At 38.8% G+C, this 144,179-nt stretch overlaps 1 protein-coding gene and 1 long non-coding RNA gene across 3 annotated transcripts; one reads left to right on the top strand and one right to left on the bottom strand.

Annotated features, from left to right (window-relative positions):
- The first annotated feature begins 46,756 nt into the window (after positions 1-46,756).
- LOC144364693 (endothelin-converting enzyme 1-like) lies at positions 46,757-141,337 on the top strand. Of its 2 annotated transcripts, XM_078037599.1 has the most exons (16): positions 46,763-47,054; positions 69,336-69,412; positions 79,241-79,445; positions 108,047-108,259; positions 116,555-116,676; positions 118,854-118,919; positions 119,870-120,061; positions 126,167-126,309; positions 127,754-127,868; positions 131,434-131,544; positions 133,201-133,299; positions 134,003-134,080; positions 135,831-135,934; positions 139,106-139,216; positions 139,846-140,110; positions 140,920-141,337. In XM_078037599.1, the coding sequence occupies exons 1-15, from the start codon at positions 47,018-47,020 to the stop codon at positions 139,988-139,990; spliced, it is 1,818 nt and encodes a 605-aa protein (XP_077893725.1). In that variant the 5' UTR covers positions 46,763-47,017; the 3' UTR covers positions 139,991-140,110; positions 140,920-141,337. The 2 variants fall into 2 exon arrangements, with proteins under 2 accessions (XP_077893726.1, XP_077893725.1); XM_078037600.1 differs by lacking the exon at positions 118,854-118,919 and having other exon boundaries at positions 46,757-47,054.
- Positions 120,021-120,538, bottom strand: LOC144374835 (uncharacterized). The gene is made up of 2 exons (XR_013434103.1): positions 120,234-120,538; positions 120,021-120,097 (listed from the first exon to the last, which is right to left on the bottom strand). It is a non-coding gene; the product is annotated as an uncharacterized LOC144374835 (long non-coding RNA).
- Positions 141,338-144,179: the final 2,842 nt, after the last annotated feature.

The raw sequence follows: 144,179 nt of genomic DNA, 5'->3' as shown, positions 1-144,179 counted from the left end.
GTTTTAAGGCTCACCCTTCTTAAAAGCTATCTTGCCACTGAAAAGCTGAATATCCAGGTGTCCTAGTGTAAATGCCAGCATGTTGCACTTTGTACCCCCAACCCCCAACAACCACAGCATGCCAAGATGGAGGATCCTACCTTGGTGATACCTCCAGTTCCAGGAGCAAAGCTTCTTCACTGTTTGTGCTTGAAGGGAAGAAGAAGCCCTCAATGCTGGCAGGTGGCTTCCAAGCTTGGATCAGGGAGGCCCAGCAATTGAGAAGTGAGATATTGCAGGAGCTGGAATAGTGTCTGGACCTTCTAAGAGTTCCTGCAGTGTAGGCCCTGTGTCAGTGGGAAGGCCTCCCTCCAATTTCACAAATTTCTCTGGGAGCTCGCTGTATGTCTGAAGCAAGTGAGGATAATTAGCACTGTGAATTGGACCTTCTCAAAGTCACAAGGAGAAGAAGAAAAAGGAAAGACCGATATCTAAGATCATTGTTCTTAAGCAACGGATGCATAGTGCTAGTCTGACTTACTCATATATTGAGGTTTGGGGTTGAAAGAACAGGAAGTTGTTCTGACCAAGAAAGTAGACGCTGTGTATGGATGGGGTCTTTGTATTTTCAACAAAGTAGAATTGTCTGGTGATTCGTCTTTGGCTAACACCATGCACTCCATTTTCCAGGAGAAGGCCTTATGATGATGACCCTGGTAGGTGATCATTCTGTGTGTGATTATTGCATATAGTGGCGTCAACTGTGCTGCTGGTAACATCGGCATTCTGCTCATGAGCCACTATCAATCTGTGCCTGTTTTGGTAGCTCTATTTGGAGATGTGGAAGTTCTTGCAGCACTGTTTGCTGGTCAACACATGATGTTATTTGTCCTGGTACATCAGTAGCTGATAGACCAGACTGTGTACTTGCATCTGTATTGGAGAACCAGCCTTTGACCACGGACTTGAGGTTATTTGAGGAAGAAAGCTTTGACATAGTGTATAATTGGACCAAAATCAAAGATGGCAAAATGGATATTGATATTGTACTCGTGATAAACATGTCAAAACCCAGCCATCTACCAACAGATGTGAAAACCATGACTGAAGTGAAGAAAGTGAGGAGTTCTGGGATTCCTCTGAGTGAGTGCCAGCAGCCCTCCAGTCACTGCACTCTGTACTGCCTTCTGGGGACTTATGAATGAACTCTCTTCATAGCCTCAGTTGATACATGTGCAATATACCTTTCCTCTGGCACTTAAATCATCTGATGTTTTTTAGGGCATAGACTTTTGTTTTTAATTTAAGTCCTTATTGAGAAAGAATTCTTAGAAGCTTCAGGGCATTTTTATTTATTCCAAAGTACATTTCATCCTGTAGCTACTGCTTTTCCCTCCTACATCTTTGTAACCAGTCAGGTGGCTCATCACTGTGTGATCTTCTTTCTATTTTCATGTGATCCCCTGTTTCTTCTTCATTTTTATCTCTAGCTTTTGCATAGAAGATAAAACATTCAACACTTTGCATTCTGTGTCTGGATTGTTTCACTAATCATGTCATTTCTTGTTCCGTTCATAACTTTGCTGGATATAGCAGTCTTGGATGGCAAGTGTATCCTTTCAAAGCTTGGAATATTTGATTCAAATCCCCCTTGATTTTGGAGTTTGAGGTGAGAAGTTTGAAGTGAGGCTTATAAATGTAAATATAATTAAATTTCTACAAAAAAATATAAATTTTATATAAATGTGCCCAATGGTTTTCTTGTATATCTTTTACTATTTTTTCTTATTTCCAGTGTTAGGTCCTTTGATTATAATATGTCTAGCAGAGCTGCTTTTTATCTTAATCTTTTTTCTTTGGGATTCTGTATGGATCGTGTATGTATATGTCTATCTTATTTTTAATGTTTAAATTTTTTCTAGTATTATTTTATCAAAAAGGTTAATGCCATTAACCTGAATCTCTATGTTCTTCTCCACATTTTGCCATGATTTTCTATTTGACCATAAGCCCAAAGCAGTGGTGTTTGCCAACCAAGTACTGAAAGTTTAGAAAATGTGAGCAAAAACAGACTTTCTTTCTTAAAATTGTTTTCTGGTATATTAGTCATATTAATTGATAATTATTAACAGGGAAGGAGATAATTTTTATTAAAAAAATGAGCTTTTGTTTTCTTTCAGTGTATTCTTTTCTAGTTTTTAAGGCTATTTTGAAGTGGAACTTAATGTATCTCAATTTTATATATTAAGATTTACATTTTCATTTATACCAGTTTTACTTCAATGTGAATTTATCTTCAAAGTCAAATTGTACAAAATTGATTGAGTCTATAATTTGATCCATTAGATCTTCCAGGAAATATTGTTATTTAATATGTATAAGCTTTTCTCAAATTATTTGGAGAGTTCTTCAGGCCTGGCTACTTGATTTGTAGAGAAGGAAAATTTAAATAAAAAGATTGAAGTTATAAAGGCATTTTGGAACCAACTCATATCCTCCTCAGCTATAATGGTGGTTATATGTTGTGACTTGTTAACTACCCATGGGAAATTTCACTGAGCTGTTCCAATTATTATCTTGCAACTATTGTTTTAATATTAAGTGATATTTTTCTCAAGACAAATCAAAAGTATGTTTTCCACTGATATTTTGAGAGCCGTAGTCATTACACAGTTTTTAAATAACAGATATTTTTACCTCTAAATCTATTTTCTGACAGGATGCAGTAAGTAAATGTTGCATGGATTTTTATGGAAAACTAAATAACTGTACCCAATGGAAAATATAAACATTTCATCATGTATCTGAATCACAAATATCAAGATACGTTTCTATTTAGATGTAATAAAATAAGATTTTGAATCACTCCTTCTTTATACTTATAAACCATTCTTTTAAAAATGATTGTAGTTGAGTGACATGATTTTAATGAAACTCTTAAAATTATATGAGTATCTCAATTATAGTTGAATGGCATTCCCTTGTCCACCATTAATACTTGACCATATGCCACAGAATGAGAATGCAGTAATGAACTTTCCTATGGGTGGAAGTATGATTGATATTGATGTAGAAACGGAAGATCTGTTCTTGAAACATAAATGCTCTTCAGCAGGGAGTAAAGGCTACTATAATTAGATACCTATAACTATAAGCTACCATAACTTCTATATTTTGATATGTAATTAATATTTTTATGTTGCCTTTATAAGGCATACGGGTAAGGTTACTTTTTTAGTTTTCTATTTTTGATTCTTATTCCTTTGTTATGCAGAAAGTTCTTCTTTAGCACCTACTTTGCATTTACCAGTATTTTGGAGCTAAAAAATATATAATAGCATTTATTTAGTATTTTATTTTTTACTTTCAAGATTGGAAAGGATGTCTATCCCTTTCTGTTTTAGGACATGAATGTATCTGTAAGGATTTCAAAATGGGGTTAAAATAAATAGAAGGACACAACCAAACAGCACTTAATTTAGAAAACCACAAGCCATTATATAAAGGGCATGAATCATCCTGTCTTAAATTAAGTGGGTCTGCGTTTGAAGCCAGGGGCTCATCCTGTTTATGAAGAGGTTGAATTCTTTTGTGAGTCTTGAGTGTTGTTATCTATCTATCTATATCTATTTATGCATATATTTAGTATAGTAATATACATATATGCAGAAATATTTATACATACATGTATATGTATTGAATATGGCTTCCAAGAGACAGAAGTACATAAAATGATTATAGATATTTGTAGATTTTTAAGCTGAGAAATAATCTGTTCAGACTGGCTTTTATTTTTCTTTCCACATTTTCAATTTTGTGCATTATAGTTGTACATAACAAGATTTTTTGTTACATATTTATACCTACATAAAATTTAACAATATAATTTGGCCAGTATTGCTTCCCAGAACTTCTCCTCTCCCTGCCTACCTCCCATCCCTTGTTTTTTTTTTATTATTTACCATTGATTTTCCTGAGATCATCCCCCCACCTTTCTTTTTCTTTTTCCTGTCTAGCTTGCACATAGGAGAGAAAGCATATGATCCCTGACCTTCTAAGTTTGACTTATTTTGTTTAATATTATGGTCTCCACCCATTTCCTGCAAAGGACATAATCTCATTCTTTTTATGGCTGAGTAATCTTCCATATTATCTCACCTCTTTTTGGATTCCTAGCATTAGGCACACAGGGAACCTAGAATTAGTCCATCATATTGATGATAGTAATAGCACAGTCCTCCTTTCTCATTTGCCTCCAATTTTAGTTTCCTCCTATGGGCTTGCTGTGATCCTTATGGGTGATCTTTCATCCTTGTTGTGGAATAGTATGTCTTTCCTTGAGCAGCATGAGTGTCAATTTTAAGCCAGAAAAATGTCTGCAGTTTGAGGATTACCTTCATCTTATAAAATTTTATTCTCATTGTCTGTATCACAGTATTTTTGACATGTGAACTATAATTCTATATGTAGTATAATTTTGATAAATTATTTGACTTTCTCCATTTCTTCTGGTTGGGAATGTGTTAGTGAAGTAATAAGTTTATTCATTAACGAAATAGGTTGATTGGATCAGGTGATTTCTAATACTGCTTTCATCTTTGATACACCTTTTAATCTTTTCCAGTTATTTGATATGTGTTTTTTCCCTGAGTTCCTAAAGCAGTTTTTATTCATTGTATTTAGTTGTACATGGCAGTGGAATATACTTTGACACATCAGACATAAATGGAGTGTAAATTCTCATTCTTCTGGTTGTACATGATGTAGACTCGTACTGGTAATGTAGTCATATATGCACATAGGGTAATTATGTCAGATCCATTCTGCTATTCTTCCTACCTCCATTCTTTTTCCCCTCTTTTCACTCCCCTCTGCCTGATCCACAGTACCTCTGTTCTTCCCTAGGAACCCCAACCCTTATTGTCAATTAGTATCTGAAAATCAGTGAAAACATTCGGCCTTTGTTTCTTTGGGATTAGCTAATTTTGTTAAGCATGGTATTCTCCAGCTCCTTCATTTACCACCAAATGCCATAATTTCATTCTTCTTTAAGGTTGAGTAATATCTGGTTGTGTATGTATACCACATTTTCTTCATTCATTCATCTGTTGAAAGGTACTTAGATAGGTTTCATAGTTTTGCTGTAACATTGATGTGGTTGCATCACTGTAGTATACTGACTTTAAATCCTTTGGGTATAAACTGAGAAGTCAATTCCAAGTTTTCTGAGTAATCTCCTTACTACTTTCTATAGTGATAATTTGAAAATTTGCCTCCCTACAAGCAAGGTATGAGTGTAACTTTTTTCTACATCCCCCCAACATTTATTGTTGTTTGTATTTTTGATAATTGCCATTCTAACTGGAGTGAGATGAAATTTCAATGTAGATTTGACTGCATTTTTGTAATTACTAGAGATGAACTTTTTTTCATATATTTATTGTCTTTTTTTTTTCTGTGCAGTGTCTGATCAGGTCAAGAAGTTGTTTTTAAATTTCTTATATTCCTTTCTCCCTTTATAACTAATACTAACAAGCCAATAGATGAGATCTATGATTGTTTTAACCCTTTTTCCCCATGAGGTTTTCTTTGTATTGCATATACACTCTGTATATTGAAGTATGGTATATGTAAACATTCTTACACTTGCATAGGTTTATTTGTTGTAGTATTATTTGTCATAGTCAAACAATGGAAGCAAAATAGATGTCTATCAAGCCGGCATGGGGGCATATGCTTGTAATCCCAGCAGGTCTGGAGGTTGAGACAGGAAGATGGTGTGTTCAAAGCCAGCCTCAGCAAAAGGGAGGCTCTAAGCAACTCCGTGAGACCCTGTCTCTAAATAAAATACAAAGTAGGGCTGGGTATATGACTCAGTGGCTGAGTGCCCCTGAATTCAATCCCTGGTAACCCCCACCCCCCCAAAAATGTCTATCAATAGGTTAATGGATAGATAAGTTAGTATACTAGAATATAGCAGTATTCAAGAAAGAATCAAGACTCGAAGTACTTCCATAAATTGAGTACAATATATATATATTAATAGTGAAAATAGAATGTTGCAGTACTCTGCACAAACAAAAGTAAATAGATAACATTGGTGTACACACATTTATTTCTGTGTGTTTAAATGACTCTAGAAGGACATATAAAGACATTTGGGAATGGCAAATTAAGACAGCAGTGAGAGATACCACTATATACCTATTAGAATTGCTGAAATCCAAAAAGCTGATACTATGAGTTTCCTGACAAGAATTTGAAGCAACAGAGAAGTCACATTCATTAATAGTGGAAATGTAAAATGATACTGCCACTTTGGAAGATAGTTTCAGAAGAAACTAAACAGTCTTTCTGAACATCCCAACAGTTGTACTCTTTAATGTGTTAACAATTGATTGTGAAATTATGTACATACACACAATATAAGATTATGTCCACACAAAGACTTGTGAATGTTTATAGCAGCTTCATTCATAATTGCTAATCAGTAGTGATCAAGATGTTCATCATTATTTAAATGGATAACAAAATGTAATGTGTCCATACAATTGAATATTGTTGAGCAATAAAAAGAAAATCACTTATTTAGTCATTAAAAGACATGGATAATTCTTAAAATACATATTGTTAAAATGAAAGATGCCAGTTTGTAAAGGCTACATACTGTTTGATTTCTTTTTTATGAATATCTGGAAAAAGTAAAAACTATAACAAAGATTCTTTAAAAAATTTAGTGGTGGCAAGGGGATGGGTTGAATGGGTAAAGTTTAAGTTTTATTTGAGGCAGGGTCTTGCCTAGGCAGGCCTCAAATTTGTGATTGCAGGGGAATATAGGATTATATCCTGCCTAGCTAGCATATGGGGTTTTTGAGGTGGTAGAACTCTCCATTGTGATACCATAATTATGAATACAGAACACTATGTATTTGTCAGAGCCTGTATAGCTTTATAATACAGTGAATGAATTTTGTTATCTGTAATATGTTGGACATGTATTTCCTTGTTCTGTTCATCTCAGGGCCTAGAAGCAAAGATACCTCAGTAGCAAAAGGCCAAACTTAGTGTTGCAGATTTTCATCTCTAATATCATTCTCTAGTAAAAGGAACCATGTATTTTTGTAGTATTGGTTAATTTTAGGATTGAGCTAGGAAATATACAAGGTGAGAGTCCAGCAACTTTTAGGTGCTTTAAGTATTCAAAGATTAAAAAACAAAATACCCGCCCCCCCACACACACAGTGATAGGGAAATATCAAATGGACACTCAACTGAAATGACCAAGCTTGAAAAAACTTTAAAAACAAAGTAAAATGGGGCTGGGGATGTGGCTCAAGTGGTAGCACGCTCACCTAGCATGCTTGAGGCACTGGGTTAGATTCTCAGCACTACATAAAAATAAAATAAAAGATATTGTGTCCACCTAAAACTAAAAAATAAAAAATAAATTAAAAAATTAAAATGATATGAGACTATATCCCAAAGTAGAAAGTAAATGTTGATGAGTCCATATTGATTTAAATGAGCAAATAAATAAATGATCAAATAAATGGGTGAAAACAGATATGGAAGAACATAAAATAATTTTACGTAAACTGACTTTCAAGGAACTACGGCTTAATTTCTTATCCCTTAACTGTGAACTATGTGTAGTAATTTTATTCCAAAGGGTATAGTAAGATAAAGGGAGGAAAAGTTACTTTATAGTGGAGAAACCTAACTAAGGCTACAGCAGACAACTGATTAACTTCAGCATCGACAATGATATGTCATGTTAATAATGTATGTTATTTAATGTTAAGTTAATGCATCCTTAATATGAGATGATAAAAATGATGCCTTACTTTTTCTGTCTTCTTCCCCCAAGGTCATAATCCTAGTCTAGTAATGATTAAAAATGCTTGACAAGTCCAAGTGAAGGATCTTTTGGAAAATACCTGATTGGTATTCCTTAGAATTGCTGAAGTCATCAAAAAACAAGAGAAGCTAAGAAACTTTCCCAGAAAAGAGAAGCTCGAGTAAAGACATGATGACTGAATATAATATGGTGTCTTGGATGGGCTTCTAGGGCAGAAAATGGTCATTAGACAAAAAATAAGAAAACCTGAATAAAGAGTTTACATTTTTATTAGCATATCAATATTGATTTATTATTTGTACCAGACATACTATACAAATACAAGTTGTTAATAATAGGGGTAACTAGATGTCAGATATATGATAATTTCCTGTGCTATTTTCATATTTTTTTTGTAAATCTAAAACTGACCTTGGAATAAAATTATTTAAACAATAATCAAATGACCTAATATGTATTCACCCACCCACAATATTGGTTTTAGGGCCATAAACTGTTAAGAGAAGTGAAGAGAGTACTACTGAGGTACACAGTAATAACCAAATACAGGGAGCAGGTACTGTAACCATGAATAGACGCCCTCCATCTTATCTTTTGTAGTATTCTTCCAGTGCCCTCTATTTTTAAAGCCTGATACTTCAGTAGATGGTATAAAAGTAATGTTTCCAGGGTCCAAATCCAGAATTACAAAACAAGACAAATAAGAGTGGATTTGGAGAAAAGGGACATTAGATAATTGGAAAATGGCTATAGTAAGAATGAATTAAGTTACTCAAAAGAAAATATTTTGATTGAGAAGAAAAGATGCATGGGAAAGACCTCTAGGTAACACTAACAGGTAAAAAATATGGTACAGGGAAGGAAAAGGTATCTGAAAGATAAGGAAGAAAATCATGTCGACTATTAAAGAGAGTTTTAAGAATCTCTATTGCATTTAGCAAAGTTGATGTCATTGATGTATTTGGTGAAGAACCAACCATGCAATTAATATAGATAGAAATGAATAGAATTTATAGAACTGGATGAAATGACCACAAACTGTTTTTCCAAATTACCCTTGACTCTAAAGTTGAGAAATAGATAGGGTGTAACTAGTATTAACTTAAGAAATAATTGGGGGAAGGGGATGGTATGTTAATTAAAAAAATGTAAACTTCATCAAGGCAAGAACATTTCTATTTTTTTTTATTATTGTATTCCCAGTACCTAAAATAGTTGCAAATATGTTCATTCTGTATTCATTGTATGACTAAGAAATATTTGAGTACTTCACAATAGGGAAGAGTTGAATAAATGGTATTTCCCAGAAGTATTTTATTGAACAAGATTTCTAAGGCAGAGGATGGCATAATGAAGGACATGTAAAGAGTAGGCATGGTTAAAATATTATTGTTTTATATCATATCTAATTAGTTTTTAAACTTTGTTTTCATACCTCATTATGTATAAACTTAGGTTTGATTGTTTACACTACATTTTTGTTGTTGAAAGCAATATGTAAAGCTTTTTTGTTAGAGAGATATCTTATTTTTCACTTTTTAAACCACCAGTGATTGACAGTATGTTTAATTTTCGTATTATAAAGTGAAAAGTAAGCCATCATTTAATGTCATTTTAAAAATCTTTTCATTTAGTCTACAAATAAGAAACCTCGAAAATCTCCAGGAGAGAAGAGCAGAATTGAAGCTGGAGTGAGAGGAACAGGCCGTGGAAGAGCTAATGGGCATCCTCAACAGAAGGTTGACAATCTGTGAATTATATGGATAATTTAAAAAGAGATAAAGTGATCTTTAGCCATTAAGCTTGAAAATTTTATTATTATACTTTAATAGAAACATTGGTAAGCTACAGAAATACTGATTTTTGAGATTAACTTTATTGCTTCTTACCTTTATGTAGAAACACAAGTAACAGAAAGATAAAGGGTTTTTATCTACAATTTTAATAATTTCATTTTAATATTTATTTTCATTTTTATGTGAAGCTTTATTGTACCAGATAGTTACATATTCTAATGATAATTTTAATACATATTCTATTTAAATTGAATGCTAACATTTTTATATGTACATAAAGCAGGGTTTATTTAAAAAGGGGTAACATCAACTTCTAATGTGAATAAAATTTTATCATCTGTATATGAAACAAAATACTGACCAATATAAATTATTTTTTCTTTTATCCACATGTTCTATTCTTCATCCTGATTACTTTTCCCTAAGAAAACTGTTTGATACTGTAATTCTTTTACTTAAAATTTTTGTGCCATATTTTCTGACAGATAAGAATTAATAATTAGGACTCTAGAGGATTCCTAATTTGGTTTTAACCTACTTTTTCAAGATTTTTTTATTCATCTTTTGAAGTCTTCTCTAAACCTTTTTAAAATTTTTTTGTGTGTTTTATTATTAATATTATATTTTTTCTTACTAGGTATATTCACATTAATCTAAAAACTTATATAATATAGTTTTTCACTTAATAATTTTCTAATAAACTTGTTGCTGAGCACAAAGGGAATGCACATTTAAAAAACATACAAGTGTGTTCCATTGACAGTGGCACAACAATTTCACAGTTTATTACATCCTGACAAGATAAAATGATATTTTAGTTAAATATTAAAAAGAGAAGACAAACAGATATCAGTGTATTCAGAAATAAAGCAAGTATTTCTGTGGTTTATATAGAAGAAAACTACAAAATGATGTTCAGGATTTTACTTAGAATAGAGAAGCACATTCTTACAGCCAATAATTTGGTACTTGTTTGTTAAAATTGCATTATAAAGAATAGTGGAATAGACTCCAACTTATTTTATGAAGCCGTAGCCTAATATTAGTTTCCATCCCTGAAAAGTAAGCTAAAGAAAGCCACTGATAACTAATGCGAAGGCTTATATATATGGTGACTATATTTCAAGTTGCCCTTGAGACTCTTTTTATACATATTGCCCATGCAGTTATTTATTTATTTAATTTTTTTTAATAGATGTAGATGGACAGAATGCCTTCATTTCACTTGTTAATTTTTTTCATGTGGTGCTGAGGATCAAACCTAGTGCCTCACACATGCTAGGTAAGCGCTTTACTACAAATATTAGAACTAGAGATAATTGCAGGGTTACTTTGTGTGATGTGATAGGAAATCACTCACCTGCAATATTTATAGCTTAACATTTACTTGCTGATATTAAGTTTATGACTTCAGATTAACTTGGATATATTGGATATTATTAATTCCCTTTATTATTTTCCTTAAATAATATTTCCTTAAATTATATTTTCTTAAATCATATTGTATAATTTAGATATTTTGGTCTTAGAAAACATTAAAGAGAACTATTCTATGCTTTTAAAGAGTTTTAACCCTTTATGACAGCATCTTATCCATTAATAGCAAGATAGGTATATTTTTACTACACTGGTCTTTCATTGTTTATGTTATCATGCCTACCCATATATCTTAGGTTTGTCTGCTGCAGTATCACTTTCTGGTCATGCAGAGCCAGCTGTTTCACAATGTTTTTCAATACTATATATAATAGTAAATTATTATTCACTTTTTAGATACTGATAGGATTTTTTAAAGTTGCTATTTTAAAATTCTTTTAGAATATAAAAATTATTAGAAATAATTTTTTTATTTTTTTATTTTTATTTTTTTTTAATAAGAGAGAGTGAGAGAGAGGGGGACAGAGAGAGAGAGAGAGAATTTTAACATTTATTTATTTTTTCTTAGTTCTCGGTGGACACAACATCTTTGTTGGTATGTGGTGCTGAGGATCGAACCCAGGCCGCACGCATGCCAGGCGAGCGCGCTACTGCTTGAGCCACATCCCCAGCCCCCAGAAATAATTCTTTTAGAATTATTTGATTTATAAAATATTTCTGGTATTTAAACTCTTTATAATTCCAGAAAGAGTTGTTCAATATTGTATTAACATGAAGGAGAAAGAAATAACTAGGATAAGTTAAATTTATCCAGCTTTTATGCAACTTGAGAAGAAATTGTAGATAGCCTTCTATTTGTCTTTGAAGCCAACTGCAATGCAAGGCAGTTGAGAGTACTGGCAGGAGTTTTAAAGGATGTACTATGGGATTTACTACATACTTTACCTGACTTAATTATTGATAGCACCCTTTTTTATCCTATAAAAGTGTCCTAGTTTGTATAATAAATTGTAATGACACCCACTAAGTAGGTAAGGAGATAAAACAAGATACAGAAAGACTTTACAGAACCAAAGTTCTTGAGGCTATAGATATAAAGTGTTATGGGATAAATGGACAGAGGCATGAGATTATACCAGGTAGTGTGGAAATTTATGATTTCAAAGATGTAATAGTTCCTAGATGTGTACCATGTAGATGTAAAAATTTTGATGATTTTTGGATCTACAAAAGTAAAAATGGTGGATCTATAGATACAGGATGTATCTGTAATAATACCAGAATGCCTCAGGTTGAAGGCTTGTGCCACCGTGCCCAATGATACCATTATATTTTATAATCAGTGAGGCCATATGAAGAAGCACAGCTATTGAGAATCGTTCAGCAAATTCTCAAGTACATGTAAAAATAAAATTCAATAATAAAATTCGTTTTACTTTTTGTTTATATTTACTATTATTGGCAACTGTTTACTCATCTTTCAAATTACTTTTTGAGAATGCTGGTTTGTGAAATATAAACATATTGGAATATTGAATATAAACATATTGGAATCACTAATTTATATAATCCAAACTTGAAGTCTGACATTACACCATTAGCAACTACCAGATGACCTTTTGTATTCTTTTTTCCATTGTCATCTCCCATTGGTAGGTCTCTGAAAAACAGGTGGTTAAAGTTAATTCTTATTTAAAAGCATCTAATCATTGTGATGCAAACTCCCTCTACTCTGCTTAAAATATGGTGATCCTGTCCCAGTCAAGTTAAATACATGAACATCCCATTCTAGTATGATATATGCACTTATTGTAGTTTATATCCTTCTTTTTCTCTCCCCTTTAAAATTTTTTAAAATGTTTTTGTTTCAGGAACTATGTCAAGTACTTTTTATGTCTACCACCTTTGACAGTAAAATACATATTATCAGAACTAAATGAATTTGCTAAGAACACATAACAAATAATTTCCTTGTGTGGATGTATAATTTAAAGAACAGTATTTATTGATTTTCAGTTTAGTCTCTAAATACTTTTCTCAACCCAGATAGAATTTTTATTCTTTTAAAAATGTTTTTATTAATGCATTATAGTTATGCTAATATTGGAATTTGTTTGGATATGAGCATACATGTATTGAATATTACTATCTCCATTTCAGTCCCCAGTACTTTCTCTTTATCACCCTCCCTCCCTCCCTTTCCTCACTCCCTTTCTTTACTCTACTGGTTTCCTTCTGTTCATTTACTGGTTTCTTAATTGGTGCTTTATTTATTCACACAACTATGAACTCAACTGTGTTATATTCATGTGTGTGTATAACATAATTTGGTCATTTTAATTCTGCATTTCCTCCCTATTCTCCTTCTTTAACCACTTCCCTTACTCCCCTGATCTCCCTTCTGTTTTCATGGGAACTCCCTCACCTCCTTTAAACTTATCTTCGTCTAACTTTTGCATATGAGAGAAAATATTCAGTCTTGATTTTCTGAGTCTAGCTTATGTCACTTATCATGATGTTCTCTAGTTCTGTCCATTTATCAAATGATATAATTTTATTTCTTTATGGTTGAGTAGAACTGTATTGTTTTATATATACAAATATACCACATTTTCTCCATACATTCATCTTTTGACAAGCACTTGAGCTTGTTCAATAACTTGGTTATTGTGGATTACACTGCTATAAACATCGATGAGCCTGTGTCACTATAGTATGATGATCTAGTTCTTTAGGATAAATACCAAGGAGTGGGATAGCTGGGTCATATGGTGGTTCTATTCCTAGTCTTTTGAGTAACTCCATACTGCTTTTCAGAGAGGTTGTACTAATTTACAGTCCCCACATCCCCACCAGCATTTATTTGTATTCTTGATAATTGCTATTCTAACTGGTATGATCATCAGTGTAGATTCGATTTGAATTTCTCTGATTGTTAGGGATATTGAAACTTTTGTGTATTTGTTGGCCATTTGTATTTCTTCTTTTGAGAAATGTCTTCTGCCCCTTTATAGAACCAGTTATTTCTTTTATTGATGTTAAGGTTTTGAGTTCTTTATATATTCTGGATGTTAATACCCTGTTGGAGGAGCAGCTGGCAGAGATCCTCTCCCATTCTGTATGCTCTTTCTTCACAGTCACAATTGTTTTCTTTGCTATGCCTAAGCTTTTAAGTTTACTGCTGTCCCACTTATTGGTTCTTGTTTTTTTGAGCCATAGGGTTCTTGTTAAGTAAGTTGGTGCCTGCACCAGTGTGTTATAGTGTTGAGGCTGTTCCCTCCAGTTTTATGTTTCTGGCTTAATTTCTGGGCTTTTGATCCACTTGAAGTTGACTTTTGTACAGGGTGAAAAACAGTAATCTAGTTTCATTCTTCTGTATATGGATATCCAGTTTTCCCATTACCATTTGTTTAAAAGACTATCTCTTCTTTTTTATCTTTTTTAAGATATCATCAGTTTAATTCTTACAAGTTAGATTTTTATATGGGAGAAATCTAAACACTTCTGAAATTTAGAATCACCAAACAGTAGTCCTCAGAGGCTTCAACTGGCTAAATGACATTTCACAAGGAAAGTGGTAGAAATGCTCGGAGGCCACATACCCTGTCCTCCCTGCCAGTGACCTTCCCTCCTGTCTGCACAGCCTTGAGTGAGGAAGCAAGTCCCACCCACACAGCCAAAGACACCTACAGTGACAGATCATCTCCCCAGTAACACCAGTTCTGGGCATGTGGGGAAAGACTTCTGGCTTTACTACTTTCCCCTTCCTTAGACACTAGGCACAGCTTCTAAGACACCTGGTTCTAAAACGTGAAGGGCAGTCAATCAATTACAGATGTGTTATCTACTGGACACAATTGAAAGGCTGGAACCAACCACTCAAAAGACCTCCTGGTATGTACAGGGACTGAAGATTGTGCCTCAGGTGTTTCTTATAACTGGCAGGGAATGCTATTGGGTGGGATGGTCCTCATCTGAATGTAGGCAGTAATTTTCTGACTGATTCCATGTGGGCCTCCTTAAATGAGTCACAGTCTGTGTACTCCCTGAAGTGAAATGGCAGAAAACTCCCGACACCCTTAGCACTAGGCAAGGTATGGAAAATAGGAGAATAAGCCTGCACTGTGATCACCACACCCTGATAACACAGCCTGTGTAGCCAGGAAACTGTCCTTGAATGGGGACAAATCACAAAAACAACACAAGAGTGGTAGGAAGTCAGGGTGTATGTTGAATGCACAGACCAGCCCCAGGAGCAGGAAAAACAAACTATCAAGTTCCCGAACTATGTTTCCATTTCCTACTTGAGTTTTTTTAACCAAAACTCCATTTTCATTTAGATATTAGGTTTTAATAGTTAAATTGCAAAGTAGAAAAATAAATGCACACACTGTCCTGGAAAGTGCTAGAAATCTTCCCTACTGGGTACATCAGTGGGTCTCCAGTCTCACCCACACCTGTGCATACTTCATGGCCCATTCACTAATATGCAACTGGAAAATCCCAAACAGAAGAACAAAATTAAGTTTTGTGTGAGCTTGTCAGTTGACAGTGACCTAAGGACTGTTCATTGGGCCCAGCACCAGGGGAAATACAATCCATGAAAACAGGTCGTGTCTTCACCTACAGTTGGCAGTACAGGATAGTTAATAAGATGCAAGAATCAGTGGTGGCTTTCACTTAGATCACCTGCATCAGAATTATACTCATAAAGTAGGAACTTTTTAATGGGATCTGGCAGAGGCAGCGAGGGAATCAAATGAAATCAGTGTTTTCCAAAAACTCTTCTTTCAGCCACATACAAACTCCTCCATGGGTGTTTGGGCTGCACCTTTGACCCCAACCCCAGTGATGGCCTGTTTGTCCTCCTGGAAACCCCAGCTAGAGAGTGCTCGGCTCCTATCTTTTCTTTAATGTATAATTTTGGCATCTTGTCAAGTATCCAGTGATTCTCTATGGATTTGTCTTTGTTTCTTCTATTCCATTAGTCTTCATGTCTCCCTTGATGCCAGTATCATGTTGTGTTTGTTACTATGGCTCTATAGTATAATAGTATAATTTGAGAAGCAAATATTATGATGCCTCCAACCTCATTCTTAGGATTGCTTTGGCTATTCTGGGTCTTTTACTCTTTCAAATGAATTTTAGTACTGTCTCCTTACATTTAAACAGTGTTATTGGAATTTTAATGTTATTGAATCTGTAGATTGCTTTTGAAAATATGGTCATTTTAATAGTATTAATCTTTCCTAGGAGAATTAATACATAATCGGTGATATTTATTTTACTTCTGATGTAGTAATTGCAGCATAGTTGTTTCCATCTTGTAAAGCCTTATTCATTTTCATTCTTTGGTGTTTTATAATTTTTATTGTTAGAGTTCTATCATCTCCTGAGTTAGATTTATTCTTGTTTATTTTTCAATTGAATGAAATGATTTTTTGATTTCTTTTTTGGCAGATTAATTATGGGGATATAGGAAAGCTACTGATTTTTTTGTGTTCATCATGTATGCTACTTCTTTTGAGTGTTTTTTTTTATCAGATCTACAAGACTTCTGCTGGAGATTTTTGCATCCTCTTTGTATAGAATCAGGTCATCAGTCAGCAGAGATAATTTGACTACTACTTTTCCTATTCTTCTTTAGTTTTCTAATGTTGCCTGGTTGCTCTGGCTGGTATTTCAACAACTGTAATGAATAGGAGTGATCAGAGTAAATAACCTTTCATTGTGTCTGATTTTAGAGGAAATGCTTTCAGTTTTTCTCTATTTAGTATGAGGTTGACTTTGGGTTTGTTGCATCTAGCCTTCATCCTGTTGAGGTATGTTTTTTCTATCCCTGATTTCTCCTGTGTTTCTAACATGAATGAGTGCTGAATATTTTCAGATCCTTTATTTTTTTGTATCTATTGAGAGAATGTATTCTTAATTCTATTTATGGTATGAATTATATTTTTTACTTGTGTATATTAAACCAACCTTGCATCCCTGAGATTAATCCAGCTATTCATATTGTCTACTCTTGTTAATGTGTTTTTAAATGTGGTTTGCCAACATTTTATTAAGGATTTTTGTGTATATGTTGATTTAGTATATTGGTCTGTACTTTTCTTTCCTTGATGTGTTTTTGTTGTTGTTGTTTTTTGGTCTTTGTATCAGAGTAACACTGGTTTCATAAATGAGTTACAGATTGAGTCCTACCTTTCTATTTCTCAGAATAATTTGAGAAGATTGGTGTTAATGGTTCTTTTTGGGGGGGGGCATATGCACTTCTTTGTAGTAAATTTTGAAGGAGGTGTTTGTGTTTTTTATTTTTTTTTTAGTTGTTAGTGGCCCTTTTTATTATTTTATTGATACATGCTAGGCAAGCTCTCTGCCACTGAGCCACAATTCCAGCCCTGGTGTTAATGCTTCTTAAAGGCCTGGTAAAACTGCCAAGAATCCATCTGGTCTTGGGGTTGTCTTCCTTGGAAGGCCCCCCTTTTTTTCTTTTTATTTGGTATTATGGATTAACTCAGGGGTACTCAACCACTAAGCCACATCCCCAGCCCTTTTTTGTATATATATTTTTTAGAGACAGAATCTTACTGAGTTGCTTAGTACCTTGCCATTGCTGAGGCTGACTTTGAACTCACAATTCTCCTGTCTCAGCCTCCCAGGTCGCTGGGATTATAGACGTGTGCCACTGCATCTGGCTTCTTAGAAAGCTTTTAATTAATGCTTCAGTCTCATTGCTTGTCATTGATCTGTTTAGATTTTCTATTTCCTCATGGTTTAATTTTGGCAGATGATATATCTAGAAATTCATTAATATCTTCTTGGTTTTCCTGTTTATTAGAATATGAATTTTCAAAATAGTCTAATGATCATATGGATATCAAAAGTGTCTCTGTTGATATCTCCTTTGCCATCTCTAATTTTGTTGATTTGGGTCTTCTCTCTTTTTGATAGTTTGACTAGGGGTTTCTCAATCTTGCTTATCTTTTGAAAGAATCTGCTTTTGGTTTCATTGATTTGTTGAATTTTTTTATTCTTAATTTCATTAATATTAGCTCTGATCTAAATTATTTTCTTCTACTGGCTTTAAAATTGTTAAAATGTTGGCAATGAATACTATAAGCTTCCTTCTTAATCCTGCCTTTATGGTATCCCAGAGATTTCGGTGTGTTGTATTGCTGTTCTAATTTGATTCTAGTATTTTTCTTTGTCTCATTTTTTCAATGATTCATTCTTTATTTAGGAGAGTATTGTTCAATCTCCATGTATTTATGTGGTATCTATATGTTTTCTGACTTCCATTTATTATGATATTATAAGTCATGAGATAAAATTGAATTTTTTTTGGTGGGGGGTATGTGCTAAGACTTGCTTTGTGCCCTTAAAATAAGATCTGTTTTGGGAAAGATTCCATAAGTTGTTAAGAAGAAATTGTAGTCAGCTGATGTTGGTTGAAATATTCTACAGATGATTATTAGTTCCATTTGGCTTATCAAATTATTTATGTCAGAAATGTATTTATTGATTATATGTCTGGAAAAATCTGTTTTTGGAGGGGTGGGTTGGAATCAGCAAGTATTAATCATACTCTGTAAATTCATGAAGTATTTATTTCATGTAGTAAGGTGTATTTACATTTGAGGTAGAAATATTTGTAATTGTTATATTTTCTTGTTGGATTTTTTCCTTTAACAGTATGTGCTTGATTTTTTTGTGATTAAGTTTTGCCTAAACTTTTTTTGTCAGATATAGCATCTCCCTTTTTTTTGAGAGAGAGAGAGAGAGGGAGAGAATTTTTAATATTTATTTATTTTTTAGTTTTTGGTGGATACAACATCTTTGTTTGTATATGGTGCTGAGGATCGAACCTGGGCCGCATGCATGCCAGGCAAGCGCGCTACCGCTTGAGCCACATCCCCAGCCACTTGTTTTGTTTTTTTAAAGCTCCATTTGTAGAGAATATTTTTTTCTGTCCTTTAGCTTGCAGTTGGTGTATATATTTGCCTATAATAACATGAGTGCCTTGGAAATTTCATATGTTTGATGTGAGTTTTTTTTGTTTGTTTGTTTTCATTTTTGTTGTATTCTCCTTGTAGTACTGGGGATGGAATCCAGGGCCTTGTGCATGCAAGGCAAGCACTCTACCACTGAGCCATGTCCCCAGCATTGAGTGTGATTTTTTTTATTATTATTCAATGAGTCAGCTTTTTAATTATAGAGTTTAGACTGTTTACATCAGAGTTACTATGGTAAGATATTTATTATTTCCAATTTTTATATTTTGTTTTATAGTTTTAATTCATTATTAAATTTAATTTGCTTAATTGCTCTTCTGGAGAACTATACATTTGAAAGTTCTGGGGCTTGTTTATGATTTCTCTTTGTGTAGTATTTCTTTAAATAATTTCTGTAGTGTATGTTTAATGGTCATGAATTTTTAAATTTTATCCTTATCATGAAAAGTTTTTATTTTATCTTTGATTTTAAATGATAGATAATCTAATAACCTTTGTTGGCAGTTGTTTTCTCAGTATTTCATTCCACACTATCTTGTTTTTTGGGATCTCAGTTGAGAAATCTGAAGCAACTCTTACTGTTCTACTTGTGTCATCTGATGTTTTTCTTTTTTGTGTTTTAATAGTCTTTTGTTATTATCTGTATTAGACATTTTTTGTGTTTTAATAGTCTTTTGTTATTATCTGTATTAGATATTTTGATTATGACATGGCTTTGAAAGATTAATTTTTTATCTTGGCTATTTAATGTTCTATATGCCACAATATGCGAATGTACATCTCATTTCTAAGGTTTGGAAAGTTTTGGGGTATTATTTCATTGCAAAGGTTCTTAATACCATTAAACCTGTTTATCTCTGCTCTTTCTATCCCAGTGACTTTATTATGACTGTGAAGTTTTGTTTCTTAAATCTTGTTCCCAAGTTGTTATATATTTTCATCACGTTACTTTCCTTACCTTAGATATGTGTCTTTTAAATGTTCCAGCTTAAACTCACTGTCAAGTCTCAAGGTTCTGTTTTCTCCATAGTCCAGTTTGTTGGTGATAATTTTCAAGTGATTTTTTTTAATTCAATTTCATTTTGTCTTTCATTTTCAGAAGTTCTGATTGGTGTGTCTTCAAACTCTATATTTCTTTAAGTGGTCATTCAATTCTTGTAATTGCTCTCTTAATTTTATTTCTTAATTAGTTTCCCACATCTTCTTTTACTCATTTATCACTTTAATAATCAATTTTTAAAAGTTTTTCTTTGGAATTTTATCCCCTTCTCTGGTTGTGTATCCTTTTTTGAACGGTAGTAAGTTTTGGGGGAAGACTTTTTTTCTGTTTACTCATGTTTGCAGAGGTCTTGTATTTGCACATCTATTGAGATGAATTCTTTTTCCTCTCCTGTGGATATCCTATGGAGTGTAGTTGTAGATTTTCTTGGTATCTCTAAGCTTCAACACATAAGCTCAGTGTAATTTTGAGTTTCATCTGCCATTATCTTCCAGTTTGGTGCTGTAGAAATGCTAAATTAATTCATTCTTGTAGAGCTGCTATAATACTATGGGCTTTTTACATCCTTCTTTTTGGAGTCCTTCTCTTATATGTTGTAGGGGTAGGGGCCTGATGCTCTCTTTATTTGTTGGTACCTGGGATTTAGTCTTTGATTTGACATATTTGTCTACCCTATTCTATGTGTTAAAATATTGTTGAAGTTTAATTTGGATTGGTTTATGTATGGAGGAAGATGTGCTGTCATGTTCCTGAATTGTGGGTGTATTTCAGTCGCAGAGTCTCTACTCTGTGAATCTGTAGTGTACTAGACATTTCCTAGCCCTTCTCAAAGGTAGGAGAAACAAGCAAAAGCAACAATCATAGTGATCAATATTCAAAATAAAGATAAGTGTACATTGTCTACTGTGGCATGTACACTTTTAATTATTGCAAAAAGAGGAAGGGCAAGGTTAGCATTTAATAACAGCAATAATAACCAATAACTATGAACCAAATCTTGCATCTCCCAGTATGAATAACTTGAGAACAATATGAATGATGAGGTAATAATTATGTAAATTATTGTTAAAGACAGTATAATTATAATTCATTAAGAAGAAAGAAAATAGGGACAATGTAAACAAAAGTTTAAAATACTCAAAATTCAAATAGGGGTACAATAGGAGAGAAGAGATATCAACTGATGGCTGTAAAGGAGGAGGAATAAAAGGGAACTGAAAGAAATAAATAACAAGAAAAAGAGAGAATAAGCAAACTTGGCTGTTAAAGAGGGAAGAAAGGAGAGAAGGAATAATAAGGACCAGAACTAAAAGTCAAACCAAAACACACAAACAAAAAACTTTACTCCTCTACCGTCATAAAAAGGTGGAAAAAACTATTTTGAGGGGGAAAAAAGTAGAAAAATTATAAAGGAAGAAGTGGAAAAGTGATAAAAATGAAGAGAAAAAAAATAGGAAAATGTGTATCTGTGTGTCCATGAGTCATTCAACACAACTAGAACATACACTCCCAGAAGAACATGTACTTTGACACTCATGCTCAATTCAAAAAGGAGAAAAAAAGGAAGAAAAAGAATTCTGTTTCTTCACTAATTTAGTCTTTCTTCTTGTGTTGCCCTTCCCCTCCACAGTAGGCCAATGCCATGTCTTTTTGGCTGCATTCCACATGTGTTCTTTCCTATCCTTTGTTTAGAACATCTGAATTTCTGTTTCTTTGATTCTAATATTAAGATTAGGTGAATTCCTTGTGTCACCCTCCTTGCTGGGAAGCAATGTTGTGCTGCTTGAATCCCCAGTCACAATATCTGGATATTACACCCTTCCTCTACTCTGTCATCTTTCACCTCTAATTAGTGATAGTGATTTTAAATGTCAATTTGATGTTAATATTACCTCCTCAGCCTTTTGGTAAGTTACCAAGTATTTATTGATTCACATTTTTTTAAGGTATAGTTGGACACAATGCCTTTATTTTATTTACTTATTTTTATATGGTGCTGAGGAACGAACCCAGGGCCTTGCACGTGTTAGGCAAGTATGCTCTATCTCTGAGCTATAACCCCACATGTTTTTAATAAACAGAATTTTATCTTAAATAAATAATGCATGTATATGATTTTTAAAAATAAAACAATATTTTGATCAACATCAACCCACTATCCTGCCCTCTTCACCTGCAGTCCTCCTGCTTAGAGGAATTCTTTTATTTCTTTAAACCATCCCCCAGTATTACATGATTATTTACTGCATTTTGGTGGGGGGCGGGTAGTGCTTGGAGCCCAGGACCTTATGTATGCTGGTACATACATACCCTAACTTACTCCTCCTTTTGACAACATCATGATAATATTTTTGGTGAACAAAAAGTATATCTAATTCTTTTGTAAGACATACGCAATATAGAGAGGGTAAGATTTTCCCCTACTTCAAAGTCAGTTGTTTGTGGCCATTGTTAGTAAATTACTGGATATTCAATGATTTGGAACATGTCCTAAAAATATGTGAAATTTTGTGGAATATAAAGACAATAAATATACATCTATGGAGTATTGTGGAGGACAGACTCAAGTGTGCCTCCTTCTGAGCATCATCTACTGATACTCATCTTTTTGTGTTGTCCTCTTGAGTAGGTTAAAGCCTGTTACTTGCTTTTAAACAACGAACATAATATAGAAAAGATGATAGGGCAATTCTGATTAATAATGTTGTGAAAAATTTTTCTGCTAACGTACTTTCTCTAGGAATTCTCCTTGCTGGCTTGATAATGTGAAAAAATTGGAGAAGTGTATATGACACAGAACCATGGATAATTTCTTGGCCCTTAGGGGCACTTCTTTAGCCATAAGTGGGCAGAATATCAGTGGCTTCGATTCTATAACAACTGAGAAATTAATTCTGCCTTTGACCTTAGCGAACTTATAAATTGATTCTTTTCCAGTTGAGCATCCAATTGAGAATGCAGAGAATGCAATGCAGCAAACAACTTTTTGTGTCTCCACCCATGTCTCTGTCTCTGCATCTTTCTCTCCCCCTCCATACTGTGAGGTTTTTTTTTTAACTCATTCTAGATTTAAAAAAAAACCTGTATTGAGTGATTTCTCCTAATTGGAGTAAAAGGCCTGTGATGAGATTTTTTTCAGACAATGTTTTCTTTATCTGTAAGAAAACCCATGAGGTTTAATACAAGCTGTTTCAAAAAATGGCAGGAATTCTTATACAATTGAAGCTCTCTTCTATGACTGTCCTCTAGAAATGGAAACCTAAAGTATAATATTATAAATCAAAGAATATGTTCCCTGAGTGTTTCTCCCACCTTCTCTTCAAACTTCGACCACCAACACCATTATTTCAAAGTTACACAATACAAGCCAGTCTCATCCATAGTCCTAGCTACTCTGCAGTTTGAAGTGGAAGGATCTGCTGGAGCTCAGGACTTCAGGGCCAGCCCCAGTAGCAGAGGGTGAACTTACCATTTTACCATAAGAGTTGTCGCATCCTGTGATGAGATTTTGAAGTTTCCCCAAGGATGTAGTATTACTTCTAATTTATTTTCTCGGTAGGGAAAGGAATTTTCATTATATGTCCTTTAGCTATTCTTTCCATAATGACCCTTTTCCCATGGATCAGTAAAGCTGATGTGGGGATTCTGACATTTTCAAGTATGTCTTTTGCAACTATATATTCAGATCTGAAGAAATAACCACAGAATGTGTCTATGGTTTGGGGTTCAAGTTCATTGGATTTGAATTACAATTCCATCAATCATCCAGCTACTATAAGTCCATAATTTAAGTAGTTGATCACAATGGCATTTTGAATCTCCAGAAACTGTCAATTCAGACAGTGTCTCTTAATACATGAAAGGTCCTAATGTTTGCTTTTTAACAATGCATAGTACCTCTAATTAATGGCTATAAATTCTTTGAGGGAAGGATTAGAGGAAGATATATGGCATGTAATTGCAGCTGTTTTGCTGGGGTCCTTCTTCAAAATGCCTGGTCTCAGTCATAGTAGAATCTGTGAATTGACCTAGATCTGAAAACTATGAGAGGTTGTAACTCTTCACTGTTGTCTCCTAAGTCATGATTCTAGCTTCTAGACCTAGAATTTCTCTTGTTATATAGTAGATACAGTACTCTAGATTGCTCGCCTATTTTGTTACTAGGGGCATTGTTAATTATCTATTGTTGAAGATCTTTGTATAATGATATAATAATTGTGTGTGTGTGTGTGTGTGTGTGTGTGTTGCCCTTTAGAGATTATATGTCCACTTTGTTTTTGATGGTTAAGTATGGCCAGTTGGAATGTTTTCCATTGGAATTCCATTATCTCCATTGAAATCTAGAAACTCTTCTTAATGACCACATCTCATGTAGTCATACCTGGCTGTAAAAAAAAAAGAAAAAAGAACAACCACAGAGCTTTATAAAGATGCATATGTATTTCCTTCCTTCACTAATAAGAGTTTTCATGGTTTTTGGTCCCTCTCATAGAGCATAGAGGGGAATAGGAGCATAAATATGCAGTTTGTACATGATACATCAAATCCAGCATTCCTAATTCTCTAAATCATTGATCTGTGTCACTGCAGGGAAGCTCTGGCACCTCAACTGTTACATCCACTTCCAGTGCACCAACTAGAAAATATAGCCTTTACCAGCTACACGAACTACTGCATTAAATCTGGAATTTTTAGTAAGCACATTAATATTAATGAATTTAGCATGATGTACTGTTATATTCTACCCTTTGTGGTCAGATAAGTTTAGAATCTACTCCCACATGTGTTCCTCAGTTATCTTCTGGGTTTGTAAAGTATTTATTTCTTCCTGGATTACCAATATATACTTTTCCTCTTAGAACATGCTGATTTGAACTCAATTATGGATCAAGTGTCAACAAGACCTGGATTACATCTGCTCATATAAACAGAATTTTCAAGCCAAGAAAGGCCCATCTTCTCAGACACTGGAAAGGAACTTTACTCCATTGGTGTGGGAGGCTAAAAATTACTTGGGAATGAGGGAGAGTTGTTTACAAAGATTAGTTTCATCTGAGATGAAACAAAATTCTTTGTTCCATGTTTCAGGATCCCATTCTTTGCCAATTCAGGTCATAATTTTCTAGATGGGAGAATTTAGTGAGACTGAATCAATTACTCAATAAAAATTTTAGGAGTTGGGGATTTAGCTCAGTGGCAGAGTCCTGAGTTTAGTCCTCAGCCCTAGGGGAAAATTTTTTTTTCCAGCTTGATTTTTCAGCAGTTTTAAACCCCATAACTATTAAGAGGAAAAGATTCTTCTAAGACAATCATGAAAGTTCTTTGGTTCTCAGATTGTGATTTAGGCTGAGATTTAAGGGACTTGAGCTTGTCATTTGCTCTCTGTAAATCCTGCAATGTACTTAGTGGGATCTATGTTATACTATTGCCCTAACACTCGTTATTACTGCCATAATATTCAGCTACACTAGCCACTAAGCTCCCAAGGTATGTGCTTGAGTGGACATTTCATTACAACCAACCACAGATGACAACTTGGTTAACCCTTTTTTGTGGTATGAGGGATTGAATTCAGGAGCACTGAACTACTGAGCCACATTCTCAGCCCTATTTTGTATTTTAGAGACAAGGTCTTACTGAATTGTTTAGCGCCTCACTTCTGCTGAGGAGATCCTCCTGTCTCATCCTCTGGAGCTACTGGGATTACAGGCATGCTCCATGGCACCTGGATTTGGTTAACTTTTGAAGTTACTATTTCTCTACTAGCATTCTGTTTTCCCTAGCAAGAAGCATAGTCTTGTCTTTAACCCCAAGGGTATGACTCAGCTCCTCAAATCTTATTTCTACTGTTTTATATCCTGGAAATAATTATCAGTTTGAATTTAGTAAGGAGCCAGTCATTTGAGTTAGTAAAACTTATTATAACTAATCACTAAGTTATAGAGGATTAACTTTATATATAAAAATAAAGATAATTCTAAAAGGCTTGAAGCACCTTTCTCAAGGAAAGTCAAACTTGAAAGGAGGAGCCTCAGCTCCTTCATGGTGAATTTCCAACTCTGTTGGGAAAAGATGAATTGCAGTTCCTTGGATGGTAGATTGCACTAGGTTGCCTTGGCAAAACTGGGTTGCATTTGCTGGGCAATAGGGAACAACACTTGTGGTAGTACACTTGTTAAAAATAGTGGATAGTTGTAGAGAGATGGGATACTTGCTGCCATCATGAGACCTGGAACATATCAGTGACCATGTTCATGGGATATCAAACAGATAATCATCAGGGCTGAAGTTATAGCTCAGTGGTAAAGCACTTGCATGCATGAGGCCCTGAGTTCAATCCTCAACACTATATAAAATAAAAAAATAAAAATAAAGATATAGTGTCCATCTACTAATCTATCTATTTGTTTACCTACACACATTTTTTTAAAAGGATAATCATCAGTCTCAGGCTAGGCAGAAGGTCAGTGAAGGACTGTATACTTATGGCACAAGACTGAGGTAGACCATTGTAGTATTTCCTTATATATATACTCCTCCTGGATAGACCATGCAGCAAGAGCAAAATAATAATAATAATAATAATAATAAAAACTCAGCATATCAGAACCAGGAAGAGAAGTTTCTTTCCTTTTCTACTATCCTCCCGAAATTATACTGATAAAATTTATATACTTCTTAATGTAAAGGGAAAATGTCCATTATAACACAACTGATACTGAAGGATAATTTTGGAACTGAAAAACACTAGATTGATAATAAATTCAGAGGCTTTCCTTATATGTCTAGCATTTCTTGGCTATTTGTTTAAAGGTATTGATTGCTGATTTGGTGATCCCTAAGAATAGTTTATAAACATTTTATCTGATTTATTTTTGGTCCTCAATGTTGTAAGGTTTTTACTTTTTCCTTGGAATTAATGAATTTTACCTGGGTATGTTTAGAGTGTATGATTTTCCAATTAATTCTGGCTGTAACTAGATGAATCTTGTATATGTTCAGATTCTTGTATATGTTCAGATTTAAATCTTTCATTGATCAGGGTATTCCTTTTAAAATGATTAATTTATTTTTCTTCCTTTGTTCTTTTTTTTCTAATTCTCAAATAGTTAGATCTGCTAAATGCATCTGCCAAATCTTTCACGCCTTTGTTCATGAATTCTTTGTATTTTTGTTTTATGTGTTGGCAATCCTCCACCCACTCACACAAGTTTCATGCCATTACATTTGTTCTTGGTGATTATTCTTTCATTTCAGGGCATATTTAAATTGGAAATTCTTTTTTTCTTAAACTTCTTTTTTTTTAAACTTCCAGCCATTGTTTCTTATGCTTTAATTTCCTCATCGGTTTCATATACAATTGATTTGCTTTTTCACTTCTTGATTACTGAGTCTTTTAGGCACATTAATTTGTTTTGATTCCTTAAGGAGTCATATTGTCAAATTACCAGGGCCTTTTAACTGACCCAAAAACATATGTAGTGAATATTGCTGTAGTCTCTATTCCTGTATCATTCTAATCAATTCTGTTAATTGGTGCTTTCCCACCTAGTCTTAGGAGTGAGAAGCAGCTAATTCATCCTGTGACCCTGTGGTTTCTTTTGGGCTAAGAATTTGCAGTAGGTTTTAGTACCACACATCTCAGTAATTCTGCTGTTCTAAAGAAGATTCAGCAATCTCTGAACATGCCACTTTTTAAAGAAATGTCAACAAGAAATTCTTGTCTTTCCCTGAACATTCTTGGCTGAGAAGAAATCTTCATTTTGTGCTGTTTCTCTTTTCTAGAGATCCTTGTAGAACCCATATCTTTGCTTGCATCCTCCTTGTTCATTGCAGTTACTTTGTTCTGAATGGGAATGTGATGAGAAGAGCATCAAAAATGGAAATTCAGGTTTTCATTTTGCCAAAATGCCTCTGATGAGACCTGTGAGATAAATATTGTAAATGTAAAGACAGCTTACAAACTCAAGAGAAACTATAAAACCTGACATCAATATTAAAATACCTTTCTCTGCCATTTTTATGTAAATGGGTATTAGACCACTTAGCTTTAATGTTACCATGTTAAATGAAAAAATAATTTGTTGATAATAGCTTGGTATTTCATAAAAATAATAGAAATTGGAAAAACTAAAATTAGTATCAAATGAAAGTGTGAAATATAGTGGTCATGGGGCATTATTTATTTTTCTGGAAATTGGTATGAGATGATATTATAAACTGATTGTAAGGTAAAATGAAAATACATCCTATCATATGAAGGACCACACTATTCATCTAAGCTTAAAAACTAAGTAGTAATATAAAAGGACAACAGTAAGATCACTTTGGTCAGAAACTTCAGTAGTACAAATGAAAAGAAATAGCATTCTGTATAAGAGCAAATATCAGAAGAGCTACATTAAAATATTAAAAATATATTTAAAATAAGTGTAAAATAGTAAAAACAGACAAACTCAGACTTGCTTGTGTTCCCCTGTCCCACCCTTTGTGGTGCTGGGGATTAAATCCAGGGACTCTAGCATGCGAGGCAAGATTGCTACCACTGAGTTGCATCCTAAACCCAAAACTCAGTCTTTGAAGAGCTATAAAAATAAAGAATGTTTTAGGGATATAGCTCAGTTGGTAGAGTGCTTGGCTCACATGCACAGAGCCATGGGTTCAATCCTCAGCACCACAAAAAAATAAATAAGTAAAATGAGAGTTATTTGTATGTTAAAAAAAGTTTTAACTTACACATCAAGATAAGCCTCAGGTAGTAATAAGATAAGTCTCATGAAGTAATAAAAAAATTCTCACTATGTAGAACTTATGCATTTACACACAAAAAAATGCTTGTGATTTGCAGGGGGAAAATTTCATACATTTATTATACAATGATTCTCAGTTTAGAAGAGAATGGGAATGTTTTCTCTGATACAAGGCTGATTCATAGTGGGATAGGGAGGGGATGCATGGGAGGGATGAACTCTAGATAGGGCAGAGGGGTGGGAAGGGAAGGGACGGGGCATAGGGTTAGAAATGATGGTGGAATGAGATTGACATCATTATCCAAAGTATACATATGAAGATACGAATGGTTTGAATATACTTTGTATACAATTAGAGATGTGAAAAATTGTGCTCTATGTGTGTAATATGCATTTTAATGCATTCCACTCTCATATATAACAAATTAGAATGTTTTAAAGAAAGGATTACTGTGGTTAGGTCTGCTTCCCCGCTTCCCGCGCACCTGCCTCGAAACATGGTCTATTTGTACCCCAGAGTGACTTCTGTCTCCTAGGCTCAGGCAGTCCTCGAGCCTCAGCCTCCAAGTAGTTTGGACCATAGGTGTATGCCATCATTCCTGGCCCAGATTAGAGTTTACATGTGACTGTATTTTCTTTGCCATCTGCTTGTCTTTCTACAAAGCAAATGAATCTATAATATAGGATACTAGTTCTCTGTGCCTTTGTGTGTTTAACCAACATTCTGTCAAATGCTACTGAAAAATATATTTACCTAACAGTTTAAGAATATCGACTTAGTACACTACATAGATAACCAAATTGAATTTATCTCTAAGCCTTATGGAGAGATTAAAGGCAAGATTTAAAATTCATTTTTAACATTGACTATTTTGTACCATATATGTAATTTTTCTTCCTTGCTTTAATTTTTGTTGTTGTTGTTGTTGTTGTCTTCTCTTTATTTTCTTTTTTAATTTAAAAATGTTATTTTTTGAACTGCCTCATATTCCTTATGGAGAAAAACAGAATATTAATTTCTGCACTGTTCTCTAGTATATAAGAATCATGATTATAACAAATGTCATGATATTTGTCATTTATAATCTGTAATTTTGAGTCTTCTAATGGTCTTCTTGTTGAATATCTGTGGCTGAGCTCTCAGAGATTTTCTTTGTAGTAAAGTTTTATAATAAAACTCTTTGTGTTGAATTGAGGATATGAAAACTATCAGTATCACAGCTTGAATTTTTCATACATTTTTCTATTCTGGAGGTATGTATGTGAATTTGCTTTAAAATTAGTATCATACATTTCTCTTTTCACTTAATGTCACAAATAACCTTCATTATCATTAATGCTAACTCTAGATTCAGCTCATTTGTATTACTATTTACATTTCATCCTAATGTATGAATATATTAGTTTTATGAAACATTCTTTTATAAATATTTAAATTGATTAGCTTTTTTTTTTTACTAAACAAAAATATCCATGCAGGAAGGAATAGTCTCTATGTGGTAGGAAGGCTGCCACAATTATTGGAAGTTGGACTGATTTTGGTAGAGATAACAAAAATATACCAAAATTTAATTTTTTTTCTTGGTAGTAGAGAATTTCTCCACTTCTCTAATATCCAAATATTTAATATGGCTACTGATGTTTTGTCAATGAAGTACACTTCAAATTTGAGTCACAAAAACTTACTATGAGATGCTTTTTTAAAAATGATTTTTATATTCTGTCAACTGGATATTGATACTGAAGGCTACTTACTTAGGATTATAGAACCTTTGTCATATTAAGGTCCTAGAGTAATTGTGTGTTTGTAATTTATGATTTAGGTATTCTAAAGTTATAGGATTCTCTTTGAAGATCTAGGACTATCGTATCCAAAATGTTTTTTGAAATTATCCTGGGTACCTTTCCTACTCCACAAATAAGGGCAACCCATATTGGAATATTATTTTTCTTAAGGTGAAACCCTAGACCATTGATTTAGATCTTTTTAAATAAATGTGGAATCTGTAAAATATAAGTGTGTATATGTAAGTATGTATGTAGTACTGGATTTGATTGAGCCTTGTATATGATAGACAAGCACTGTACCAGTGAGACACATTTCCAGTCAAATTATAAGTAACTATTTAAAGGTCTGATGTTTCATCTCCATAAGCACCACTTTAGCTGTATTTTGCAAACTTAGATGTTTTCATTATCTTTAGTTTAAAAAATTTTCTATTTACCAAACATTTGGGGATATTTTGTTATCTACTTCTGACTTGAATCTGTTATGGCCAGAGAATATGTTCTTTGTTATTTCAGGCCCTTAAGTACTTAAAAGATTTGATCCATAACCTGTTTTGGTGAATTCTATGTGTGTTAGAATGTATATTCTGTAATCATTGACATTATTTTTTATTCATGTCAATTTGGTCACATTTGTCTTATTCAAAACTATATACTTACTTTTTTTGGTCTGTTTGCTTCTTTCTTCAGCTACTAAGAGATGTGTATTAAAAATCTCAGCATGATTATGAATTTGTCTATTCTTCTAGTTCAGTTTTTGTTGTATATGTTTTGAGACTTGTTATTTAGTGTATCCAAATTTAGCATTGTTATATCTTCCGAAAGAATTTATTATTATGGAATATTCCTCTTCATGTTTGATAATATTTCTTGTCTTTATTTCTGTTTAGTGTAGCCATATTCTTACAATTACTGTTTGCATGGTATATATTATTACCCTAATATTGCAAGCTACTTGTGCTCTTGTATTTAAGGAGTATCTCTTGTAAATATCACGTGGTTAGATCTCTTTTCTCTTTTAAATAGCAGTGTTCTTTATAATGACAGTATTAATAAACTACTTAAATGAATATGTTATATTGGGCTCAAATTCAGGGCCTGGGAAGAGATATAATTGGACTCTAATAGTTCTCAGACTCTTAAAAAAGAGGAAATTTTTTAAGGCAGTGGTGCTGCTGTAAACACAGCCTAAAGAAGCAGAAAGTTGGTAAAAATCTTAATATAGGTGACTTCCAAGGAGTAATTACTGGATGTATGAGGCTAATATCATTTTTCTTTCTCTATAATTTACTTGTCTGCATAATGGTTGGGTCTTGTTGACCAGTCTAAAGAAGAGTGTTTAGTCTATTTTCTTGGTTTTATTTATATTTTTTGTTGAGTGTTTTGTTTTAAAAGTTATTTTGCCTTTATTTGGAAGATTTATTTTTGGTAGATTCTGTATTAAAAAAAATTCTATATGGACATATTTTTTTTCTTTCTTTCAGTATTTTAACTAGATCATTCCATTATCCATGAGCTTGCATTATTTTTTGGTGTGAAATATACCATCCTTTTTGTCAGTCATTCCCACATATATATCCTCTGGCTCCTTTAAGATTTTTTTTCTTTTTCCTGAAGATTTCCAGCAGTTTGATTATGAGGCATGTTTATGGTTTTCTATTCTTTTTCTCTCTTTAAACTTTTATCCCACACAAGGTCCTCTGTAACAGGCTGCATTATCTACCCACCTATGCCCATAGTAATACTTCTCATACATATATGTCTGTAGTTTCTGTCTACCAACGCTTCTTTATTGCTTTATATTCTCATGTTCTTTTGTCCCCACACTTTTCTGGTAGCTTTTATATTTAATTAATTAATTAATTAATTTGCAGTGCTGGGAATTGAACTCAGGGGCACCCCCCATCCTTATTATTTTATTCTGAGAAAGGGTCTTTCTGAGTTGCCCAGCGTGGCCTTAGACTTTCGATCCTTCTGCCTCAGCCTTCTGAATAGGTTGATTACAAAAGTGTGCCACTGTGCCTGGCTTCTGAGAGCTTTTAAATAGTATGATTTTTTTAACTCCTAGATGAATAATCAATTATGTTAATATAATTTATTAATAAATTGATGTTTTCCTTCTAAAATTGAAATACTTTCTGTGTAATGTGTTCTGTATATCTGAAACTACTTCTGTACTTTGTTCTTTTATGTTACTTGTCTGTTATTTTCTGATTTATATTCAGTAACTTTGTAGTAAATTTTAGTACTTCTAATGCAATTTCCAGCACACAGGTTTTCTCAGAATGTTTTGAGCTCTTCATGTATAACTGGTGGGAATATAAATCAATACCGGGGAATGAAAAATTCTGTCACCATGTTCAGAATGCTTTCACAATGGTGGACCCACATAGAAATGTAGAAACAGATTCTTCCTCAGCCTTGTGCCACACTTTTTTAACAAGGTCTCACAAAGTTTTTTGCTTGGGTTCTAAATATTTAAAGTTTCTGCATTTACTCCCTGGTTCTCACCATTATCCTGAACTAGTGATGAGACCTAACTCTCAGCAGAGCTGAACTTTCAACAGATAACCATACAATACTTTTTGATTTTTGCCCTCTCCTACCACCATAATATTTTTCTTAGTTTCTGTTCATTTTTTAAATAAAACCTCCCAAACACTGTGTGATAAGATAGGAAGATAGGATTATGTACAAAAAAAGTCTTCTCTTTTTACTTAGAAGAAATGAAAGTGATTCTTTTCAATAAAAAGTAATAAAAGAAGGTTAACCCAGCCAGAATGGACTACATTAAAAAGACTATAAATACCTAGTATTGATTGGGACATGGAGCATCTGGAAATCTCCTATATTGTCCCTATTCTGTTGGTGGAAGTATAATTTACTATACTTGTTTCTGGGAAATTGCTTGTCATAGTCTGCTAACCCTTGACATGTATATTCTGTATACTAACAAGTCTACTGCTGATTATATAGAAAGTAGAAAAGAATGTGTATGTTCATCAAAAGATGTGTACATTTAAAACAGTTTGCTTGTAATTATCCTAATCTGAAAACAGCTTTATGTCCATTAACAGTAAAATGGATAATAAATTATTATCAATTTATAAAGTAAACACTACTCAGCAATACAAAAATGGAATTACTAATATGAAAAATAACATAATTGGATCTTACTAATATAACTTTGCTGGAAGGAAACACAAAAGATGAAACATATCAAACTAATTTTTGGTAATAACTGTCAGAATAATAATTACCCTTTGGATTAGAAATGATTACTTACAGGAAAGTATCAGGAAGGAACATGTTTCAATTCTGGAAATATTTTCTTTTTCTTGTTTATTACATAGCTGTATTGGTCAGTTTATTAAGGTGTAACTTAAGATTTATGCATTTTGCTGTGTAAAAACTTACTTCAGTGCACAAATAAAATTTTTTAAAAATGTATTATGTTTTATATATTTATTCTGATTCCCATCCTCAACTCCCACCAAAGAATATCCCAAACAGTCTTGCTAACTAGAATGCCAACTAAAATCTCATTAATTTGCCTCAGAAGCTGAGAAGACAATACAGTTTTGAGATAAAACTGAACTTTTTGGTGGTGTTGTTTTTAAATTCAGAACATATTTATTTCATTTTTTTATATCCTGTAAATTTTTCAAACATTTTCCTTATTAGTGCTTGTACTTCTCTTGAATTTATTTTTGGCATTTTTAGTTGTGAACAAACCTCTCTTCCTTTTATGTTGTCTAGTTATTGTAATGCTCAAGCCTTTTTTTTATCAATGGCCTTATCAAATTTTTCTATTTTATTAGTCTGTTGAATCACTGTAGCAGAGCCTTAAGTTTCTTATTTGTAGCAAAAGAGACTTGTTTTTATTAGTGTTTTACTAATATTTGCGTTAACAAAAGGTTCAAACCTGTGTTGAATGGCTACAAGGGGTATCCTTGCTTTGTTGATTGTTTAGTTGAAATGTCTTAAATATTTTAGTAACAAATGTATTTTAGTCTTTGTCTTTATTTTCTCTGAGTAGACTCCATCTTACTCTTGTTTTTGTAGAAGTATTTTTATTATTGAGATTGACTTAATTTTATCACACAGTTTTGAAATCTAAGAAGTGCAACCATTTAATTTTTTCATAAATTTGATTTCGAAATATTGAACCCTCCTTTTATTTCTGAAAAAAATTCATTTTGTTATATATGTTCTGCACTCTTTAGTAGGTTTTCTGATACTCAGAAAACATTTATCTGTAAGGAGTGAAGTTGGCTTAATTTTGAGGTTGTTTTTATAATATAGTTTCTGAATAATTATATTTGCTTGACTTCAAGGGATTGGTAAAGTTGAGTTTGTTTGGTGTATTGTGAATAAGAACTAGTAATGTACATTTTATTGACCTTTTTAAAAAAGAGTGATCTTTGCTTTTATTTGGCTACAGAGAAGTAGTGTCAGATAAGTAGTTTTCTTATTCAAATATACCCACAAACACAAACTTTTTGAAAATTTATTTGCTATGTTATCAAAATTTTTTGAAGTTTTCATTTTTATATTTTTTTTCCACAGTCTGTGGTGGATGACTGGATTGAATCATATAAACAAGACAGGGACATCACACTTCTGGATTTAATCAACTTTTTTATCCAGTGTTCAGGATGTCGAGGTACAGAATATTAAAATAAACAATGTACATTGAGCCTGTCAGCCCAGCAGTGTGACTTTTTACTTCACCTGCACTACTCAAATATAATTCATTCTAGAATTATGTACTAATTTTTTTCTGATAGAGAAAATAATTGGTAAATTATTTAAGGATATTCATTTTTGTTCTAGTTCCATTTTGCTCCTATAAAATAATGTGTTTCTGAATTTTATTGAAACTTTAGGAAGGAAATATGAATTTTATGCAATAGCTTTTTGAATTGAATTTTTAGACCATAACATTTTGTTGTTTTTACTCATTTTCTACATAAGCTTCATGTTAGAAAGTGTGGTAGTTGCTAACATTCACAATTTTGTGCATTTGCAAATATTTTGATCCTCATATATAAATAGTTGAAACTCTTAACTTGTGTATTAAATTTACAGTTTGTTGGAAATCCATAAAACAATTTAATTAAAGTGATATTTTTATCATTTTAACAGGTATTTGCTAGATATTTTTCTCATGTAGAATAGTTACAGCTTAGATTAAAAGAGTTTAATATTTAAAGGTGTCTTTATTGTAAGGAATAATAAAGGAAATATATGACTAGTTCAGTGAAGTGTTATGATGATAAAAACCAGATATTATTTAATGACTGTTTAGATATGTCAAACCTTGTGCTTTTCTAAACTACATTAGTTGATTTAATCTGTGTTAACAGTCTTATCAGGTAGTTGTAATTCTTATTTTATAGATCAGAATCTGAGATTAAAGGTGTTAGGTAAGTTTATCTGGATTCATACAGTTAGGGCCAAAATCAGTTTCATTTATTGTCTATATCCCTAATCCAAAAGATCATGAGAATAATAGGGAGGAGCTTCTGATCCAGCTGGGCTGTACCTGTATATGTTAATGTGGGGAGATGGTAAACAACAAAACAATACAACCTAGAGGAAGCAGACCCTGAAATGAATATAAGGACGTTTGAAGAGAACAGCAAAAAGTAGCAGTGTACAAAAAGACAAGAAGCCACAATTCACTCCAGGACAGAATTCAATTGCTGAACCTTAGAGTTTAGAGACTGGCAGGGAGTAGGTAGAGATTAGGCTATTTAAAACTAAGAAAGTTTGTTCATTTTACTCTGGTAAAATTGCTGGAGCAACCACTGATAATATGTTTTTCATATATTATCTCTTGCATTCCAAGAGTTCTGGGTTTTAACTTTAAAAGTAGTAAGTAGTCTATAAAATTTTACTCCTGCAATGTATTCTCATGGCTCTAAAAATAATTTTTAAGTTATATAATAAAAAGTCTTTACACTTTTTGTCTTCTCATTTATCTCTGCATAGTAGATGGCTCCTGTCTAAATTATTATATGTCCTCCAATCTATTTTTCTTTCTAGCCTTCTAATTTCCACACTTATAGGTTGAAATGCATACAATTTCTTCTCCATACCTATAACACAAAACATATTAGTGTATAGAGCTTTCATCCCCCCCCTTTTTTAGGGAAAAATATATATTTATTTTTGTTATTTTATATTTATTTTTTGTTATTTTAAACAGTACTATATTTCTCAAAATTTTCAGCTTAATGATTTAAAAATGGTATCAGTGTGATTTTTTAAAATATGATGTGAAATTTATATGACAGCCATTTTTAAAAATTGATTTTTTTAAAAAATAAATGATAGTGGAATGTATTACAATTCTTATTACACATATACAGCACAATTTTTCATGTCTCTGGTTGTATAAAAAGTATGTTGACACTAATTTGTATCTTCATACATGTACTTTGGATAATGAGTCCATCACATTCCACCAACCTTGCTAAACCCTTGCCCTCTTCTTTTCCCTCCCACCCCTTTGCCCTATCTAGAGTTTGTCTATTTTTCTCATGCTCCCCCTCCCTACCCCACTATGAATCAGAGAAAACATTAGGCATTTGTTCTTTTGGGATTGGCTATGTAATAGCCATTTTAAAGTATACAGTTTATATCGTGCAGCTGTCTTAGTGTGGGTGGCTGTAACATCATGAAAGATTGGTTCTTATAAAAAGCAAAAATTTATTTTTGGAAGTTTAGGATAAGAGTGCCAGTATGGTCTGGTCTTTGTTTGGTTTCCCTTCCAGGCTGTAAATTACTGATTTCATGTTGTATCCATGATAAAAGGAGGGTGAAAGAACTATGCAAGGTACCTTATAATGTCACTAACTCTCATAACCTAATTATTTCCTTCGTTCCTGTCTCCTAATACCAGTGCACTGGGACTTAAGATTTCAGCCTAAGAATTTTGGGAGGACACATAAAGATGTTTCGTACTCACCGTATATTTTTGAGGATTAGATAAGTTGTAGCATGTATCAGTAGTTCATTTTTCTTTCATGATTGATTAATACTCCATGTTATATATGAATTTCACAAATTGTTTACCAATTCATCTGTCTTTAGATATTCAGGTTCTTTCTACTAACTTTGCTATTGTGATTACTGAAATAGAAAGCATTCATGAACAGGTCTTTGTGGTATAACTACACACTGGGCTTTTGTGGCACTTTAAACAAATAAAATGGTGAATATCTGTGCTAACATGCATTAATAAATTTTTAAGGGCAAAGTGCAAAAGAAAATCTGAAGTATACATCCTTTTTTTTCTAAGAAGGGAGAAATTTAGGTATACACATGTATCTGCTTATATGACTGAAAAGAAATATAAAAAGAATAAACCAGAGATCAATGAGATTGGTTACTAATAGGGAGGAATTGTGGGGGAGGGGGAAGAAAAGGAGGGAGAGTGAGAATGAGAATTAGCTGGAAAAATATAGAGGGAATTGGGGTGAGGATGGATACTTAATTTGAAAATACCTTTTTTTTTTTTTTGGTACTAAAGACTGAACCCAGAAGTGATTTGCCACTAAGCCACATCCCAAGCCCTTTTATTATTTTATTTTGAGACAGGGTCTTGCTAAGTTGCGTAGGGTCTCAGCCTCCTGAACCACAGGAATTATAGGCATGCACCACCATGACTGGTTGAAATGCTTTTTGAATAGTCCTTAACTTTGAATGCTATCTCAAAATTTCACACACTCAACAAAATAAAATGGAAATCAAGAAAGATGAAGGTGTAAGTTCTAAAATTGAATGCAAATGAAACAAATTAATCATATCATTCCATACAGTAATTAAACTGTACTAAAAAGAGAACTGAAAACTTTTATATAATAGGCACAGTATAGTGAAGGTCAACAAAGGACAAATGAACTATATTTCTAATATGTTGAGGTAAGATTTGTATCATACATACAGACCTTTTTGTTACAAATTAAATTTCTAAAATGCAGGTTCAAGTTTTATTGTATCAGTTATTCCCCCTAAAGCTGCATAAGATCAAATGACTAATCTATGTTTGCCAAGGGCCAATGTCTCGGCTTGGCACCAGAATCACGAGCCACCACACACCTTTGTAGGTTCAAACAGCAATTCTTTATTCCCGCTCTCACACCGCCTCCACACAGGTCCAGGGGCAAATGCGTTCTGCCGTCTCCCGCACAATTAACCTACTCCACGAGGCTATCTCCAAATCCCATTTTAATCTCACGAGAACTCAACGGGAACAAGCAGCAGGAACACCCTAATCCCAGCAATAATCTTCAACCTCTAACTTCCCTAAAACCCATTATCTTAAACTGGCAACTCCTTAAACTCAAGGATCCAGTTACTTCCTCAAACCTGATCAGCTCTAAACCCGGATCCGCCTTGGTCCTTGAGCAAGGTCACCTTATTAAAGCATGCATGCAATGTTCCATTGAATGTCCTCTAAGCAGCATGGGGTACGCTTGGCAAGGAAATTTCGATGCGTCATTCCTACTTGGTAATGGCCCTCAGCATATGTTTACATAACTTGTCTTGATGGAATAGTGCCAAGGCCAATGTCTCGGCTTGGCACCAGAATCACGAGGCACTCACAGCTTTGTAGGTTCAAACAGCAATTCTTTATTCCAGCTCTCACACCACCTCCACACAGGTCCAGGGGCAAACGCGTTCTGCCATCTCCCGCACAAACCACCTACTCCACGAGGCTATCTCCAAATCCCATTTTAATCTCACGAGAACTCAACGGGAACAAGCAGCAGGAACACCCTAATCCCAGCAATAATCTTCAACTTCCCTAAAACCCATTATCTTAAACTGGCAACGCCTTAAACTCAAGGAGCCGGTTACTTCCTCAAACCTGATCAGCTCTAAACCCGGATCTGCCTAGGTCCTTGAGCAAGGTCACCTCATTAAAGCATGCATGCAATGTCCCATCAAATGTCCTCTAAGCAGCATGGGGTACGCTTGGCAAGGAAATTTCGATGCGTCATTCCTACTTGGTAATGGCCCTCAGCAGAATAGGGACTATTTAACAAGGGGACTATTTATCAATAAGGACTATTTAGGAAAGGGAAGAGTTTGGGAGAAAGGGTAGAAGGGAGGATTGGATATAATCAACACATGATATAAATACATGTATGGAAATATCACAGTGAAACCTGTTAGTTTGTACAATTAATATGTTAATAAATAAAATTGGCTTGAAATAGGAAGAGAGTAAGGGTATCGAGAGGCTTTTTTTTTTTTAACCATTAGTTACAGAGTAGAAGGATACCACAACCAATGACAAGGCAAATGGAACATCTTACCATGACTGAATAACATGGGCAGTATTGTTTTCTCATCTTGGATCTTGAACCCTAGGATACAGTATTGGCTTCCAACTTTAGCTATCTTAGATTGCATCAGCACCACTGATTGCCTCCCTAACTGCCCATTTATCTTTAGTCTTTTCACAAAAGTCTCTTCATTTGAACCATTTAGAAAGAATTCTATTTACTGTGGGAGCCCTCCATCAAAATGGGCCAACTAACTCAATAAAAGATATATTCAGTATTAATGAATAGGGAATGATGACAAAGGAAAAGTTTAAAACTGTTAACCTTGTGTTGTAGTCTTAAGTTGTATAACTTTATAAATGTTTATAGAAATAAATTTATGAGGAAGCTAAAAGGGCTTTTCATAGAACTATAGGGATAGATTAATAGAATTATGTTTGCCTAAATGAATGTGTTAGCAGTGTTCAAAAGTATTATACTTTATTAAATACATTATATTGATGAATATATGCGTACATTCTGGTTTACACCAATACATAACATTTCAAAAGTGTTTATGTGGGGTAATGATAAATATTTTTCATTGACAAATGTCTTTTTATATAAAGTATTTGCTTGAGAATTGATGATTAGAAATAACCTGTCTTATTTTGTTATCACAACTAACATTTCTGTTTTGTAGTACTTATATTGACTTCCAAATGCTCCTTAGGAGTGCAGAATTGCCAGAGAATTAAACCTAGGAGCAGTTAATCAGTTTATTGAACTTTCCTAATTTGTGAGCCCATTAGTGTCACAGGAATTTTTTTGTGGCACCTCTAGGCCAAAAGAAATACAATGGTTCCTTTTATAAAATAGTTATATCCAAACTAGTTATTTATGTCCTCACAACTTAATAGCTGCTGTTAAGAAAAGTGATATGTATATAATTGAGATAAAATAAAAATTATGTTACTCTTAGATAACCATAATTAATAATGCATGTGTGTACCTATTGGACACCCAATCTTTGGATTCACCCTTAATTTTGGTTCCATATTGGTTTTCTGGCAGTACTTATGAAAACTAAGATTACTAAACATAAGATATTTTCAGAAGGAGCTTAATTAGGTTCTAGTTAATGAGAGTAGTAATGGGCTACATAACACACTTCTAATTCTGATGTTTTCCCCTTATTTTATGTCCCTACTGCAATACTATGATTTATTGTCTTCTCCCAAGTAAATAAATGGCACTGGTATCCTTATCTGTGTGTGTGTATATATGTGCCTGTGGCTTAGAAACTAACAAGTGTATATTTAATGGGTTCATTATGTATTAATCAGTATTCTCTTTTGAATTTAATGAATCCTTATCTCTAAACATGTAAAAGTACATTATCATTTTTCTTAAGTTTCTTTAAGTTGTGACATTTTATACATACAGAAGATATATAGAATATGTAAGTATAGGTTTTATAATTTAATATATTATGAATTCCAGTGTTACCAGTACTCCAGTCAAAGAAAAGAATATTGCCAGGACTTCACAAGAACCTTCCCTTCTGTGTTGTATGACCCTCCCCATCACAACTGTTTCCATTTCCCACAGAGATAAGTGTTACCTTGATTTCATGAGAACTATTTCTTGGCTTTTCTTTATAGCTTTATAATTAGTGGTTATGACCTTAAATAAAATAGTTTTGCCTGCTCTCCTTATTTGGATAGTTAACTATACCTACTCTTTGTGTTACTTTTATGTTTCCTGTACTGTAGTTATTTATGTACAATGATATGATAAAGACAATTCTTTGTTGTTTTGGTTTCTCCTGTGTATCATAGAACATTTAGCAATATCTTTTACCAGTAACTCTTAGTTACCAATAACACATTTCTCTCTTTCTTCTCTCCCTGAGTTATTACAATCAAAAATGTCTGTAGAGGTTGCTAAATGCCCCTGGAGAGGCAAATTGCCCTATTTTGAGAGCTTCTATAAAATATCAGTTTTATAAGCATACCAGTTTATTTATACTTCTACCCTTGAAAGAAATTAAATTGTTTCTAGCTTGTAGGTAATATAAACAATTTTACTATAAACTATCTTTTATACATGTTAGTTAGTATCCCTGTACAAAATGGTGTGATTTATATACCATGGAGTCAAAGTGCTTGCTGGGCTTGAAAATATAATGGCCATACTTTGTTGAAATGGTTGTAGTTAATTTTAATGCTCTAACTAGTCAATGTCACTGAAATCAGATGGCTTCATATCTTTGCTCAAACATAGTATTGAAAATATTTTTAGATTTGTCTTGTGAGGTAGTTTCCAAAGTCTCATGTTACGTTTTTCATTTTTATTTCCTCTCCTGCTTTTGAGATTGTGTACTGTTTCATATATCAGTTGATTATTTTACTCTTGCAATGTTGGTCTTTTTTTATTGATTTATAAGATTTTTCTGATAATACTAGTCTCTTGTTGAAAAAAAATATATCTACACACATATACTCACATGCATATGCTTGTTGGGGTTTAAGTGTGCAGAGTTTAGCTCCCTCAGCCTAACACTTTGCAAGAAGCTGTGGCTGTGATTTAGGTCAGCTGAAGGCATGCCGCAGCTAGGAGGAGGAAAAGTTCTCTTCCCCTTATCACAAGACACAAGCTTCTGCATGGTTTGGCCTAGAGGAAGAAGCTTCCTGCATACTGGACCTGGTAACAGTACATTCGGGGATTAGATAATGTCTACAAAGAACTTTGGGAGGGTACTTATCAAATGAACAGGAACAATCTGAATTTAGGTCTGTGTACCCGCTGAGACATGATATTTGGGCAAATGTAGATGAAATGTTACTGAAGAATTGCTTGCTTTGTTAGAAGAAGAATATAAAAGAAACTTGCAAATAAACCTCAGCATGCAGTTGCAATTTCTGTCTTGGCTCTGTATCCCCTGTGTCCCGGTTATTTCGTGACCCTTACCCAGGGACCCGAACGCACTAGACGTTCACATATGCTGTCCTTTCCCACCTTGCAGTAGGTTCTTTTTTTTCTCCTCATTCTCATAATTTGATATATTATTATTTGAGGGAAGTGGTTTCTATCTGTTTTTTCTCTGTTATATCTCTAGCACCTATAAATATTTGTTGAAAGAATGAATGAGCCTAAGTTCTTAATTTTAAAATGTAATGAAATTTGTTAGTCTTCTCTTTTATGTGCATTTTGTTTTTTATGTGGGAAATTCTTGTTGTTTTTTTTTTTTCCCCCTTTTCCCTTCATCTTTTTGTAGTACTAGAGATTGAGTCCAAGGGCATTCTAGCACTTTTATGTCCCTAGTTCTTTTTTCAGTATTTTTTATATGATAATGTCACGAAGTTGTCGAGGCTAGTATTGAACTTATGATGTTCCTGCCTCAGCTTCTCAGGTTGCTAAGTGTATAGGTATGGGACCCCACATTTAACTTATTTAAGAAATTCTTTACATGATAGTCAAGAAAATATTCTCCTGGTTTTTAAATAAAAACTTCTAGTTTATATAAAGTTTATTTATATTCAGTTTAACCTTGGAAATTTAGGTTTTTACTCCATCTGGAGTTGTAGATTTTTTAAGTGTGAAAAGTCCTCTAGTTTTTTACTATTTGTACAATGGCACCATTAGCATATGCAAAGTATTTGCTTACAGGAAAGTCTTCTGGATTCTGTATTCTAATAATTAATTTGTTACTTTAAAAAAATCCCTTGACTAGAAAATTCTTGGTGTGCATGTGAGATTGTGTGTTTTGTAATTAGTTCTACCAATAAACAGTAAAACTAATTAGAAAACTTGTTAGAATTTGTGTATCAGAGTTTCTCAACTTGGATAGACACTATTGACATTTGGGGCTGGATTATTCTTTTTTGTGGAGCATTTCTCCATCATAGGCTCTACCCACTGAATGACAGTGAAAAGTCTCCTGTACCATCATTGTTCATGTCAAAGTAGTTCACAGGTGGAAGTGAAAAGATTAATGATACTTTTATACATCCGTGGTTGATATATTTACATTTTTATGAAATCAGATCTTATAATTCACAGTCATTTTATTTCTCCATTTAGGTTTTTTTTTCACTATGTTAGAGATTTTTTTGGGGGGGTTGTACATCTGTCATTAAATTTATTTTTGGATTTTGACCATTTAAAAGCATTCATTATTAATAGAACCTTTTTTGTCAAAAGACTTTAATTTTTAGACCAGTTTTAGGCTTATATAAAAAATAAGCAGAAAATATAGATAGTTCTCATTTATCCTCCTTCTACCTCCATTTCCTGTTTTAAGATCTGTCAATTACTGTGGTAATTGATGAAATCATATCAATATATTATAATCAGCTGAAGTCCATGGTTTACATTAGAGTTTACTCTGTGATGTAATACTCTGAGTTTTCACAAATTCATGATAATCTATATACTGTTACAGTATCATATAGGATAGTCTCACTGACCATAAAATCCCCTTTTTACAGCTCTCTTCTCATTCCCCCATCAAATTTTTAAATTTATCATGAAGTTTGATTTGTTAATATATTTTGGGGGATTTAGTATGTGTATCCTTTTTGTTTGTTCATTTGTTTATGGTACTGGGGATTGAAATCAAGGCCTCATACTTGTTTGGCAAGTACACTACCAGTGAGCTACATTCCAGGCTCTTTTTAAAAACTTTTTAAAATTCTGGATCTAGATAGGGTCTCTTGAGTTGTCCAGGCTGGCCTCAAACTTCTGATTCTTTTGCCTTGCCTTCCCAAGTACCTGAGATTGTGGTTATATACCACAAATCCAGGATATATCTATATTTTATCAATGAGATTACCTGTACTTTTCCCTTTTTATTCTTTCCATTTTTAGTATCAAGGCTTTCTTATCTTAACAAAATGAATTGTAAAAATATCATTTTTTTCTGTCTTTAGGAAGTGTATATGGGATTCAACTTATTTCTTTTCAGAATGTTTTGTAGAATTCATGGCACTTGGGCCTGAAATTTCTGTTGTTGCGAGATTTTAAACTACTGTTTTATTTTCTTTAACTGATTTGGCACCATTCAAGTGTTTTATTTATTTGACAAGGCACATTTTTTTCTGGGAAATTCTCCACTTTACCTCTATGTTTTATGGCATTGTTTATAATATTCCCTTATATTTTAGATATATTTATAGCTCCTTATCATGTCCCCTGTTCACCTGTTTAATTTAAAATATTTCTAATTTCCAGTTACATTTTGTATTCAACTATTTAAAAGCATTTTTTAAAATTTCCAAACATAAAAGTTTTCTGGTTAACCTCTGTTGCGCATTGATTTTCTTCCTCCCTCCCTTCTTTCATCTTTCCTTCCTTTTTTTAATTTGACCCTAGAGAAAATGGTCTATGTAGTTTTTTTCTTTATGGGTATTGAATCCAGGGGCACTTTACCACTAAGCCACATCTCCTGCCCTTTTAATTTTTTTATTTTGAGCCAATTCTCACTGTGTTGCCAATGCTGTCATTAAAATTGGGGTTCTCCTGTCTTAGCCTCCCGAGTTGAGTTGCTGGAATTACAGAGTTATTTTAAGAGATATCATCAACTTTTGCAAATGTTTATGTGCCCATGAAAGCTCTGTGTATTATGCATTTTTTAAGTTGTAGGTTGTTCATTGTTAAGTTTATTACTTTTCTTTAAATATTTTTAATCCCAATTTATTGTTGACTGCTTCTGACAGGCACTGCACATGTATTAAAACTTGACATCATGATTTTAGATTTATGCATTTCTCCTTGATTATATTTGAATTTTAATGAGGCCTAATACTTTTCTTGTTTTTCTGGCCCAATCTTTTTTTTAATTGCTTTTATTTTTTAAATACATGACAGTGGAATGCATCACAATTCTTATTATACATATATACCACAATTTTTCATATCTCTGTATATAAAGTATGTTCACACCAACTCATGTCTTCATACATGTACTTTGGATAATGATGTCCATCACATTCCACCTGCCTCCTTCCATTCTGGCCCAACATTTCTGTTCTTGTTCTTTTGTTATTCATGTACCCTTCCCTTCTAGATGCTTCTTATGTACATAAAACTGAATTGTGTTCTTTAAATTCTGATTGAAAAGTCTTAACATGAGATCTATCATCTTACCAGATTTTTAAATATATAATCTAGTATTGTTAATTGTAGTGATATGTTTTATAGTAGATACATATGATAGATGTATCTGAGATCACTTCTGTCCAAAGAAAAGAATTTAGAAATTCTTTTGAGGTTCTACTAGTGACTGGCTCTATAGAACTTCTTCTGAAATTTTATTTGTTATGGTGTTTTTCTTAAAATGTACATGTGTATATATGTACACTTATAATATTGGCGGCAGTATTCAGCATATTGAGGACATTGTGCCTTGTATTGTTTACGAGAATTCAAAATAAACATTTTTTCGATTTTTCAATATTTACTTTTCCTAAACTTGAGGGTTTTCTCTTTGTTTCTACTCTTTTGACTTTCTCTATGCTGATTTCTAATTCTTGAATATAGTTCTTTGGATCGATGTGTTTCAGCAGTTCCAAAATGTCTTGATTATTTTCAATTTAAATATACCTTTTCACATTTTAAGTTCTCCTCAGGAATTTTGTTTAAACTTTGCATGTAATCTTCTATGTACCTTTGCATATTTTCAAATTTCTGTGCTACTTTCTTAATATCCATACCCTGCATCCTCCAGTTTACTTATTTTCTTTTCACCTTTGCCAATCTCTTAAGCTTTCTTATTTCAATTGATATATTGTCTGTTTCTATAAATTATAGCTGTTTGGTTCCTTGGAATTCCATGGAATTTCTCTTTGCAGATATTCAATTTTTTTAATTAAAGAGGAGATATTTCCTTGTCCTTTCTTTTTTTTTTTTAAGAGAGAGAGAGAGAGAAAGGGAGAGAATTTTTAATATTTAGTTTTTAGTTTTTGGCGGACACAACATTTTTGTTTGTATGTGGTGCTTAGGATTGAACCCGGGCCGCATGCATGCCAGGCTAGTGTGCTACCGCTTGAGTCACATCCCCAGCCCATCCTTGTCCTTTCTTTTTTAAAAAATATGTATTTAATTGTTGATGGACCTTTTTCTTAATTCATTTATTTACATGTGGTGCTAAGAATTGAACCCAGTGCCTCACACATGCTAGGCAAGTGCTCTACACAGTCTCAGCCCCCAGGTACTCAATCTTGTATTTTCCTTTTAAACATTCTTTTACAGTTTGTATCTGATAGTTATAATATTTTAAGCCTTCGAGAGCCTGTTCCTACAATCTTGCTTTTGCCTGTTGTTTTGTGTGTTAACAGTTTATTTTCTTGGTATATTTTCATTACTTTTTATTTCAACATTTGTTTTGTTTTGTTTTTCCCTCTCATTTATTTGAAACCTAAGATGTAGGTTTATTTCCATAAGAAGGGTATTGCTCCACAATACTACCAACTAGGGGCATTTGCAGTTAAATGGAGTTTGGGGTTTTCTGAATCATAATATATGAATTTAGGATATTTGTTGAACCATCAGTTTTTTACTGTAAATTCTCAGATAAAATGTTTTTCTCCTTTTATGTGTTATCAAAAAACACTGTTCTCCAAAATGAGATGTTACATTTACTAGTTATTTAGCCTGTACCTGAGAACATAATCCTTTAATGTCTCACTGTATGAGTTATTTCACTTTGATTCTTTCCATCAGAACTCCTATCAAGAATGCAGACAGAACAAGAGTCATCAGAGAAAAAGTGATTTTCATATTTTTTTCATATTTTGAATTTGTGCTGTAATTATTTTTAACCTAATAGTTTCCTAATGCTTCATAAATTTCCACGTGCCTTTCAAAATGTGTCTTTTTGGGGGGAGCGTATATGTCTTTCTCTTAGCTTTTTTGGCATAAGATTTATATGAATAATATTGTTATCATAATCAGAACTTATATTTATCCATTTAAAGTAGTTTCTTCCTTTGGGTGATTGGGAGAGTATGTAAACAGTAAGTCATAGCATTGAACTTTTTAAAATTTTTTGGTTTTTAGGGAAATGAATGATTTTGAAACTTCCGCAGTTTGTGGCGTCATTTGCATGTTTATCTTTTTTGTAATTCCATTCATGGATTTAGATTTTCTTGGGACTACTTGAAAGCATCAGTTGCAATTAATGTAGATATCTATATAAACTTTGAGGAAATGCAACATAACTCCCCACCCCTTAAGTATGGCTGTCCATAGTATCTTTTTAAGGAACACAATAAGGAAGAAAGGGAGAAGCGTCACTATATAGTAAAGAAAATTGACAAACATCACCTCACCTGCATGATTAAGATTAATTAAAATTAATAATCAGAACTGTTTAGTTATGGTGATCTTTGATTTGATATGATAAACACCACAATTTTTCCTTTTGGTCATCCACTCTACCAAACTGCAACAGCAACAAAACAAATAGAACATAAACCCTATCTAACAATGAGTAAAACATCAAAGAAAACAAGTTAGAGGATATTGAATAAAATGCATAACCTCTTATTTTTAAAACTTTTGTATCATCAAAAAACAAGTCTGAAGTAAAATCATAAATGAAAGAAGAGACATTAAAATGGATACCTCAGAAACAGAAACAATCATAAGAGACTACTATAAATAATCATACACCCAAATCTCCAAAGAATTGGATATCGTAGAATAATGAATAAATTTCTCAAACTGTGCCATCTAACAAAACTGAGTTATGAAGAAAGAAAATCTGAACAGACCTAAATTAATTCAGTAATAAAGAAAGAAAAGTCCAGCACCAAATGGCTGCACTGATGATGTCCACCAAGTATTTAAAGAATAATTAATACCAATTCTTTTTCTCAATCTCCTCCAAAGATTTGAAAAAGCTGAAACACTTCCAAACTGATTTTTATGAGGGCAATATTAACCTGATATCAAAGCCAGACAAAGATATCAGGGGGAAAAAAAACCTACAGGCCAGTATCTCTGATGACTGTGCAAAGTAATTCTCAACAAAAGACTAACAGACCAACTTTAGCAGCATATTAATGCAGTCATACCATCACAGTCATGTAGAATTTATCCATGAGATACAAAGATGATTTAGCGTATAAAAATTATGTGGCACACACTCCAGTAATCGAAAAAAAGATTGAAATTACATCATCTCAGTATTTGAAGGGAAAATGAAAAAATTCAACAGCAGTCACATTAAAGAAAACAAAATAAACCAGGAATAGAAATAAATTACTTCAAAGTAATTAGCCATATAGAAAAAGCTCACAGCTCACATTATACTCAATAATGAGAAACTAAGTGTGTGTTCTTTAAAATCAAGAATAAGTTGGGAATGCTCACCATTCCATACTTCTACATAGTACTGGAAAACCTTTCCAGAGCAGTTAGGCAAGAAAAAAGAAATAAAAGGCATCTATGTCAGAAAAGAGGAAGTAAAATTGTTCCTGATTGAAAATGACATGAGTTTATGTATAGAAAACTATAATGGGGTGGGAATATAGCTCAGCCTTGGTTCAATCCCCAGCACCACCAAAAAATATCATAAATATATAAAAAAATTAAAATGACTGTGCAGAAAACTGTTAGAGAGTTGATAAATGAGATTGCCAAAGTAGCCAGATACAAAATCAACATGTAGGAATTAGTTGTCTTTCTATATGCTAACAGGAAGTTAGGAAAGCAGTTCCATTTGCAGTAGCATGAAAAAGAATAAAGTATATAGCAGTAAACCCAGAAAGTAAAAGACTTATTCACTGAAATTGTAAAACATTGATGAGAGAAATTCAAGACAACACAAACAAAATGTAAAGGTATCCTGTATTTATGTATTGGAGAAAACATAAATATATTCTATATTTATGGATTAGAAGACTTAATATTGTTGAAATCTCTATGGTTCCCAAAGTGATCTACAGATTTGATGCAAATCCTATCAAAATCCCAATGTAATTTTTTTTTATTTTACAGAAATGGAAAAAACAAGTAATGGAATCATAAAAGATGTTGATTATTCAAATTAATCTTGAGAAAGAAGAACAAATCTGTAGGCACCACCCTTCCCAATTTCGTAATATTATTACAAGAGCTAAAGGTTTAACTTAATTGTAGAGTACATTCTGCCATGAAACTTTGGATTCAGTTTTCACACCTCCTATCCAAACAACAATAAAATACAAAATCACACTAAGTAAGTCAGAATAGCATTGGCATAAAGGACAGAATAGCTCAGAAATAAATCCACCCATAGGTGGTGATGTAATCTTCAACAAGTGTCAAGGATGCACAGTGGGGAAACGACATGGTGTTGTGAAAATTATCTATAAGCAAACAAATGAAATTGGAACCTTAATCTTACATCATATATAAAAATTCACTGAAAAAAAATTAAATGCTTACATATAGGACACAAGACTAAAACTATAGGAAAACAGGGAAATCTTCATGACATCATTCTTAGCAGTGAAATATAAACTCAAAAGCTTATATAGAAAAGGCAACAATCAACAGAGTGAAAAGGGAGCCTATCCGATGGAAGCTAATATTTGGAAACCATATATCATTCTGGGCTGATATTCCAAAGTATGTAAGGGACTCCTTTATCATAGTAACAGAAAAACCAATAACCTAATTACAAAATGGGTAATGGACTCAAATAATAATTTCTTTAAAGACCACACAAATGCTTTTCATAGAAATATGAAAAGATGCTTTTCATCACTAGTGATTAGGGAATGTAAATCAAAACCACAATAAAATATCATCCTCACATCTGTTGCTGAATCTTACTAGTAAACAAATAAAACTAAAGACAGCCAACCACACACTTGTGATCCCAGCTACTTGGAAAACTGAGACTGGAATATTGCAAACTTGAGATCAGTTTTGGCAACTTAGTGAGATCCTGTCTCAAAAAATAAAATAATCTGGGGTGTAATTTAGTGATAGCGGGCTTCTGGGTTCCATCCCCAGTTCCACAAAAAATTTAAAAAAAAAATGAAAGACATGTATTGGCAAGGATATGGAGATATTAGAACTCTACATATCGATGGGAGTAAAAATGGAAAATAGAATAGAAATTACTTTAAAAGTTAAAAATGAAATCAATACCTTGATATCTATATCCCCAGGTTCATTGCAATATTATTCACTATAACTAGGGTATATATAGTAGCAAGTGTCCGTTCAAGGATGAATGGGTAAATGTAAACCATGGAATAATACTAAGCCTTAAAAAAGAAGGAAATTCTGCAATATGTAACAGCATGAATGGCAGTGGATGACATTATGCCAAGTGAAATAATATAGAAGGACAAATATTGCACAATTCCAGTTATATGAGTTATGTATCTCATAGAAGCAGAGAGCAGAATGATGTTTATCAAGGACAGAGATAAAGAGAAAATGGGTAGTTGGTTGCTTAACAATGCATATAAACGTTCAAGAATACAAAATGAGTAAATTTTAAGGATCTGGTGTACAACTTTATGCCTATGGTTAACCCTATTGTTTTGCACACTTAAAATTTTGTTTGATTTTTCAATAAAAATAAATGTTTTCAAGTCTGAGAAAATATCACAATGTATAGGAGCTTATACAGTATAGGTAGACTTCAAAAGTATCACCTTTTGTGATATTTTGGATGGGATCCTAGAACAGAAAAATTGAAATTAGGTAAAAACCAAGGAAATACAAATAAAGTATAAATTTTAGTTGTTATTAGCTTTATCAATATTGGCTCATTATTTGTGACAAATATACCATAATGATGTTAGATAATAGCAGAAAGGGCACCTGGATGTGATTGATGTATATGAGAACTCTGTACTCTGTCACTTTTCTTTCAACTTAAAACTATTATAAAATAGGAAGTATATTTTTTAAAAAAATATATTATGAAAATTTGGTGGTTGAAAGAAAATTCCCTGAGACTAAAATATTAACAAATGCATCCAGTTAATGTTTTTCTCATTAATCACATACATAAATGTTGGACAAAGTACAATAAGGTATTCTAGGTAAAAGATGAGTTAAGAAAATTTTAGCGCCACATGAAAAAAATTGTGTGAGAAGCTTTTAAGAAGTATACTTGATGTAATTTGGGACCTCTGTTCATAGAACTTTTTAATTTTTTTTAATATATAGATGAACACAATACATTTATGTATATATGTATGTATGTTTGTTTGTTTATTTGTTTATGTGTTGCTGAGGTTCGAACCCAGTGCCTCACTTCTGCTAGGCAAGCACTCTCCCACTGAGCTACAACTTCAGCCCTGTTGACAAGAGCTTTGAAGCACAGGTTGAAGGAATAGTACTCGGTTATCTGTTTGCAATTGGGGATGAGGGGGGCACTATCAAAATATCTTAATCTCAAATATTTACATCTTAAATTGTGTAACAAGTCAAATATACAGTATTATTTAATAAACAGGATACTTCATAAATAGACATTTGTTTTTTTTAATTAATTTATTCTCTGTAGCATTATAGGCAAGTTTTTGTCTGTGTCTTTTTTATTCCAGCTTAGAAATGAAACTTGGCTCTCAATTTATCTCATATCATTTTACTCATGATTTCATTTATTAGAAGGAAAAGTTCAGCCTTTTCTTTGTTTTCCTGACTTTATGTTTCCATACCATGTTATGAATGATATTAGCCTTCTCTACAAGCTGTGGCCATTTTATTTCTGCTGTCAGTTTTGTACAACTAAAATTCTTGAGTTAATACTTTCCTTTTATGCCTATTTATTATCTTTCTGAATTGTCAAATTCTTTTAAGAATTTTAAGAAAGGTCCCCAAATTTGGAGCTTTCTCTAAAATAGGTACTTAGGAATCAATGTGCCCTGCTGTCTTTAATCAGAATAGTATTAGTAATAGAGCTGAGATAGCAGACATTTTAAAAATATTTTCTTTTCCTCACTATCATTTCTTCTGATTCTTGTCCTATATGAATAGCATTAGTTTTGAAGATGAGGATATTTAATAATGCAGGTTGAAGGTTTGGTGAATCTTCGAGTATCTTTGAAAGGAATAGATCTAGGACAATGTTCTGTTTTGGCCATGAACTATGTTAGTGTGGGTAAACCACATTCCAAAATTTGATATCCTTATATTTACTAAAGTTATCTGTTCTTGGTGTGGACGGAATGACCCTATCAGTCTTGAAAGACTAGTAAATACATACTATGTGCTAATATGTGATTTATCTTTTTTGAGTGTTTAGTTTTATGTTTTGCTTATCTTTTACAAAGGGAGAATATATTTGTTTGTTTTCCAGGGATTGATACAAAGTGCAGGCTGCCATCTAGAGACAGGCTTATCACTGTAGATATAATCACAACGCTCTCTGTTTTTAAGGCATTCTAATGAATTTGCAAGTTTTCAAAAATATTCTTTGTATAATAATTTGTGAGATAATCCCCCAATTTTTTCATGTACTACCCAGACAGATTACATGTATCTCAAGATATTTATAATTGAAATGCTCATTGGAAGGTAGTCAAAGTGTATTCCTTTTCTCTAACATTCCCCCAGCTCATTCTCAGATCTTAAGAAAGATTTATATAGACACTGAATTACTAGATCACTAAAGTCCTGCATTTTTTGTAAGCATTTGTTTCTTTTAGTGAATCCTAAATTTTAGTAGTCTTGGCCCTTATCATTTCCTAACCAAGATTTACTCTGGCAATTCATCCATATTTATTTACAATATTTCTGCATCTTATTTTAAATTATAATCTGTTTTTTTACAAGATGAAGTAAAGTAAAAATGAAACAAAAAAGGAGGCTGAAAAAAGAGGAGATGTCTTCTCATATTCTTAGGTTATCTTTGGTAACATACTACATTAGATTTCACTTATGAAAATTCTGTATTTAAAGCTTTAAAATAAAAAGTTGATTCATACATGGAATGGTTATTTGAAATGTATCTACTATTCACAAGACTTTTTGTGCTAGGCAGTGTTAGCATATTTCAACCATACCCAGGTTTTGGTAAATTTGTTATATCATAAAAGCCATAAACCTAAGAGGTTGTTATATTTTGATATTTTGAACAAGTAGTTTTGCTGCTGAGTTATGTTCTGCAGCTTCTACTTCTACCTGTACCTATTTTTACTTCAGACTAACATTGCAAAATAGGGGAAAGGGAGAATAAAATTGAGTAAGGAGGATAGGGTAAGACAGTTTTCTGCACCATGTAGTTCATTTTTGTTGGGACATGGGGGTGCATTTTGCTGGTTCCTTCTTGGCTTGAAAATTACTTCTTCATTAACTTAACTTATCCCTGTGATAGATAATAAGTGTTTGGACAAGGGTAGTTATTGTTGGACCTGGTCTCTATTCTGGAAGCTATAGGTCTGGATGGTAGAAAAACTGTTGGAAATAACTTTGCCTGTTTCAGGATTTATAAATAAATAAGTATGAAGAAATAGGAAAATAGAGAAAGAACTAGGTCTCATTCTCCAAACAGTATTAACCTGGGAAAGTTCATATATAGAAATTTGGCTTCTAGTAGAGCTCTAGTTAGAAACTAGAGCTTTTAGCTTGATTCCATAATTGACAGAATAATTTATCAAAAAATAAATAGCCTCTTGTTTCTGGACCTTTTGGCTAAGATCAAAGGTAAAAATGAGTGACCAAAGGAGGGGAACCTAATACTAACTGAAAACCTTATGTGCTGTAGGCATAATGTAAGATACTTTATATTTATTATCTCATTTAATTGTCTTATTCTTGTTTCTTTAACAAATATTTTTTTTAATTCCTCCTGTATGTTAAGTACTATTCTAGGCATTAGGAATTACAGTAGCACCTCTGCTGTGCAGTGGTACCATCACCACTTAAAATGTCAAGTTGAGGATGTAACTTAGTGGTAGATTGCCAGCCTTTCATTCAAGAGGCCCTGGGATGGATCCCCCACCACCAGCACCACACACTGAACACATGACTGAGTGCAGAGATTCTTGTTTAGAATAAATAGCAAGAAATTTAAAATGAAATAAAAATAAAGATTAGAAATTTGTAAATTCTGGAGATCAATAAACTTTTCCATTGTAATATGTCTTAGTAACTGGTGGAAGAAAGAATTAAACCCTACTTTGAGTCATTCCAAAGATTCTAAACCACTCTTGAGGATTCTGCTCTATGTTGTGTTTACTATACCCATAATTGCAGTCTCTTTTAATTGTCCATAATCGATAATTATGCAAGCCAATGTTTTCCAGCCCTATTTTCATATTGCTTTCAATTTTATCTTTTGTGTCCTGTGATACCATGTAAGTAAACGCACAATTCTGCATTTCTGGCAAACTTGTTTTAAACATTCTTACCCCTGCCCACTAATGAGGGCATGTTGATAGTGACTACAAAAATGCCCCATATGCAAGGTTTTTGTTTTTCCCCTTTGAAAGTGGGGATTGAATCCAAGGATGCTTTGTCACTAAGCAATATCCCTAGCCTTTTGATTTTTTGAGACAAGATCTCTCTCAGTTGCTTAGGTGCTCACTAAGTTGCTGAGACTGACTTCAAATTTCAAATTTTTGATCCTCCTGCTTCAGCCTTCTGAGCTGGCGTTATAGGTATGCACCACTGCACCTAGCACCCTTAATCAAGGTTTAAGAACTGTCTGATAGTCAGATTTGTTTTTAACATTTCTTTGAAATGGCTTTATGCATTAATTTGTTTGAGTAATATGTTCGCATAGTTCATTTTTTTTAAATGCAAAGGATATGCAGTGGGATGTTGTCCTTCATCCCTGAGCCTCAACTACACTTTGTTGTTTCCAGCAACCAGTTTTGGCAGATACTTGTGTATCTTTCAGAAAATTTTTAATGGTGCACAGACATGTATCAATATCACTCCTTTAATGTGTGTGACTTGTATCCTACAGATCTTTCTAGAATAGTCAAACTTGATTGTATTTTGACAGCTCCTTGGATTCCATTGCGTTTCACAGTCAATAAAGAATAGTGGTTAGTTATAGCCAGTCTGTCTGCACAGAGACAACAGATGAGCTACTGACAAATAACTCTTGCAAGTTACTAAACTTTTACATGCCTGAGTTTTATGATCTGTAAAACTGGAAAAATAATAGCAATTCTTCATAGGATTGTTGTAAAGGTTAAATGTGTTAAGATGAAGTGCTTCTTAGGAGTGAGTAAGCCCCAAGTTGCTGCTACCACCACCATCGTTATTTTTTCTATTACTACTTCTTTTATTTAATTTGATATTTATGGACATTTGAGTTTTTTATTCTTTTTTTTCTATTACAAATAATACTCAAGGAATAACCTTTTACATTCTTTATTTTGCACATTTATGGATGCTTTGCCATAAATATAATCTCAGGATCAAAGAGTATGTAAATTTTGAAATTTTGATAGACATTTCTAAAATTGCATACCACAGAGGTTTTACCAAGTTATGCTTTTTACACAGCAGTTTAACAAAATTTAAATTCTTAAGTATTTGATAGTATCTTTCTATTATTACTTCTAATTCTGGGATTATTTGTTAGAAATGGCAATTTCACAATTCTCTATCTTATTGGAAATATTATCTTGTCAAGACTGCCTGTTCAAACAGCCTTTTTTGTTTTTATGTAAATTATGTATGTTGGTAATTTATTTTTTCAGCATTCTCATAGATAGCTTGTTAGTGTTTAAGAGAATGGAAGATGATGCTCTTTCCCACTCCTTATTTTCAAATATTTATTTCTGTGAATGTATATAATTTCACATCTTTGTCTTTATCCATAATCTTATGATAAACTTCTATTAGAAAATGTGTACCTTTGAGGCCAAAAATGTTTAGTCAAGTGAGATTAGCTCTTTGAGTACTAGTCCTGAATCACAGCACTTGTTTTTTTTTTTTTTTTGAACCTTCTCAAAGAGAGCTTAATATTAAGAGAGAAGAGTAAAAGATGATAGCTGTTTTTCAAATAACTGAAGGAATGAAAAGATTAGTAAGTGGTGGTCTCTGCCATACATTTCTTTTACAGATGTTCACAGAATACAGTGGAAGAGTATGATGCTATAAAAATCAATATAATGAACAAATGCTTTAAATAGAAAAGAGTACTACTATGAAAGCAGGACTATTTGGTATATCAACTAAGAGATGACTGGCATTAGGAAACAGTTTTAGTAGAGTCACAGGATCCAGCTGGAAAAGAATGAATAGTTTGAAAGTAAGTAAATAGACTTATTTTTGGAATAGTCATTGTAGCAGCACAAGGATTTTCCTCTTAAACAAAAAATTCAGTATTCAGTTTTTGTTTCTTTTCAAAGTTATGTTTTTATTTTATGAGTCATCAATCACCTTCAAAGGTGTTAAGCTTGAGGTTGTCTTTTCATAGTGCTTTCAGTACTAGTTAGCATTTTGTTCCTTCTTGTTTTATTACACAAATTAATGGAGGAAGATAGTCCTCCCTTTATGAACAGATATAACTAGTTTATTCAAAATATAGTTAAAACTATATGTGATGACTGCCATAGTAGTCATGAAAATAAGAGTTAAGCATTATTTACAATTGAATTATCTTAACAGTGACATTTATAGTTATTACTGAAATCATAAAATTAGCACTGTCCTTTTTCTTAGAATTAAAAAAAAACAGTTTACCAAGACATTAAAATTTACACATTTTAAGTGTGTAGATTAATGACTTTGGGCATTAATTTCTTTTTATTGCTTAGTAGTAGTACCCCATAACTTAATTCTTCTATTGGATCTCTATACATATATTTTCTGTGATGGAAGAGACTTAATTTGTATAAATTTGCAATGCCTTTTCATTTACAAGTCTTTTCTTTTCATCAGTGTGTTTGCATTTCTGAATACTAAATTCCTAGGAGTATAATTCCTGAGCCATTCATGAAAATATCCTTGCTATTATGGTGTTACTATAACCCCTTACCTTTTAGTATTTAAAAGAAAATTTATAATTCTTTAAAATATGGATTTCTCTGGAAATTAATATTGAAACTTCTGAGAAGTCTCTAATAGTTGTTCTGTTTAACAGACAACCACAGTACTTTTTAAATAGCATTAATGAGCCAGATGTGGTGGCACACACATGTAATCCCAAGGACTCAAGAGGCTGGGGCAAAAGGATTGATTGGTGAGACTCTGTGTCAAAATTGAAAATAAAAAGGGGTGGGGATGTAACTCATTGACAAAGTACCCTGGTTATTCCTCAGTACCAAAAAAATTAAAGTAAAATAAAATGTGGAATAATTTAAAACATAAAACTAATCCTTTATTATCTCTGTTTCTGTGATTCCAGAATTTGTGAGCAGCTTAGGTAGGGGGAATCTGCCCTACCATTTCTCTTAAAAAGTTGTAGGCCAGGGCTGCTGTTACTTAATTCTTGTCTAGTATAGGAGGACACTCTACACTTATTTACATGTCATTTGCCTCTGCATACTGCCCTGAGTATATTTATATTGTGACTTCCCCAAGAACTGTAAAAAAACAAAAGGAGTGATACCAGGCTACTTCTATGATCTGGTTTCCAAGTTACACACAGTCACTGCCTCCTTATTCTATTTGTTAGATAAGGTTTACTAAATTCAGCCCATTGTTAATAGGAGTGCATTAGGCCCTGAATAACAAAAGTTGGGGTTTATTGGCTAGGAAATCATCTTGGAGGTTGACTACCAAAGGTATTAAATTTAAAATGGTCAGAATGTTTAAAATATATTAATGTGTATTTGAATAATTCTGAAAGGTAAAAACTCTTGAGAAAATGATATATTTTTATATAGGTTTTGGGACTCTGAAGTGAATTAGTGCCTTGTTTTTCAAAGTCCAGGGAGAAATGAATGGAAAAACAACAAAATGTTCACTATGTATCTCTTTGGGGACTGGGGTACTAAAGAATGAACCTGGAAACACTTTTCCACTAAGCAACATTCCCAACCCTTTCATTTTCTATTTTGAGGCGTCTGGCTAATTTACTGTGGCTGGCCTCAAATTGAGATCTTCTTGCCTCAACCTCTGAGTTTCTTGGATTTTAGGCATGTGCCACTATACTGTATCTTAATAAAAATTAGCAGCAAATACATTTTATAAACTGTGGTTTTTTTCATTTCTAGGGGTACACTACATAAACCGTGCACCTAAATTATACTCAATCTCAGGATAAAAATCTACTGACATTATTACATGTATTTTTAGATTAATGCAGAAATACTAATTAATTGTTATACTGAATTAAAGAATTCCATTTGTTTTTCCGATTTAGACTGGCTATAGAATAAGATTTCTGCTTACTCACAAAAGTGACTGATGAAAACTTTTTGCACTATTTTTGAAAGCAGTCATGGAAAGGCAAATTCAAATAGTTGAAAACTAAAAAGAGTTCATTAGTTTGGGTTCAAGATCCTTCAACTTCATTTCCATATGGTTCCAGATTGTTTTTGCCATGACTTTGATTCTAAAAATTTTTGTAAGATATTTTTGAAGTTACTTACTTTATGTATTCTTTTTTTGAAAAATAATAATGTATATTAATTGTGCCAATTAATGGGTTTCAATATGACATTTTCATACATGTGTATATCATGCTTAAATCATATCATCCACCAGCCCTACTACCTTGTCTTGCTCTCCTGTTTCTTTCCCTCCTCCTTGTCTCATTCTCCTTCTCTATAGCTCCTTTCTACTTCAGGGTCTACTTTCTAAAAAATTAGTTTTCTCATATAAAAGAGTACTTGTACTTTTATTTGGGTCTGCCTTATTTTGCTTAAGATGATTGTTCTCCACTTTCATACATTTTCCTGCAAATAATATCATTTCATTCTTTTTTGACTGAATGAATCTCCATTGTGTATATAGACCATATTTTAAAAAAAATCATTCATCTGTTGATTAGCACCTAGGCTGACTCAACATCTTGGCTATTATGAATATTGCCACAATAACCATGGGTATATATGCTATCATCTGTAGGCTGATTTTATTTTCTTCAGGTATGTACAAAGGAGTATTATAGCTGGATCATATTCTAATTCTACTTTTCATTTTTTGAGGAATATCAGTACTGTTTTCCATAATGACTGTACATACATGCCTACCAACAGTGTCTAAGGATTCTCTTTACATTCTCACCAACATTTGTTACTTTATTTATCATGTCCATTCTGACCCAAGGACTGGGAGATTGGGGAGATGTAATTGCAGTGCAGTTTTATCTTATATTTGCTTGTTGACTAACAGTACTGAGCATTTTTTCATATATTTACTGTTCACTTGTATTTGGCAAGTGTCTATAGATCACTTATGGTTTATTGATTAGATTACTTTTGTTAATTTATTTTTGGATTCTTTATTCTGAATACTAATCCTCTGTTAGATGAGTAACTGTCAAAGATTTTCTCCCATTGTATGGTTGTCTTTTTACTCTGTTGATTGTTTTCCTTCCTCTCGCAGGAGCTTTTTAATTTGATGCGATTCCACTTGTCAATTCTTGCTTTTATTTCCCAAACTATTGGAGGTCATTTCCTGGGCCAGTATCATAAAAGTGTTTCCCCCTTTAAACTTCCATGTTTTACATTAAAAGTTTTCATCCATTTTGACTTGATTTTGGTGCTAGTCATTTGTTTGTTGACAATTTATATTTCTTATTTTGAGAAGTGTCTGTTCAGTTCTCTTGCCCATTTATTGATTTGGGTTATTTGTGGTTTTGGTGCTAAAAGTTTGTTACTGGGAGAGATGAGTATCCAATTTTAGTCTTCTGCATGTAGATACCCAGTTTTCCAGACACCATTAATTGAAGATGCTTTTTCTACCCCTCCAACATGTGTTTTGGCACTATGTCAAGAATTAGATGGATGGAGAGGTGTGGGTTTATTTCCAGGTCCTTTATTTTGTTCCACTTGTTTATAGCAGTTGTTTTATTTTTTTAATCCTCAGGGAGAGTATAATCTTTTTAAATTTTTTTTTACTTTGTTCTAATTAGTTGTACATGATAGTAGAATGGATTTTAACACATTGTACACAAATGGAGCACAATGTCTCCTTCCTCTGGCTGTACGTGGTGCAGAGTTACGCTGGTAATGTACTAATACACGTTTGTAGGTTAATCTAGTTCCACCATCCTTCATCTCCACAACCCCTCCTCCAACTCCCTTCTACACAATCTGAAGTTTCTTCATACTTCCCCACACACTCCCCCTTATATTGATCAGCATCTACTTATCAGAGAAAACATTTAACCTTTGGTTTTTTGGGTTTGTATGCCATTTTTTTTTCCTCCAAGATTACACTGTTTTTGTTACTGTGGCTATATAGTATATTTTGAAATCTAATATTATGATGCATCCAGCATTGCTCACTTTGCTATGTATTGCTTTGGCTATTCAGCATTTTTTGTATTTCCAAATGAAGTTTAGGCTTGCTTTTTTCTAGTTCTGTGAAGAATGTTGTTGACATTTTGGTGAAAATTGCACTGAATCTTTAGATTGCATTTAGTAATGACTATTTTAACAGTATTTAATTCTCCCAGTCCCTATGCACAGGTATTTTCATCATCTAGGGTTAGCCTCATTTTTTTTTCCTTTGTGAGGGTATTGTAAATGGGATTGTTTTCCTGATTTTTTTCCTCAGTGAGTTCATTATTGTTTATAGAACAGGTACTGACTTTTGTAAGTTGATTTCCTTTTTAAAAAAAATTTTTTTTAGTTGTTGATGGACCTTTATTTTATTCATTTACTTATATATGGTGCTGAGAATAGAACCCAGTACCTCACACATGTGAGGCAAGCACTCTACCATTGAGCCATGATCCCAGCCCCAAGTTGATTTTCTATCTTAATACTTTGCTGAATATTTTTATAAATTGAAAGTCTTTGGGTTTAGTTTTTGGGATATTCTTAGAATTATATTATGCAAACATAATTTGGCTTCCTCTTTTTCCTATTTGTATTTCTTTTATTTTTGTCTTTTATTTGATTTATTTTACTAAAATCTTAATTACTATATTGAATTAAAGTATGAGAGTGAACACCCTTTATTTTTTTGGTCCTGATTTTATAGGAAATGCTTTCAGTTTTTCCCCATTTCATATGATGTCAGTTATGGGTTTGTCAATATAGCCTTTTATGTTAAAGTATGATCTTTCTGTACCTAATTTTTTCAGGGCCTTTTGTCATGAAGGGATGTTGAATTTTATCAACGGTTTTTGTTGCATCCATTGAGACAATTATGCAGATTTTATCCTTGATTCTGTTTGTTTATTTTATTCTCTTTATGTTCTGTATTATGTTTATTGATTTATATATGTTGTATATATATGTGTTATATATACATGTATATATAATATATATGTTATATATTAAATACTTGAATTCCTGAAATAAAGCCAAATTGATCATGGTGTATGACCTTTTTAATGTGTTACTGAATTCTATTTGCAAGTGATTTTAGCTAGCATATTTTCATCTGTGTTTATCAAGGATGTTAGTTTATAATTTTCTTTTTTAGTTGTGTGCTTATGAGGTTTCAGTAGCAGGTTAACACTACCTTGTAGAATAAGTTTGGCATTGTGGAATGAGTTTGGAAGGGTTTCTTCCCTTTTATATGTAATATTTGAGCAGTGTTGGTATTAGTTCTTCTTTAAAAGTCTAATAAAATACAGCAGTAAATCTGTCTGGTCCTTGGCTTTTCTTTGTTGAGAGACTTCAATCTCATTGCTTGTTGCTGATCTTTTTAATTTTTAAAATATTCTCCTGGTTCAATTTTGAGTGTTATGTGTGTTTAGAAATTTGTCTTTCTAGATTTTCCAGTTTAATAACATAATTTAAATAATAATTCATAATAATCAGTATTGACTTCAGTGATGTTGTAATTTGTTTTTTTTTTTTTGAGAGAGAGAGAGAGAGAGAGAGAGAGAGAGAGAGAATTTTTTAATATTTATCTTTTAGTTTTCGGCGGACACAACATTTTTGTTTGTATGTGGTGCTGAGGATTGAACCCGGGCCGCATGCATGCCAGGCTAGCGCGCTACCACTTGAGCCACATCCGAAGCCCTGTAATTTGTTTTACAACTTCTTTGTTGTAATTTCTCCTTTTTCACTAATAATTTTATTTATTTGGGTCCTTTCTCTCTTTTCTTTCATTATTTTGCTAAGGATTTTTCAGTTTTTTTATCTTTTATAGAATCAACTCTTTTTTTATTCATTGATCTTTCGTATTGTTCTCTTGGCCTCTATTTAATTTATTTCTGCTCTGATCTTCATCACTTCTTTCCTTCTATGGATTTTGGAGTGTTTTCCCTCCCACCTTGTTTCTCTGAGACGTTGAGATGCATCATTAGGTTATTAGAGGTTTCTCTGTGCATTGTAGACTTTCCTCTATTAACTTCTTTTCCTGAATCATAGATTCTGATAACGTTGTGTTTTCATTTTCATTTTATTCTAGGAATTTAAAAATTTCCACCAGATGAGAAACTGATGCCCCTCCTATTTTCTTCTGTGACCACTCTTCATTCAAAGTTTATTCTCTTTCTGTGTGTTGTATAATTTCTATAGTTTTTCTTGCTGTGTGTTAACAATTTCATTCCATTATGATTTGATAAGGTGCAAGAAAATATTTCAATTTTTTTAAAAAGAAAATTTTCCCTCTGATCCTGAGGATCAAACCCAGGAATACTCTACCCCTTAGCTGTGTCCCCAGATCTTTTGTTGTATTTTGTTGTATTTCTTTATGTGTTGTCCAGGCAGTCCTAAAACTCCCAATCCTGCCACAGCCTCCCAAGTAGCTGGTAGTACACATCTATGCACTGCTCCCAGCTTCGAATTTGTTAAGACTTGTTCTGTAGCCTAAAATATGTTTTACTTTGGGGAAACCTTTCATCTTTTGATGAAAACAATGTGTATTCTGTTGGAATTGTGTTGATTATTTTATAGATGTTTGTAAGTTCAGTTTAACTCTGATGTTTCTTTGTTGATTTTTTTTTGTCTTTATTGATTAGTTGTCTTTTGGTGAGAGTAGGGTATTAAAATCACCCATCAATATTCTTGGGACTTCTATCTCCCATTATGTGCAGTAATGGCTTTTTAATGTAAAATAGGATGCTCTTATGTTCATTGCACATAGATTTGCAACCATTATATCTTCCTAATTAATGGATTATTAACTTTATTAATATGAAATGACCTTCTTTGTCTCTTTACCAAGTTTGGCTGTATTCTGTTTCATCACATATGAATATAAGTACTCCTCTTGCTTTTTTCATTCCATCTTCTTCGAACATCATTTTCCATCTTTTCACTTTCAGTGAAGTTAGTCTTTCCTAGTAAGGTTACTTTTTTTTTTTTTTTTACAAGCATCATATTACTGGGTCTATTTTAAAAATCAGGCATCCAGTCTGCATCTTTTCATTGGAGAGTTAAGATCATTGATATTCAAGGTTATTTTTGAAAGTTCCTGTGATTTTGTTGTTGTTCCTTGGATTACTTTGAAGATTCTACATTTATTTGTTTTTCCCTTATTCATCTTAGTCATTAATGTTGATTTTATCGTAGTTCTTATTTGCTTATCTTCTAGTGAGGTTAATTCTTCACTGTGTTCTCATGATTGCTTTTATCTTTCTTTTCTGGATTTAGGATTCCTTTAAGTATCTTCTGTAATGCTGCTGGAGTGATCATTAATTTCTTTAGTTTATACTTGGAAAGTTTTTATTTTTCCTTTGATTCTGAAGGAAAACTTTGCTGGATATAGTTGTCCAGTCTGCATTTATTTTCTTTTCAGGATTAAAATACATAATTCCATGCCCTCCTGGCCTGTAGAATTTCTGCTGTGAAATCTGTTACTCTTTTATATCTGCCATAATTTATATATGACTTAGCATTTTTCTCTTGCAGCTTTTAATACTCTTTCTTTGTTCTGTATTTTTGGCAGATTAACTATTTGTCATACAGAGGTTTTATTTTTTTCTTAAGATGTCTCTTTGGGATTCTAAATCTTCTATAGCTGGATATCTATTTCTTTCCCAATATTTAGGGAATTGTCTGCTTTTATTTTACTGAATAAGTTTTGTGTACCTTTGCATTGTAACTCATCTCCATTGTCTCTTCTGATATGTTTGATCTTTTAATGATGTCCCAAACGTCTTGTATATTTATTTTTTTTTCTTTTTATTGCTGTTGCATTGTGATACTTCATCAATCTTGTCTTCAAGCTTTGGTGATATTTTTTCCACTTGAACTAAACTGTTGGTGAGGCTATCTACTGAGATTTTTATTTGACTTACTGAGCTTTTCGTTTCCAAGATTTGTTTGGTTCTTTTTCAGAATCTCTCTCTTATTGAAGGGCTTTTTCATTTCTTGCATTGTTTTTCTTTATTCATTCAACTATTTATTTTATCATCTTTCAATTAGTTGATTCTTTTTAAAAGTTGATTCTTTGGCTTTTCATCCCCTTTTTTATCTTTGGAATCACTTTCTAGATAGTCAGGAGCTTTTAGAGGAACCATGTTTTATTGTTTTCTTATTTCTTGTATTTCTCTGTTAAAATTTTTGCATTTGTTGGGAAGCATATCTCTTCCATCATGATGTGAGGGTCTTTTAGTAAACAGACTTTTTTTTGATGATGTGCTGACGAGTATTAGTTTGTATTGGAATGTTGCACTTAGCTCCAAATGGACTTGGTGGTATAATTTCTTTGTGATTTCTCTGTGTTTAGTGGATTTTGACACAGTTGTACCTTGATAGAGACTCAGGCTTGATTTTTTTGTAGGTTTCAGGAGAGTAGGATCCGTTTAGAGTAGTTCATGCAGGTGTGATGTTGACAGTGAAGTATTAGAGATGTACACTCTGATTACTCCCCTAGTCTTATCCACAGTGTGCAGTCTAAAAGGTTCTATGAGAATGACTTAAGGGAAGCAAGATCCTTTGAAGGTCCTCTTTCTCTATACTTATCATCTAGTTCATTAGATATTCAGATTTTTAAAAATGTCTGAAGAAGTTTGAAGTTCCTATATAAGAGGTGTGGTATCCAAAAGAGTTGTTATTTATGGGTGCTGTTATTATACTGAATGTCCAGGAGAGGGACTTTAGATTCTTGTAACCCTGCCAGATTATTCTGGTTTTCTCATACATTCATTTGCCATGGTTTGAATGAGACTAAGTTTTTCCTAGAGTAGGTTGTGGTTTCTCTCAACAGGCGTGGTGGTGTAGCTTAGTGGCAAAATACCTGCCAGGTACTTGAGTTGCCAAACATGAATTCTCAGAATAACTTAGAAGAAAACAAATAACAGTAACAACAACATAAAACACAGTAAAAACCAAGTAAAAGAAACAATAGGGAAGTGTAAAAAATAATATAGAATTGATTAAAATGTTAAAAGTTGATAAAGGTAAAATTAATAAAACAATAATAGTGAAGAAGGAGAGACAGGGAGGAAAGAACAAAGAAAAATTTCAAACAAAGGAGAAAAATACATAAATCCAATTAAGGTGTAGAAGAAAACAGCTGTAAACAAAAATGAGAAATAAAATTAATAATAGAAGTTAAAATACATGGGGGAGAAGAAGCCAAAAGTTCCTTCTAGCCTGGTACTTGAGTTGAAGATTCTTTCCACGGCTTATGTGTGTCCCATCTAAAACCTGTTGTTTCCTGTCAGCTCACATTAAACAAATTGAGTGGTATTCAAGCTGTGCTTTGTGTTTCTTACCAGGCAGGGTCAGGGAATGTTGTCTGTGCCAGCATTGTATTCTCTCCACAATTTTTTTGTATGTGCAACCAGGTGTGTGGTGTATGTTGGAGCCTCCACAAACCCTTCTTGCTTTTAGCAGTTTTGTTATAGATTTATATGACAAAACATATAAATCTATGAACATGAATGATGTTATGCATAACTTATTGGCTTTTGTAACACTGTAGTCAATACAATTTATGTGTATACAAATATTAATCATTTAAAAATCTAATTTTAATTCTTTTAATTGTTTAATTTTTTGAATATCAGTTTACTTATCCAGGGTGCTATGAAACAATAACTAACAAAATAGGGGTTGGTAAAATAAATACAATAAGTGTATTACATATTTATCTGTGAGAACTATTTCAAATTGATAAGATTATTCATAACCCAAAGAAGTTTAACTTTGATGGACTGATGTTAAATTAGGGGGTTTTTTTGTTTTGTTTTTTGTTTGTTTGTTTGTTTTAATTTGGGTGATTTTAGGAATGCCTGCCAGAGACAGATTTTATTTGTGATAATTAGAAATTTAATTCAGATTTCCTCTTTAATTTTTAAAAATCTTTGCAAAATTAAGCTTATATTTTAGTGAGTAAACTGTCTTCAAGATTATTTTTATCATTAAAAAGATAGTCATAATACAAAGTAAATACAGTTACAATACAAAACTTTCCCATCTTTTTTTTAATATTTATTTTTTAGTGATAGGTGGACATAATATCTTTTATTTTAATGTGGTGCTGAGGATCAAACCCATTGCTTCACACATGCTAGGCGAGTGCTCTACCACTGAGCTCCAGCCCCAGCCCTCCCATCTTTTTTAAGAATTGTGTGTTTGGAACAAAATCTTTTAAAATATTTTTTTCTTCTTCCTCTTGGATATAGGGAATTTATTATTTATACTTGATAAATTGATATTGATAAATTCAGCATCCTGTAAATGAAGTACCAAGTATGCACCAAGTAACTAAGTAACTAAAATGTGCTTGAATATGATTCTATTTAAAAAGATAAGGCAGATTTCAGTTTTACAGTATCAATTTTCCAATTAGTAAATTAAATTTAATGTGCCAATATAGTTATTTCATTTGTGTTTTTTTTTTTTTGTTTTGTTTTGAGGTACTGGGAATTCAACCCTTGGTTAATCTACACCTGAACTACATCTCTAGACCTTTGAAAAATGTATCAATCTCATTTTATTTATTTATTTATTTACTTGCTTATTTATTTACGGATGGTACAAGGGGTTGAACCCAGGGGCAGTATACCATGTAGCTATATCCCTGACCCTTTTTATTTTTAGACTTTTAGTTTAAGACAGGCTCTCTCTAAGTTGCCCAGTCTTACCTTGAACTTGCTGTCCTCCTGTCTCAAACTTCCCATTAACTAGGATTGCAGGCATGTGCTACTAAGCCCAGCACCGCCCTCCCTCCACCTTTTTTTTTTTTTTAATACTTTGAGACAGGGTCTTACTAAGCTTACCAAACTGGCCTTAAACTTGTCACTCTCTTTCCTTAACTTGAGTAGCTGGAACTTTTACTGACCCATTACTCTAAATGAAGGGCACACTTTTTTGACTTCTGGAAACTATTCTATTGTTATGTGCTCTTTCTTTAAAAAATATATATAGTACATTTTTGGGGCTGGGGTTGTGGCTAAGCAGTAGAGCTCTTGCCTAGCGTGTGTGAGGCTCTGGGTTCGATCCTCAGCACCACATAAAAATAAATAAATACAACAAAGGTATTGTGTCCAACTACAACTAAAATAAATAAATAAATATTTAAAAATATATAGTATATTTTAAAGACTCTTCCCTCTTTTTATTTTTTCATTTTTTAAAAGCATAAGACAATAGGATTTATTCAAGTGGAGAGAAAAGAGACAGATCACTTGTAAGGTGAGAGGGACCCTATAGGAGTTGCTCCACTCTTTTCTTAAATGTGATTTGAATTGGAGTTGATAATTACTGACAAGAAGTTTTTCAGATTATAATTATTTTTGGATTTATTCTTAGAGTCTTAATTTTGCAATTTTTAAAAACTTGAATTAAAAAAGTCATGTTTAATTATTCTTTGTGTTCCAGATTGATTTTTGAATTACATTTCAGTTTCTTTAAATTATGTTGATTTTTAATGCAAGTTTTCAGCTAAACTACATTTGTTTTTCCTTATCAGTACCAGTGGTAAAATTTACATGACCATATTTCAGGTAAAATCAACTAACGAAGAGAGAAGTATTATGAAGGAATAAGATGAAAAAGTAAATTTTTATTTCTTGATAATTATGTAGAACTTAGGAGTTTCTTATGTTCAGAGAAAACAGGTATGGATTATATCAAGGGACATTTTAATTTACTGAAGAACATTCTGATGATAAAGAATATCAGAAATAGCCACAAGAGAAATATGATCTCTATAGTTGGAGATTTTTAAGACAAAGCAGGTAGCTATATGTCTAGATATCACTAGTGTATGTTTAATTAGTCTCTTCTAGTACAAACTTAATGTTTTTTGTCTTTGTCTTCTCCTTCCCCAACACTCTTTCTCTGTACTTATCATCTAGTTCATTCAGATTTTTAAAAATGTCTGAAAAAGTTTGAAGTTCCTATGTAAGAGGTTTCTTTAGAATATATGGTATAAGAATTTGAGGAGGAAAGAGAAAAACTATAATTTTTTCAAACAATGATTAGATTAAATTTTATGTTTAGCATGAGATAGATAAAGAATAACTGTAAAATCTGTTGTTTCACAGGTACTGTGAGAATAGAGATGTTTCGAAATATGCAGAATGCAGAAATCATCAGAAAAATGACTGAAGAATTTGATGAGGTATAGCATTCCAATATTTATGCAGATTGCCTACTTATACTTTTAAATTGTTAACATGTTGATTATTTCAAGTTTTGTTTTGATTTGGTGTTTACTGTAAGAGAAGATATATATTACTTATTTATATTAAATATCAATCCATGCTACTAATTACAAAATTAATAGCTTTGGGGATTTGATTATATAGTGTGGAGGTAGCATTAAATAATGTCTGATGATTGATAAGGATAAGAAAATTAATATTATGAAGTAGAAGTTCATTCTTGACTTTTATTCTTGAAAACTTTCTCAAATTCCCAAATTTATAAATGCATCTCCAACACTTCTGTGGAATGCTAGTCCCATTAAATGCTTTAGAGGAAAAAAGGTTCAGAGGTCAAAGAAATCTGAACAGGGTTCCATATTATACCTTTCTTAGTATCAAAGCACATTTTAGTTTTTAAGATTCCTAGTGAAGAAAAATCGGCTTAACTTTATTTGACTCAGAATTTTCCAGTTATTTGAAACAGAACATTCTCTGCCATCCTATGTCTACTTGTGTGAATATGTGAAACTTAAAACTTCTGTTTTGGACATTCTACTTTAGGGTATTCTAATTTTCATTTAGAATACATGTTTTGTTTTTTTCTTCATAATCCTCTTTCCTATTTTCAGTGAAATATTGTCTCAAACAGTTTTTACATGGATTGTAAATGCTGAAACATCTTCAGTTTTACTTTTATATTTATGCTTTGGGGCACTGCTAATTGCAGTTTTAATATTATTCCTTTTGATTTAAATATGATTTCTATTTTCTGGCAGATGTTCCTTTTTCTTGACTTTCAAAGATTGCTTTTTTCCCCCCTCTTGAGTGTAAGCTTAGCTGTTTTTTTTTATTGTTATTGTTACTAATTTTCAGTTGAATAAAGTAGTACAAACTCACCATAAAACAAATACACTCAAACATACATAACATCTTGGATGTCTTTCTCATCAGTTGTTCACCTTCTCTAAAGCAAGCTCAGACCAAAAATATTTTTTTTTAAAGAGAGAGTGAGGGGGATAGAGAGAGAGAGAGAACTTTAATATTTATTTTTTAGTTATCGGTGGACACAACATCGTTCTTTGTATGTGGTGCTGAGGATTGAACCCGGGCCAGGCGAGCGCGCTACCGCTTGAGTCACATCCCCAGCCCCAGACCAAAATATTTTACATGTGATTTTTTACAGAAACATTCTGCTAGTGTCTTTTCAACTATATTAGTACCATGTTAGGAACTTTACATTATGCTTTATTCATATGTATATCCATAATTCCTTGTTCTCGATTTTGTAATCCCAAAAGCCTTTGACATTGTAAAGTTTTTTGGTTTTTTTTCCCACTTAGGTAAGGTTATTTACAGTTTTGATTTCTTTCAGCCAGTGTGAGTATATGTTTTACTTAATTCTTGACTTGGTACTAGTCAGATTTCTTTCTTACAAATTCCTGAGATAAACCTACGAAAAGGAAAGTTTTGGAAGTTTCAGTCCATGATCTGCTGACCCTGTTATGTTTGGGGCTGTGGTATGGCAGCAGTGCATGGCAAAAGTATTTATCTCATGTTGGGAGCAAAATAAAGAGGAAGAGGCTCACTTTCCCTTTAGGGGCATGCCTCCAGGGACCTAAGAGCTCTGTCTTGGCCCCACCTCTTAAAAGATTCTACATCCTCCCAACAATACCAGTCTGGGAAACAAGCCTTTAAAACAGGAACATTTAGGAGACATTGCAAATACAAACTGCAGCAAATATTCCTGGAAATATTTAATTAGAAGGGCATGCCACAGATTCTGTTTGGATTGTGTTGGACTGTAAGGCATTTGAACTTACATGAAGTTAACTTTCTAAAACTAACAAACCTGGATTTTAATATATTACTGTTGGGCTTCTTTTCGTCAAAAAAATAAACTGGTTATTTCAAGAGCTTGTATGTGCCAAACAGTAGGTAACAAAATCAAGTTAACATGTAATTGGGAAGTTGCTTCATCAGCTGCCAGAATGATTGTACTACACTAGACTTGTATCAAAGGTGATTCAGATCTCAAATTAAAATGTATTGTGTATCTTGGACCTTAAGAATATTAACACTTGATGAAAAGATTATTACAAGTTTTTGAGATAATAGTTCCCAACCTTTGTTGCATATTGGTGTTATCTGGGTATCTTTAAAAAGTACTGGTATCTGTCTCTGCCACATCCCCAGATATTCTGATTAATTTGTAAAGTGCGTGATCTTGGCATGAGAATTTTTAAAAGTTCATCAGGATTCTAACAAGACATCAAAGTTTGAAATTACTGGTTTAAGGTAAATAAAAAGAAGAAAGCCAAGAATTAAATTATTAAAACCCTTCACGTGTGAGAACAGTTAGAGGGGGAAACAAATGAATATATTGTAAAAATGAATGTGATAACAAGAAATTGTTACTTTTGTTTATTTATTTTTGGTAGTTGGTATTGAACGTGGGGGCACTCTAGCACTGAGCTATATCTCCAGCCCATTTTATTTCTTAATTTTGAGACAGGGAGTGTCTTACTACATTGCCAAGGCTGTCCTCAAACTTCTGATTCTCCTACTTCAGCCTCCCATAAATTTCTGGAATTACAGACCTGCACCACATCCAGCTCAAGGAAAAAATCATTACTTTTGTACTAAGATTAAACAACTAGAAGAAGATGAGAAATTCATGGAAATAAAGGTCATGATATGCCAATACGGTCATATATTCAGAATATATTAAAAGGTAGTTAACTGTTACCAAAAGTGATAATCAATATGTAGCAAATAAAATTATTTTAAAAGGATTTATTTCATTTCTCTATTTTTTCCAACATTTGAGATAGTGATCTAATCAAAGATTGCTTTATTTTTTTTAGTCATTTAAATCTTTTTCCTTTTTGGTTGTACAACTGTTTGGTTATACTAGGAATGTGTTCATTTAGAGCAGAATTATTTATTAGATTATCTTCTAAGGCCATCTATTTTATCTTCAGTAATTTTAGGAAAATATTATTCTTTTTTTTACTCTGTATATTCCCAAGAACTTGGGTTTAAATACTTGTATATTACTAGATATACCATATTTGATTTTTTTCCCTTCAAAATACTTTTTTGGTTATTTATTCCCCAGGGGATATGGGAGGTTATTTTTGGTACATCATGTTTTAGAGTAATGTTTTTTAAAAGATCTGAACTGTTAAATTCGAACTGTTAAATTCAAACAGTGGTTCTCAAAAGAGTAGTCATTATTAAAATATTATTGAAATAAATATATTATAGCAAAGTCAGGTGAAGATGATCACCTAATCAAATACAGATAGATTTTACAGGAAGTGGTCTAAAAATCTATGTTATTGCCTGAGAAGTACACTAATGTTCCTATTCTTTATTACAAATAGTTTGTTAATAAACTTTTTTAAGCCCTACAAACTTGCACATAGCCAAAGTGCTATCAACCTAATTTAGAAATAAATTAATTCCCAGAGCATTCTATGGCTCTTCAGTTTATAGCTAAGTATATTTGGTTCTTCTTGGAATCAGCCGTTGGAAGCTAAGGCAAAATATAATATTTGTTTTCCAGATTATTAGCACTATATTTATATATATGAACTTTTAGGTATGTTTTACCAAGATCAGCTAATATAGTTTTCATATATTTAAGTATGCCTTGTATATAAGGAAATATTTGTAACACATTTAATATATTCACTTAGTCCCTTTAATTCTTTTTATAAATTGTAAGATTATGTGGTGATTTTCTATAATGATTACAAGTTACCCTGCAGCTTTTTTCTCTTCTCATTTGTTATCATATGTACTTTCCTAAATTTTTTTTTATTTAAAGTATGGAACTTCCATATTTTTATTTATATGAACAGTTATTTAATCAAAGGGTTAAAATGTTAATAAGTATAAAAGTTGTTAAATAGCACACAACCTCAGAAATGTAAAAGAAATGATGCAGAGTGTAGAAGAAAGGTCAAATTATTTGCATTCTCAAATACAGTCTCTTAAATTTTTTTATTTATACATTCTATGAAGAAAGCATTTTTCAGCCTTCGAACCATCTAATAGTGAAAATTTGGGATAAAGTTAATTTGACATATAAAGTTTCTCTCCCCTCTTTGCCCTGTTGCTTACATTCTTCTCAAAGAGTAGCTAGATTTCTTATGGGAAGTATGCTTAAGTAACTGGTAATTATTTCACATTTTTCCCTTTTAGTTGTGGTCTATGTCTAATTTTAAAGTATCTGGTAATTTGAAATAAATAGATGAAAGGATTTATTTTCTTTCCACTCTTGGTACGTAGAAGACTGAGTGTGTAATCCTCATGTATTGTAATAAGGTATAGTTTGCAGCATATATTGTTATTCATAGAATTAAGTGTATCTATTATTGTATTAATATTATTCACATAAAAGTAATCTTTGAAGGTCAATGAAGACAAAAGGGATATTTTACATACTTTTAAAATTAAATATTTTATTTAAATGCCATAATTACATGTGTTTCAAAATATTACAGTCGTATCAGTGCAACCACATGCCGTATTATTCATTTGTTGATTACAAATATTTAAGGTTTAGTTTCTGTTTTTTTCTCTGTGTTTAGTACTTTTGTATTTTGTGGGGAGATACAGAGTATAGACTATAAAAATCATTGAACTTACATACATAATTTACAGTAAGTGAATATATTAGTAAGGAGTGCCATTTCTACTGTCTACCGTCTTCAGTATTGAACTCATTACTCTTTCCCTTGGGATACTTGAAATATAATTTGTGTCTACCACAATGATCTGAAACTTAGACCCAATGAGGGAATACTCAGCAATAATACCTTAACATGTTTAATAGTTATGAAACATGCAAAATCCAGTGAGACATGAAAGGATGATTTAACTATGTAGGGTGTGAGGTCTTTACAAACTAGATTTTGCTTTCTTTCTATTATTATTATTATTATTATTATTATTATTATTTTGTAGAATCAGGAATTGGACCCAGGGCTTCACACATGCCTGACAAGCACTCTACCACTGAGCTATATCCCCAACCCTGAATATAGATATTTAAAGATGAATAAAAATTCACCTGAAAAACCTGGAGGGAGTTTAATGAGGAAAGTTTAGAGTGCTTGAGGGGAAACAAAAATGAAGCTGAATCAAATCATTAATAGTCTTGTGTACCACACTCAGGAGATTGGCCTTGATGTTAATAAATTAGCCATACTGTAAACATTGTTGTTCTCCTAAGTATACTAGACAGTGTTGTAGGTAAGTGCTAAAGAGTCAAAGATGGGAAAGCTATGTGATTTGAACATAATAAAAATCTTGTGGCGTTTGACTTTTCAGTATTTGTGTAGGATATGTGAGTATGCCCTTGACAAATTGAAGAACTCATTTATTGCCAATACTACCAAAATGATCACTGGACTCCTCTAGTTTATCCCAAAGGTATCAGTATCCCAATTTTTATTGTTGTTGGCTCCCCCCCCCAATAAATCTAATGATAGATTGTTTCCCACTCTAAATGAAAGGTTTGTCAAGATTCATGAATAAGAGTAAAAGAAAAACATTTGGCAGTATCTCATTTAACTAATTGATAACAGTTTTGGGCAAGACATTTAAAAGGTATGATATTGGCATTCATTGTTGCTTTGATTTTATATATTCATTTCTTTTTAATTTTTTATTTTAATTTGTTATGTATTACAGTTCATATTACACATATAGAGCACAATTTTTCATATCTCTGGTTCTATACAAAGTATATTCACACCATTCGTGTCTTCATGCATGTACTTAGGGTAATGATGTCCATCTCATTCCACCATCTTTTTTACCCCCTTGTTCCCTTCTTTCTCTTTCCTCTATCTAGGGTTCGTCTAATCTTACCATGCTGCCCCTTTCAATCTCACAATGAATCAGCCTCCTTATATCAGAGAAAGCATTTAGCTTTTTTTTTTTTTTTTTTGGCAAGCTTCACTTAGCATTATATTCTCCAACTCCATCCATTTACCTGCAAATACCATGATTTTATTCTCTTTTATTGTTGAGTAATATTCCATTGTGTATATATACTACATTTTCATTATCCATTCAACTACTGAAGGGGGGCGTCTAGGTTGGTTCCAGAGTTTAGTTATTGTGAATTGTGCTGCAATAATATTGATGTGGTTGTGTTCCAGTAGTATGCTGTTTTGAAGTCCTTTTGGTATAGACCAAGCAATAGGATAGCTGGCTCTAAAGGTGGTACCATTCCCAGTTTTCCAAGGAATCTCCATACTGCTTTCCATATTGGCTGCACCATTTTGCAGCCCCACCAGCAATGTATGAATGTGCCTTTTTCCCCACATCCTTGCCAACACTTACTATTGTTTGTATTCTTAACAGTTGCCATTCTGACTGGAGTAAGATGAAATCTAAAGTTTAGTTTTGATTTCATTTCTCTAATTGCTAGTGATGTTGAACTTTTTTATATATTTGTTGATTGATTGTATATTACCTTCTGAGAAGTGTCTGTTCAGTTCCTCAGCCCGTTTATTGATTGGAGGATTATTATTATTATTAGTTTTTGTTGTTTAGCTTTTTGAGTTCTTTATATACTCTAGAGGTTAGTGCTCTATCTGATATGCAAGTGATAAAAATTTGCTCCCAAGCTGTAGGCTCTCTGTTCACCTCACTGATTGCTTCTTTTGCATTTTTGTTTGAATCCATCCCATTTATTAATTCTTGATTTTAATTCTTGCGCTATAGGGAGTTTTATTTAAGGAAGTAGGGGCCTAATCCAATATGATGGAGATTGGGGCCTACTTTTTCTTCATTTAGATGCAGGGTATCTGATTACTAGTTCCTTGATCCACTTTGAATTGAGTTTTTTGCATGGTGAGAGAGAGGGGTTTAATTTTGTTGTGTATGTATTTCCAGTTTTCCTAGCAAACATACCATTTGTTGAAGAGGCTATCTTTACTCCAGTATATGTTTTTGACACCTTTGTCTAATATAAGATAACTGTAATTATGTGGGTTAGTCTGTGTGTCCTCTATTCTGTACTATTGGTCTACCAGTCTATTTTGGTGCCAATACCATGCTGTTTTTGTTACTGTTGCTCTGTAATACAGAAGTTCTGGTATAGTGATGCCACTTGCTTCAGTCTTTTTTCTAAGGATTGCTTTAGCTATTCTGGGACTCTTATTTTTCCAGATGAATTTCATGACTGCTTTTTCTATTTCTATAAGGAATATCATTGGGATTTTAAATATAATGCTTTTGTTAGTATGGTCATTTTAACAATATTAATTCTGCCTATCCAAGAACAAGGGAGATCTTTCCATCTTCTAAGGTCTTCTTTAATTTATTTCTTTAGTGTACTGTGAGAGGATTTGTCACTGATATACAGAAATGCCTTTGATTTATGAGTGTTGATTTTGTATCCTGTTAATTTGCTGAATTCATTTACTAGTTCCTTAGTCTGCGGCTAAGGAAACAAATCACCAAAGTTGATGATTAAAGAATGAACATGAATAAAATATTCTTAGATATCCCTATCATCATTTTTAGAATCATATTGAAAATAGTATTCTTGTGGTGACTTATTCATTTGATCAATAAATATTTGAATGTCTTTTACATTCAAAGCGTTGAGGATATAACACTTGAATGCACTAGACACAAACCCCTGCCCTCGCAAAATTTTTATTTTAGTTAAGAGGAGAAAGCCAAAGAATAAACACCTAGGCAAAATACTGTAGTATGATAGATGGCAATAAATACTGTGCAGAAAAATAAAATCAGTAAGAGATTGGCCCAAAAGGGATGATTTAACATAGTACATTCAAGAACACCTCTCAAGAGTGTGACACTGAGCAAAGACTTGAAGAAGATGATGCCTCTCATTAAACTCATATCTGAAGGAAGAGAAAACAAGGGCAAAGACCCTGAAATGGAAACATACCTAGTGTATTTAAAGGATCATAAAGAAGCTAGTGTGACTAAAACATACTAATTGACATTTCTGTATTTAATTGTTATGTCTTTAGGACATTTTGAAACTATTAAACAATTTCTCAACTTTTTTTTTCTTTAGGTGGTATTAACTTTTTTTAGTATATATTTTTTCATTGTCGATGGATCTTTATTTATGTGGTACTGAGAATTGAACCCAGTGCCTCACACATGTGCAGCAAGCACTCTTCCACTGAACTATAATCCTAGCCTGACATTAACTTTTTTACAGCATTAAACTAGTTGTCTTGTAAAACATCCCACATTTTTTGTTTCCCAGATTTTTTTTCTTTCTGTATTATTTAACATGTTCCTATGTCCTTTTTGTTCTTTCATTGAACGTCAGGTCTAAGGACCTCCTTAGATTAGATTTTTTTCAAGGAAATTCATTGGTGAAATTTTGTGTGCAATATATACCAGGGTATTGATTAGCAGAGCTAAAATTGAGCCTTGTTTAAGGTGAATTGCATCTCTTTGTAAAATTACATTTTCTTTTTTTTTGCAATTGCCAAATAATGGTTTGACAACCATTGAAAATTGGCCAAATAATGCTTTCAGTGTTCATTAATAATCTGTTCCTAAAACTTTGGGTTTATTTTAAATCTTTAAATCAGTGTGGCCTGAAGTCTGGAAATTGGATATTCTACATAAAATGTTTTGAATTAAAGTGTGTCCCATCTATTCTTATGGGACAGAGTAATTGGGCATTCCTAAACAAAACTTAGTCCCCCTATTGAAAGAATTCCTCCACGCAAGACACTTCGCTGAGGAGAGTTCCACTTTATTACAAAAGGCTGTGGGCTTATATAGATCTAAGGAGAAATGGCAGGGCTTAGGTAAATGACGGCTCACTCATTTATTGGTAAGTTCCTCCAGATGTCAGTTCCGGAGCCCACGAAATTAGTTCTTATTGGGGCTAAGGTTTCCTGCCAGAGAGATTTGAAATTGACGCCAGCGTGAGAGTTCACACTGGTGGGAACTTTTCGCACCAGTGGAAAAAGGGGAAAATAGGAAGAGAAGGTCCTTAGGCGCCATGTTGGCTTTTTTTTTTTTTTTCCTGGGGTGCGGCTGCCATTATACTTTTTCCCAACACCTATCAGTTGTCAGGAACAATGAATTTTTATTTTCTGTTGTGTAAAATCCACCAGTCAACCAAACCAAAAACATAAAAGTTATTTTTGTGTGTCATTTAAACTGGTAATTGTATTTTTGCACTATTTCAATGTTTATCACATTCTTTCCATTATCTTCCTCACCATTGCTACTATCTTAAATTTCCTGCTCCATCTCTCATTTTGTTTATGAATATGTTAGAATGGTAAGTCTCCTTAGCTCTTTTTCTGTTCCTTTGCCTAATGACTGACTATTCTCTACATTGCAATCAGTTATTTCTTTATAAAGCTAGTTACTCACTTGGTCAAAATCATTCATCAGCCGCCCACTGCCTCGAGAATGAAGTGTAACTTCCTTAGTTTCCTTTATGAGTCACTATGCTCCTGCCCTTATTTTGTTATTTTAATACTAGAAATTCTATTTTAGTTTATGAAACAATGTAGCTCTATGGTCCCATTAGTATGACTTTGCTAATTATATTGCTTGCAATGCTTGTTCCTCTTGCCCACTTAGTGAGGCCTAAGCAACTTAGCTCTGTTTCTAAATAAAATATAAAATAATAAAATATAAAATCCAGTGGGGCTTAACCCAGTGGCTTAACCACTGGATTCAATTCCTGGTACCAAAAAAAGGAGGGGTGGGGACCTTTGATCAATATACTATCATGTCATACTTACTATTCTTTTTATACTTTTTAGGACAGTGGTGATTATCCCCTTACCATGCCTGGACCACAGTGGAAAAAGTTTCGATCAAATTTTTGTGAATTTATTGGAGTCCTGATTCGACAGTGTCAATATAGCATTATTTATGATGAGTATATGATGGATACAGTAATATCCCTTTTGACTGGTTTGTCAGACTCCCAAGTCAGAGCTTTTAGGCATACAAGTACCCTTGCTGGTAAGTTACCAACATGTTCTTTCTTTTCCATTTGGTTTGTTAAGTATATTTTATTTCAGTTAAGCCTTCTTTAGAGCAAATATTAATTTTATACCAGTGTTCTGGAAAATAACATTCTGCCAAATTCATCTCAGTGATTTGTGTTATCTGTTAGGGTAAAGTTTAAGCCTATTTACTTATCTGGCATCTGATAACCTTAAAAATAAAAATGTGTCAGTAAATTTCTTTCTGAATGTGTTTTCCTACATCTTTATATTTTACAACCAAAATATTTTAAGAGGTAACTATGCCATATTCTTTGGTAAACCCAATTAATGATAGTGGAAATTCCAAATTGGCATTGTTTTTTCCTCTACTTAATTACATTGCTTTATGGCTTATTGTTTTATTGCAAATATTTTAAACAATTCTATCTAGTATAAAACAGATATTCTTTCTGTAACTAATGCTTTGCTAACTTAAACATATCTAGACCTAATGTCTCTAATATCAGTTCATTCAGGTACTAATATCAGTTCATTCAGATAATATGAAAAACTGATAAGTTTTTACCTTTGCTTTCTTCATTTAGAATTATTATTAACTTGTCAGCCAAGTATATTCATTTTTTTGTTTTCCCAAAAGATAATTTTATTAATTGAGTAATTGTCTGTTTTGCCTCTACTACTTTAACTGTGCTTACCTAAAATGACTGTTCCTTTTCATTCATGTATGGAATGTGCATGTGAGAGCACATGTGTATATATAAACATATTTCAATATTCCCAACTTACATCTTTTTGTAGCAGTAACTTTGTGTATCTTCCATCTTAATTTTTACCATGACAAACCAGATTTAGGTTAACTACATACATTTCATCTTGCATTTAAATTTTAGTATTTCATTTATTTAAAACATTGTTTCTCAAACCTCAGCATGCATAAGAATCATCTAAAGACATGTAGAAACAGATTATTGGGCCTCACCCTCAGGATTTAACAAGTTTCTAAATGATGTTGATCCTGGTGGTTTGGGAACAATATGCTACAAATGCCTGATTAAATATTGTGTTGTTTTCTGGCTTGACCTATTACCCAATTCCAGTATGATAATATTATCTGGAGTTATTTGAGATATTCCATTCATTTTTTCCAATTTTCTTTTTATTTATTTATTTTTTGTTCTATACAGCTATGATTAGTGTTCTACAGTTTTATGCCAAACAAATATGAAACGATTTATTTTCTTTTACCATTGTCTTTTTTCTCATTGTTAAGAGGAGAGGGAGATGTTTTACCTAGTTTTATCTTTATATAAAAGGTAAAATAGAAATATCATTTATTGTTAAATATTTCTGTACTGAACATAAAGCAAACACAGTTTATTCTGTTTTGAGAATATCCTCCTCTTCATTATTAGGAAGAGAAATGTTTTTTACGTAGTTATATATTTTTTAAAATATAATTAAAATGTTTATTCAGTAAGTTGTGTGATACTACACATTGCTCTCTAATTTCATGGCCTTTAATATCTTCTGCATATGTCTGCTTTTTCTTTTTTTTTTTGTTTTCTATTTTCTTTTTATCTTACTTCTCTCTGTGTACAGTAATGCCCAATTACCTGGTTGTCAGATGCATAAAGACTTCAGTGATTTGAAATATACACAACTTAAACATAAGGTAGAAATTGCTTCTAAAAAGCCAAAGTTGCTGTCATAAAAAATTAATGCACTTGCCTTCAAAAAGAAGTTATTATCTATTTTCTTAAAGTCAGGAGAGAAGGAGAAGCAACAAATTGAAGATTAACCTTAGATACTGTTCTGCTGGTAGTGTTTTGAAATGACAATTCACAAAAAAGACAGAAAGGTTAGTTTATAGATCTTATGTTTCAGAGCAATCTGGGGCTCTTCTTTAGCAGTAGATTACCTCTCTTGAATCCAGAAAACTTTGTGCCACACAACTCTATTTAAGAACAGAAGTTGGGCACCTTGGTGCATGCCTCTAATCCCAGTGACTTGGCCGGCCTGAAGCAGGAGGATGGAAATTTCAAGGCCAGCCCAGACACTTAAATAAGACCCTGTCTCAAAATAAAAAGGATGAGTATGTAGCTCAGTGATAAAGAACCCTTGGGTTCTAGCCCCTAGTACTGAGGGGTAAAAAAGGGAAAAGAGAAAGAGTATTGTATTATAGAAATATGCAGGATATTTTCACTTTTAAAATATTGACTTGGGACTAGGGATATATATTTCAGTGGTAGAGGGCATGGTTAGGCACAATTCCCTGTCTTCAGTTCCGGAACCAAAAATAGCATGTTGTCTTAATTCTTTGAACAACACACTTTAATTCATTTGCATTTGTCCTTCGATGCCATGTAAATGATGTATTTCTGTATTTTAACTACATTTATTATGATGATTCATTTTAGTTCTTCTTTCTGTTGACTCATTTTCACTATCCCTTTGGTTGCTTATATCTGCTAATTTTGTATATTTTCATTATGGCTTTTCTTCTGTTTAAGTTGAGTAGCTTCCTTCGAGTTCTTTGTTGTCTCTTTTCCCATTATTTACTTGTGTTCATGATAGCTCTTAAAATTGCTTTATGAATGCCTTTTTGTTTTCACCCAAACTCTTAAAAATTTCATCATGTAGATTATTTGCATTTGAAATTGTTTTTCAAAATCAAATATTGAAAAGTGGAAGTTATCAACATTGTTTATACTGATTTTTTAAAACTTAGAACCTATTTTTCAGTCATTCTCTAAATTTGTTTCAAAATAGTACTTTAATTCCCATATGTCTATATTAATCATCATATCTTCTGAAGCTCAGTTGAATAAAATGTGTGAGACATATCAATCACCTTTCTTTCAACAAAGCACAGAGGGCTTGCTGAGAACTTAATTCTAGGTTGGACAATAATTATCCATATTGTCAAGGATTTTTTGTTCTCATCTTTGTCCTCTTTTTTTGTGGTATGTATTGAGGCATGGATTAAAAGATAATCATTTTTATTCACTTTGCAGGACAAATCTTAGGGACTAGATAAAATGGGCAGGAACATTTAATCCTCTGCTTCAAAGACTATGTGCATGGACAGTTACAAGGCAGTTATGGCCAGATATGATTATCGGCTTTGGAATAAAATGCTCCTTGACATTGCTTATATCTTAGCTGAGAAGAGAGAGAATCAGGTTAGTTATTTTGTAGGGTACAGATGTGATGAGTTCCATAGCTTCATAAGTTACTAGAGTGATCTTATCAGTAGTACTTTTAATCTGTTTTCCAAATATCCCACTTTCTTATTATGAATTAACTAATGTGTCCCTATTATCAGTGTTTATGCATTGAGTTAAACTCTATACTACATTTTTGTTAAAAGTTTTCAACATTCTGTAGTTCTTCAGGTCTGTTATCCCAGTTTATAAGTATTCTAACTTTTCATTGGAGGTAAACTCTTTTTGGAGTACTTTTATTATTAAATTGAAACAGGCTGATAACAGTTACATTTTATTTCCTGCTTTCCTTATTTTTCTTTTCTATTAATTGAAAATTTAAAGTATAGTGTTTTATTTGCTTGACCCGTTAAATAAAGAAGGCTCACATTGCAGTACAGTTTTTATTAACTCTTAATCCTCAGAACTAAGTACCCTTATAATAGCTCTCAGTTGGACATATTAGAACAGTTTGTGGATTTAACTTATCTAAGAAACATTTTCTTACACTAATTCTGGTGGATTTATAGTCTGAGACTGGGAACATTTTCCCCCAATTTGATGAAGTTTTTATACTTTAGGAGAAAGTTTTTTTTTTTTAAACATGGTCATGAATAAATAGGACTTTCTTTGATTTAGCACTTTGTTTGGAATTATGAAAATAATGGTTTCTTCCAAGAATCTTTTTCAGAATTATAGTTATCTCATTTTTAAGCAACTGCTTTTAAACTGTATGCCAATACTTCAGAACTTGTTCACTTCAAATTTTTGTTAGATGGCAGTTTTCAGAATGAGCAACATTGGTTTAACTTTATTTTTCATTATTTTCTCACCTATGTAATTTTCTAATGATGTTGCAGATAGTATTAATCTAATACTGGCTGGCTACCTCTCACTTTTAAGGTAAAGATGCTTATTTGAACAAAGGAGAATAAAGAATTAAGTATCTGTATTAATAATGAAGTAATTGATTCTGTTTTAATTTTTTCCAAATTGAGTTTGGGAAAAATTTTAAAATGTGGTCAAGATCATTATATAAGGGCAGTCTTGATAAATGGTTTCAAGATAAATTTCAAGATAAAACTCTTGAAGGATTAAATATTTCTTTATACTTTATTGTTTGACACTATTATGTTAACTTGTGGTTGATTTTATATTTGCATATGGTTTATTATTTATTAACATTTCTTAGCATCTCTAAACTTTTTCTGTGAAGAAAGATATTATGTATGTGAAATTGCTTTATTTATTAATAGTAGGGTGAAAATCATTTTGCTTTAGAATATTGACATTTCTTTTCTTTGGCTTTTAGTTGCTGAAACCATATATTAGTGATTGATAGAATGGGTTTTGGAGACAAACTTTCTGGATTCCCATTTCTCTGTGCCTTTTACTAGTTGGATAATCTTAACCTACCTGGTCTCATTTTCTTCAAATGCAAAGTGGGAAAGATAATGACAGTTACTTCTTTCTAAAAGAGATTAAGAGAGTTTGGAATGGTGTCTGGAATTTAGTAAGTTGCTGCTCTTACTCTATAATGACAAGAGGGCTAATAGTATTTGTCTGTGTTCATACAGAATGTTTGAATACCTACTTATAGTAATAATAGACATGGCTAATGGGGAAATCAGGGAAAAAAGACAAGTTAGTGAATTTAGAAAAATTGCTGTTAAGGAATATTAATATGATGCATTTTCATTTTACTTACCTATTGATTCTCAGAACCCATATTCTATTTATTAAATTCACTAAGTATTTTATAATTCTTAAACAGACAGATTATTTCTGTTTTTTATGGTTAGGATTTGAAAAGTTTAGTACAATCTGTCATCATCAAAAAAAAGAGACCATAGAGTATAAATAATTTCTCTTTTAATTTTTGTCTTTATATTTAAATTTTCCTACTCATTTTTAAGTGTTTCTTAAAAAGTACAAGTTTTCATTGCCTTGTACTTTTATCCCTTCTGTTATTTTACTTTATCATTCATCTTTCTCACCCATGCTACAGGTATAAAACTTTAATTCAAGTTTCTAGTATTTGTTAATCATTACCTTGTAGTATTTTGGGGTTAATATACAGTTGGCCAAAACCACAAATACCTCCACATCATATAATTATATCTGTAAAAGAAAAGTATGACTTTAAAATTTTAATATCTTTTTTGAGTCTAGAGTAATTTAAAATTTTTTCTTTTTGTTGGTTTTTACATTCCTTTTGTTTTTTTTAACAGTTCTGAAAATCGGCTTTATTTTAGAAACCAGTTTCTTAAAATAAACCTTGTTTTTAAAAATCACTTTACAAACATTTTGTATCTTGTATTTATTAACTTAGTGACTTTGGACAAGCAGCTTAACATCTGTGCTTCATCTGTATGGTATCAATACCAGTGATCCTTTCTCAGTACTGGCATGTAGTTAAAACAACGTGAAGAATCAGAACTCTTACAAACTTAAAATTATGGTCAAAATTAAGTTAAATAGAATCAAGGAAATAAAATAAGTGTTAAATTTATTTAACAAGAATTTTAATGTGCTTTTAATTTTTTTAAATCATAACCTTATTTGCTACAATTGTACTGTCCCTCAATTTATATAAATTTTCTGTTTTTCCTGTTGTTTGGATCCTTTATCTTTTAGATCCCCTATTATATTTTTTCCCCTTAATTTAGTCTCCTTTTCTGGTATAGGATATTATCTGATACATTTATGAATAAAAGGATATCAGGGAAGTAAATATTTGAGATTTTGCATGTTTACAAAATATGGATTTGGCCTCTTATTTAATAGTTGACTGCAATCTAGATTTAAATATTACAAATTATTTTCTTCAGAATTTGTCTCTATCTTCCAGTATTGCTCCTGAGAAGTTCTTCGCTATTAAGATTTCAAGGGCTAGGATTGTGGCTAAGTGAGAGAATGCTTGCCTAGCATGTGTGAGGCACTAGGTTCGGTTCTCAGCACCACATATAAATAAATAAGATAAAGGTTCATCAACAACTTTACAAATAAATAATTAATTAAAATATTTCAAGCCTCTCTCCTTCCCTCCCTCCCTCCATTCCTCCCTTCCTTCCTTCCTCCCTTCCTTCCCTCCCTCCCTCCCTCCCTATTGAACTCGGTGGGGGGGGCACTTAACCACTAAGCCACATCCTTAACCCTTTTAATTTTTTTATTTTGAGACAGCATCTCACTAAGTTGCTGAGGCTGGACTCAAACTTGGAATCCTCCTGTCTCAGTCTTCCAGTCACTGGGATAACAGTCTTGAGCTGCTCTGCCAAGTAATGACCCTGTTTCTTGTCTTTAGAAACTTTTACATTTTGCTACTTGTTCCTAGTATTCTGAAATTTTACGGTGCTATACTCTGGTGTATGTTTTTTCCAGATTGGTGGGTATCATTGTGGGGTTGTCTAGTGGTAAACTAATGTTTTCATTATAGGTCCTCAGATGTTGGCTTTGGTAATTTTTTTTTCTCCTGTAAAAGATCAGCTTCTTTGCAGAAGCATGTATAATGGCTGTCTTGACATTTTGGAGTTGGGTAGGGTGAGGAAGTGCTTGACATTCTGCACATCACATATAATTGTTAATGTGAATCACATATGTGTGTGTGTGTGTATGTATGCATATGTATTATGTATATATATGATGATTCCAAATCTCTGGTTTATTTTCCTCAAGAAATAAATGTCTGGACTTCCAAAATAAGTATGTGGTAGAAAAATTGCCAGGCTGCCTAGGTTTGGTGAGGACATGGGAATTTAATTGCATATTTTACAGACTATATTACTTTCCATCTTCTGTGGAACAGATGCAGTCTGTTTCTGCATTTTACAGAGAAAAATGGCTTTTTGTTTCACAGATAATAGCTGTCATGATTTTTCTACCTCTTTCTTTGATTTGAATGTTCCCTCCTCGTCTCCTTGCTATTCATATATTTGTGATTTGAGACTGCAGGTATTTTCTGGATTCTTTGAAGATGAAAAATCTTTTCTCCTTCCTATTTTGCTTCAAATTTAAAGGGATAAAGGGATTAGTTAAATATTTTTTTTAAATAGTTTTTTAGTTGTAGATGGATAGGATACTTTTATTTGCTTGCTTATTTCTTTGTTTTTTTTGTTTGTTTTTATGTGGGTGCATCCCAGTGCCTCATGGATGCTAGGCAAGTGCTCTACCCTGAGCCACAACCCCAATCCCAATTAGTTAAATCTTTATCATTTGAAAATGATGAAGTTTATCATAGCCCCCTTTTAACCTAAGCTTTTTATAGTAAGGCTTATGCAAAATTAAGTATTATCAACCCTCTCTTAATAATCTAATGTGTCCCATTATCAAACATTTTTAGACACTAGATATAGTAACATGTGCCTATAGTCCCCTCCCCACTTTGGAAGATCACTTGAACCTATGAGTTTTAGACCAGCCAGGGCAGTGTAGTGTTTTTTTTCTGTTTTCCTACTCGTCTACTGTTTTTCTTCTGTTTGGTCCTGAAATACTTTTACACAGTATTTTTAAAAATTTTTATTTGTTTTAATTAGTTATACATGATAGTAGAATGCATTTATGCACTTTGATATCTATAGATGGGATATAATTTTTTCATTTTTCTGAGTGTTCATGTTATAGAATCATATTGATCATGCAGTCACATACATACATAAAGTAATAATGACTGTTTCATTCCATTATCTTTCCTATCCCTAAATCCCCTTTCCTCCCCTTTTTTCGATTCCCTCTACCTAGTCTAAGGTAACATTCTTCTTTTATTGTGAATTAGCATCTTTATATTAGAGAAAACATTTGGCCTGTGGTTTTTTCGGATTGGCTTATTTCACTTAGCATGATTTTCTCCAACTCCATCTATTTACTAGCAAATGTCATAATTTCATTCTTCTTTAAAGCTGAGTAATATCCCATTGGGTATATATACCCCTTTTTTAATCCATTCATCTATTGAAGGACACCTAGGTTGGTTCCATAGTTTAGCTATTGAGAATTGAGCTTCTTTAAACATAGAATGGCTGCATTACTATAATATGTTGATTTTAAGTCCTTTGGGTATAAACCGAGGAGTGGGATAGCTGGGTCAAATGGTGGCTCCTTTCCAAGTTTTCTGAGGAATCTCCATACCACTTTCCATAGTGGTTGCACCAATTTGCAGTTCCATCCCAGTATTTTTATTATTCTTCACACAATATCTATCTCTTTTTTTCTTTCATTATTTATTATAATCACATCCTTCTTTATACCCTCAATTTCTTGCCTCTGTCTCCCTTCGCCATACTCCCTAGAAAACCCTGTATCACCATATGCACCACACTTGCATCAGAGTACCTGAAAGTGACTGGGGAGGAAACCTAACTCTAATGGCTGGATTTTCTGTTAATCTGTCAATGGAACCTTTTTAATGCTGCCTAGTAAACCCTATGATATTTCATTCTAGAGTTATTTGCACTTCCTTACAAGGTTATGCCTTACCTCAAAACTATAAAACCTCCTGTCTTGTCTTCACACTTAGTTGATTATCTTGTTCTTTAATGGAAACAATCAGAAGAGGATTATTCAAGGATTAAACCTACCTGTCTGGCTACAATAGTTGTAATATCTATACGTTCTGTCTTTTCTCTTACTACAATGCCCTCTAAGGCCAGTCCTTATATTTGTACAATGAACCTAAATCCCCGTTCACTTTAGAACATTGTTTTTCAGATTGTTCTCTCTCTCTTTTCTGACTTCAATTTGTCCCCTGGGATTAGATAAGTCTTATCATTATGCTAACATGCTGTAATGGCTCCCATCTTTTAGCAGATCTCTTTAATAAATGGGGATTGAACCTAGAGGCACTACTGAGTTCTTTTTCAATCCCCAGTTGTTCTTATTTTTTTTATTTTTAGACAGGGTCTCACCAAGTTGCGGAGGATCTTGCTAAATTGCTGTAACTGGCTTCAAACTTGAATTCCTCCTGCCTCAGGCTCCAGAGTCCTTTAAATTACAGATATTCACTACCATTCCTAGCTAATCCGTGTCTAGATAGAGACAGCAAGAGATTTAAGGTGATAAAGCTGTAGAAATAATGCAAGTATACTGGTTATTTCAAACATCTATTGCATAATGAGAGAAAGGATAGATAATAACCAGGATTTTAAAACAGTTGGAAACGTTCATTCCAAATAAAATAGCCAGTTTTTCAATTTACGTTTTTTACTGTCTTTTCTCCCCCCACCAGCTACAAGAAAACCAGGACGAAATCGAAAATATGATGAACTCTATTTTTAAGGGCATATTTGTTCATAGATACTGGTAAGGGATTTTTAAAGTCATTTAGAAAGTCTTTACCTTAGATAATTATTGCTTATTTGTAACAGACTAACTGTAAAGCCATAATACTCTACTAATTATTACTTTTGTTTTCTGGAAAACAACTGTGGCTGTAAATGCTATGTAAATGACATGTGGAGAATATGCACTTATTACTGCCACATTCTTCCAAACTCAGACTGTCTGCTCTTGGAGGCAGCCTATGGACTTGGCATTTGTACTAATAGAATATTTATGTGATTATTAAATTAATGTAGCCTTAATAAGATATGTTTTTCACATTTGAAAAAAATTAAATGCTTTACTTCTTGATCTGTGTTACTTACTGTCTTGTTTAATGATCAAATTAATGACTAATCTTTTTTAAACATGTCTGTTAAGAAGAAAAAGGACAAGAATAAGAAAGGAATTGTTAGTGAAATATTTTTTGTCATACTACATTACGAATGAGTTTATTTTGTCTTTCTGTGAAGTCATAAAACTTTGAAAATACTACACTATAAAAGCATATTTGACATAAATTAATAGATTGTATGTGTACCTATATTTCTGTTACTTAGATGCAGTATATGTATAGGTAGATACACTCCAATAGAAGCACTGTTTTCAGATGGATTTGAAACTGTAGTTGATAAATTCATATAAAGCAGTAGTTTAACATAAGAAATTTTGTGTGTAGGTGTGTATTTATATATAACTTTGAGATTTTAGCAGAATTTAAACATTTTAACTCAAAAGTATATAAATATCTTTTGAAACAGGACCAAGGCCTTAGTTTTAGTATGGATTCTCTGGTTAGATCTTTATATCCTCTTTTTTGCATAAACCTTGCATATAATCCAATACTGACCCATTTATTTGAAACAACAAAAAAAGAGCTTACATGTATGTGGCATGCAGTCATGTAGTCTTTTGTTCTTTGTGAATGTATAATTGAGGTAAAACTGCATATTTAATTGTATAATTGAATGAGTTTTGACATATTATGTACCTGAAAAGCCACAAGATAAATAATAAGTCCATCAACCTTAGAAGATTTTTCTTGGCACTTTGTAGTTCCTCCCTACCTACTTTCTCAGCACTTTACCCTTGCATCATCCTGTTCTGCTATTTGATTCATGGTTCTCTTTTAGACTTTTGCAGCAATAGAATTATGCAATATATATTTCTCATTAGTCTGGCTTTTTTGTCTAAAAAAATTAGTCTTTCACCATTAAATGTATTGTTTACTGTAAGGTTTTCATAGATGCCATCTATTAGACTGACAAAGTTTGTTTGTTTCTGTTCTTCAGAAAGTTTTAATTCAGAATGTACATTGGATTTTATGAGTTGCTTTTCTGCATCTGGAGATCATTGTGTAATATTCTTTTTGAACATTGTTAATGTGATGAACTGAGTTGTTTGACTTTCATATGTTTACATTTATTCATGGGTCAAAACCCACAGTCATGTTGTAGTTTTTTCTTTTTATTTTTTAATATTATTGAATGTGATTTGCTAGAAATTGCTCAAGAAGTTTTGCATCTTCAAAATATATTAATCTCTCTTTATTTTAATGGATGTATCTGACTACTTTAGGTATAAAGTTAACAACACTGAACTTGTAGATTGGTTTGCATTCTGAGCTATTTGTCCTTACCCCCATGCTGCCTTCTTTGAGTAGCATTTGAGTAAGATTTTTTTTAAATGAAGTAACTTTTTTTTCTATAGCTTTATTTTATTCATTTATTTTTTATGTGATGTTAAGGATAGAACCCAGGGCCTCACATGTGCTAGGCAAATACTCTACCACTGAACCACAGCCACAGCCCTTGAGTAATATTTTTAAATTAGGTAATATAGTATTTCTACTTTGTTCTTCCTTTTCAAAGTTGTTTTGAGTATTATAGGTCCTTTGCAGAATACAAATTTGGGGATAAACTTGTCCTATTTTACACAATAGCTTCTGAAGTTTTCATATGAATTGTAATGAATCAATTCTTTTCTAATCGTTTTCATATTTTATCTTGTAACTGCGATTTTATTATTTTGTGTTAGATTGTTCCCTGCTATTACACAAAAATACAGTTTTTAAAATTTGTACAAAGTAATTTTATCCTAGCAGTTTTGGTCAGGGTGTGGTGAGTTTTGTTTTATTCTGTTTTTTTTTTTAGGTTGTTTAGAACTTTTCTACATGTGAGATATGGTCATTTTTGAATAAAGAGAGTTTTACTTTTTGCTCCTGTTATCTCTTCATTCTTTTCTTTAAAAGTATCTTTACTTCTAATTGATGCATCGTAATTATACAAACTTATGGAGTATAATCTGACACTTAATACATGTGCACAAATGTAGATAATGTCAGGGTAATTAGCTTCTCTGTCACTTAAGGCATTTATTATTTCTTTGTGGTAGGAATATTTGAAATTTTCTCTACTACCTATTTTGAAATATTTTCAGTTAATTGTTGTGAACTATAGTTAGGCTGTTGTGTTGTAAAACATTAGGAGTTATTTTTCCTGTCCAGCTGTACCCTTCTACCTGTTAATAATTCACTCTCTGTCTTCTTTTCCCCATGTCCTACTCAGGCTCTGGTAACCACCATTTTCTTCTCCAGTTCTTTGAGATCCAACTTTTGTTCTATATATGTCGAAGAACATATTCTTTCTGAGCCTGACTTGCTTCACTTAACATAATGTCTTCTACTTCATCTCTCGTCTCACAATGGACAAGCTTTCATCCTTTTGATGACTGAATAATATTTCATTGTATCTACATATCACATTTTCATTATCTATTCTTTTGTCAGTAGGTGCCTAGGTTGATCCTTTATTGGCCATTTTTGTACTGTCTTTGTGAAAAAGTCTGTGTCTTTCAGTCTTTTGAAAACTGGATTGTTTTTGTCTTGAGTTTTTGATTAACTGGTATATTCTAAATATTAGTCCCTTGTCAGATACATGGCTTGCAGATATTTTCTCTATTCTGTCAGTTATGTCTTCATTATTTTGATGGGTTTCAGTATCATGAAGAAGTTTTAGTTTATGATAATCCAATTTATCACATTTTGTTTCCTGTGTTTGTGAATTGATAGCAAAAAATATCTTTTCCCAGACCAATGTACTGAAACATTTCTCTATATTTTCATCTAGTAGTTGTATAGATACGGGTCTTACATTTAATTTTTTTATCATTTTTTTGTAGGTTTTTTTTTTTATATGGTGAAAGATGGGGATCTAGTTTTCATCTTGTGGATATCCAGTATATATCCAGTTTTTCTGGAACAGTTCAAGGAAGAAACTTTCCATTCCTCAGTGTACACTATGGGTACCTTATCTCAAACTGTCCACTGTTATTTGTGGATTTATCTCTAGGAACACAATTCTTTTGTATTCTATGTTAACACCATGTTGTTTTGGTTACTATATCTTTGTGGTATCTTTTGAAGTCAGGTATTATAATACCTTCAGCTTTTTTTGCTCAGGACTGCTTTGGCTATTTGGCACCTTTTGTGATTGCATAAAACTTTTAGTTATGTTCTGAGAAAACATATTTGCTTTGTTAGGAATAATATTGAATTTGTAGATTGATTTGAGTACTGTGGATATTTTAATAATAAAGATTTTTTTACTCCATGAACAGGAAGTGTCTTTCTATTTACTTTTGTCCTCTTCAATTTATTTCATCAGCATTTTGTTATGTTTGTTGTAGAGATTAGTCATTTGTTTAAACTTATTCCTAGGTATTTTATTTTTACTTCTTTTCACTTAAGTTTGTAGGTATCGCAAATGGGACTATTTTATTGATTAGTTTTTTAGCAATTTTGTTTTTGGCATATTTAAATAAAAAAGCTACTGATTTTTGCTAATTGTTATATCCTACAACCTTAATGAAATGTATTCTTTTTAACAGTTCAGAAGAATCTTCAGTTTTTTCTATATGTCAAATCATGTCCTCTATAAACAAAAATAATTTACTTTCTTCTTTCCTATTTGGGTGCCCTTTATTTCTTTCTCTTGCTTTATTCCTCTGCCTAAGATTTCCAATGTTGTGTTGAATGAGAACAGTGACAATAGACATCATTATCTTTTCCTTCATCTTAGAGGTAATGATGTCAGCTTTTACCTATTCAGAGTATTGGTTACAATTTTGTCACATGTGGGCTTCATTATCTCAAAGTACATTTCTTCTTTATCTAATTTTTTGAGAGTTTTTATCACAAAGGGACATTGAATTTTATTGAATATAGTTTTTCTATCCACTGACATAATTAGATGATTTTGTCCTTTCTTCTATTAATGTATTACTGTGCTAAGTTTATTATTTTGAACCTCCTTGTATCCCTGGGATAAATTTAATTTGATCATGGCACAGGATCTTTTTAATGTACTTTTGTGTTTGATTTGCTAACATAGTTTTGAGAATTATTGCATATTTGTTCATCAGGGATATTGATCTGTAATGATCTGGGTTTTGGGGGGAGAGCAGGGGGGCAGGGATCAGAGAGAGAACTCGCAGCAGTTGATCACAGAGCCACATCCCCAGCCCTATTTCGTATTTTATTTAGACACAGGGTCTCACTGAGTTGCTTAATGCCTCAGCCTCCTGGGCCACTCGGATTACAGATATACACCACCGCGCCTGGCTATAGTCTGTTTTTGCTATTGTTTGTTTTTGCCTGGTTTATTTATCAGGGTAATGCTATCTTAACAGAGTAAGTTTTCAGGGGTTTCCTCCTTTTCATTTTTTTAAAGTATTTAGAGGAGAACCGGCATTATTCCTTCTTTAAATATTTGGCAGAATTCAGGCATGAAGCCATCTCATCCTAGGTATTTCTTCTTTGGTAAATTTTTGTATTACTGGTTATTGATCACTTCTGATTTTTGTCATTGTGATTCAACTTTGTTAGGTCATATGTATCCAGAAATTTATACTTTTCTTCTAGGTTTTTCAATTTATTCCTGTATAGTTATACATCATAATCCTTAATGATTCTTTGCATTTGTATTTCCTGATGTTATTTACTTGGGTCTTCTGTTTCTTTTTTGTTGTTCCTATTGTTGTTTAGTTAGTCTATATAGTAAAGATTAGTCAGTTTTGTTTATCTTTTAAAAAATCCCTTTTTTATTAATCTTTTGTATTTTTTAAGGCTCTATTTTATTTATTTTTGCTCAATCTTTGTTATTTTTTTCTTCTACTAACTTGGGGTTTGGTTAATTCTTTTCTAGTTCTTTAATTTACATACTTAATTTGTTTTTGTGAAATCTTATTTTTCTAATGTAAGTACTTGCTACTATAAAAATTACCTATTTGTTCTGCTTTTACCATATTGTCATAAGTTTTAGAACATTATTTTTATATGTTTGCAAGAAATTTTTAAATTTCCCTATTGGTTAATGAAGAGAATATTTTCTAATATGCATGTATTTCTATAGTCAATGTCTAAAATTCTTACTGTTTTTCTAGTTATATTTCATTGTTTTCAGAGGAAGATACATGCTTTGGCTTCATTTTTTTCAAATTTGCTGAGACTTATTTTGTGACCTAACATGCCTGTCCTGTGCTCATCATTCAGTATTGCATTATTCAGTCTCCATGTATTTATATAGTTTCTGTAGTTTTCTTGGCCAATGAATTTATTTTGTTATGATCTGATATGATGCAAAGAATTATTTTAGTTTTTGAAAAATGTTTTCAAAGACTTGTTTTGTGTCCTAAAATAGGGTTTACCTTGGAGAACATTTCATGAGCATCTGAAAAGATAGCATATTCAGCTGTTGTTGGATGAAATATTCTGTAGATGTCCCTAAGTCCATTTGATCTATAGTAGGTTTTATTTGTGTAGTGTCTTTATGATGTATCTATTGGAGAATTATATTGAAGTTACCATGATTGTTGTATTGGAATTTATCTGAGTCTTACTGTCAAATATTGTTTATTTTGTCTCATTCAGTGCATAGGTATTTGGGGGATAATATTTTCAATCTTTATTTTTTCTTGTTGGACTTTTTTCTCTACCAGTGATCTTTTTAGCCACTTTTTTTTTTTTTTGGATTAAAATTTGCTTCTTTCTGATGTGAGAGTTACCACCCCTGCTTTTTTCAGGCTCCATCTGCATTAAATATAATTTTCCATCTTTTCATTTTCAGTCTGTGAATGACTAATATACTCTTCTAATGAGATTTATTCCTTTCCGAGATCTCCTTATTAAAACTTCTATCATCTTCTGTGTGTAGAATTTTCTATTTTTCTATAGTATTTGCTTAGTGGTCATGATTTCCTTTTGTTTATTCTTATCACATAAATTTTTTATTTCTTCTTAGGTTCTGTCACATAATTACTGGAAATAGCAATCTAGGTTTATAATTACATTCTTTCAGGGCTTGAAACAATTTGTTCCAAGCCTTCCTGGCCTTTAGAGTTTTTGCTGAGAGATTTGCTGTCATTGTGACTGGTTTTCCTTTATACATGACCTTGGCATTTCTGTCTTGTAGCATTTAAAAATTCTTTTCTTAGTCTGTATTTTTGGTATATCAGTGTTATGTATCTCTCTTGTTCTATGAGCCTTGTTAGGTCTTTTAATGTCCCATATTTCTTAGATACTCTGCTCATGTAAAGTATTCTCATTAATATTTTCTCTTCAAGGCCTAAAACTTTGTTTTCTACATCACCTAATCTATTAGTAAGAATTTCAAATGACTTTTTTATTTGATTGAGATTTTTATTTCCAAGATTTCTGTTTGGTGCTTTTTATGAATCTGTATCTTTAAATTCAAATGCTCTTTTATAGCCTACCTTTCTTCCTTTAGTTTATTTGATAGATGTTCTTTTACTTCAGTGATCATTTTAACCAATTTTTGAATTTTTAAAAAATATTTGTAGTTGTTGATGGACAATACCTTTATTTTATTTGCTTATTTTTATGCAGTGCTCAGAATCAAATCCAGTGCCTGACACTTGCTAGAGGAGCACTCTACCACTGAGCTACAACCCCCGTCCAAAAACTTGTTGAATTCTTCATCTGACATTTTCTTGACTTCAGTGTCTATGAAATCAGTTATTGGAGAGGTGTGAATTTTGAAAACTATCTTATTACCTTGTTTCCTCACATTTTTTGTATTTCTGGGTTGATATTTTCACATCTGCTAGGATGATTATCTCTTCCAGTGTTATGTAAGGAACTTTTTAGTGAGCTGTTTCTCTTAATTGTGTGCCCTGAGTTGGGAATATGTCTATGTCAAAACTCACACCCAACATTGATTTTATATTCAGTCCCTCACACTGTTTTGAGAGGAGATACAATCAGCTGTAATCAATTCAGAACAAAGCCATATACTAATAAACCTTCAAAAAATATTCTGAACATGTTCTTCTCAATCTCTTTTATCTAAAAGTGGAAAGTGGAGTAATTCTCTAGCAAAAGTTAAGAAATTAGGTATTAAAGAAAGTACATTGCTATTAAACTGTGGGGTCATGATGAGGAAAGAGGGAAAGGAAATGGCAGTGGAGAGACAGGAGTAGAAAACACAAAAAGAAAAAGAGGGAGATAATATAAAGTGAACAAGGGAGAAAGAGGAATGAGTAAATCCATTTAATTCATTAAATATATATATTTATATATATAATTGTGTTAATGAATACAATATTAAATAATAGGGAGAAACCTAGCAAATCAATATAAAAATAATATCTGTGAAATAAAAAACTATTTTTAAATTATTTCTTACTAAACTAATTGAGATGGAGAGATTTCTTATTAGGCCTTCTGGATTTGAATTTCATTGGGTTTTGGCTCAAGGGCATTTTAAGTGGAATAAACCAGGTAAAAAAAACATGGTCAGTGTTAAACTTATTCAGAGGTATAAGTTTCCATTCTTTAAGACCTTCACTCTTTATTGCTTCTTTTGCTGTACAGACATTTAGTAGTTTAATATGATACCTTTTTTTTTTTTTTGCTTTTGTTTCCTATACTATTTCTGTTGTTTTTTGTTTTGTTTTGCTTTGTTTGTGTGTGTGTGTGTATGTGTGTGTGTTTCTGTGTGTGTCTGTGTGTGTGTGTATGTGTGTGTGTGTGCTTCTTAAAAATATCCTTGGCCATAGCAGTATCCTGAAGGATTTTTCCTGTTTTCTTTTAGTGGTTTCAGAATTTCAGATCTTACATAAATCTTTAGTCTATGTACAGTTGATTTTTGAAATGAGTTCTCATTTTATTCTTCTGCATGTGGATACCCAATTTCCCCAGCATCATTTATTTAAAACACGATTCATTCTCCCATGTGTGTTTTTCAAATCTTTCTCTAAAGTCAGTTGGCTATATATGCTTGTGCTTACTTCTAATATGTTTTGTTCCATTGGTCTTTATGTCTCTTTTTTGCCAATCCCAGGATGTTTTCATTACTTTGTAGTATTTGGGGGAAGAGGGGTACTGGGGATTGATCCCAAGTGCAATAGGTAACCACTGAGCCACATCTCCATCCCCTTTTATTGTTTGTTTGTTTGTTTATTTAAAGTTTGAGATACGGTCTTGCTATATTGCTGAGGCTGGCCTTGAACTTGCAGTCCTCCTGCCTTCACCTCCCAAATCACTGGGATTAAAGGCATCTGTCACCATGCCCAGCAGTTTTGTAGTATATTTTGAAGTGAGGTATTAAAATGCCTCCTGTATTTTTGTTTTTTCCCAAGGTTGCTTTGGCTATTGGGGGTATTTTGTGAACCCATGTAAATTTTAGTATTGTTTTTTTTTTTTTTAAGTTCTGTGAAAAATGTCATTTGTACTTTGGTGTATGGATTGCTGTCTTGACTCTTATTTTAGGTAATTTTGATACTGTTGATGTATAACAGTGCTGCTGAAGGGTGTGTGTGTGTGTGTGTGTGTGTGTGTGTGTGTGTGTGTGTGTGTGTTTAAGGTTGATTTTGTCTCCTTCAACTTGATGAGTTAATTTACTACTTGTAATTGTTTTCTAGCAGAGAGTCTGGATGTTTTTTGTTTTTGTTTTTTAAATATATAAGATCAGGTCATTTGCAAACAGTGACAATTTGATGATGGCTTTCCACTTTGTATGCCCTTTATTTCTTTTTCTTACCTAATTGCTCTGGCTAGGATTTCTAGTACTATGTTGCAAATGTGATGAAAGAATGGGCATCCTTCTCCTTTGCAGTTGTTTATTTTTGATGCATTTCTTTTTTCATGATTTATTGTTAATTTATTTTCATAATGTTTCATTTAATTCTTCAGATAACTTTCCTTTAATTCTTTGGTTATATTTGTTAGAGCCACTTTAAATTGTCTTTAGTAAAGCTGGGCATATTAGCTTAGTGGTAGAGTGCTTACCTAGCATTCTGCTTTTGGTACTGGGGATTGAACATAGGGTTCACTTTACTACTTAGTTCTATCCCCAGCCCTTTTTACTTATTTTTTTAATTGTGAGACAGGGTCTCACTATATTACTTAGGGTCTCGGTCTCCTGAGCTTTTAGGATTACAGGCATGTGCCACCACACCCAGTTTGCCTAGCTTTCTTGAGACCTATGTCTCATCAGTCCTTATTATGATCAAAAGAGAAGATTCTTGGTATTTGACATGTGGGCCCACAGAGTCCTACAGTGTTTCAGATCCCGAGTATGGGCCATACTTTGCTGTTTTGTTTTTTGTTTTTCTACTGGTGGGGGGGAGCACAGAGCTTTAGCTTTTCCTCCCACTTATTTTCTTATAGAATGTATTCTTTTAAGTTGCCTTCTTCTGTGCTTATGAGTATTTAGTACTTGGATTCCAACAAATCAGCTCCCTGAGCATCAAAGCTGATGGTGTTCATAGGCATGCTCAACCTTGGCAATCTATTCTATCTTAGGATTTTTAAAGAAATCAGTTTCATGCCAGAATGCCATAGGCATCCATTCTTCTTATCCTAAGTTCACTAACTTTTTATAAGAAAATGTTTTTGCCTTTTTTTTTCTTAACTGATTTCCAGAGGACCAAAGTTGGGAGTGGGGTTGGTATTGGGTTTTGTTGTTGTTGTTGTTGTTGTTGTTTTTAAAATATATATATATTTACTTGTAGTTGGACACAATATTTTTATTTATTTTTATGTGGTGCTAAGGATCGAACCCAGTGCCTCACACATGCAAGGCAAGCGTTCATCCACTTTGCCACAACCCCATCATCCCTGACCCTGAGCTCTTTTTGATATTTATTTTGAAAAAGGATCTTGCTTAGTTGCTAAAGCTGGCTTTGAACTTTTGATCCTCTGGCCTCAGTCTTCAGAATCACTTGGATTACAGGAGTGTGCCACCACACCTGGCAACAACCTCCACCTTGTATACGCCCCCTGCAAGGAGTGAAGAAGAATTTTCATTCTTCTGTTACACTACCTTCATGTATGAATATTTTGCCTCTTGGTATGGAAATCTAGGTTAAATTTTGAAGTTCTTTTTGTGTTTTTATTCTTTAAAGTAAAAGATTCACTGTTTCTGTATTGCCTTAATGCCACCTTTAAAAGGAAGTCTCCTGTCATTCTTTTCTTGCATCCTTTGTAGTTAATTTCTTTTTACTTTGGTTACTTTTAGATGTTTCTACTACTGGTTGCTTTTACACTGTTCTGTTATGGTATTCTTTGTTATGTTTGTGATCTTCCTTTTCTTTCTTATTGTCTTTCCTTAACATATTATGGTTTTCTGTAGCTTCTTGAACATGTAGGTACTTTTTTTCATTTTTCTCTTTCCTTTCAGGACTTGTATTTTTTATTGAATGCCTGACATGTTGGGTTTTTCTTTCTGTTTCAGATAGTTTTATATTATTACAAATATTACTTGTACTTTTTTTCTTGGACACAGTTATGTTTAATCTTTTCATACCTACTTTTAAGGTTTGTTAAGTGGACTGGAAGAGCATTTAGTCTAAAGCTGATTTTCTCTCCAGCATTTAGATAATAAATTTTGTACTCTATTCTGTCTCCTGTGAATTATAAGATGTTCCCACCCTGGCCTATCAGAACACGAACTTTCTACCCATGTGTTTTTGCCCCCATGCTCATTTTTTCTGGTCATTCTATTCTTTCTCCATCCTAGGGTGGTTTCTTCACATATATACTCTCTACTACTCAGCTAAAGAGACCATAGGGTTCTTTTGCTGATTTTTAGAACCTTCCCTTTCTGTTTAGCTGTCCCTTTTGATCCTGCACCTTATATCATATAATCACCTTGGCCTTGCTGAAGTCCCAGCTCCTTCTCCACTCTATTATGTCCCAGCTCTGCTTAGGTTTCCCTGCTTACTATGCTGCCTGGCGTGTATAGAACTGGTCCAATTTTAAGGCTTACCTTGTGTTATCCCTTGTCAGGGATCACTGTCTTTTTATGATTTCCCTGAATCTGTAACACCAAATAAAACAGCATTTACTATTTAATGATTGATTTTTATTGAGTCTTGCCAAAGCTTTCAGCCTATTATTCTCATATAAACAAGAATTCTTTAATTTCATGGTGTTAACTTTAACTGATTTGTATTTTATTTTATCAGACCTTATATCAATTTGTATTAGATCTGTTTTAGCTTACTATTGATATATAAAAATTCAGCCATTCAAAACAAGTGCCAGTATAGTTGACAATATAATCTACCTCCCAGATATTAACAGTATGCTATGGATATCAGCCATTAATTTTCCAGAAGTATCATTCAGTTTTTTTTATTGATAAAAGCATGATGTTACTCTCTAGTGCTGAGAGAAAAAAAGATAGTGACAATGCACTTGAAAGGGTTTGGTCATCATTGACCAGAGGGCTGAGGGAGAGAGAGAGAGGCTGAGGTGGGCTCCCACAGGCTTCTGCCCTGGGATATGGATGTTTATGCCACCACTGAGGATTTCTAAGAGAGAGAAGCTGGTGTGAGGGAGGGAAGACCATAAAGTCACCTTCAGGATGTATTTGATTGTTCCTGGAACAGTTTCTGGCCTGAGGAAGCACTCAAAACATACTGTTAGATGTCCCAGTGAGGGGTCTGTGGAGGAATTGAAAAATTAGGACCTGATTGATATAACCTGAGGTCAAGAGAGGACATTTAAAACGTAGGCAAACGAAGACACAGAAAGTTTAGGAAACCTGTTCAATGTTTTCTAGTGAGTCAGTATTAACTGTCTGAACGAAATCTAGCTCAATCCCTTTTTCATTCATTGCTCTGGTCATACAATAATGATGCTTATATTAATTGTTTCATTTCTCCACATAGAGAGAGAAATGTCCTCGGACAACAGCAACACAATAACAATAAGTGACCAAATCATGTTTTGGTAGATCTTAGCATCTTCAACCCCAACCCAAACAAGCACAGGTTTGTGAAGAGGTTACCTTTGCTGTCCACTATGTTATACTGCGTTTACTGTGTTACAATAGGATACCAGCTGGCAGCATCTGGTGAGTCAGATATGGAGCTTGAGTAAAAGATGTGGCCATAGGGAAAATGTGTACAGAACTCTTCTTGCATACATGAACTTGGACCTTTGGGCTAAGGTTAGAATTAGGTCAGTGCCCTGCACTGAGTTGAAAGAAATTTGGGTTTTCTTTCTCCCAAAAAAGGAAACACCACATTTGACTTTGATGTAATTATATATCTTAGGCATCAAATTTATATAATGATTGTAAAACCCAGAGAGCCCAAGAGCCTTAAATGATATACTAAGAAGAATGTACATTTAAGTAAAACTTGAAGTACTTTACAGCACCCTGGCACAGTGACCTCTGAGAATCGATGCTCCTTTTCTATACTGAAGGGCACACACTGAAATATTCTCAAATAAATCTTTGAGGACACAGGTCAGAGATGTAGATAGCTCTGCACTGAAACTTGCCTGTGTGTCTTATTTGACAGAACAGTTCTTGTTTTCATTTTTTGTTTGTCTGCAGTACTGGGATTGAACCCAAGGTCTTGGGCATGTTAGGCAAGCACTCTTCCTAATAAGCCACATCCCCATCCCTTTTAATTTAATTTTATTTTATTTTAAGTTGCCAGTACTGGCCTCAAACTCACAATCCTCTTGCATTACCCTCCTGAATAGCTATGATAACGAGTATGTGCCTTCATACCCAGCTTTCATTTTCCTCTCTAATTGAATATGTTTTCAAATTAGTCACAATGATTTCACTTTTGGTTCTCTGTCCAGCAGGAAAGGTTTTATGTGATCCACTTAGCCAGCCCCTGAAGCTTTTGAGTTTACTAGTGCTGAACTTTTCTGACAAATTTCTACATAAGCAGCCAGTTACCAATAATATAATTACATGAAGCCAAAATATTCTCATGATTCAGCCTATACTGAAACCCTAAGAACTCTCTCTGACTTCCTCTTCCACTGGGTTGGTAAGAACCCAAAGCCATCTCATATCCTAACTTCACAAAGCCTGGGTCTTAGGTGTGAAAATGAACATACCTGTTGCACATGTATCTGTGTTGCTGAGGTACAGTTGCAACGTTAAGCCAAAATGCTCAAAAATGGCATGTAAAACAATCTTCAACATCAGAGCCCTGAACAACCTGAGTGCATCTGAAAGGCCCCTGATGCATGGTGATTCATAGTGAGGACAGTGTGAGCTGTCCTTTAGCACTGTGGTGAACACTAAATGAGACCACCTTTTATATATTGTCTATATTTGTGTGTGTGTGTGTGTGTGTGTGTGTGTGTGTATAAACAAATTTGAATTTTCAGGATATTGTGAAGGACCAAAACACATTAGATGGAAATAAACCTGCCCGAATCTCACCAGTAAAGACTCCAGAGGTCAAGAGTTATCCTTCCTGGTCGAGGTACCGTGGTAATCTCCTTAGCTTGGAAGTCCACAGGCATGGCCCACAGCTGTGGTCTTGAAGGTAAACAGACAGAGTGTCATGGGTAGCCAACTCTGGTAAGTTGTATTCCTATTCCCAACTATCCACTGTCTCCCCTGTGGGATTATTGTGCATCCAGCCCTTAGACATGTGGCTTTCTGTTTCTCTGAATGGGCAGAGCCCATGTCCTGTGTTTTGGAATGTGAATGGATGTGGTGTCTGAGTTGAAGCTTTAAATGTGCCTGATCGGATGGTTCCTACCCCCTGCCATGAAAACTATACAAACCAAATAAGTTCCATGATGGTTAAAATCTTTCCTAAACTTTCATGTAAGTATTAATTCATATCATTTTCAAAAAGTATCTGTATGTGCATAGATATATGTGTGTCTCTCAATGTCCTCACCTGTAGAGGTGGGACTTCAGTTGGGTCTGAGTCTCCATCACACCTCTTCATGTGTCCTGTATCTCATATCTCAGCCCAGGGAGGTGGGCGGCATGGATGGTATGAAAGTCTTGGAACCAGAAGGACCAGCAAGTTCTCAGTTGGACAAGCCACGTCACTTCCCAGAGCCTTTGTCTTCTCTACTTTAAATGGGTAAGCAGTGCCCAATTTGGAGATGGCTCTGAGGAAGTACCTGGTGCCTGAGAGGACTTTCTCAGCTCGGTTCTGGGCACTGCTGTTGTTAGGACGTGGGACAGTTAGACAGGCTGCCACTGCCTGCTATCCTCAGTCCCAACAGACTAGTAACAAAGGCTTCTGTTTACTGTACACCACCTGTGGGCCAAACGTCTGTCATTTAAGTCTGTCACCTCCTGTCCTCCTCAGAGCACCCCTGCAAGGTGTGGTTGCTTTGGGTCCTTTTCCGTATGAGGAAATGGGCATAGACCAAGTAACTTGGCCAAGCTTACACAGCCAGTGGGGGTCTAGTGTCAGGTGGAGTGGAGAAGTGTGCACAGGCTGCTGGCTCCTGAGGGCTCTGGGGCCCAGGCCCTGCCCACCGGCTTTGTAATCAGGATGCACTCCGGAGCACACCAGGACCCCAGAGGAGCTCAGCTCTGTGACCCAAGGCCTTTGCACCGCTCTGTAAGTGGGTATGTCTGTTCCATCCCACATGGTGATGCCATGGGGCCTCTCAGGTCCTGCGGTCAGGAGTTCGAGGCTGGATCTCATGTCCAGCTGCATAGATCCAGTCAGTGCCTCATTGCTCAGCCCTTACACAACCCAACAGGGTGGATTCAGGTTACAACCAAGGCCAAGGGCCCACTCTCCTGTACCCCCACATCCTGCTTTCTGCTGGTCCACCTGGTGAGCAACCCCAGGGGTTCCATCCACCAACTTGGTCACTCACCCCATCAGAGAGTTCATGGCTGTATTGAGCCTTTGCCACTGTGAAGTTGCTGACCTGTGAAGGTAGCCATATTGGGCTGGGGTGAGGAGGGCCCTTGGGGGCCTGAGGAGAGGGCAGAGACTTCATCTGAGTCATCCCTGCATCCCTCTTGTATGGGACCCATATCATTCATTCATTCCACAAACGTGACAGGTGCTTACTCTGTGTCAGGCACTGAGCTAAGGGCCTGTGTAATACTTAAGAAATAATCACTTGATTATTTAACTATTTAATGGTTTATTGGCTTTTTACCAAATGTGCCTGGCCCAAAAGGTGCTTAATGCCTGTTTGATTCATTAATTACTAATCTCCAGACTTCTAACCATATGTGCCTGGAATCGTGCCTGCATAACTTAACTGTGCAAACAGTAAATCAAATAGACGAAATTTTCTAAGAGATCATGCACCTACTGGAAGAAAAAGTAGGCCCAAATCTTCATCATGTTGGCCTAGGAACTGGAAGTTGGAGTGAACCACAGAGTAGGAGGATTAAGCCTTTCTCTGCTGAGTGTGTGTACCTGACTGTGCAGGTGTGAGTTGCGAGTGTGTGCATGCACCTCTCTGTCAACAGGGCACATGCAGATCTTCCTCACCCTGAAGCTGCCACCTTACCTTGTCCTCACCGAAGTCAGTCCAGAACAACTGGCCGGTCAGTGTGGAGCCTGGCCAGCCCCGTTGCTCAGCTCATGGCCCAGGACACGGGGAGTGGGGCAGATTCAGCAGCCAGTGTTGCCTGAGACCATCCTTAGGAGTTTCTGTACAGAAAGTTTCTTCACCAGGAACCAAAAGGGAACCCCCAGGGTCAGCTCCTAGTGATCAAACCCAAAACAATTCTGCCAAGTGGGGCCCACACTGAAGAATCCTGCTTCTGCCTTGTGTTCCTGGCTCTCAGGGCCTCAGACAGATTTTCCCTGGCCTAGACCCGGGAGAGGAATGAGCCGGGCAGAGGATCAGTGACCCTGGGCCACCTGAGAAAGCAGTGGCCACCTCGGATGTTGACAGTAACCTCGTTACACAGCAGTAGGTGCTGACATTGGCCACGGATGCACAAACATCAGGCCAGTCAAAGCAGATCCTCTGGTGATTCTACAAGACCCACCAGTGAGTGATGTCTGGCCAGTGAAGTGCATTCCCGTCCACCCTCCTGCTAGGCCCTCCCTCCCAGAAACTCTCAGGTGCTTTGCAAACAGCAGCCACCAAACAAACAATTATGTTCTCCCAGGAAATATTTCAAACCATCTTTGATAGCACTATCCAGATGAACGCTTTCGACGTGGGTCTGGTTCCTGCTTCTCAGCTGACCACACATCCTAAAGGGAAGAAATATGAGCCCTGCTGCAGGTGGTGACAGGCGCTGGGCAAGGCACTTTCATTCAGTCACTTGTTCATTCCACATATGTGTATTGAAGAGCTGCCGGATGCCAAGCACAGTGACAAGAAGGGGACATAGAGGAGCAAGGGAGATACCTAACCCACCCTCAAGCTCATTTCTAGTGCAGGAGGTGGACAGGGAGATATGGTCGTGACCCAGCGCAGCCCACGCTGAGATGGCAAACACCCAGGCAGTTAGGGACCCAGAGGGGAAGAGGGTCTGGAAAGGTTTCCCTAAGGAACGGAAGCCTTGGATGAACAGGGTGGGAAACCATTAATTAACTAACCAAATATACATTAAGACCTGCTTGGCCAAGACTATTTGTTTAAAGATCGTCAAACCCTAGAATAGTTAGATAACCTAAAGGTCACTGCCCGGGCCCAGCCAGGAACCCAGGACAGTGTCTGCAGAGGAGGCGCCAGCTGAGGATACCACCTGCAGGTCCGACTCTAGGTGCTGGTTTCTGCTTTTGTCTTCAACCCTGAGCCCCTCAGCAGTCTGCCTTCTGGGTCTTTCCACCAGCCAGGATCGTGCCAAGCTTTACTTCCTGTGGTTTGGTTGTAACAACAATAGGTATTCTTTTTCTTTCCCAAATATGAAGTTTTATCATAATAGTGAATAGGCCTTGTCAAGCCACACACAAGTTCTCTTCTGCCTTCCCCCATAAATAATCCTGTCGTCACTGTGGCTGGGGAGTGGGACATGCAACTCTGAAACTCATGACGGAGCTCATCTGGAAATATTGAAAATGGCAGCTTCGGTCCTGCCGTAGAAGAGCTCTGGGTTCACGCACAGTAGCTCAGTAATTTTTAATTACTGCCTAATCTCAAAATTAAGTCACCCTGATTTTCTTGCTGTGGTGTGACTCCTCTGAGCCCTTCATCCACCTGAAGGACTTGGGGTTTGTCAGCTGAGGTGGATAAGCCCCTGGGGGACCTGCTCAAGACCCTCAGCCCTGCTGGTATTGTTTCTGAGTGAGCTGAAGGCTGCAGTCTTTCCTCCTCTCTAAAGATCAGCCTGGAAGCTCAGACCTGTCTGATGTACCCTGTGTGATGGGATCATGTGAGGTCTTCCTGTCGTCACTGTGAAATGGACCCTGGAAAAACTGAGGCTCAGAGGTTTTGTTTTTGGTTTTCGTTGGCAGTGCTGGGGGTTGACCCAGGGCCTTCGGTGGCAGATGCATACTGCCAAGCTGCGCCCCCAACCCAGGGTTGTACAGGAGGTCTCTGCACCAGATTTGAACCCAGATCTACCAGTCTCCAAAGCTACCCAGCCTCACTGCCTCCCTGTGTGTTGAAGGAACCAATCCTGCCAATCAGGCCACTTCAGCCTCTGCTATGGCCACCAAAGAGGAGACGGACAGCAGGAAAACATGGCCTTGGGGCTGCTGGGCCAGAACAGGCCAGCATTGGCTCTCAGCTCTCCTGTGCGGCTGGATGACCTTGATCTGGTCGCGCTCTCAGAGCCTCAGATTCCTCAGGGATATCCCACCTGCATCTGACGCTGAGCAAGGGTTGAAAGACCGTGAACGTGGGTGGTGGTCCTGGTGCCCAGCCTGTTCAGGAAGCAGTCCCCCCTGTGGCCTGGGTGGCTCCTGTGGGCAGGCCATGAGCCTCTGGGTACCTGCCAGATTGGTCCTTTGCAAGAGCTCATCAGACAGCCTTGAGGCAGGGTCTGGCCCTTGCTCACACCTTTGGCAAACCAGCCTCTCAGGTTGTTTCTGTTTATTTATTTATTGTTTTGGTTTAGGGTTGTTCAGCCACCAACCCCCCCCTCAATTGGGACAAGCAGCTCTCCTGCCTGGTGAGGGAATGGCTTCTCCCAGTCCTTTCCCTGTCCCTGAGTCCTGGTACCATGTATCCACATCACCCAGTTGGCTCCTAGTCAACGTTCAGTTTAGTTTTGTAAATAAGTGGCAGTTTCTCCTGGTGTGTTTTGACTTTGCTTATGTAACATGTGTGTCCCCAACAGAAAAGGGAAGGACTACCTCCTGTCTCTCCGCCTCGCACACACTCTGTACTCAGCAAAGGGCCTCAGTATTGATTTTGTGGAGTAGCTGAGTGCGTGAATGAGTGGATAAGTGTGTTAAGCATCAGGGAATAATAAGAAGTTAGAGAATCTTTGTGGAGGAAGGGTTGATTAAGGGAAAAGCACCCCTGGGTGTGCTGGTGCCCTCCTGTAATCCCAGATTACGTCGGAGGCTGAGGTAAAAGAATAGGACATTTGAAGTCACCCTCAGTTTAGCAAAACTGGCTCAAAGTGGTGAAGAGCCCCTGGATTCAATCCCTAGAAAGAGAAAAAAGCACCTGGGCTCTGGGTTCTTTTAAGCCACAGAAGGGACTTTAGGCAACGGGCAGAAGTCTTATTTCACAAACCAGAAGATAATGAAGCTGCTGAACCCTTTCTTGTTCGGGGTCTAGTGACCATCCAGTTCCTAGTCTGTTCGGTCAGGGCAAGGATGGAGCTTGTGTGCTGGGGCCCTAGGCTACCTGCGCTGCCCTCCCCAACCCTCCTCCCTGCCCATCACTGACTTTTTTCCCTTACCCCTCCAGGAACACCCCCAGTGTGCCTGAGCGAGGCCTGCGTCTCAGTGACCAGCTCCATCTTGAACTCCATGGACCCCACGGTGGACCCCTGCCAGGACTTCTTCATCTATTCCTGTGGGGGCTGGATCAAGGCCAACACCGTGCCTGATGGCCACTCATGCTGGGGGACCTTCAGCAACCTCTGGGAACACAGTCAAGCCATCATCAAGTACCTGCTGGGTAAGCACCAATGGGGACACTAAGGAATGGGCTGCAGGGGACGCCACCTACTGCACCTGCCAGCCAGGCCTGGTCACAGGAGGGGCTTTGCCCTGTCACTCGATGTGGGGCCCTGCTGTGTGAGTTATTCGTCTCTAGTCTCAGTTTCTTTGTGGAACAGCATTAATAACATCCAAACTGTAGAGTCGTTTTGTTTGAGGTGCTGGGAATCAAACTCAGGGCCTTGCATATGTTAGGCAGGTGCTTTGTCAAAGTTTTGAAACAGGGTACTTGCAAAATTGGCCAGGGTGGCTTCAAATTTGCAATCCTCCTGCCTCAGCCTCCAAAGTAGTTGAGATTACAATCATGCAGGGCTTTGAGCACTACAGAACACACTGTGATGCGTCAGCTCGTCTGTGACATATACCAGGCACACAGGAGCTGATAGCTGTGGTCATTTTATTTTGTGGCTTCAGGATGCAGCATCGTCCTTGGCTAGCATTGACTGAGTTTTGAAAGCTGTGAGCAAATGGAGTCAAGGCTGGACATACCACATCAGACTTTAAGGTCCAACGGAAGTTCTAACAGCTTATCGGAGAGTTAAGTTGTCCACGTAGGCAGGGTCTTCCGTGGCCTCACAGACTCTCCAAAGTACTTTTGACTTTGGGGTTGATGGTTTCATCCTCAGATTCCAATTCCCCGCCTGCCTTGTGTGCAGCTGGATTTCTGGTTCATGTTGTTGAATTCCCATCAGCCCCATGGAACCCAGAGGGAGTTGCAGCGCCAGGCTGCACCCCACTCCTGACTCAAACCCCTTGGCAGTAGGGACCTTTTACTGCTGCCCCCTGCTATCCCCTGTCCTGGGACCCTAAATGCTGGGAAGGGCCAGATTATGAAAAAAACAATCCATGCAGCCATGCTGGACAGACCTTGGCTTTGACAAATACTCATTAACTTTTTGAAAACCACTCAAGACACCCAAGGTAGGTAAAATGAAGAAGCTACCTGAGAGGGGACAAATCTTCTCAAAAGGACAGTCATCTCCTTACAAGACAGGAAATGATTCTAATTTGACAATTATGAAATCAAGGCAGCTGGGGCTCTTGGTGAAGGTGGGAACATGTACACAGGTGAAGGAGTCCTTGACTCACTCGTGCCTCGTGCTGGGGCACAGCTGCCACCAGGTAAAACCTGCCTGTCCTTTCTCCTTGACCCGGGCATTTCCTGGGTGGGATGCCCCTCAGCACCCAGTGCAGCGACAGCCTCCTGCTGGCCCCCCAGGGATGGAGCAGGGTGGTACTTGAACGTGGAGTGAAGGAATCTGCAGGCCAAGATGGCCAAGTCCCAGCCTGAGATGGCCCCGGGCCATCTGAGGCCACCAAAGGTGTCTTCCAAAGGGGGTGCCGCCTTTTGTTTCAGATCTGGAAGCTCAAGTGGCAAATATGTCTGTGGTTTCAAGGCTACAACTCAGGACAGTCCCTTCCCCAGAGCCCAGTGACACAGCTGGGGCCTTGGCAGGACCATAACGAAGCAGTGGGTGGTCCAGACACGTATCGAGGTGGGCTGGGTTCAGTGCCGACTCTCACTGCGGGGTCTGGGCCAGTCCCGGAGCCTGATTTTTCATTGACACACTGGCAACTGCGCTCCTCCAGGTTATAAAATTTAATGGGAAAATATGAGTAAAGAGCTCTCCTCAGTCTGCATGTGGTGGTTGCTCTTTGCGGTGGTAGTACTCTCATTCCTCACGTTAATCCCCACACAGGACTGTACAGTTCACAGAACGCTTTTGAACTGTCATCCCATTTTATCCTGTAGGGTGGAAGCTGGGGAGGTATCGTTCACCTCATTTGATAGATGAAAAAACTGAGGTTCAGAGAGGTCCTCAAGATAGGCTCATAGTTGGCCTGATTCCTGGTCCTGTGCCCTTTCCCCTGTCCCATGCCCTCTCCTCAGGTATAAGGGACAGACATAGCTCCCTTGTCACTGTGTTGAAGGGAGCACAGAACACTGAGGGCTGAAGGAGAGTGGGAAGGACACTGGCAGTTTTTGAGTGTCTGTTATGTTTTAGGCTGTTTATATCTACTGCCCCTTTAATTCTCATTAACATCCTGGAACTTAGGGATTATCGTTCCCATTTTACAGATGAGGAAACTGAGGCTCAGAAATGTGAAATAATTTTGCCAAGAACATACCTTCATTCCAGAATGGAGTGGGGCTGGTGCTCTGGGGGGCAGATAGCATCGAGGGGGGGAGGAAGAAAGATGGGCAATTAGGCCCAGAACCACTCCTTTTGCTTTGTGGTCAAGGGCGCTGGCCTCCCACTGGCCTGGAGCTGATTCTTACTGGGAGGACCTTAGACCTGTGCCAAGATTGGATCCATCCTGTCCTGTTCCCTGTACGGTGGCAGGGCTCATGAGGAGTGGCCTCCAGGCCTGGGCCGTAGCCTTACATCACCGTGTCCCTGAGAGTCCCGTTGTACATGGAAAGCTGCTCTGAGCCGGGCACAGAACAGCCGGCACCAGGCCATCAAACCCTTGACCCCAGGGCCAGGGGCTGATGGTATCAGGAGGCAGACCAGAGAGCTGCCAAGTCTGGTGGCCTTGGCCTGCGATCTTGGCCGTTGCCAAGTGACCTGCTTCTCTCCACTGTAGCTCCAGTCTCTGTGAAATGGAGGAACCAGTGCCACCGGGAGTGAGGCTGCTGTGACACTGACTGGCACGTGTGGTTCAGAGGGCCACGCACAGGGCCTGGCACCCACCGGGGGCTCAGCAGGGCATAGGCGCCCTTCTTGGTGGGGTGGGTTCCAACCGGACTTCATCCTGACAAGCTGTGTGACTGCAGAGGGCCACCAGCCTCTCAGGCCTCAGCTCTCCACCTGTGAAGTGGCGTCTAGCTCATGTGGTTAATCAGGATGCTCTAAGGGAAAGAATCTCTGCTTATTTTATTTCTCAGGGAAGCACTGACGTGGACCTGGCTCCAGAGCAGGCAGTACAGGCACGTCCCCGCCACCTAGGCCTTGGGTTACTTCATTTTATTCCCATGGTACATTCAAGTAGGCACCAGTATATTCCCATTTTACAGACGAGACTCACAAAGACAAAAGAAGTGTATTTCCCAGGAAAAGGTAGAGCTGGGATCAGCTATGGGGCCTCAAAATTTCTGTCCTTTGTCTCCTGGCTCTCCTGATGTCAGATTCCCCACCGACAAGCCCTGAGTGATGCTGCTCAAGAGTTTGGCTGAGCAGAGCCTCCGGCCTCACGGTTCCCATCTGCAGTGGCTGCTTGACCAAGCTTTGCAGGCCAGCCAAGCCCTGGCCTAGGCCTGACTCAGTACTGGGATCACCTTCACATCACACTGACCAGAGGCTTGGAAGGCACATCCTGGGGTCCCGTCCCCATCAGGGTTACTCCTGGGGATTAGTCTAGAACAGCCCCTCACCTGTGGGCCTCGATACCTGGGGCCTTGTTACCTGAGTGGACACTGGAACAAAAGAGAGTGCTCAGGCTCCTCTGAGGTCACCCGGAGCAGACTTCTTTCTAGATGGACAGAGGAAAAGATATTTGCAGTGCCGGCAAGGATAGCGTCCACTGGACCAGAGGACAGCAACTACCATCCATGTGCCAAGTGAGCTTGGGCAAGCCATGTGTTTCTTTCATGGGTGAATTCACCCCAGGCCCCTCAGGAAATCCAGAGACCTGGAGCAGGTGGGCTGAACTAGGCCCGGGGCCACTGTGGTGTGTCCTCCTTGCAGCCTGCTGGCTGGAGGGTGTGACCTCAGCTGTTCAGAACACAGGCACCTCACTGCACTCTTGCCTCTCCCCCAAGAGACATACAAGCACTACCTTGTGGACTTAGGGGAGACAAGAGTGTGGCCTCACCAGTTACAGGGGCGCAGGCCTGTAATCCCAGCCACTTGGGAAGCCAAAGCAGGAGGATCACAAGTTCGAGGCCAGCCTCAGCACTTTAGCGAGGCCCTAAGCCACTTAGTGAGATCCTGTCTCAAAATGAAAAATAAAAAGGGCTGGGGATGAGGCTCAGTGGTTAAGCGACCCTGGGTTCAGTCCCAGGTACCCAAAAAAAAAAAAAAGTGTGACCTCACATCATCGGGGAAGCCAACAGACAGGCCCCTTACTCCTTAGCCTGGCCCTTGCCTGAGGCTTTCCCACTGTGCTTGGATCCAGTCTCTAGAGTGCCCCCACCCGGCCCTTCAAGACTCCTTCGACCCACTGCCTCTGTTGAGTCTTCCAAGGGCTTCTTAGGGCCTGAGCTGGTACTGCCAGGTTTACTCTACAATATCATATATATATATATATATATATATATATATATATATATATATATATTTTTTTTTTTTTGCATAACAAAAAAACGTAATGCAAGCTTGTAACAATTCAAGCAATACCGGGATCATAAGGAAAGTTCTCAGCCTTCTTCCTTCTATCCCAAACACCAATCTACACATGTACGCTATTCCAGCAGCATGAGATGTGTCCACGTCACTGATCTGGCAACGAATCAGGTCACCCTGTGTCATCACTCATGGTTTTGTTTTTAGGTTTCTCGCATTTGCTGTTTCATCCTCCTGCCCTCTGTGACAGGCTGTGTCTCTGAAATGCTGGCTCCGTGCGGGGCACATTCTGGGGACAGGGCTACTCTGGGGTCCCAAGGGCATAGAAATTGTTTGGCAGCCTGAGACCAGACCACAGAGTTTCCAACTGCCTGAATACTTCCTTCTTGGGGCCCTGAGTTCCAGAAACTTCCCCAAAGTCTCAGGGAAAGCGGGAGCTGATAAAGAAGGCGCCTTGTTCTGCAGGGAAAGAAAACATAAGGATACCATGTGTTGTTGCCATTCCTGGTGCCTGCTGCAGGCCAGGCCCTGCACCGAGATCTCGTGGACAGCCCATGGGGATTCAGCATCATCCTCACATTTCGGAGACAGGGAGAAGGTTAGGCCCAGGGAGGGGAGGGGAGGTGCCTGCCTGGGAGGGCAGAGCCCACAGTGGCTTGGGCTTCCTGGAATTTGAACCCAGGCCACTTAAGCCTCTCTGGGGACCAGCCACCCCTGTGTGGGTGTGGCCGTGTGTGTACATCTCATCCTAACAGTTCCCACTGTGGCTCTTACTAGTACCACACCCAATTAATAGGTGAGAGGTTGGGTAACTTACTGGAGGTTGCACGAGTCAGTGGCTGAGGCCCAGGGCAGAGGTCCACTCGGGGGTGTGGTAGAGATCCCCAGGTGTCTGAACCTGAACTTCAGACCAACGCTCTTCACTTACCACTGGTTCCCGGGCTCCACATTCTGGTAAAGGCAGTTGCTTGCCCAGGCTGAGGAAGCCTGGCACCGTTCCTGACACTCTCACCCCTCCTCTGCTGGCCCACGCCCCCATCTTGGCCCACCTGATCTACTCCAGTGGCCTTCACCTAGCCATCTTGCTTCAGCACTTGTCCCTGGAGCTCTTGAGTGAGGAAGGAGAGGGGTGGCAGAATCCGGGGGCCCCAGGAAGCAGAGGTGGGAAGAGGATCCACCAGGGCTCCTGCCCCTGCCAGAGCTGAAGCGGGGTCCAGGTGTGGTGCCCCTGGAGGGGGCGCAGCACAGCACACACCTGCATTTCCTCTCCATGCAAATCCTGGGAGGCACCAGCCCCATCACCCTCCTCCCCTGAGGTGACATCCTGCCTTGTTAAACACAGACGCCGAGCTCCCTTCTTTGAGCACATGTTGCTGAAGGCCTACTTTGTGCCTGTTCAGGTTCTGGGGACACAGGGATGACTAAGACACAATGTGGGGCGAGACAGCCCCACTCCCGCTCCATGTCAGCCTCCTCCTGCCCAAGCAGGGCTTCCTCTGGCCACTTTCCCAGGCCTCTCCCACCATCGTCTCATGGCTTCCGGCACCTTCTCTTCATACTCCCCTGTGTGGAATCAAACACTCTTGTGACTTTAGTTGCCATCTGTTCACCACTGGGCTGCCAGCTTCCTCGGACAGATCTGTGCATCTCCACACCCAGCCTGGTGGCCACCAAAAACCCACAGCTGTGGGAAAGCCAGTGAGTAGGATCCCAGGTTGCTGGAGGAACTTTGAGCTTGGTTGGGGAACCTCTCAACAAAGGAGAGAGGGAGGCCATGCTTGAAGGCAGTGTCGTTGACCTCCAAGTGCTAGGGAAGGAAGGGACAGGCAGCCTCAAGCTGGAACTCATAATGTGCTGTGATTAGCACAGCCAGGCTGTTCCTGGTGAGCCTTCCGTGGGCCTCTTATCTGGGTGGCCTTGGGCTCTGGAGGAGGGAGATGCCAGGCCCTCTAGCTGTGCACAGAGCACCTCCCCTAACAGTGGCCCTGGCATTCAGGGTCATGACTGGAGCCAGATGTGGATGGTGAGGTGCAGCTTCTGGGCCTGGCAAATGATGACAGTTCTCCTGCTTGTCCTTCCAAGAGCCTAGCTGCTGGGAAGGGAAAAGCATTGCCACAGAGCTGAGGCCACTGGGGTGAGGGACTCCCCTCTGCCGCCCCATGCTCTACTTCCTGAGTCGGAGGTGTGGCAGCAACCCTAGCTTGGCCCCCTTTCCCTCCTTTGTCCCCAGGAAGCCTCACACAGGTGTCTCCAGAGCCCAGCAGCAGCCCTTGGTCTCCAGGGCAAGGCTTGCCCCTCCTTGTTCAAGCCCCTAACCTCCATCTCTCATTCAGGGCCTTCTCTTGGCTCTGACCTGTCTTCAGTCCAGCCCACTGAGTGGCCTTTCCGGGGCTACCTCCCAGATCTCAGCTAGACTGGGCTTGATGCCCTCTGACCAGTGATAACCATGGTGCTATTTATGCCAGAATGGAGGGATGGGGAGCCTTCTGGGTTGAGAACTGGAGAAGCTGATTAAAGACTGGCCAGGAAGTGACTCGTGCCCTTGGCACCCAGCGAATGCCACACACTTTCCTTCTAGCAGCAAGCCCTTCCTGCTTCCTTCCTTGGCCCCACACTGTCCACTCCCTCCACCCAGTGCCCTTTGCCCTGTTTCTACCTGGAGGCCCCCCCACCCCCAGGCAGAGGGGGGTGCTTCTCTGTGTTCCAGAGCCTCTGCAGTGTTAAATCACTTTTGTGTGCTGTGTTCCTTCCTTGGCACATCTATGTCCCCGCTAGACTATAAGCTCTTTGGGGATAGAGAGCAGGTCTTAATTTTGTGCCCAGAGTGCTGAGAATGTTCTGGAAGGAGCAACATAGGAGAGGTTCTGGGTAAAAAAAATAGACTGAGAAAGTATGGAAGCAAGTGGGGTTTTAGCAGGGTCCCATGCCGAAGCCTCCTGGGGTTGAGGACATTGTTGTCTGGCCCCAGAGTACCCGCAGTACCTGGCACAGAGCAACCCTTTGCTCTGCGTCCCATGGATGGATGGATGGATGGGTCGATAGAGGCCCACGAGAAAGGTGCCTATGGAGGAGGTGGGTTTGGAGAGATCTTGGGAGAAAGCAAAGGAAGAGGTTTAAAGTCAGAGAGCAACTAATCTGAGAGAAGGACAATTGGCCAGCCCAGGGTGGGAGCAAGCTGGACAGATGGACGCAGGGGCCAGGAATCTTACGTGGTCTGGAGTGGAGCCCTGAGACAAACATGCAGACCCAGAAGCCCCAGCACATAGTAGGTCCTGGGGACCTGAGTACTCAAACTCGTCAGGTACAGATGGGGACCTTCCGTGCTGTGTTCACACAGGAGGGTGGCCTTCAGCAGGCGGCTCTGGACCAGGGGCTAAGGACAGGGGGGATGGGAAGGGAGTCTGCGGGTGGGTGGGTGGGTGGGTGGGGGTCTGGGAACCAAAGAGGATGAGGTGCTGCTGGCCTGAGTTGGGGAGGGACGGGGAAAACAGCCCTTGGAGTCGTCTGCAGGTTTGTTGACTACGCCTGGCCCCCCAGGAGGAAGCAGAAAGTCAATTCACAGTGAATGAGGCCTTTCAGGCTTCACTCAACCCCAGTGTTTCTCACAAGGAAGGTGAGCTGTGATCTGAAGCCGAGACATGGCTCTGTCCCAGCACCAGGCAGGGGAGTTCCTGCCACATGTTGGCTGGCAGGGATGCAGACTGTCTTGCTGGGTGGGCCCGGGCTGCCATGCCAGGGACAGGTCCTCAGGCCTGATCAGCAGATGGGCAGAGACAGGGCATGCCCTCCTGATCTGCACCCAACTAGGATGGGGGCACTCATACCCGCTGGGGCTGGCTGCTCCCTGACAGCAGCTGCCCTGACGGCTTCACAGTGGGGAGCACCGAGGCTCCAAAAGGAACTTGCCTGGGGATCCCCAGCAGGTAAATGGGGGCTTATTCAATATCTGCTATCTCTTATCCTTCTAGAAAATTCCACAGCCAGCTCGAGTGAGGCAGAAAGGAAGGCCCAAGTATACTACCGCGCATGTATGAATGAAAACAGGATCGAGGAGCTCAGGGCCAAGCCCTTGATGGAGCTAATTGAGAAGGTGAGTCCCTGGGACATACTCTGGCCTCCCTCCTGCCGCGCCTCCTGCCAGCCCCTCTGGCTGCAGCTCTCAGGCCCACTGGTGCTCAGCCATCCCACACCTCCAGCCTCCGCACCCAGCTGGAACACGCAGCCTGTCTGTCTGCCACTGCGTGTGCATGCACGTCTGTGCGTGGGGGGACTGTCTGTTGTAATGTGTGGGGTTGTGTGTCAGCATCTGTTGAGGACATCTAAGTGTCTCAGTGCATCTGCGTGGGCCTTGGGGACGATATTCACTGGGAATCTCTTCCTCTGGATTGCCACTTCCCTTTCCTCAGGAGGTGGGTTGAGTGTGCGAGAGGTGTGTGTTATTCCAGAGAAACCAACAGGGAGTCTTAGGCCAGCAACAGAGCCAGACCTGCTGGCTGGAGGCCTCGCCTTGCTCCTGAGCCCAGGAGAAATCTTCCCTCCGGCCAGGCTGCCTGGCACAGACAGAGATGGCTGCGGCTTTTCTGGCCACCCTTTGCTTGCTCAAGGGCTCGCCATCCTATCTCAGTTTGGGGAAGGTATTGCTGCAGGCATGGGGACTCTCCCAGTCCCTCCTCTCTGGCACAGGCCCCATGTGCCAGTGTGTGCCAATCCTGGAGGACCAAAGAGAATTTCTTTTAAGTTCCAACTTGGAGAGAGACCAAGGTAGACCCTAGCTTATCAGCCTTTTTCCAAAATACAGAGCCTTATTTCCCGTAGTCACAATTGGATTTATGTCTTAATAGTAATCATGTTCGTGTGATTGATTGTCCAACAAATGAACAGCACAGGGGGCAAAGTCTCTGGGATTCACAGCTCATTTGTTAAGGATGAGTCTTTGCTCCCTCCGTGGGTCTCCAGGTCACAGGTCAGAAGCCCTTTCATTTGCCCTGGACGCTCCCAGAGGTCAGATGACTGCTCCAGGGTCACAGAGCAAGTCAGCTGCAGAACCAGAATTTGCACACAGGCTCCTTACCACCTTCCCCTCCCTATCTGCTCTGCCTTCTCCCAGCTTGGAGGCTGGAATATCACAAGTCCCTGGGCCAAGGACAACTTCCAGGACACCCTGCAGGTGGTCACTGCCCACTACTGAACCTCACCCTTCTTCTCCGTCTATGTCAGTGCAGACTCTAAGAACTCCAATAGCAATGTGATCCAGGTGAGCAGGCCTGGGCCAGGGAAGCAAAGGGTGTGGCCTCCTCGGGTGGAGGGAGACCTGCCCTGGGCCGTGGCAGCAGGCTCTGGTTTCTAAGCCGGGGTTATTTCTGGCAGCCCCAAGCAGTGAGATTTTTACAGGCAAGAGACTATGAGAGGGCAGACTAGCCATCTCGGTGGGCAGCTCATCATGGGCCACAGAAATGACAAGTGATATCAACTCCTGGGCACAGCTGTAGCCACCTCTTTGTCCCCTCACTTAGCCTCTGGCTCTGTGGTGCTGCTTGGAATGCTTTTGGTCCATCTCTCCCACCAGAGCCTGCCCAAGGCTGAGGATCAGCACACCCAGGAGAGCCGATTAGGGGTCATAAAGGCTTAGTTCTCAGCCCAACTGTGCCACTCACTCACTGTGTGACCTTTACAAGCATCAACCTCACTGAGCTACACTTTCCTTTTCATCCTAATGAACTATAATAGCAGCTACCCAGGTTGAGTCAAGGTGTGGCCAGAAGGTTCCAATGGTAGCCATCAGGAAGTGACCCTCCTCTGCCTGCCCCACTCTCAAAAACCCTGTACTGACACTGTCCTCTTGAATCCTCATTCTAGCTCCGAAGGTTAGGTGTTATCTCCCTAACTTTCTGGGCGAGGGACCTGGGGATCAGAAAGGTTAAGTAACTTGGTTAAGGTTAAGTCACCTGTGTTGGCTCCTCGTCACTTGGGAAGGGTTTAGAGAAGTAGAGTGCATTGCTGAGACCAAGGGGTGTTTGAAGAGGAAGGAGGCTCTGTCCAGCCCTCAGAAGGGCCCAGGTCTCTGCAGCTGACCCCACAGGTGGACAGGAACGTGTCTATCTTATCACTGAGTGATCCCATCTGTGACTTCGGCTACCGGCTTGTGCTCCTGCTCGGACCTGAGCTGGTCCTCAGTGCCTGGTGTGAGAAGTCCTGGGGCAGGCAGAGGCCACAGGAGACACACAAGCCTGCAGCAGGGCCTTCCTCTCACTCTGCCTCCCTCTTTAGGTGGACCAGTCTGGCCTGGGCTTGCCCTCCAGAGATTACTACCTGAACAAGACTGAAAACGAGAAGGTGAGTGGGACTTTGCAGTGGTTCTCCCACCGTGTCCCCCACAGCATACCTGGGCAGGTCTTAGAAGCTGGGGGAACACAGGGGTATCACTTTCCTGATGGGCAACAGGCAGCCCAGTCAGGGGAGGGATGCCCCCAGGCTCGCTAGTTCATATGCAGGCACTGTGGGCACAAAGAGCAGGGGTTAGGTGTCATTTGTCCCCATTGTAGAGAGGTGCAGTAGCAGCCCCCACCATTTGAGGGTCTCAGACCTTTTATATACCTCACCTCTAACGCTCCCAGTCACCCCAAATTCACTCAGCCTCTCTGAACATCATTTGCTTTATCTGTCAAATGGATATTCATTTTACCTTGCCCTATACAGAGGAAGAAATAAGTCTCAGAGACAGAAGTGACCTGTTCAAAGTCACACAGCCAGTAAGTGGGGAGATCCAGAGCCACAACCAGATCACCTCCAACCCCTCACAGCTCTCCCTTCCCCTGCCTGGCCCACCTGAGGTTCACTCGCCTATCCACGGGGCTCGAGGTCCAGTAGGAGAGGGAGACATTACTTAACTGTCCACCCAACTAGATGCCAACTGTATACATTGTGATCAGGGCAGAGGGAGCCGAGAAAGGACTTGATTCAGCTCTAGGGATGTGGTGGCAGAGGGTGGTTCAGAAAAGGTGCATTTCCAGAACAGGAAGATGGCTGAGGACGACCCGTGAAGGCAGGGCCAGAGCAGCAGGGGCCAGCCTCAGGGACCTATGTGTGCCCAGAGGCGGTGGGCTTTACCAGGAGCGCCACGGACACCAGTGAATACACACAGCACCAGAATCCTCTCCAGAGCTGTTTTCCAGCATGTTTCCTGGGCCCCGTGCACAGGGCCGCAGCTGGGCCGGCCTCACCTGGCCCACTGGGTGGCAGGTGGCAACCACTGACAGACAGTTTTGGGGTGCTGGGTCCCACAGGTGCTGCCGGGATACCTGAACTACATGGTCCAGCTGGGGAAGCTGTTGGGCCGGGGAGATGAGGACACCATCCGGCCCCAGATGCAGCAGATCCTGGACTTTCAGACAGCGCTGGCCAATATCACCATCCCCCAGGAGAAGCGTCGGGACGAGGAGCTCATTTACCACAAAGTGACGGCCGCCGAGCTGCAGGTACCCTGTGCGCCAGCTACTGCAGGGGCAGGGCCACTGGAGTACACAGAGTCGGACAGGGCTCTTCAGGGGAGGGGTCATACCCACTTCATCATGACCTTAAAGCCACCCTTGGAAGGAGGTGTTTATGCCCAGGTTACAGATAGACTGGGGCTCAGACAAGTAAGATTACCTGCTGGTGGCCACAGAGTGCAAAGGGACTCCAGAGCTAGGCTTCTTCCCTCGCCGGGCTGCTTCGTGTGACAGCATTTCCCTAGCAGCTCCCAGTCATCCAGCACCGAGCACTGAGTAAAGGTGGGGTGTGGATTCCGACGTTGCTTCTCCCTTTGCTGAACAGGAGATGAAGAGACATGGTCAGGGCCCGGAGGCTCCTGAGGGCAGGGGTGCTGGCCCTGGGACTCAGGCTTGGCTCAGCTTTTGACCATGTCCCTAGGCAATATCCAGAGGCGTAACTGGGAGTCAGACCTGTACTTTCTGTGAAACTGGTGTGACTCACCGGAGACCTGCTGTCCCCTCCGTAGGCCAGCCTTGCCGAGGCTGCCCCCTGGTGGCTGCTGAGGCCTCCAGGGCCTGGGGTGGACTTCCTACTGCTTCCTTCTTTCTGTCCCGTGTGCTGTTGCTGACCCGCTTGTCCTGGGCCCTGGTGGTCTCCGAGGAATGAGCAGAGTGGTCCCACAGATCTCCCTGTTCCTTGCCCTCAGGCAGGAGCGCCTGGTGGCCCTTGATGTTCTGCTGGGGCCGACCCTGCGCCTGCGGTGGGTTCCACTGCCGGTCGGTCTTCTCCCGGCTTCTCTTTCATCCTTTCCCTCTTCCTTCGAAGAGGAAGTTCCTGCCCTTTTTTCCTCCTCCATCTGACAGATGTATCAGGGGCCACTTGGGCCCCGCTTTCCTGTGCTTCTGGTCTGGTGGGGACACTAAGAAACAATCCCAGTCTCCCTGCCTAGTGCTGTGGGCGAGAGAAGCAGGGCGCTGAGGCCCGGTGGGGAAGGGCTGGGGAAGCTGAGTGTACACCTGCCCCGCAGGGACGTTGGTGTGTGCAGGGCCTTGTGGGCTTCATTCTGGAAGTCGTGCTTCCATTGGGTTTCCTGGGTGAAGTGTGTGTCCCTCTGGCCCCAGGCACAGGGCTACAGCCAGCCCTGCTCCACCCTGGCCTAATGGGCAGCAGTTTGGGAGTGTTGAGTCCCTGGCTGACTAGATACTTGCACTACATGGTCCAGCTGGGAGGCTGCTGGGCCCGGGGGTTAGGGCACCACCTGGCCCCCGATGCAGCAGATCTTGGACTTTGAGACGCACTTTATCCTGAGGGCTGCGAGGGATGGGGTCTCTCAGGCACAGGTGCAGCCCATGCAAAGACCTGGGCTGAGGCAAGAAAGCCCAGCCTTCTGGTGGCACAGCTGCCCCTCAGGTTCCCAGGGAGGTTGGTGGCAGGGTGAGTGGTTTGCACGGGTTGTTATGGAGATCGGCAGCCTGTGTCGGGCACCATCTGGCACTGTTTTTTCGCTCTAAGGCCGGGAGGTGGAAGGAGATGCATTTCGCCCCCCAGCTGCAGGGGGCCCGGCCTGAGCGCTCGCCTCACGGCTCTGACGTGGTACTCAGAGAATGGACATCAATCTGGCGTGGCCAGCAGGTTCTGCCCCGGGGCAGCCTCTCCCCATTGCTTTCGCTCTCTTGTTTCATGGAAGAAAGGAAAGGTCATAACTTCAGCAGGGGCTGAATACCACACAGTGCCTGCTGGGGGCCTGGAGTCAGAGGGTCACACCTTGAGCCGTGTGGCCTTGGCAGATGAGGAGCCCACCCTGAGCCTTGGTTTCCTTCCAGGTAAAAAGCCCTTGCTCATCTGCTCACACCTGTTCTGTGCCGGAACAGAGACAAATGAGACACTGCCCCTGCCTTCACCAGGGACAGTGGCTCTTAACTCTTAAGTCATGGAGTCTTTTGAGAACAGCTCAAAAACTACGGACTGTCACCCAGGAAAAATGGACATGTGTGCATGAAAAAAACACACAGGCTAACATTTAGAGAAGTCCTGGACGCCCCCGAAACCTGCCTGGCCTGCTCGAGGGTTATGAGGACATAACGTGACGCAGAAGATGAGATTTTGTTTTGTAAACTGGCATGCGCCATCGAAAAGTAGCATCCCAGAAGTCAATATCAGTAGTGCTGTGCTTTTGTGATCAGTGATATTTCTCAGGTCCCTATCACTAAATTAACTTGAATCATTTCACCCTGGGACAGAGTGTCTTCTTCTCTGGTAGCTGGAGATTTTTTTTCTTCTCCTACTCAAGATGAATCGAGGAGAGGGACTCCAGGCTTACATGTGGTTCAAGGCTAGACCTGCTGGAACAGAATGGTGTTCCAGGCTAGCCCCAAGTGGAGTTCGGATCCAGAGCCATGAGTCAGACCACCTTCTGCTGCTCTAGGGGTGGAGGGGGGCCTTCTCATTCTTTTCTAGGACCTCCCGTCCCGCAGGCTGTTTGGGCCTCGGCCCCATCCTCTGCCATTTCTCCTATAAAAATGAAGCCCAAAAGCACCCTCATCTTTCCCACTCCTCAGGCCTGAGTTGGTTGGTGCGCAGCGGTCCTCCTAGGCTGTGGGCATGGGAAGCAGCTCTTGGGCCTGCCTCTAGGGGATTTGAGTCAGGGCAGAGTGTCCTAGTCCATTAAAACTGCTTCATTAGCCAGGCGCACCTGTAATCCCAGTGGCTCGGGAGGCTGAGGCAGGAGGATAGTGAGTTCAAAGCCAGCCTCAGCAAAAAGCAAGGTGCTAAGCAACTCAGTGAGACCCTGTCTCTAAAGAAAATAAAAAATAGGGCTGGGGGTGTGGCTCAGTGGTTGAGCACCCTGAGTTTAATTCCTCAGCACCAACCAACCAAACAAACAAACAAAACTTCCACATCCATGGAGATGGATCTCGGCACCTGCGTCTCAGGAGTTCACTAAAGCAAGACACTGAAATGTGGACGTCCTGCTGTCAGCACAAGCCTCTTTATCTCCGAGTTGTGAGAATTGCCCTATCAGGACTCTGCTCTCCCGGAACGAGCAGGTTTGTGATGAGTAGTAGGGTTTTCCCCACCTGATGTCTCACCCTGAACCAGGGATCCGCCACCTCAGTTCATAAAGCCCTGTAACTGGTGACATTCGGTAAACTAACCCACTTTCCCAGGGTCTTTGCTGCCAGGCCATGCATTCAGGTGACCCTGATTGCGGGACCCAGTTTGAAGGTCTCATCAGACACCTCTGAATTCTGTGGCCACAGAAATGTAGAGATGGGCCTGAGGGTCTCCTGCCAGGGAGAGGGGAGGCTCCGGGCCACGGGGGAGGCCAGGCTGAGAGGCCTGTGGCAGTCAGCTCTGGAGGCAGGGTCACTGACCCCATCTTAGGGAAAGGATAGACAGTGCCCAGAGCTGGTTCCTGCTGGGGACTCTGCTCTAGGCCTCCTCACGCTCAGCTCAATGTCACCAGCTCATGTCACCCAGCTCATGTCGCAGGGCTGTGCTGGCGCCTGCCAGCTCGGGGCCCACTGTGTGCTTCTCTTCCCAGCCTCATGGGGGTTTGCCATCGGTGTTGGTGGGAACATTCACCCAGGGATGACGCCAGTCAGCCCCCTACTGAGAACTGGTCGATGACTTGTACCAGCACAATACCGCCTTTGGGAGCTGCCCCCGCCCCGTCCCCAGCCTCATCTGTCCTTTGAGATGTTTGTTCCCCAATGGATTAGATGTCCACTTAAATCCAGGAGCAGGGGCTGGGGTTGTGGCTCAGTGGTAGAGCGCTTGCCTTGCACGTGTGAGGCACTGGGTTCAAGTCTCAGCAACACATATAAATAGAGGAAGGTATTATGTCCATCTACAACCAAAAAAAATTAAAAAATAAAAAAAAATAAACCCAGGAACAATGGCCTTGGGGTGGAGCCCAGTGGTAAAGCCTGTGCTTAGCCTGCTCAAGGCCCTGAGTTCAATCCCAAGCACCCTGCCAAATACACCGAGAGACGAGTGCCCTGAGTTTTATTTAACCCCCACAGTAAACCATATAACCTCAGGAAAGTCACCTTCCCTGATCAGCAAACTCAGCCTCTTGTGACTGACTGCCTGTCCCAGCAGGCGGGGATGGATCTTAGGTGGCTTTATGGGTACGGTTTTCCTGTATGAAGGAATGCATTTCTCACTTCCCGTATTTGTCTTACATTTTGCCCTTTCAAGAAAATAGAGAATGGAGTTTGAAATCTGCCAGGCCCAGGGCCACTTTTGGAAGGTCTTAAGCGATGATCGTAATTTCTGGATTTGCTGGCTAAGTCAGGTGCCCATCCAAGTGATTGACATGTAGAGGTGTCTTTGCTAAAAGATATGCAGCCCAAAGCCTCATGTTCTTTAAAACTGCACACTAAAAATAACTGAACGTGTGGGGAATACAGGGCCAGAGCAGACACATTGCGCAGCTCTGCTTGAGGAAGTGACACCAAGGGACACACGCCAGCATTGAAGCCCGAATCTCTATGTGTTTGCACTTAAGCCGGGCCGCTCGGGCCAGCGTCGGACTCACAGAGACAGGTGGGGGTGGGAAGTGGAAAGCACAGAGTTCAAGTCTTGCAAAAGTCATCTGCAGCTGGGTGAGCCACATCCCCAGCCCTTTTTATTTTTCATTTTGAGACAGGGTCCTGCTAGGTTGCTGAGGCTGGCCTTGATTTGAGATCCTCCTGCCTCAGCCTCCTGGTTTTCTGGGATTACAAATGTGCAGCATATTTTACCACAATTTATTTTTAAAATTTTGTAGGACTTCATAACAAAAATCTGCAACCTCAAGAGAGATAGCTTGCATGGCTGGAGGCTGCTGCTGCAGGAGATGCTGGCCATGATGTGGAGGTGTTGGGGGAGACACCTCTGAGCAGGGCACCTTGGGGTGCCAAAGGGAAAGTGAGATCTGTTGGGAGCTGATAGTTATGAAATGCCAAGTGTCTCTTTGGAAAGCCCTGGGTACAGGTTCTCATTTTAGGTCCTTAAAACAGAGCTGCTGGGGCTGAGGTTGTGGTTCAGTGGGTGGAGCGCTCTCCTAACACGGGTGAGGCACTAGATTCAATCCTCAGCACCACATAAAGATAAATAAATAAAAATAAAGGCATCATGTCCACCTAAAAAAATACTTAAAAAAAAAAAAAAAACAGAGCTGCCGCTGGGCATGATAGTGCATGCCTACTATAATCCCAGAGGCTTGGGAGGCTGAGGCAGGAGGATCAAGAGTTCAAGGCCAGCCTCAGCAACTTAGTGAGGCCCCAAGCAACTTAGCTGCCTCAAAATAAAAAGGGCTGGGGGTGTGGCTCAGTGGTAAAGTGGCCCTGAGTTCAGATCCCAATAACTCCCCAAAAAAAACAAGCACAAAGAGCCGCAGGCCTGGTTTGTGCATGGCTGAGCTGCAGGCTTCTCCCTTCTTGCTGCAGTCATCACCGACTTTGCTGTCCCAGCTCCCCCCTCAGCAGCCTAACCTGTTGTTTACCCCACAACACTGGCCCTCCTGAATGTTGGATCCTCTGCAGCAGACTGCTGCTGCTGACACCCTTGTTGAGTGGGACAGTGCTGGCTTCTGTGTGTGACCCTCACAGTTACCAGATATACGGGACTCATTGTCATGATGATCCCTGTTTTTCACATGAGTTGCTGAGGCACAGATGGGCACATTAACTTATTAAAGGTTGCACAGCTCACAAGCAAGAAAGCTACACCAGGAAAGCTACCTAGCCCATCTCCTGATTCTTAGTTTTTAGGGGTCTGAAGCTCCATGTCTTCCTCTGTAAATGGGGATAATTGTGGCCACTGCTTGGTCAGTTGGGCAGTGGCACATGCTGCATGGGAAGGGCATGGTGATGGTGGTGGCTGCTTTCCCTGCTGCTGCTGCAGCCTCTCATCCCACCCTGGTTCCGCTTCAAATGTGGTTTGCCTCTGGCTCCTGGGGATGCTGTCCACAGCAGTGCTCACCAGCCAGCCAGCCTCTGCCTGGAGCTCCATCTGCATCGTGGTCCCAGGGCAGAGGCACAATGACACCTTCCGAGGGACATCCGAAGATGGGGCTGAGGAGAAGCCACCCTCCAGCCTCACGCTGTCCCCTTCCCTTGCAGACCTTGGCACCGGCCTTCAACTGGCTGCCCTTCCTCAATGCCATCTTCCACCCCATGGAGATCAACGCGTCGGAGCCCATCGTGGTCTATGACAAGGACTACCTGGAGCAGGTCTCCGCCCTCATCAACTCCATGGACAGATGGTGAGGCCGGCAGCCCTGCTGGGCAGGAGGGGCAGGAGGGGCAGGAGGGGCAGGGCAGCCGGACGCAGTGTGCCGCACCCTGGTGGGCTTCCCCGAGAGGCAGCAGAGGTTGCTGGTCCCCTGGGCAGCTTCAAATCCTGCTGCCCTCACCAAGCTGTGTAGCTGTGGGCATGTCCCTTGTCCTTTGTCGGGGTCATACTCTCACCCATAAGATGGAGATGCAGATAGCATCTACCAAGCAGGGGACTCGTGAGAATCACACAAAATGATTCATGTTTTAACACGTTCCTGGCATGGAACGGGACGCTGCCAATACCACCCATAATTTTTTGGTTAATACGGGTTTTTTATTTTATTTTTTATTTCAAAGGCTTATAGAAATGTTGAAAAATACAGAAAATAGGAAAAATGTAAAATTATTCAAAATACTACTCTTGGTCATTTTGGGGGGTGTTTGTGTGTGTGTGCATATCAGGGAGAGAAGGTGTGAGGGAAGAGAGGTTTCCAATCCATAGTTCTTCTTTCTCCTTAATGTGACTAGATGGATAATCTTCTTTTCCCTTGACTTTTCATTTTTATTTTAGTAGTAGGAGTACTGAGGATTGAACCCAGGGGCACTTAACCACCGAGCTATATCCCCAAACTTTTTGTATTTTATTTAGAGACAGGGTCTCACTGAGTTGCTTAGGGCCTTGCTGTTGCTGAGGCTGGCTTTGAACTCACTGTCCTCCTGCCTTAGCCTCCCGAGCCACTGGGATTACAGACATGCACCACCGCTCCAAGCCTTGCCTTGACTTTCATTATGAATATTTCCCAGTGCCATCCCAAACCCCCTGTGAGGATCATTTTTATAGTTGCATAGTATTCCATCAACTGTACATGCAATATTTGCCATACCCTCCCCCGTAGTCAGACTTTTCAGGGTGATTCCGGTTGAGGCTAGATGTTGAATATAGTGAACATCTTTGTACTAAGGTAACATCTTTGCAAACTTGACTCAGCATGGTCAGTTGGTCAGCCACAGATAGGTTCCCTGTGCCCTGTGGGTGGAACATGGGAATTGTCTTCATGAAACCTGGCTGGCCAGAGCTTCCTTTCCTGCCCCTGCTGCTCTAAGGCCTCTACTTCCTGTCTGGCCTTCAGCAGGGAATGGCAGCCTCCTCCCCACTGTAGCATACACCACCAGGCAAGTCTCTAGGCAGCGGCTTCACAGCTTCAGACACAAAGCAGCTAAGCAGCAGCATGTATTGAGCACTGCTGGTATGCAAGTGATTGCACCGGACACTGGGGGGTTCTAGGCTGAGCGCCAGGCGTTCCTCGGAGAATTACATTCCATGTGCTTGGAAGGCAGCCGCCAACCGAGCCCCAGGTAGGCTAGGAAGGAGGCCGGGGTGAGGCTGTTCGGGAGCCCCAGGCATTTCTGAGCCAGCATCCTCTTCCCCAGCCTGCTGAACAACTACATGATCTGGAACCTGGTGCGGAAAACGAGCTCCTTCCTCGAACAGCGCTTTCAGGACGCCGATGAGAAGTTCATGGAAGTTATGTATGGGACCAAGAAGGTGAGCTGCGACAGTGATTCCTGGGTTCATGATGAGCACCTACTGTGTGCTCTGCCCTGGGGCTGGTAAGACCACTATACCCTCAGGGCTGTGGCACTTATGAGGGTTGAGTCTAGGAGGAGAATGAAGAGGCCACTGAGGGTCCATCTGGGGTCATGGGAACACTGATGGGGACTTAGGCCCCCAGGGTGGGCAGAGGCTTCTGGAAGGAGGTGGTTATGCCAAGCCAAAGCACAAAGAGGAGTCTTAGCAACTCAGCTGGTTTGCAGAGAAGGTAGTTTCTGTTCTGTCCCTCCAGCTGCTTCCCCGTGGAGATGTCAGCGCTCTCCTTATGTAACTGTGACTCTAAAGGTGGGGACTTCTTCCCCAGAAGCATCAAACACATCAAACACCTGCTCACGAGGGTTCCCTGATTCTTATCCTCCCTGTTTGTGGTCAGGGGAACCCAGTCCAGATCCAGGTTCTCTCAGGGAACAGGAGTCCCAGGCCCCAGATCCAGTAGGCTCCACCCATCTTAAGTGCCCCCAAACCTCTGCGGCTCCTTTTGTAAGAGGCTTCCAGGCCTCCCTCCCTCCCTCTCGCCTGGGAAGCTGATGCCAAGAATTCTGATGCCAAGAATGAGGCCTCCCCATCTCATTTACGCATCCAACAAACAGTTACTCCTGCACTGTCACCGTGGGCCAGGCCTCAAGCCCAGTGTGGGAATACCAAGATGGGTGGGATGGGTCTGTGCCCAGGAGCCCTGCCTGCCTGGGAGGTGCCAGGGCTGACCTGCCCTCATGTACCTAAGGCTCAGAGAATGGCTGGGAGTGCCCCCGGCTGCAGAGCAGGGGAGGCTGGGCAGAGATTTGAATGGGAGGTTCTGCTTCTTACCACACAGCCTTGGGCGGGTCACTTAAATGGGGCAGGGACTCGGTCTTCCCATCTGTGAAAAGGTGATCCCTGGGCTCCGTTTCCTCAGGCCGTAAAGTCGGTTCCAAAGGTGGAAACTTCTGCTGCATGCCTGGCCGGCTGTCCTCGTGCTACCTGCCTACAATCCGCAGATCTTGGTGGGGAGGAGGGACCCCTCTCCACTCCCTGCTGGTGCTCCTCGGGTTACGGTGAAGAGGCTACACGTCGCACAGCCTCCTCAGGGGCCTGCTGGCCCCTCCTTTTCTGCCCGGAGGTGGCCCCCACGTCAGATGAACCTGCCTGACCCTTTCTTGTTTCAAAGAGTTTTCTCCTCATTCCAAAACCTTTGTCGTAGGCAATCAGAGTGGCCTTTTTGCGGGAAGTCACTGGAGCCAGACTCTCTGGGCTCAAGCCCACTGCAGCACTTACTCCCTGGGTGCTCCCTTTGGGCCAGTGACTTAACCTCTCTGTGCCTCATTCCTCTCCCTTAGTCTCCCTCGAGCATTCTAGGCGTGCGGCCTGCACACCCTGGGCTCTCAGGCGCTCGGTGCTGTCACGGCTGTTGACATCATTACTGCACCTCTGTCTCCTGCTGGATGTTCTGGGCATTTCCACAGAGTCCTCAAGGGCAGGCCCGCTGTTGATTCAGCTCTAAATTCCTGAGACCTGGCACAGTCCCCGAGCAGGGGAGTCACTCAGGGGACAAATGCGTGTGTGTAAAGTGAATGGGCTTCTCCAGAGACACCAGGCAGAAGACAATAAGAATCTGCCCATGATCCAGCCGTCAGAGCCTCTGCCAAGCCTCAAAGTTGGAGACTCCCTAGCTTTGACCCACTATGTGCTTGGCCTCAGCATATCCAGGCCAAGTCTGTGTCCAGCTGTGGGCTGCCCAGTGGCTGGCAGGGCGGCAGGCAGGAGGGAGAGGGGAGCAGAAAGCAGCCATTGAAACGGACACAGGTTGGGACAGCTAAGCAGAATCCAGGGGCTACACTTAGACTAGAATGACCTTCCCTTCCTTCTTGACTAGAAAAAAAAATGTTTTAAGTCATAATTTACATACAATAGAGTATTTAGTATACCTGGCCATGGTGGCACACTCTGGTAATTCCAGGGAGACCCTGTCTCAAAAAAAAATTTGAGACATAGAGTAGTTTAGTGTGGTGTGAGGGTGGCCCTGGGTTCCATTCATAGCACCCCATTAAGAAAAAAAGAAAGAAAGCCCGCCTAGCATGTGTGAAGCCCTGGGTTCAACCCCCAGCACTTAAAAACAATATGCACAAACATATGTGCATAGAGTGTGGGTGAAGGATACAGTTGGTTGATTTGTGACAATGAAGTCGTGCGTGTGACCACCAGCCCGGTCAGGACAAACAAGGTTTCTGTGGACCCAGTTACCCGGCATGCCCTCGGGCCCCTTCCTGCGTCTCCCCAAGGTGCTGCAGATGGGCAGCCGAGTCCTACACTGTCTGCCTGGCCGCCTGGCTTAGTGAGTCTGTGGAATTCGTCATGTTGTGGCATCTCTGAGTAGCTGGTTCCTCCGTGCTGCCAAGTGGTATGTCGCTGTAGAAAAACAACACATTTTGTTTATCCATCTGTCTGCCGATGGGCATTTGGGTTGTTCACAGTAGGGCTGGTGTGAAGCAGGCTGCCCCGAGCTGGTTGTCACGCCTGTTCCTCAGGGTTAAGAGGACCCTGCAGCCGGACTGGTTTCCATAAGCAGGGTCATCACACCTGGTCATACACACTGTCCATGGAGGGATGGCCGGGCAGGGGGACAGCGAGGCTGAAACCCTCCCGGTGCTCTTTATCAGCCCATGCTCTGGGGAGCTGCAGCTCAAGGACCATTTCTGGTTCATACTGAGGTGTCCTGTGGGCTAGCACTGCTTGTGGGTGAGACTGAGGAAGAACCAACTTAAGCCTGGCACAGTGACACACCTGTGATCCAAGCTGCTGGGGAGGCTGAGGCAGGAGGATTGCAAATTCAAGGCCATTCTGGGCAATGAGCATTGAGAGACCCTATCTCAAAATAAAATATAAGGAAAGAGCTGGGGTTGGGGTGGGCATGCGTTTCAGTGGTGAGGCACTTGCCTGGCATCCTTAGCACATTAAAAAAAAAAAAAGCCGACATTGAAGTTTTGTGCTGTCACTGTGGCCTTCTCTCTCTAGGAGGCTGTAAATGGGGCTGGGCCCCTGGCCTTCTGGGAAGGTTGCCGTTGCTCAGGTGGACAGGCAGCTTCCTGAGGTTCTGTGCCTCCAAGATTCCTTGTGTCCTCCAGGAGGCAGGACCAGGTGGAGTTGGCGGGAGCCCCAGATGGAGGACCAGGCATGTCAGAGTTCCCATCCCTGTGGCACCCCTACCCACTGTCACCTACTGGACCAGTGACTGCCCTTACTGAATTTCTGCTTCCTGTCTGTCCAGTGGCCCATCGCTGCCCACTAGGGGTGCTCAGTGGCAGACCTTCGTGAAGTGCCAAGCACAGAGGCTGGTACTCAGGAGACAGTAGATGGTGGCCATGAGGGGTGTCTGTGGCCTAAAGTAACTTCTGTGGCCAGAAGAGGTTTGTCTCCCTGGAGTTCTGGGGGGAAGCACAGGCCTCCTATGGCGCCACCTCCCAGCCAGGCCTTGGGAGAAGGAGGACTGGGCCCAGTGACCCTCTGCGCTCGTGTTTTTCAGACCTGCCTTCCTCGCTGGAAGTTTTGCATGAGTGACACGGAAAACAACCTGGGCTTTGCCCTGGACCCCATGTTTGTCAAAGTGACCTTCACCGAGAACAGCAAGAACATAGTAAGTACCTCCCCTGTGGACAGAGTGGGCATCGCATCTGCTGGACCACCCCCCACCCTGCCGCCAGCCTGACAGCCCACACTCTGCTCTGCCCTGGGCCTTTCCTGCTCCAGGCCACAGGATCCTGGGGCCTTCTTTAACTCAGAGGCCGTCTTCTCAGGCTGCAGGGAATGACTTACTAAATGACTTCCGTGGTTGAGCGCCAGGCCAGTTTGTGTTATTTAATTTGATCTTCCCAGTGACCCCACAGGCTACCACAGCCATCTCTACCTCCTGGGGCTGTGAAGGACCCCACCAGGTAATGTTGACCTGGAAGTGACATTTTTCTTACTCTGAGGGTGACAGAATTATTCGGGCAGGTAGAGGATCATCATGGCTGAGTGCTGGGGAGACAGCCAGCCCCTAGCTCAGATTCTGGCTCTGTCACTTGGCTGGGTGACTTGAGCGGTGTTCTCCCCTCACCTGGGACATGAAAGTAGGGCTGTCCCATCTGCAGAGGGGTGTTAAATTGTTAAGGTGAGATTGCAATAAATCACCAAGTGGATCTTAAAGCAAGAGACAGGCCAAGGGCCAGGCTGCTAGTCCACACCCTTCCACCCCCTCCCAGGGTTCGAGCACACCTTTTGTAGTCCAAAACCATATTAACGCATAAGTGGCTGTTGCTATGACCCAAAACCATAAACAAACATCATAAGATCTAAAATCATAAGCAGTAAAGAGGGTGGGCCAAAATGTCCCTAGTCGAGGACAAGTTAAAGAATGGCTACTAACATCTAGACAGTCTACCTCTGACAGGGTAGATTGTCCAAGAGAAATGGGAACTGAAGAGGGGACACTTTCACGTTATATAAGACTTGCCATCTGTGTCGCCTAACGTGCTATGCTAGGCAACCGCTCGCTGATGGGTGCAGAGGCAGAGCTTTTCCACGGGAGAAGTGTTTCTTACATGATGTGGAGTCTCAGGGCAAAATGGAGTCTGTGTGGTCATTGCCCACACAGCCTGGCCATAACAAAATGAGATGCTACACGTAAAGAACACCTGGCCCAAAATAAGCTACAGTCAATGGCAGCGATTATTTATCACATCTGCTGAGGCAGAATCTGAATCCAGGTCTGTCTGGCCCCAGCCCCACGGCTCTTGCCTTCCCCTTCCCCAGAATCCTTCCATCTTCTATCTTTGGCCCCTGGGTCTGCCCGTGCATCGTCACCCTCAACAGCTGCCATTTGCGCCTGAGTGTGGCCTTTCTGAGTGCTCCTCAGATCAAGTTCTCTGGGTGTTAAAGCTCTATTCCATCAAAAAGGATCCCATCAGCCTGGGAGAGGCCATGTCTTCTGGATGGCTCCAAAAGAGCACTCCACCATGCTAAAGGCTCCGAAAAGTCCTGCTGCGGACCTTTCTGCTTCCCCAAGGCACATCTAAGCTCATTTGAACACAGAGACCAGTGCACGGAAGGCCCATCTTGTCTCAAGGGATATCCATGTTAGGAACATTGTCTGGAAGCACAGCCATGGCCACCCTCTCAGCCCGCTCTGCAGAACCCGAGGCCGTGAGCCCACCTCAGTTTGACCTCGGGTCCAGTGTCATCCTGCCTGGGGCACTGGTTGCATCCAGGGGGCCAGTGCCCAGAGCTGAGGTTGCAACATCTGTCTCCTCAGGCCAGCGAGATGATCCTGGAGATCAAGAAGGCCTTTGAGGAGAGCCTGAGCACACTGAAGTGGATGGATGAGGACACCCAGAAGTCAGCCAAGGAGAAGGTAAGGCCGCCCAGGGGCTCGGGCACCCAGGCTTCCTGCACCAGGCGAGAGCAGCAGAGAGAGAGCAGGGCTAGGAGAGGCCAGCCTGTCCCCTGGGCACGCATGGATGCTGTCCTGCCTTGTGACCAGTCTAGCAGGCTGAGGGGACAGCCTGAAGCCCAGTGTCACACATCTCTTGGCTGAAGGTGGACAGGCAGGAGAGCACGCGCAAGAGAGGTGGACCAAGCCACTGTGGTGCCCGCTCCCTCCACAGCTCCCAGTTTCCCAGCGGTGGGGGACGGAGCCCCAGAACCTCATCACCTGCCAAAGGTTCCAACCCTTGAACTTTGGGGACACATTTGGACCATAGCAGCTTCCCTTGGGGAAGCAACATTTAATCAGAAACCCAAAAGATTAACTGGGGGCTGGGGTGGTGGCTCAGCGGTAGAGCACTCGCCTCACCTTTGTGAGGCACTGGGTTCGATCCTCAGCACCATATAAAAGTAAAAAAAAAAAAGATATTGTGTCCACCTGAAAAAAAATAAATATATCTTTTTTAAAAAGATAGGCAAGGAGGGAATGTTTCCAAAAAGAGATGTGAAAGTCCTAAGTGGGGAGGTGCCTGATCCCCCGCCCCTTGACCTGACCCTGAGCCCAGAGCCCACAGAGCTGGGGCCAGCTGGCCAGCATCGCAGGTGCTCAGTTCTGTGTCCCTCCCTTCTAGATGGACGCCATCTACAACATGATAGGCTACCCCAACTTCATTATGGACCCCAAGGAACTGGACAAAGTGTTCAATGACGTGAGTGGCTTACGCCCTGCCATCCCAAGTGCCCACTTGGGGAGGGGCCAAAGTGGGCGGGACACCCAGGGCTTCTGGAGGCAGGGAGGCTGACCTGGGATCATGAAAGCCATCAGGGGATTAGCTCAGTGGGAGAACGCTGGCCTCACATCATGACTCCAACTGGTTCAACCCAAGCACTACATAAAAGGGGGGGCAGGGGGGCTGAGGTTGGCTCAGTGGCAGAGTGCTTGCCTGGGTTCGATCCTCAGAACCACATTAAAGAAAGAAAGAGAGAGAGAGAGAGAGAGAGAGAGAGAGAGAGAGAGAGAGAGAAAAGGGGGAAGGGATGGATTCTGCATGCCTGTGTGTTTATGTGTGAAGGAAAGACAGATGGCTATATTTGGGGATTGTTACTGCACGTGTGTGTGTGTGTGTGTGTGTGTGTGTGTGTGTGTGTGTGTGTGTGAGAGAGAGAGAGAGAGAGAAAGAAAGAAAGATAGAAAGATATTATGTCCATCTACAACTAAAAAATTTTAAAAAGAAAAAGGTCTTGGGGAAGCAGATCCTAAAAGGTGCAGCACCACCTGACCCTGATCCCAGAGCCCACAGGGCTGGGGTCAGCTGGCCAGCATCACGGCCCTAAAACACCACGAGGTGGGTAGAAATGTGAAGCCCCTCACACCCCTGCTCCTGCTCCAGAGCGGCCACCTGTCTTCAGGGTTGTACCCCGACCTCCTCAGAGAAAACTTGGACCTCAAATTTTGACCTTGAGATGGGGATGGGAACGAGGAGGCAGCCATCCCAAATGCACGGTGACACTCCACTGAGGCAGAGGGGGATTGCTGCCTCCCTGCTGCCAGAACCTTCGGCACATCACCCCTTTAAGTGGGTTGTGATTTTGCCCCAAATGATAGTTTCCTATCTTCTCATGAGTGAAATTTCTGAAATTCAGGCATTTTTGAAATTATAATAACCTCTCATCATGGTTCTATTTAAAACCTAAGACTATTAAAATTACTTCTGAGAAGAGGAGACTCATTCCACAGCCATGTTTCTTGAGAATAATTTCAGACACCCCAGGGTCATCATGGTGCGAGACCCAGAGTCTCCTTGAGATAGCTCAGGCAGGGCCCACAGGAAGGGGCCTGCCCCTGAGGGCCCAGTGTTTTATCGAAGCCCTTGGGTACACCGTAAAGATCCAGAGTGGACCTGGAGGAGGGCTTTGCACCTGTCAGGAGCTGAGAGGCCTTGCCCAGGGGTAGGGGTGTGATAACACCTGTCCCCTGACATTTCAGAGCTAGATTCCAGCGTGGTTCATTAAATCTGTGATGTCCAGTTTGTTAGCTACCAGCCATGGGGAGGGGGCTATTTAATTCATCAAAACTTAATTAAAATTTAATTACACTATCACATTTGAGATGCTCGGTAGCCACCTGTCACCAGAGTCTACCATATTGGCCAGGGTGGGTATAGAACACACAGAGAACACACCCATCGTCACAGTCCTGCAGGACAGTGATGGAGATACTTCTTGCCCATGGGAACCACTGCCGAGGCATCCTGCAGCACTGTGACACTGTCAGGCGCCTGAAGGAGACAGTTGTTGCTGGGCCCAGCAGGTTAGAGGCCTCTAGAGGGGCGGAGCCTATAGCTCCGAGCCCACACTCTAGCCCTGGGCCTGCCGACCCATCCCTTCACCTGGAGGGGTCTGAGTTTCTGAGTTTCCTCTGGGTGTGCTCCCATCCTGTGTCTCTGCTTCTTTCTTCAGTACACGGCAGTTCCAGACCTCTACTTCGAGAACGCCATGCAATTTTTCAACTTCTCATGGAGGGTCACTGCTGACCAGCTCAGGAAAGCCCCCAACAGAGACCAGTGAGTCCCCCAGGCCCGGCCAGGAAGGTCTTGGTTCCCCACCATGGGGATGCACCCCGCTGAACTTGCCTTCCCCACCCACTGTCAGGTGCCAGGTGTTACTGTCACAGAGGCCCTCTTTTCAAATTAAGAAACTAAAAGCTGCTGGGTGCGGTGGCACATGTCTGTAATCCCAGCAGCTCAAGAGGCTGAGGCAAGGGGATCGCAAGTTCAAAGCCAGCCTCAGCAACGGAGAGGCCCTAAATAACTCAGTGAGACCCTGTTTCTAAATAAAATACAAAAGAGGACTGGGGATGTGGCCCAGTGGTCGAGTGCCTCTGAGTTCAATCCCCAGAACCCTCTGCAAAAAAAGCCAGAGTAGAGCCCATCCTGGCCCCAGTCTGTGTGCCTCAGTGCCCAGCCTGTTGGCAGAGTGAAGGCCTGGCACCACATCCCAGCTTCATGGCCTCCGCATTCAGAGCCTTCATTTCATTAACTTCGAAGTAGAAGGGAAGGGAACTGCTTCTGGGGTCATTGAAGCAATCCAGTGTGGGAACTGGGGAGAGCCAGGCCCTGAGAGGAGGCCCTCCACATGGGTGAATGTCTCATAACTCCTCACAAACAGGAGCGGTGGTTTCTCCCACTGTTTCCCTGAGAGCTGGGGAAGGTTCTAGATGGGCCCTGATAACCAAGCACATGAACACACTGCAAATCCCACTGTGCATCAGTGTCCCTTAGGGAGCAGTTTCAAAAATATTCTCCTAGGATGAGGGTGTAGCTCAGTGGTAGAGTACAGCCTAGTACTTGAGACCCTGAGTTCCCTCCCCAGCACTGCGAAAAATGTGAGTGTTGGTGTGGGGGTTGCCTCCTGACGTTTTTTTTTGTTGTTGTTGTTATGATGGTGTTTGGTTGTGGGGGCTTTTGCAACGGGGGTAGGGAGTTCCTGGGGATTGAACCCATGAGGGCTTTATCACTGGGCTAAATTCCCAGCCCTGTTTTATTTTTTATCTTGAGACAGGGTTTGACTAAGTTGCTGAGAGCCTCACTAGGTTGCTGAAGTTGGCCTTGAACATGTGATCCTCCTGCCTCTACCTCCAAAATTGCTGGACTACAGTTGAGCACCACTGCACCTGGCCATAGCCTAATTTCTTAAGTCAGAATAATCTGGAGAAAGACCCTTCTTTTTAAAATGGTCTCCCCAGGAAAGTTAGATGTAGTCAGCCCGGTACTAGTCCCTCCACTCCTGAAACAGGACAAATCTTACCAAAAGTCAGAACGAGTCCTCTTTGCCTCTGGCGCCCTCTGGTGGGCAAAGGAGGTTCAAACATCCTTTTCCTCCAAGTTTTCCATTGTCAACCAGGGTCCCCCTAACAAACAAGAAGGTAGGTGGGCCTTCACCTTCAGAATATGGCACAGACACTACTGCCTATTTACCTGGCTTTTTAAATTTTAGATTAAAATTTTTTACTTAAACTTGTCTTCTAGCCAGACACAGCAGTATTCATCTACAACCCAAGCTACGCAGGTGGCTGAGGCAGAAGGAGCCAAAGTTCAAGGCCAGCCTAGGCAATTTAGCAAAGTGAAAAATAAGGGCAAGGGATGAAGCCCAGTGATAGAGCACCCCTGGGTTCAGTCCCCAAGGAAGGAAAGATTAATGCAGTGTGGAAAATCTGAACCAGTCGTGGTGGTGCACACCTGTAATCCCAGTGGCTCAGGAGGCATGGGCAGAAGTTCAAAGCCAGCCTCAGCAAAAGTGAGGTACTAAGCAACTCAGTGAGACCCTGTCTCTAAATACAATACAATATAGAGCTGGGCTGGGGCTCAGTGGTCATGTGCCCTGAGTTCAATCCCCATTAGCCTCCTTGCCCCCCCCCAAAATACAATATGAAAAATCTGAAAACTTATCCATGAACTTTTCGTACCCTGTACACTAAAATCATTGATCTGTCTTGCACTTTTTGGATTTTTTACATAATCATGGCCTCATGCATTGGTCCTTTGGAAAATAGCGTTTTGCCAGGCATGGTAGCACACGCCTGCAATCATAGCAGCTAAGGAGGCTGAGTCAGAGGGATCATGAGTTCAAAGCCAGCCTCAGCAACTTAGCAAGGCCCTAAGCAACTCAGCAAGACCCTGTCTCTAAATACTATATTAAATAGGGCTGAGGATGTGGTTCAGTGGTTACACACCCTGGGTTCAGTCCCCAGTATGAAAAAAAAAAAACAGAAAAGAAAAAAAAAATTGTGGTTCCACTAAGATTTACAGATTTTCCACTCTCATATACTGTAGCCAAAAAAAATTTTTCACATTAGTTAACATCATAGTTGACCTCCTGAAAAAAGTCTTAAAGTACTATCAAATTCATGATGGTCAATACAAGTTTTCCAAAATTTTAATTTTTCTTTAAAACTTTAGTTATTTTGAAACCTCAGATTTTTATCATTGGTAATAAATGACAAAATGTGAATTATTTCCCCTGAGGTGCTAAGCTTCCCTTTTCATTTTCAAGAACATGTCTGCCTAGTTGCCCAAGTCCAAAATTCCATGGCTAGTCAGTCATCCGAAGAGGATGAGAGAGGCCTAAAGCACCACGTGGGTATTTCCCCATTGGTCACACGGGATATTAAAGACTGGTACTTGGGGGCCGAGATTTAATGGAATTAATAGTTAGGCTACTTTTTCTTGGGTGTTGTCAATGAAAATGACTGGCTGGTTTGTTTTGGTTGGAGCACCTTCTGGGGAAGGAGAGGTGGCCGCTAGGACTTGCCTGGCTCCCTGCCTAGGCGGCAGCAGTGTCATCCACAGTTGCTTTTGTACCATGATGCACATCTCAACACGTGGCAGAGGCAAAGTGTCTCAATGTTATAATGAAGATAGTTTTGACATCATAAACCAGAGGATCGTGGGGACTGTCCACAGACCACACCTTAGAACAGTTTCTAGACACATTTCAAGCCTCAAAAATAACCTCAGTTCAATATCTGATGGTCCCTCTTGCTCTCTGTGAGCGCCTCGGTGTGGCACCCCCTGAGGTGACATCTCTGATTTATAGACATTCAGGTGTTTTCTAGTTCCCCCTCAGAAACAGTGCTGCCCGATGTCCTTGTGCTGACTTGGGCCCGGGGTCAAGGAGAACCCACTGGAGTTCCACTCCGCCCACCGCCTGGGCTCTCTCGCACCTGTTGCTTGCAGGTGGAGCATGACCCCGCCCATGGTGAATGCTTACTACTCGCCTACCAAGAATGAGATTGTGTTTCCAGCTGGGATCCTGCAGGCGCCCTTCTACACCCGCTCCTCGCCCAAGTAGGCCATCTCCGGTGCTGATGCCCCAATGGGTCCCCCACCCCTTAGCCAGCCCTGTGTCTGCAGCTGACCCTGACAGCCATCTTACTGAGCCATCTGCGCCCCGGTGGCCAGGTGGCCTAGGATTGCAGCGTCGTGGGTGCAGAGCGCAGCAGCCCCCGTCCCCTGCCTTCCCCCCAGGGGTCTCTGGGGCCGAAAGCTCCTGCAACCGGGTAACGTGGCACAGTTGTGCAGTCAAGAGCCCCATGTGGGAAATACTGCTGTGACAGTGGCTTAGAGCAGTCACAGCCAGGGAGTTGGCGGGTGAGGGTGCTGTCTTAGAAGCTAGACTCCTGGGATGACCGTGTGGAGCTTGGGAAGAGGTGCTGGCCCATTCCCAGGCTCCGTTTGCTTTAAAGCTTAACTGCTAGTCTGTGGGAGGGGACAGTGATCCTCTAGAGTGTCCAGCATGTGCATGTCACCCACAGGGCACAGCTGGCTCCCTTAGACTGCTCAGCCTCCCACTGTCTCCAGGGCTGTGTCCCACAGAGCCCCGAGAGACTCTGCTACATCTCAGGCCCAAGAAGTGAGGGCCACATGACAGGGCAGGAGCCAGAGGCCTTGTTCTCACTTTGCATTTCTCCCTCCAGGGCCTTAAACTTTGGTGGCATTGGTGTCGTTGTGGGCCATGAGCTGACTCACGCTTTTGATGATCAAGGTACAGGTTCCTTGGGGTCCCTCCAGACAGAGCCCATCAGCTTCTTAGCCCTGCTGCCTCTGCTCCCTGGGACTTAGCTTTGGAGAGAAGGACCAGAGTCTAAACCCTGGCTCAGCCGCTTGCCAAATGCTCTCAACTCGGCAAGTTACTTCATTCTCCAAGCCTCCTTATCTGCAAAATGGGTGCAACAGATCCAGGTAGGGGTGGAGAGGATCGTGTGAAGACTATAGCGAGCACCTTCTGCAGGGTGCTGGGTGCTCGGTGCAAAGTGGGAATCAGAGACGTAGAAGTCACACCCTCCTCAGCAGCTAATGTCCAGGGTCTTCCTCAACTGCCCCCTGCTTGGGGACAAGAAGGAAGTGGTAGAGACCCTGGAGACCAGGCCTGTCATGTGCTCCTGATTCTGTCAACTCCACTAGCCCCTTGCTGGCCTCCATTTGGGATCCAAGGCCCTTGGCCAGTGGAGATCCACCTCGAGCCTTTGCATAGCCGCTCAGCCGCCTGCTTGACCACTTTCCCCCACCCTCTCGACCAGTTGGAAGCTGTTGTGTGGTTAACCAGGCAAGAGGCCATGTGGAACAGGGGGAAGGGTGAGGAGGGTCAGATTTGGGGTGTTTGACTTGGCTGGAAGAGTTGGGGGGCACTCTGGGTTTTGAGCCTGAGTAACTAGGAGGGTGGTGGTGCCATCGTATGGTGGCAGGTTTGGTGAGGGTACGTGTATGTGACTTATTCCTTCTGTGCCATGCTGAGTTGGATGTGACCTTGGGTGTCCTGCTAAGGCAGTTGAATATCCAGATCAGGGAAGAGGCTGGCGCCAAAGTGCACATTGGAGAGCCATCGGCATTGTATGGCGTTTTAGGTCTTGGGGTCAATTGCACTCCCCTTTAGGGAGGGAGCAGAGAAAGAGGAGGGATCCTCCAGGCTGAGCCGAGGCCCAGACCCCAGAAACTAGCCCCTCGCCCCTGTATCTTGGCTGCCCTCAACCTCTGGCCTTCTCTCCTCCCAGGCTTACCAGAATTGGGTAAAGAAGAATCGGGAGGAGCAGACCTTGCCCATGCTGGGTCTCACCAATGACCAGCTCTTCTTCCTGGGGTTTGCACAGGTGAGTTCATTAGGGGAACAGGTACAGGTCCCCTCCGATCACCAGCTCCCTAACTCATCAGACCATCTTCAGGTCATTACCCTGTGAGGAGGTGAGCTTCCTGTCATTAGAGAGATTCAAGGAAGGGCCAAGAAAGAATACTAGTATCCTGTATGTGGTGGAGTAGGCCCCTCCTGGTTCTGGGGTTCTAGAAACTTCTTAACATAGCCAGACACGGTAATGCATGCCTATAATCCCAGCTCCTTGGGAAGCTGAGACAGGAGGATCACAAGTTCGAGGTCAGCCTCAGCAACTTAGCAAGACTCTATCTCAAAATAGAAAATGAAAAGGGTTGGGATGTAGCTCAGTGAGAGAGCAGTCCTGGGTTCAGTCCCTAGAACCGGGGGAGAAAGAAATCAAGACCCACCAGGTCGGCACTTGAGTTGGCCTTCAGTTGATTCCCAGAGCTGCTTCTCGAGAGAGTGTCCTGCCCAGGAAAGAGGAGATCTGGACTAAATCCAAGATTTGTAGAGTTTGGGCAGAATCCCAGCCTGGTACGTTGGCATCAGACAGAGACCTGGCTCTGGCTGAAGAGACACAGCTCGGTGACACCTGCGTCAAAGAGGGGCATGGGCGCACACCAGCCTCCCCTCCGACCCACCCACGGGCCTTCCTGACTCCTTAGGGTGTGAGCACCAGGCGAGGGCTCATTCCACCCCTGCACAGTGACCCCAGCTTCTCCCCCTTGTTCCCTCAAAGGTATGGTGCTCTGTCCGTACGCCCAAGAGCTCCCACGAAGGCCTCATCACTGACCCCCACAGCCCCTCCTGCTTCAGGGTCATCAGCTCCCTCTCCAATTCCAAAGAGTTCTCAGAACACTTCCACTGCCCCCTTGGGTCACCCATGAACCCTCGTCACAAATGTGAAGTCTGGTAAAGGGCAGAGCACAGAGAGCCAAGCAGAGGAGAGGAAGGGGCTGAGGACGAGCCCCAAGGGGAGGCTGCCGAGTCTGCCCCTCCTTCCAGCCCCTTGGCCGCCCAGGGCCCCTTCCCCGAACTGGAGGGTTTGCAGCTGGCACTGGGCCAGGTGGGGGTCCTCCGCATACCCGAGTTGCTCCCCTGTGCAGACCGGCATCCCAACGTGCACCAGCTCCAGCGGACATTGGGGTATCCGGCTGGTGGCTCACCAGGCCTGGTCCCCACAGCGACAAGGGCCAGGGGACACAGCCCCCTCGCCCACATCCAGCACCACATAGACCACAATTACCACTGTGTCAAGTGATTTAAGATATATTTTTTGGGGAAACTATTTTTTAAACATTGTGGAATACACTGGAAATCTTCAGGGAAAAATGCATTTAAAACACTTTTTTTTTGCGTGAAGGGTTGTTATATTTATTATGTTTCCTTTTTTTTTTCCTAAATAACCTGTGGACAAGGAAGCCCCACTGATTTACCCCCTCACTGCAAGGCTGGGCTGAGGCAGGGACACACACACACCTGCCCCAGGCCACTAAGCAAATCCTCTGACTGTGGTGACTACTGCATGGCTACCCACAGACAGGAAATGTGGGAGCCAGGCAGAGGCCCAGTTTATGGCCAGCTGCTCTCAGCTTGCTGCCCCTGCCCCCAGAGTTCAACCATGGAAACCCCAGCAAGGAAGACCTCATCCCCACAGTCACAGCAGGGGACTGATGGCTATGGCAGATGAAGCCAGGTCAGGGTCCCTAGCATAGTCTGAGGGCACCCAAGCACCCTGGATCTGGAGCACAGGGCCCTCCAGCACCAGATGCACGCAGCTGCCCATAGACCTTCTCTTTTGGCCCTTCCTCTTCGGGTCACCCCGTGGGACCTGTTGCTTCTCTGTAGCAACCCCCCACCCCAGCCATTCTGGGCTCTGCCTTGCAGGATCCCTCTCCCCCAAGGGAAGGGGGAAAGAGACTGCCATTCTTGTCTCCAGAAGGGTCCAGATCCTCCCCTGAGCCCCGTCCTCAGCCCCAAGCCTGGTCAGCTTCCAGACCAGTTTTCTAGTGCCTTATCTGAGGCTGCGGCCTGGGCCGTGCTGAGGAGATGACCCTTGCCCCAGTGGCTCCTGGCCTCCTCAGTGGAGCCCCCAAGTGTCCTGATTGGAACCCAAGGCCATACTCCCACTCCTGATGCTCACAGGGCCACCCGTCAGCCCCCAGGAGCTCTGGCCTGCAGGACTGTGGCCCTGGGTAGTAGAAGGTAGATGCTGCTGCCCTCACCCTGCGCTCCAGCCATCAAGGCCCCCTGGTTTAGATCAGGACGGCCCCTGCAGCTGGACAGGCTCCCCTCCTTAGACAGGAGGCTAAGGGAAGGGTTCCTCAGCGCAGTCTGGCCCGTGGAGTCAAGAGACCAAGAAGGTCACCCCTTCCTAGAGGCCACAGCTCCTCCCAACAGCGGATGCTCAGGCTCCACCAGGTAGGTGGACCCAACTGCAGCCGCACAGCAGCTCCTGTGAGAGACCAGGCCCTGCCCCTTGGCGCGCCCCTTACTGAGGAAGCCTTGTCTAAGAGGCACAGACAGCTCGGGTCAGCAGGAGGCTTGTGAGTGGACTCCAGGTGAGGCTCCTGTTCCTCACAAACAAGTTCAAGGCCTGGGAGCTCTTTGGGAGAAAGAGAAGAAGGAACCAGGGAAGGAGCTAGAGCCAGCCACCTGGGAGGTAGGCCTTTTCCATCCCTGTGCCTCCCTGTGCCTCCGCTGCCCCACCCTCCTGCCTTCCCCAGGGAAGGGTGGTCCAGGAAACTGTCAGTGCTACCAGCCAGATACAAGTGTCTTGGGCTGGAGTCTAGCCAGAGGGAATGGAGATGGCACTCCCCGTCAGGATGTGCGGGGCAGGGGGAGAAGTCCAGGCCCAAGCAGAGGCAGCGTCCCCACTCCCATTGCCCCTCCACAGTGTCAAGGCAAAGGGGAAATGGGCAGCTGCATTCCCAAGATCAGGGGAGCCTTGGGCTTGCTTCTCTGTGGGCACATGGGTGTGGGGTTTGGAGGTGGGAATCTATTTTTTGTATTATGTTTCGTGCTACTGTAGTTTTGTGTGTCACTATTGTAATTAAAATAAAGTACTTGTATCAAGAGCCACTTGTGTCCGAGTGTCCTTCCAGGGTGCTGTGCATCCTTTGGAACCACAAGAAAGCCCCAGCCAGCCCAGAGCGGCCCACCCTA

Source organism: Ictidomys tridecemlineatus, unplaced genomic scaffold (assembly GCF_052094955.1).
Source record: "Ictidomys tridecemlineatus isolate mIctTri1 unplaced genomic scaffold, mIctTri1.hap1 Scaffold_90, whole genome shotgun sequence".
In the NCBI taxonomy this organism is placed as follows: domain Eukaryota; kingdom Metazoa; phylum Chordata; class Mammalia; order Rodentia; family Sciuridae; genus Ictidomys; species Ictidomys tridecemlineatus.
Note: the sequence above shows the minus strand (reverse complement) of the source record. Positions and strands in the feature narration are given on the sequence as shown.

Bases quoted from the DNA above. Each gene is read 5' to 3' on its own strand.
- LOC144364693 (XM_078037599.1), top strand. From the start codon at position 47,018: ATGCTAGGCAAGTGCTCTACACAGTCTCAGCCCCCAG. The intron at 47,055-69,335 runs GTACTCAATCTT...GTTGTTTCACAG, and splicing joins TACACAGTCTCAGCCCCCAG to GTACTGTGAGAATAGAGATG. The intron at 79,446-108,046 runs GTAAGTTACCAA...TTACCCCTCCAG, and splicing joins GCATACAAGTACCCTTGCTG to GAACACCCCCAGTGTGCCTG.